General features: G+C 45.7%; 1 protein-coding gene across 3 annotated transcripts; it reads left to right on the top strand.

Annotated features, from left to right (window-relative positions):
- The first annotated feature begins 18,590 nt into the window (after positions 1 to 18,590).
- SYVN1 (synoviolin 1) lies at positions 18,591 to 106,342 on the top strand. 3 transcript variants are annotated; one of them, XM_073554506.1, is made up of 16 exons: positions 18,591 to 18,782; positions 25,107 to 25,262; positions 25,797 to 25,889; positions 49,550 to 49,702; positions 58,347 to 58,395; positions 64,265 to 64,368; positions 85,855 to 85,981; positions 86,173 to 86,272; positions 90,704 to 90,769; positions 93,351 to 93,467; positions 94,303 to 94,475; positions 94,555 to 94,686; positions 101,302 to 101,424; positions 101,521 to 101,707; positions 105,728 to 105,855; positions 105,940 to 106,342. In XM_073554506.1, the coding sequence occupies exons 1-16, from the start codon at positions 18,606 to 18,608 to the stop codon at positions 106,071 to 106,073; spliced, it is 2,019 nt and encodes a 672-aa protein (XP_073410607.1). In that variant the 5' UTR covers positions 18,591 to 18,605; the 3' UTR covers positions 106,074 to 106,342. The 3 variants fall into 3 exon arrangements, with proteins under 3 accessions (XP_073410607.1, XP_073410608.1, XP_073410609.1); XM_073554508.1 differs by lacking the exon at positions 18,591 to 18,782 and adding an exon at positions 19,012 to 19,154; XM_073554507.1 differs by lacking the exon at positions 94,555 to 94,686.
- The last annotated feature ends 28,253 nt before the right edge of the window (positions 106,343 to 134,595 follow it).

Below are 134,595 nucleotides of genomic sequence, written 5' to 3'. Positions count from 1 at the left end.
ACTGTTTTTTTTTTTTTTTTTGCTTCTTCTTAATGCTAATTTTCAGCTGCTTTTTCCATTACCAGCAAAGCCTATGAGATTTCAGAAGTCTCATGCACACACATCGGTTTTTTTGCGCGATCAGGATTTTGTGCTGCTTTTTTTGGACAAGGAGCACGTCACTTCTTTGGGTAAGTTCACACCGGGCGTTTTGCTGCTTTTTTTTTTTTTCTGCAGCAAAACCTGATTTCTTGGCAGGAAAGAAGCTGCGGCAAAAACGCAGGTTTAGGTGCGTCTTCGGTGCGGTTTTGATGCTTTTTTTTTTTGTTTCTTTGTCCGTGCTAATGTCCATGACTCTTCTGCAAAAAAAAACGCTGCAAATAATGACACCTGCGGTTTTTGGTGCGTTTTTTCCAACACCCATTGAAGCCAACGGGTGAAAAAAGTTGCAAAAACACTGAAAGGGGTGACATGCCCCACGTCCAAAAAACGCAGCAAAGCACAAAAAACCAATGTGTGTGCATTAGATTTCTGAAACCTCATAGGCTTTTTTTTTTTTTTTGGGGGGGGGAGTTTTTAGGCTCAAAATCCTGCATTAACAACTAAAACTTTGGGAATTTCAATTTCTCTTGCGGTTACGCTGGATTTTATGTGCAGATGTTTCCCCTAGACCGGCATTAGATGCGTAAAATCCACAGGTACAAAATGCACGCGTGTTTCTGAAAACACACCAAAAAAAATCCATGTAATGTGCAAACGTTTGTATCAGAGTTTCGTCAAAGCGAAATACTCGGAAGTATCAAAAACCAAGCAGCTTTATTTAAAACATGCCATAAGAACAAAAGACAAAGAGCACAGCGTCAAAAACCTATGTAAAATTAAAAAAAAAAACCCACGATGATAAAAGCAAAAGTGAGACTACGTTCCCACGATGAGTTTGTAGTGATTTTTTTTTTTAATGTTAAGCATTTATGAAAAAAAGTGCAAGTAACCTATTTTAATTAATGGTTGCAGAAAATTTGCAACATCGAAGAGGTACCAAAAACTTATGGTGGGAAGGAAGAGCAACCTAATTTATCTGATTGGTGCAGAAAATCTGCAATGCTAAGGCTGTGTGCCCACGTTGCGTTTGTTAAGCGTTTCCGCAGCACTTTTAGACGCGCGTTTCTGCTGCGGAAACGCTTAGAAAAAAAAAGCATCTAATGTAATATAATGGAAAACGCACATGTTGTGCTAATGGTGCGTTTTTTCCGCTGCGGAAACGCTAAGCAGAATAAAACGCAGCATGTTCATTAATTTTGTGGAAATGCACACGTTTCTGCATACATTCAATTGCATAGGAAAACGCATGTGAAAAAGCGTCAAACGCTTACAAAAGCGCTTCATAAAACGCATGCATTTTCCCGGGAAGAGGGTGTACGTTTCCGCTCAGGAATATTCTGCATCAAAAACGCTACGTGGGCACATAGCCTATAAGCTCCCTATATGTGCACATGAAGTCTATCGCACGCTGCCATAACTGTCTGGTTTTGCAAGAAGAACATGATTCAGCCAGAAACTTCTGAAGCCTGAAGAGGTTAAAAAAAAATGGAACATACGCACAAGTCATTTTGAAATCCCTGTGCCTGGGTTCATTCTTTTTATTTAAGCGCTTTTTCAGGCAGGTTTCAGAGATCACCAGCTGGAAGAACACGTAGTGTGAACACTCCCTTCAGGTATGTGCGCTCAATGGCCTTTAGGGTGTGTGCACACTCTGCGGAATTTTCTGCGCGGATTTGTCAAAAACCGCAGGTTTTTATCTGCAGTTTTTCTGCGGATTAGCCTGCGGTTTGACACCTGCCATGGAGCAGGTGCCAAACCGCAGCAAATCCGCACCGTGGTACTGTACACTGCTGCAGAAACTGCTGCGGATCCGCAAGACCAAAACCGCTGCAGATCCGCAGCAGAATCCGCAACGTGGTACTGTACACTGCTGCAGAAACTGCTGCGAATCCGCAAGACCAAAACCGCTGCAGATCCGCAGCAGAATCCGCAACATGGTACTGTACACTGCAGCAGAAACTGCTGCGGATCCGCAAGACCAAAACCGCTGCAGATCCGCAGCAGAATCTGCAACGTGGTACTGTACACTGCTGCAGAAACTGCTGCGGATCCGCAAGACCAAAACCGCTGCAGATCCGCAGCAGAATCCGCAACGTGGTACTGTACACTGCTGCAGAAACTGCTGCGAATCCGCAAGACCAAAACCGCTGCAGATCCGCAGCAGAATCCGCAACATGGTACTGTACACTGCAGCAGAAACTGCTGCGGATCCGCAAGACCAAAACCGCTGCAGATCCGCAGCAGAATCTGCAACGTGGTACTGTACACTGCTGCAGAAACTGCTGCGGATCCGCAAGACCAAAACCGCTGCAGATCCGCAGCAGAATCCGCAACGTGGTACTGTACACTGCTGCAGAAACTGCTGCGGATCCGCAAGACCAAAACCGCTGCAGATCCGCAGCAGAATCCGCAACGTGTGCGCACACCCTAAAGGCTCATTCACACGTCAGTATTTTGCATCAGTGTTTGTATGTCAAAGCCAGGAATGGAACTTACCGAGAAAAAAATATAATTGAAAGACTGATGTCTTGTTCTTTGTTTTGGAGACATTCCTGGTTTTGGCATACAAATACTGATGAAATACTGATCAAAAATACTGAGGCCTAAGGCTGGAGTCACACACAACGATTAAAAAAACGGTCCCATTTTAACGGTCCGAAATCGCACAAAGGTATCTTAACCAGTGATGTGTTTTTGATGCGATTTATCTTCACTGATGCAATTTTAATCGCATGTAAGGATCCTTTTGACATCCTTCTGGCGAGATTTTCTCGCAGGAACGCAAAATGGACATATAATGGAGCCCAATGACAGGTTTCCCCACACAAACTAATCTATATATATATATTTTATACATGTTATAGAGACCCATTTATATATATATATATTTCTAGTTCATACATTTCTTAATTGCAGAATAGCCGCTGACACATTAGCCGGCTTTTGTATAACATTCTCCTGCCCGACATGAAATGACACATGGTTTACATATAGTTAACCATTTCATGTTTTTTATTTTATGTCTCTCACTATTAATTATATGAGGGCTTGTGGGTTAAATTTTGGGTTTGTAGGGGTTCATTTAAGGGGTTAATTCGTTGTATTAAATTGCGGAGACTCCCGCTGACGTCACTGAGGCTGCAGGGAGTCCCCTTAATTTAATACAACGAATTAACCCCTTAACCCCTTACCTACAATTGACGTAATATTCCGTCCATGTGACCATGGACCTAATTACCATGGACGGAATATTACGTCACCGCGATCAGCGGCGCCCACGTGGTGAGCGCCGCTGATCGCGGGCGAGTGTCAGCTAATTATCATAGCTGACACCCGGCACGTTAACCCCTTGCACACCGCGATCAAACACGATCGCGGTGTACCGGGGATTAAATGGAAGCATCGGCAGGGAGGGGGCTCCCTCCGTGCTTCCCTGAGCCCCCCACGGCAGCGCAATGTGCAGCGCTGCTGCGGGGGGCTCCTTTTCTGCAGGTCCCCGGATCCAATATGGCGACGGGGGCCTGCAGGAAGCTGGCTTCCTCAGTGCCTGCAAAGCGCAGGCATGAGGAAGCCTGTGCAGTGCCCGTGACAGATCGCTGATCTGTGATGTGACAGATCAGCGATCTGTCACAGGACAGTTATGTCCCCCCTGGGACTATGTAATAAAGTAAAAAAAAAAAAAAAAAGTGTAAAAATAATTTAAAAAAAAAATCGCTAAATAAATTAAAAAAAAAAAAAAAATTCCCCAATAAATTCATTTTTTGGAAATAAAAAACAAAACAAAAGTACACATATTTGGTATCGCCGCGTCTGTAACGACCCGCCCTATAAAACTGTCCCAATAGTTAACCCCTTAAAAAATAAAAAACAAAGCAAAAAATAATGATTTATTATCATACCGCCGAACAAAAAGTGCAATAACGCGCGATCAAAAAGACGCATATAAATATCCATGGTACCGCTGAAAACGTCATCTTGTCCCGCAAAAAACGAGCCGCCATACAGCATCATCAGCGAAAAAATAAAAAAGTTATAGCTCGCAGAATAAAGCGATGCAAAAATAATTATTTTTTATATAAAATTGTTTTCATTGCATAAAAGCGCCAAAACATAAAAAAAGACCTAAATGAGGTATCGCTGTAACCGTACTGACCCGAAGAATAAAACCGCCTTATAAATTTTACCGCACCCGGAACGGCGTAAACGCACCACCCAAAAGAAATTCATGAAACGCTGGTTTTTGTAAATTCTGCGTCCCAAAAAACAAAATAAAAAGCGATCAAAAATGTCACATGCCCGAACATGATACCAATAAAAGTGTCAACTCGTCCCACAAAAAATAAGACCTCACATGACTCGGTGGGTCAAAATATGGAAAAATTATAGCTCTCAATATGTGGTGATGCAAAAACTATTTTTACAATAAAAAGCGTCTTTTAGCGTGTGACAGCTGCCAAACATAAAAACCACCATAAATAGTAAATCAAACCCCTGTTATCACCCCCTTAGTTAGGGAAAAATAATAAAATTAAAAAAATGCATTTATTTCCATTTTCCCGTTAGGGCTAGGGTTAGGGTTAGAATTGGGGGTTTCCACTATTTGCGTACATCAGGTGCTCTCCAAGCGCAACATGGCGTCAATTCCATCTCAATTCCAGCCAATTCTGCGTTGAAAAAGTCAAATGGTGCTCCTTCCCTTCCAAGCTCTGCCATGCACCCAAACAGTGTTTTACCCCCTCATATGGGGTATCAGCCTACTCAGGACAATTTGCAAAACAACTTTTGGGGTCCTATTTCTCCTGTTGCCCTTAGGAAAATAAAAATTTGGGGGCAAAAATATCATTTTTGTGGAAAAAAATTTTTTTATTTTCACGCCTGGGCGTTATAAACTTCTGTGAAGCACTTGGGGGTTCAAAGTTCTCACCACACATCTAGATAAGTTCCTTGGGGGGTCTAGTTTCCAAAATGGTGTCATTTGTGGGGGGTTTCCACTGTTTTGGTACATCAGGGGCTTTCCAAACGCGACATGGTGTCCGATCTCAATTCCAGCCAAAAAAGTCAAATGGCGCTGCTTCCCTTCCGAGCTCTGCCATGTGCCCAAATAGTCATTTACACCCACATGTGGGGTATCAGCGTACTCAGGACAAATTGCACAATAACTTTTAGGGTCCTGTTACCCTTGGGAAAATAAAAATTGGGGGTGAAAAGATCATTTTGTGGAAAAAATATGATTTTTTTAATTGTACCGCTGTACATTATAAACTTCTGTGAAGCCCTTGTGGGTTCAAAGTTCTCACCACATATCTAGATAAGTTCCTTGGGGGGTCTAGTTTCCAAAATGGGGTCACTTATGGGGGGTTTCCACTGTTTAGGTACATCAGGGGCTCTCCAAACGTGACATGGCGTCCGATCAGAATTCCAGCCAATTTTGCATTGAAAAAGTCAAACGGCGCTCCTTCCCTTCTGAGCTCTGCCATGCGCCGAAACAGTGGTTCCCCCCCACATATCAGGTATCAGCGTGCTCAGGACAAATTGCACAATAATTTTTGCAGTCCAATTTCTCCTGTTACACTTGGTAAAATAAAAAAAATTGAACCTGAAGTAATTTCTTTTGTGAAAAAAAGTTAAATGTTAATTTTTTTTAAATATTCAAAAAATTCCTGTGAAGCACCTGAAGGGTTAATAAACTCCTTGAATGTGGTTTTAAGCACCTTAAGGGGTGCAGTTTTTAGAATAGTGTCACTTTGGGGTATTTTCTATCATATAGACCCCTCAAAGTGGCTTCAAATGTGATGTGGTCCGTAAAAATAAAATGGTGTTGCAAAAATGAGAGATCGCTGGTCAACTTTTAACCCTTATATCTTACTAACAAATAAAAATTTTGGTTCCAAAATTGTGCTGATGTAAAGTAAACATGTGGCAAATGTTACTTATTAACTTTTTTGTGTGCCGTATCTCTGTGATTTAAGGGCATAAAAATTCAAAGTTGGAAAATTGCGGAATTTTCAAAATTTTCGCCAAATTTCCATTTTTCTCACAAATAAACGCAAGTTATATGAATGAAATTTTACCACTAACATGAAGTACAATATGTCACGAGAAAACAATGTCAGAATCACCGGGATCCATGGAAGCGTTTCAGAGTTATTACCTCATAAAGGGACAGTGGTCAGAATTGTAAAAATTGGCCCGGGAGTTAACGTGCAAACCACCCTTGGTAGTGAAGGGGTTAAATTAACCCCTACAACTCAAATTTAACCCACAAGCCCTCATATAATTAATAGTGAGAGACATAAAATAAAAAACATGAAATGAAATGGTTAACTATATGTAAACCATGTGTCATTTCATGTCGGGCAGGAGAATGTTATACAAAAGCCGGCTAATGTGTCAGCGGCTATTCTGCAATTAAGAAATGTATGAACTAGAAATATATATATAAATGTGTCTCTATGACATGTATAAAATATATATATATGTATTTAATGTGTCTAGATCTATTAATTCGTTGCTTTATTTAACTGGACACTGTGATTTTACTGTCTTTAGGAAAAAAAATTGCCGGCTTTTGGTGCGATTTTTATCGTAACTCACACATCTAGTCCGTTTTTACTCCCATTTTTTCTCGCCCCCATAGACATGCATTGTCGAATCCTATCCGAAAATCGGTGACAATCACAGCATGCTGCGATTGTCTCGGTCAGAGGATCGGATGCGATAAAAAAATCGCATGATGGGAGCTGCCCCATAGAATAACATGGTTTCGAATGCAATGCGATTTTTTATCGCATTGCATTTGTCTGTTTTATTCGCCAGTGTGACCCCGGCCTAAAAGTCAGATTCCGCCTGGAAACCACCTGAGAAAGCGCCAAGTAAAATAAACCTAATACATAACAGCACAAAACATTGCTGTGCAGGTTCTGGCCTTTGTTTCTTTTAACTGCTTCAGGATTTGGAAATGGTGATGCAGTTAAAGGGAACCTGGCTTCTGTTTTGGCCGCTATATGCAGGGCCGTTAGGGGCAGGCAGACCAGGCAGCTGCCTAGGGCCCCCGCTCCTCCAGGGGCCCCCAGCCAGCAGCACATCACCCGCCTGCCCCCAGCGCCGACTCCCGCCGCCGCCGCATTGAAGGAGGTAGTGATGAAGGAGAGAGCATCAGCTGACTCTCCCTCTCCCATCATTCCCGCTCTGCCTCTGACACAGCGGGGGCGCGATGACATCATCGCGCTCTCACTGGGTGCCAGACAGAGCAGGAGGAGACAGGAGCATCCAGCAGCGCGGGCACAAGGAGAAGGTGAGCAGTGTTTTTTTCTTTTTTTTAAAATCTGTGAGTACTGGAATGTAGGGCCACTTGGGGGGACTATATACCATGCTCGGTTGTATCATACCATTATACATTATACCATTATACAGCCCACCATGGTATACAGCCTGTATACTATGGTGGGCTGTATTATACCATGGTGGGCTATATACCATGCTGTGCTGTATACCATGGTGGGCTGATCTGTATACCATGTGGTGCTGGCGTATATACCATGTGGTGCTGGGCTATATACCATGCGGCTGAGTTATATACCATGGGGGGTACATTTTACATTATATTCTATAGGGGGAGGCTGTTATATAATATGGGGGGCTACTTTATACTCTATGGGGAGGTGGGCTGTATTATATTCTATGGGGGGCTGTATTATATTATATTTGATGGGGGCTGCATTATAGTATATGAGGAGGGCTCCATTGTTTTCTATGGAGGGGCTACATTATACTATATAAGGGGCTGCATTATAGCCTATGAGGGGGTTGCCATATATTCTATGGAGGGGCTGCATTATACTATATGGGGGGTGGGGCTGCATTATATTATATGGGGGGGTTACATTATATTCTGTGGAGTGGCTGCATTATACTCTGGGGTAGCTGCATTATTCTCTATGGGGTGGCTGCATTATACTATAAGAAGGCGGCTGCATTATATTCTATGGGGTTTACATTATATTGTATGGCGGGGCTGCATTATACCCTATGGGGTGGCTGCATTATACTGTATCAAGGACTATGGGGAATACATTATATGAAGAACTATGGGGTGCATTATGCTATGGGAAGTGAATTGTACTACATGTGTGACTATGGCGGTGCATTATACTATATGGAGAACTATGTGGAGTGTATTATACTATATGGAGGACTGAGCAGTGTATTTTAATATATGGAGGGCTATGAGGAGTGTATTATACTATATGGAGAACTATGTGGAGTGTATTATACTATATGGAGGACTGAGCAGTGTATTTTAATATATGGAGGGCTATGAGGAGTGTATTATACTATATGGAGGACTATGGGGCAGATTATATTATATGGAGGACTATGGGGTGTAAACTGTAGATGTGCTGCTGATAACATGATACTGTATGGTGATCCGTTAGGGTGTGTGCACACGTTGCGGATTAGTCTGCAGAGAATCCATATCTCTTGGCAGAAACCGCAGGGTAAAACACATGCATTTTTCCTGCGGATTCCTAGCATGTGTACAGCGGATTTGATGCAGGTTCTAGTGCGGTTTGGCAGTGCGGATGAGAGAAGTAAAAGAGAGAGAAAGCTACTGACCAAAAATTGGGATCACCACAATAAGTAACTAAATATACAAATTTTATTAAGTGTCAATCAGACCAAGAACACAGTTTAAAAACATTAAAAAGTCACTTAATGACAATGAACCCTTTGGGGTTAATGATATAACCTTAGAAGACTCCCCTGTCACCTTAGTAGAGTATTAATATAAACTAACAACCGGTCCAGGTATTAAATAACGGAACCAGGTTATATCAAAAATGTCATGTACACATACAGATATTAGAGAGCCCCAATTGGAGCACTGTGAGACCAGAAATTGTTAAGCTGCTATATACTAAGGAGAGTGCACAGATGATCAAGTCTACCCTGTAAATCAGGGAAGGATACAGACTGACAGCTGGTCCATGTATTACAAAACCATATTATATCAGAGATGTCACATACATGTTACAGAGAGCCTCAATTGGAGCACTATAGGACCAGAGATCATTGAACTGCTGTATGCTAAGAAAATGCACCAAATATCAAACCTGCCCCATAGATCAGGGAAAGACATAATGTGGAGGTAAAAAAAAAGTGTATATAGACGGTATATCTGAGCCCTGAAAGTATTAGCTCAGAACCACGTGCCCAAAACCGCAAGGTAGCTTCGTCAGGGGCTGGAATAAAGGTCTGAGAGACGTGAATTAAATATTATCTAATTTACAAAATACGAAACAGCTGCAATAGATACATGCATAGTCGCGTGTAGAGAGGCAGGGCCTGGTCATCAATCGCAGCCTAGGAACACACATACACGTCACTTCCACCGGAAGAAGGTCATGGAAGCAATCATGGCCAATGTAAATTAATGCGCATGCGCTAGAAAGGCGCAGTTGTATGTGCCCATTTATAGACTGAGGGGAAGAAGGTCATTTCACTCATTCAGCTGGCAGTAATGCTGTACTATTGCGCATGCGACAACACATAACATGTTTCTCCTGCTGTTTATAACAATACAAAGTTATTGCACATGCATCTGTACATAAAGATGTTAAATATTGTTAGATTGTTGCGCACATATCCACATACAGGTATAATGGAAATAAAGTCAATTCTCCAATTTTAGAATTGATGGTACTGCACTATTTGCATATATGTTCATATATATGAACATTTAAACCTACAAGTCACTTCCACCGGAAGAAGGTCATGGAAGCGATCATGGCCAGTATAGATAAATGCGCATGCGCTAAGAAGACACGGTTGTATATGCCCATTTGCAGACTGAGGGGAAGAAGGTCATTTCACCCGTTCAACTGGCAATGGTGCTGCAGTATTGCGCATGCGACAACACATAACATATTTCTCCTGCTGTTTATAGCAATATAAAATTATTGCACAAACATCCACACAAAAAGATGTTAAATAATGTTAGATTATTGCACACATATCCACGTACAGGTATAATGGAAATAAAGTCGATTCTCCTATTTTAAAAATAATAGTGCTACACTCTTTGCACATATGTTCATATCTATGAGCATTTGAAAACTGTCATATATACAGAAGTATTCTGTCAGTAGGTATACATCTCGCCATAAAGGGACATCATCCCATGACTGGTCAAAAGTGCGGAGGCCAATATTTGTAGCTTGGGAAGGGGGTAAGACCCATGGCCCCTTCCCAGGCTATGAATATCAGCCTGCAGCTGTCTGCATAGCCTTTACTGGCTTTTAAAATAGGGGGACCCCCAAAAAAATGACGTGGGGTCCCCCTATATTTTATAGCCAGGAAGTGGCCATGGAAATTGGGCCCCCCCCCATTGGCTATAAATGCCAGCCCGCAGCCACCCCAGAAATGGCGCATCTCTAAGGTGCACCAATTCTGGCACTTAGCCCCTCTCTTCCCACTCCCGTGTAGCGGTGGGATATTGGGTAATATAAGGGGTTAATGTCACCTTGCTATTGGAAGGTGATATTAAGCCCAATTAATAATGGAGAGACGTCAATAAGACACCGATCCATTATTAATCTTTTGAAAGGGTTAATAAAACACACATAAGAATAAAGTCTTTTAATGAAATAAAACACAACACGGTTTTCATATTTTTATTGTACGCTCAGATCCAAGCGACGCCCTCGTCTCCTAGAAAAAATGAAAAATAATAAACCAACCATATACTCCCTGTCCGTCGCAGTCCAATTAATAACGAGGGTCCCACGACGAACACCCCTATAGACCAGTGACATCAGGTGATGTCACTGCTCTATGGGGCCTCCCAGTGATGAACTGACAGGAGACAATGCCTCCTGCAGTCCATCACTGAGGTTATCTGAGTTTAGAGTCTCACTTTACAGCACTGCTGCGTGAGGGCTAGGGTTACGGGACCTCTTTCCCAGCAGAAGGACACACAGCGGAGGATTACCCCCTCCTGTCATATCAGTTCTGGAACCCCTGGATAGCGGTTCTGTATGTTATATGTTGTATGTTCTGGATGTTATATGTTGTATGTTTTTTTTTTTTACATTCAACACATTAGCCGGAAGATAGGACTACTACTGTCCCATCATTGGCTAATGTGTCACTTACTGACAGGGTATCAGGCATCGTCCGATGGGACTTGTAGTCCCATCGGACGATGCCTGCATACACACACATACTACATACATACATACATTGCTACAGACCCCCCACAGCCCGATGAGCCACGCACAGACCCCCCACAGCCCTGTAACCCCCCGCACAGGCCCCTCTAGACCCCCTGACGACCTGATGACCCCCGCACACACATACACGCCCAGTCACCGCCCACACTCATACACGCACACATTCACCACCCACACTCCGCCCCCACTCTCCCCCCCCCCCCTCCCGATCTGCAGCATTTTCATCCGGAGCAAAGCCGCAGATCTTTTTGAGACCTGCGGTTTTCCTGCGGATCAATGCAAGTCAATGGGTGCAGAAACGCTGCAGATCCGCACAAAGAATTGACATGCTGCAGAAACGAACCCGCAGCTAATCCGCGTGGATTTTTCCGCAGCATGTGAACAGCAGTTTTTGATTTCCATTGCCTAACATTGTACTGTACATGACTTGCGGATCTGCAGCGGACCCACAGTGGCAAGTACGCTGCGGATCCGCGGGAGAATCCGCACTGTGTGAACGTGGCCTTATATAGCCTTCCCATTCATTTCTACTGTAAGCAAAAATAGCTGAAAACCGGGAATATAATATAATAGATCAGATATAAGAGCAGCAAGTCATTTTTACATAGAAATGAATGTGCTCATTATATTGAGTATTAGTTTTTATTTTTGTTATTTTTTTGCTGTGTTTTCATCTTAAAAATGGATGAAAAGGACACAGGAACACATCCTAAAATTCTTAAAAAATGGTTTAGTGAGCACTCTAGAAATGAAAAATGCCTCCAAAAGAGAAGCCGTTTTGCTTGAAAAATACTTTTTTTTTTTTTTTTTTTTTTTTTTTTTTTAAGTGCAGATCCTTTTCAAAATCGTCCTCTATAAGGGCATGTGCCCCTGGAGCTTTTTCAGGTGTATTCCACCTGAAAAAGTGCTTTTAAGAATGCAAAAAAGAATTAACATAGGTATGTACAACAATGTATATAAGATTTGCAGTGCATTTGCTCCATTTTTCTCAGCTTTTTTCAAAGACTCTAATAACTGATACATAAAAGATGAATTTAAAAAAAAAAAAACCCTAAATCAAAAACCCTGCAAAAGATATCCAAGAAGACTTTTATAGGCCGGGGTCACACTTGTGAGTGTGATGTGAGAAACTCGCGCAAGTCTCCTGCATCGATACCCAGCACTGCCGCCGGCACTCGGGACCGGAGTGTGCGGCTGCATGTATTTCTATGCCGCCCCACACTCCGGTCTTGAGTGCCGGTGGCAGTGCCGGGTATCAATGTGGGAGACTTGCGTGAGTTTCTCACATCACACTCACAAGTGTGATCCCGGGCTATAAAGAAGCTTCAGGAAAGACTACCAGTGGTATTTTCTGAACGTCTTTTCATGGAGAAAAAAAAGTGTATGTCCATTCATCGGAGTGGATCCTGATGGAATCTGACCAATCACTGTCAAGAGAAGACAGTGCAATAAAAAAAAAACTTCAGAAATAAAAAAAACTTTTCTAAGTAGCTTCAGGAAGCAAAAAAAATACCTACAGGATCTTCCCAAGAAATAAATAATTGAAACACAATGGAGTTTTCACTGCTGTTGGCACGGAGTCATTTCTGCATTTGCAGGGTTGTGCATCGGGGATTGTGCACATAGCAGGGAAAACCCACGTCCCTGCCGCCATTACTGGACCATTAATCTTGGCATGGCTGCGCTCCAGGGTAAAGAGATATTGTGGCGGGTATAAATATACGCGCATCAGAGGGGTGCTGACACGGAGCATGCAAAGAGTCGGCACCATGCAGAATTTGAGGAATTTATATAGGACGAACCCCACATCTATTTGACATGGAGCACAAATCATATCAGGACCTTTTATAGCACAGTCAGACGGCTGCATACATCGGGCCGCGATGGACTGGCCGGCGGCTACACTGTGCTTGTAATGTAGAAGGCAGCGCGGGTGAGCTGCGTCCAAAACACTGCTATTTCGGATCGCCAACACGCACCCCAATAGGTGCAGAAACTCTGCAACATCAAAAACTCACCAGAAGCTCATTGTTGGTATGTAGCCTAAACCGGAAGCCCTCATCTAATATAGCCTCCACCAAACTATAAACCGATACAGCCCAGACCTCCTACACAAAAGACACACTGACCCATAGCACCCCCATAATAAAGATCCCAAACTCTCATTATCTGTAGTGGGCAGTTGTTTGAGGGGTTGTCCGGTCTTAAGCTACAAGTCTGCAGTCATTCTATCTGACTGCAGACTTGTGAATCCTCACGTCGTTCAATGTTATGATTCTTCGATGTTGGCGGCGGTCATATGACTGCAAGTATGTGATATGACTACTCCTGGGTACATTCTGACTAGATGGTCGCAGCCTCGCTGAATGCAAGTGTATTGAGGGAGGCCGACATAATGTCTAGTAGGAATGTGGCCGGAAGTAGACTTGTAGCATAAGACCAGAAAACCCCTTTAAAATGTGTGTATGTGTGGGGAGGGTTGGTTTGGGGTCTTCATTAAAATGTTCTGCATAAATTGGTTATTTGGGAAGTGAAGAGTTTTTCAAAATGTTGAAAATAGCTTTATAAAAGTAATGTTCAACTTTCTGATCTTCCTCTCCTGTTCCAATGCTTCCCACTGCTCTTACTCCTTGGCCATGCCCAGGGTATGCAAATTTGCATAAAGAACTGTCATAGAGAAAAACTTTAATCCAGAAGACCTATCCGGAGAAGGGGATTTCACTCCCACATTGAACATATGAAATTAATTATAGCTCGAGAAGAGAGAAACTAATTATAACTGGGGAAGTAAGAGAGAGTGGACACACCAACCCCAATTGAAGTATGGACCTCCTGCAGTGGCCAGGTAACTGCAACGGGATATCTACTCTAGAGCTATGCGCTAAAGCGGGGATTGGTTTATTCAGAGTTGGAAAAGTACCAGGCTTCCTCTGTTCAAAGGATTTTTCTGAGATGTTTTTCAGCCCATGGTGTTATGAATAGGTCACCGAGGAGGATGGCAGGAATAGGCTAGGCCACCAGGAAACCAGAAAGGTTGGTAAGTCAGCGGATTGCAGACCCCTAATCGTAACAACACAACTAGCATTAGCCGTGGGATGTGCCTATGATGCCCTAGACGCCTTGGTACAGCTGGAGAGTTAACTAAGCCTAAAGCAAGAAAGGTGAAATCTAAACTGCCCCGGAGTAGAGTCCCAAAATAATAGATAGCCCCCAAACATATATTGTCGGTGAGACAAGCTGAGGCACAAACACAGGCAGAAAATAGACTGAGTAAATGATGGGGCCCAAACTGTCTAGATAGAATAGAACAGGAAAGACACTGTCTGCAATCACGCAAAAACCCTAAAAAATCTAACACGTCTGATGTACAAAAAACACTGAGATCTCACAACCTCTCCCCCACTATATCAGTATTCTGGTGTGAACTGGAAGCACAGCAAAAGAGACTAATATAACAGGGGACTGAACAAACTGACACAAGCTGTAACATATGGAACGGGGTCCAGCACTGCCCCAGCAGGGAGCACGCTGAACCCTCACAGCAAAGCAGAAAGCAAAAAAGGAAAAAACAAATCAGATGCAAAAGATTAGCAAATTAACAACTTAACTGGAAAATGCAGGATCATGCAGGAGACAGCAATCCTCAAAATGCACAGGAAGAAACCAAGTCACCAGCAGCAACTGAGGGAAGCTTGTTCACTTATATCCTCCCAGTCAGTAACCCCTGACTTCCAATCATCGTCTTCAGCTGGCAAACTTCTATCAGCCCGACCAGCCCCACTACCTGCAGTAACCAACAGAGGGAGCCCCGACTCAGAAGTCAGATCAAGAGAGTTCACAACACCGTGGTCAGTGATGAATATTGGGGTTGACGTTGATTAGATTTTTATGGGAGATAAATTTCCGATGTTGCAACAAAGAGACAAATATAACACATTCACTGACATCACCATAAGCACGGCAGAAACCCTCCAGCTTATAATTGTCCGATGGATGGTGCTATCCATGCCGTTTCATCTCTACAGACTGCTAAAATCGGGATAAGAAACATGATGACAATATCTACGGACTGAGCACTTCAGGGGTAAAGATATCCTGAAAGTTGGGGATCTCCGAAAATTCTAACAGACCCATCACATCCCACAACCAGCCCCCATATGAGCTCACCAAGGGGAGGTATTGATCTAATAAAAATGAGAGTTTGTGTCTCTATATTTGTCATTCTGGAACACATAGTTCGCTGTGAAAATGTTAGAATGTTCTATTTTATCAGTTGGCGTGCTTCCCTCCATAAAGATAAAAGCTATTCCTACAACCTCAGGTTTCGTAATTATGCTTTGTTATTCCTGTATATTTTATGTAATTGTATATACCGTATTGTTTTGTTCCTATTTTCTATCATCTTTTTATATTTTTTTATAAACACTGCCTATCTTTCTGGATTAAATATCTACAGTACTATTGAATAGCGGTGTTCCTCTTGCTCTGTAAACCGCACCGCTGAAGCCACATTCAACTGTTTAACTACTTATATACTGCTGTCAAACTCTGACAGTGACATTCAAAGTGAATCTGTCACTGGGTCAAAAGTGGCTAGTTTTAGTACTCATTTTATTTCTGCTCCTTCCCGGAGTATTCAGGTTTTTGTTTTTTTTAAAATCCACCACGCGACTCTAGAGATATGGGTACTGAGTGCTAATTTCGATTGTCTATACAAGGGGGCGTGGCTCATAAGATCCTCGGGGGCGTCTTTAGGCTGCTTTGCATAATCAGCCTGAGAAGCACGCCTAGTTGGTAAAGATCATAAAAATCAGCACCAAATAAAAAAAGCCTGTACCTCTGGAACTGTATGATAGATTGCAGAAAAACTGAATACTCGTGGGAGCAGCAGGGATAAAATATGATAGAAAAGTCATTTTTGACCTGGCGACAGGCTCTCTGTAAGGGCAGAGGCAGACTGCCGTATTTCTTGTGCGGGAATCGCAGCAAAAACGCAACGTGGGAACCAGGCCCGGATTAGTAATATAACCAACCGGGCATTTTCCCGCTGGGCCGCTGTCATGTGGGCCGAGGGCGGCAGCGCCCGATCATCTTGCCGCTTGCCAGCTGATGCGGCCACTGGCCTGGCTGTTGCTCCTGCCTCCGGCCCTCTGCGGGCACGGCGGTTATAGCTTCCAACCCTCCCGCACTGCAGGGAGATAAGCCGCCACGCTCCCCATCCTCGCCGTAGCATGAGACCTCCCCCCCCGCAGCCACTCACAGCGTCGCTTGCCTGCTCTCTTCTCTGTTCACAGGACCTGTGTTGAGGTCACAGGAGGGGAGGAGTTAGGGGTCACATGATCAGGCACCTTTGTCCAGACCCCTGATCATGTGACCCCCTTACTCCGCCCCTCTTGTGACCTCATCACAGGTCCTGTGCGCACAGCCCTGCCTCTTGGTGTCTGCAAGACTCTGCTGTGCTGTTGTCATGGTGCTGGATGAGGTAAGTATGTGTGGGGTCAGGAGGGGTTTACAGGGTAGATGTAGCAGAGCTGTGTGTATGAGGTGTACGGAGCGGAGCCGTGTGTGTATGAGGTGTACGGAGCGGAGCCGTGTGTGTGCAAGGTGTGCGGAGAGGAGCCGCGAGTGTACGAGGTGTACGGAGAGGAGCCGCGTGTGTACAAGGTGTACGGAACAGAGCCGCGTGTACGGAGAGGAGCCGCGCGTGTGCGAGGTGTACGGAGAGGAGCCGCACGTGTACGAGGTGTACGGAGCAGAGCCGCGTGTGTACGAGGTGTACGGAGCGGAGCCGTGTGTGTATGGGGTATACGGAGCGGAGCCGTGTGTGTATGGAGTGCAGCCATATGTGTACGGGATATACGGAGCGGAGCCAAGTGTGTACGAAGCATACAAAGCGGGCTTTTCCCACTGACACAGGAGTACATGGCGGAGCCCCGAGGAGCATTTTAAAACACACACATGACGTTCCACCGGAAGTGACGTGCTGGAAGCTGACCGGAAATGAGATAATTTCATGAGGAGATTGTGACGGAACCAGAAATGCTTCAGATCCATCACCGTGTCCTCCTCCGACAGCGCAGACAGCAGGATCGCCTTGGAATCGGGGATGTCGGCCATGTGAGCGGATCATGGTATGTCCTGCACCGGGAGGCTCAGGTGGGCACTACAATGGGAGCCGGGCTGCTATAGTATCTTTATAGAATCTTTCTTTATTTCTTTCTCTCTTTTTCTTTCTTTCTCATTCTCTGTTCTGTCTTTCCCTCATTTTCTTTCTTTCTCTAATCTTTCTTTTTTCTTTCTCTCTCTCTGTTCTTTCTTTCCCCTCTTTCTTTTTCTTTCCTCTTTCTTTCTCTCTGCTCTTTTTCTCTTCTTTACTACTTTCTTTTTCTCTCTGTTCTTTCTCTGTCTCTCTCTGTTCTTTCTTTGTCCTCTTTCTTTCTCTCTCTGTCCTTTCTTTCTCTCTCTTTTTTCTCTCTCTCTCTGTTTTCTCTCTTCCTTAGTGCCAGCCACTGTGCCCTCAGTACCAGTCAGTGTGATCAGCTGTGCTATATGGGTGCGATTAGGCGTGGACATGGGTGTGACTAGTTGCGAAATGGGCGTGGCCTAAAATTTGCAGCGGTGCGCTGCGCGCGCCGCAGTCTTTGTCCCTCTTTCCCTTCTTCAAGAGTTGGGAGGTATGATAGGGGCGGCTGTGACCAGGGGGTCTGGTTGCCCAATAGAGAGCAGTTCTGCCAGGAATTCTGTAATCATGCATACAAAAGGGGACAGAATTTGGGAGGAGTACTGTACCTAAAAGCAATAAATAGGACTGAGCTGAAATACTGGGCACAGCTGTGACTACATGTTATATAGTCGTGTTAATCTCCTCTCACTTCTTGTAACCTACAAGTGTACAAAGATATTATATAGTCACCATGTGACTAGTGGGCCTGTGTAACTCCAAGCGCCAGGGCTGAATTTTAGTCCCAGTCCGGCCCTGGTGTGAACCTATCGCTTCCCGAAAACTGTCGGCCCCCATTGAACAGCAAGTTACCCCTATAACCCTTTAAAGTATTAAAATATCTCCTTTTGTTTTCTAAAATGACACCATTAACTGGTAGAGAAGCCCGAAACTGATAATGGAGTGAACTTTGCACATCCCCATAATCATGTACACCACACACAGCAGCGTCTACTCTACAAATTATCCGCCTAGCAACCAGGGAAAACCCGCCTTCATCTATTGGACCGCGTCAGCCGCTGCAGCCTTTATCTTTTTTCCTATTGGCTCACTTATTATCATGCTAACCAATCATGTGCAGCCACGGGTCTACAGTCTCAGGAAAGCTGTCAGGAGCACAGAAAAGACCCGACAACAGTGTTTTTCTAGACTTCAATGGAAATGATGGCAAATCCACAATTTACAGCCTAAACCTATTACAGACTGAGCATAGGTTCCGAACCCAGCAGCGGAAATCCCCAATGTTCCAGGTAAAAAAAAAACAACAACCCTATACACAAGCGTTTAGTTGGTACGCTCCTTTTAAGTAATGCACGGGATGGACGATACCATTGCAGACATAGGGGTTAATTTACTTACCTTTAGACAGCGAGCCAGACTTAAAAATACGTCTGTTTTATATATTTTTTTGATAAATATTAACTTTGTATAATATTTAGACCCACTACTATATAATGCGAGTGAATGTCAGCAGAATCGGTTTTTATGACCACCCCCTTACTTTCAGTTCAGATGGATGATTCCAAGCGGAAGTGAGGTGTCTTGACTTGAGCGCTTCCTGTTTTGGGGTGTTAGTGACAGCAACAGCTGGGAAGAGTTCAGATCATCTGTCACTGGCTGGGGTAATGCTTCTTGTCTGGTCTGTGATTAGTGTGGGCACATAAAGGCTACAGGGGGGCTTGGGAGCGCACTTTACTGCACTGCTGTGCTGCACAGGAGATGGGCATGGCAGGGACATGGTGTAGTCTTTGCTGCCTATTCACACCAGATGTTTCTCTTCAGATTTTAGTAGCGTTTCTATGGCCAGAACAGACGTGAGATCTGCAGGGAAATATCTGATGACTATGGGCATAATGTCAGCAGGGATGTTTGGGCAGTGGCGGATTCCGTCTCCTTGGCATAATGATCATAGAGATCCCTGTGCGAGATCTGTTAGTAACCTGCGTTCTTATGTGTGCACACGTACAGCCGCCAGAATCCATAATACTGGAGGAATAATGCAGATTTTTGGTGACGTTGATCCATTTTTGGGACTTTGCAGCAGATTACTAAAAAGCCTGTGCCCTTAGACTGCAGCAAAGTACAAATTAGGAGATCTCCTAATATCTGTGCCCCAGCTGATAGTTACGCCGGTCTGGGGCACTGCACTAATGTGCGCCATGCTGCAGGCGTAAGAAAAACCACACAGATGTGCTGCATGGAGGCTACGTAGACAGGTCCACACTGGTTGGCTCAATAACCAATATATCGATCCCTGGGCAAAATGCTTTTACTCATCAGTGATTATTTTTGCACGCTGAGCCTTGTGTGCTGTTGTTTTCGTTAGAATCCAGATGTGATGATTAGTAATTAAGTGTTTGCACCTTTGCTGAATTGATCACACTGGCAGACACCGAAATAAAGAGGCCTCTGTGCTTGTACAGTATATGGGCCAATGGCGCATCATAATCAGGGCTGTGGAGTCGGTGTCATGGAAATTGAGGAGTCGGAGGTTTGGCTTACCGACTTCACAGCCCTGCTCATAATACACAATTCCACCTGCTCTGGAGGTGGTAGTGGCCCCCTTACCTCTGGGGCCCCTGTGGCTTGCACCAAAGATATATCTGACCCTGCGTGTTCAGTTCGATTTAATTTTGTGAATCGTATCAGATTTTGTGACTGTTGCAATTTTTTTCTGTCAATGTTTTAGGATTCTTATGATGAAACCTCCTATTAAGTAGAAGATTTTACTCTTAGGGTGTGTGCACACGCTGCAAATTCTGCAGCGGATTTGGCCGCTGCGGTGTACAGCAGCATTCTAACCTATGGCAAAAAAAAATCGCTTTGCAGACGCTGCAGAATTTTCCGCTCGGATTTGCTGCGGTTTCAAAAACGCAGAAAGAACTGACATGTTGATTCTTTCTTCGGATTCCGCTGCGGTTTGCCATCTCCTCCATTGTGGAGATGAAAAACCGCAGGGCAAAGCCACAGGCTAATTCGCAGGTAATACCGCAGGTCTTTTGACCTGCAGATTTACCTGCGGATTTTACAAAATCCGCAGAGCATTCCGCAGCGTGTGCACATACCCTTACTGTACACAGCGTTGGATGATCTTGCCTGCCAATATATTGAGAATCCCCCCCCCCCCATTATTTCATCATCCCTGTGCACTTTGCTTGGTTTAGAACTAACATTGCGTTTCCCTCCCTTTTTTTTTTTTTTTTTTTTTTTGCATTACATGATGGTCGCATTTGCTAAGATTAGTCGGGCAGATGCTAATTACAGGAAATCAAGTAAGATGCGGTAAGCCGGGGAGGCATCCTGTTATCAGATGTGTCCTGCAGGTGCATGGAAGTCATGCACTAGTAATGTCGCGGCTCACTGCCTTCATGACTCTCACATGGTGACCTGCTGCCTCTATACCCTGTTGTGATGATGTTGGGGTGTACTGTCACAGTAGAATTACTTCACATGGTATTTTAATGCCGACTATTGTGTATAATGTGAAAGCCCCAAAACCTGTATACTTTGTACAGTCAGCTCATAGATTTTAGTAGGCGCCATGTAATGCATTGATTATCCTGTGGGTGCGCTGCAGGGAAATTGAGCTCTTGCTACCAGTTCTGGAGGTCCCATCAGTGGGATACCCAGTGATCAGCCCTCTCCTAACCAATAGGGCTTGCTTTTAGTGCACTACGCATTTAGGCTAAGTGCACACGCTGCGGATTGCTCTGCGGTTTTCCCCTGCGGTTTATCACCTCTACAATGGAGGAGATGGTAAACCGCAGCAGAATCCACAGAAAAGAAGTGACATGTCATTTCTTCCTGCGGATTCAAAACCGCAGCTTTCCCACAGTTAAAAATCCGCAGCATGTGCACAGCAGATTGTAATTCACATACATTTACATGCTACTGTACACTGTCTGCAGGACTGCTGCGTGTGCACATAGCCTTAGTTTGCAACCTCATGTTCTAAATGGTACAGATGGTCTGTATGCGGCCAAAGGATGTATGGGTGTAATCATGTTGCTGGCACGTGCAGTTTAAGAACTCGTGCCTATAGAGAACCTGTGACCAGTTTTTGCTCTTTTTTTTCCTGGTGCTCCCCTGAATTTTTTTGTTTAAAAATCTGGCATACTGGAGGTGTGCACTTCTTCTTTATTTACCGTAGTTAAAGTTAGATCCAGCTCACCTTAGGAGACATCTCGGAAGTGTTCAAGGCCCGGAAACGCCGTGTCAAGGCATGGAACAACCATAGAATGAAGATGGCAGAGGACAAAAGCTGCTATACTGCTAGACGAAATGCGATGTCAATGCGTTTCGGGTGACAGCCACCCTTGGTCATGATTTTGTCCAGCTGTATTGCTGATTTTGTCTTCTGCCATGCACTTTGTGTGAATAAAAGCCTATCCACTGTTCGTTGAGTTGGATCATCTTCCTTTTTATGTAGTACTAATTTTTATGGTCTTTACAAAAGGTTGTTACTCACAGCAGAGCAGCCTAAAGACACGCCCCTGAGGATCCTGTGAACTACTTTAATAAAGATCAAAAAATATTAGCTCTAAATAATAAGGTCCATATTTTTAGAATGGTATTGTGGATTGTAAAAAAAAAAAAAAATGGGGAGCAGCAGAAATAAAATAAGAGCAAAAACTTGACATTTTTGCGCAGGTGACTGGTCCTTTTAAAGGGATTCTATAAAATGTTGTAATCACTGAGGCCATAGAAGGAAGCTGTTTAAGAGTTGTTAGACCTCTTCACATGGCACAAGCACTCAAGAGATCTATATTTTACATCTTTTATACAGTATATCACAAAAGTGAGTACACCCCTTACATTTTTGTAAATATTTTATCTTTTCATGGGACAGCACTAGATATGAAACTTTGATATGTAAAGTAGTCAGTGTACCACTTGTATAGCAGTGTAAATATGGTGAGTACACCCCTAAATGAAAATGGCCAAATTGTGCCCAATTAGCCATTTTCCCTCCCTTGTGTCACAAGGCCTCATGTATGAATGGGGAGCAGATGTGGTAAACTTGGTGCTATCGCTTTCACACTCTCTCATACTGGTCAGTGGAAGGTCAACATGGCTCCTTATGGCAAAGAACTCTGAGGATTTGGAAAAAAGAATTGCTGCTCTACATAAAGATGGCCGAGGCTATAAGAAGATCGCCAGCACCCTTACACTGAGCTGCAGCACGGTGGCCAAGACCATACAGCGGTGTAACAAGACAGGATCCACTCAGAACTGGCATCACCATGGTCGACCAACCACAGAAGTTGAGCGCACGCGCTCAGCTTCATAGCCAGAGGTTGTCTTTTCAAAATAGATGTAAGATTGTTTCAGGGGTGGGAGGTCCGCCTGTTGATGCTCAGACCATACGCCAAACACTGCATCAAATCGGTCTGCATGACTTTCATCTGAGAAGGAAGCTTCTTCTAAAGATGATGCACAAAAAAGTCTGCAAACAGTTTGCTGAAGACAAGCAGACGAAGGACATGGATTACTGGAACCATGTCCTGTGCTCTGATCAGACCAAGATAAAGTTATAGGGTTCAGATGGTGTCAAGCGTGTGTGGCGGCAACAAAGTGAGGAGTACACAGACAAGTGTGTATTGCCTACAGTTAGACATCATGGTGGGAGTGTCATGGTTTGGGGCTGCCAGATGTGGAGAGCTACAGTTCATTGAGGGAACTGTGAATCGTGACATACTGAAGTAGAACATGATCCCCCTTTATCTTCGGAAACTGGACCACAGGGCAGTATTCCAACATACCCCAAACGTACCTCCAAGATGACCACTGCCTTGTAAAGGTGCTGGACTGGCCAAGCATGTCTGCAGACCTAAGCCCTATTAAGTATCTGTGGGGCATCCTCAAACAGAAGGTGGAGGAATGCATGTTGATGTCATCATGGAGGAGTTGCCAAGGATTCCAGGGTCCACCTATGAAGCTCTAGTGACCTCCATGCTCAAGAGAGTTAAGGCAGTACTTGAAAATAATGTTGGCCACACAAAATATCCATACTTTGGGAACAATTTGGCCATTTTCGCTTAGGATGTACTCCCTTTTGTTGCCAGTGCTCTAGACATTATTGGCTGTGAGTTATTTAGAGTGCACCAAGTTTACACTTGTACAAGCTGCACACTGACTACTTTACATTGTATCAAAGTGTCAGATCTTCAGTGATGTCCCATGAAAAGATAAAATATCTACAAAAATGTGAAGGGTGTACTCACTTTTGATATACTGTATATGTGTACACAGATACTCTCATCCAGCTGTACAATTTTCTGCCATATCTGCCTATACGTCTGCTCCAAGATGCAGTAAGGCACCTCTTGGAGTCGGCATTAAAGCGAATCTGTCACCTATTTTTTGGTATATAAGATGCGGCCACCGCTATCGGACTTATCTACAGCATTACAGAATGCTGTAGATAAGCCCCCGATGTAACTTGAAAGAGAAGAAAAACTAGTTAGATTATGCTCACCCAGGTCATGAGGGTGTCGCGGTTCGGTGCTTCTCATCTTGTAGCAATGACGTCCTCTTCTTTGCTTCCTGTCGCGGCGCAGGCGCACTGCAGAGTACTGCAAGTGCACAGGCGCCGGAAGAGGTCTGACGCCTGAACACTGCAGTACTCTGCTCTGCCCTCAACAGGCTAGAGCAGTGCGCCTGCGCCGGAGCCGCAACGGGAAGCAAAGAAGAGGACATCATCGCTAGAAGATGGGAGGTGCCGGACCGCGACACCCTCCAGACCGGACCCGGACCGCCCCTGGTCAGTATAATCTAACTTGTTTTTCTTCTCTTTCAGGCTACATCGGGGGCTTATCTCCAGCATTACAGAATGCTGTAGATAAGCCCCTGATGGCAGTGGCAGCAGCTTATATACCAAAAAATAAGTGACAGATTCCCTTTAAATAGACACATATTGCTGGAAATTACATCCGACAAAGTGATTCTGTTTGCATCATTACAGTCAATGGCCCCATCAGTGTGTACACCTATATCCAATTTTTCCAGAGCTTCAGATGTAAGCCCCAATGGATTCACTAACATGATGGTAAAACACAATGTGAACATGGCCTTGGGGACCAGCTGTCTGTACCTGATGTTTGACGGTCCTCCCCATCTTTTTCACATTGGTGATGGCATATTCTGTCATGTACTGAAGATCTTGTATGTTATGGTTCGGTATCTTTGTAAAGAAGTGTTGAAGGTAATTGGACTTGTCTTGGATATTTATTTGTTACCAACCCTCCCCTGTCATCACTGCAAAGAAGTAGAATCTGGACTGGCTCCTGATTGTACGACTGTCCCACCAAATTTATAAGACCTTACAAAAACGACCTGGGTGAATGATTTTTAAGATTTTAGCTGTTGAATGTTATAGAATGTGTGATGGCTGACTATAAGTTGCAGAATTTCAGCTGCTGCCATTTTCGGAGTTCCCCTTGTAAAATTACCTCTATAAATGTATCAGTCAACATGCAGCTTCTGGTTTGTTTGGCTTTAGGGTAAGCCTTGTAGAACCTCCTCTGATGTTTTGCTAAGTACATAAAGCATTAAATTTGTCTTTTTTTGCACAGGGTCCTGCCCCTCCCTTGACCGCCAAGATGAGGACAGCCATGATGACAGGTGCCAGCTTGGCTCTTACGGCTGCGGTGGTGGCTCACGCTTATTACCTCAAGCACCAATTCTATCCAACAGTTGTGTATTTGACCAAGTCAAGTCCCAGTATGGCTGTGAGTAACTGCTCTGGAATACACACAAAGTAAAGATTTCATATTTCTATGTGCATCGCTTGAACTCTTGAATTGTATCACGCAGCCATGTTTCCGAATGCGGACCACGATGCACAAACTGGCCACAACCTTGGAGGTTGCTGATTTCTGGTCAGGAGACCTGTGGCCAGTCCATACATCATAATCCATATTTAGGAGATGGCCAGGGACCATACAGCTTGGGTGACTAGTTCAAGAGGCTGGTCGCTGGTGGCTTGTCCCCTGCCCCACTCCACATGAGCGACAGATCTCCATACGTGTGTGTATATTGAGAAACCTGACAGCCTAGGTGATCGGGACAGGGAGAGGCCACCAGGGACCGGCCTCGGAATAGTCATCCAAGCTCCCATGCAGCATCCATAGATGTTGTCCTCCAACCTCACTAGACCCATGGATGGTACATCTGTGTGGATGCCCTGCTTCCATGTTAGTGCACATCTGTATGAATGAAATGTATTGTTTTCATAGCTAGTTTCTTTTTCACTGTTCCCTTAGGTGCTCTATATACAAGCGTTTGTCCTGGTCTTCCTCCTAGGCAAGTTTATGGGCAAAGTGTTTTTTGGTCAGCTGCGAGCAGCTGAGATGGAGGTAAGTTTTGTAGCGGGGATTATGGGATTTGTGAGCTCGGCATTAGGCTGGGTTTAACAAGCTTACATTCCAGATATTGTGAATATTCATCTTCTGATCCATTGATTGCTGTTTTTTATATGGGATGGAAACCATCCCTACATAATATGCGTTGCTGATTACAACTCATTGGAGGCTCATTCATTGCATCGGTGAGGTCAGAAAAATCCAGAGTCCTTTATATGGCGTCACTGTGGTTAGATGCAGGTTGGGTTGGGTAATCTGATCAAACACCACTCGATGGCTGGTTTCTCACTTAATCTTTCAAAGTGAAGTCCAGCAATTCCTTTATATCTTCAGTCCATTCCTCCATTAATGAAATATCAGAGATTGAATTGATATTAAAATGACACTGAAGGACTAAGGTAGATCTGACTCCTCCGTCACTCCAGCTCTATTCCCTGCCCAGTGCCGCCCCTCCTGCTTGACTGACAGGTTTTTGTTTTTGGTTTTTTTTTCCCCAAGAAATCACACAGGGCAGGTAATAGAGCTGGAGTGACAGAGGCTTCAGATCTACCATGGCTCTTCAACCTCATTTGTATATCAATTCAATTGCTGTTTTCTCAGTAAAGGAGGAATGGACTGGTCATGTAAAGGTATTGCCAAACATGTCTTTGAAAGGGCTACATGCACATATAAGTAACTTTGGGGGTGAAATCCTGCTGACAAAGTCCTTACTAACCCCTTTCTGACCTTGGACGCAGTCGTACATCCAAGGTCAGATCCCCACCCCAAACGCTGATAGCGGCATTTAACAAGCGCTTCCGGCCGCCGGGCCGGAAATACACCCATTGCTGACCCCCGTCACGTGATCGGGGTCAGCGATGCGTTGGCATAACAACCAGGGCTCTCCTGGAGACCTCTATGGTTGTTGATGCCGGATTGCTATGAGCGCCACCCGATGCTGTAATTCTGCTACATATAGGCGATCTGATCATCGCCTCTATGTAGCAGATCTAGTTGTGGCAGCTTCTAGCCTCCCATAGAGACTATTGAAGCATGCCAAAATAAAAAAAAAAAAAAAAATTTTTATAAATATGAAAAAAAAAATATAAAAGTTTAAATCTCCCCCCTTTTGCCCTATTCAAAATAAAACTATTAAAAAAAACAACACACATACACATATTGGGTATCGCTGCGTTCAGATCTATCAATAAAAAAAAAAAGGATTAAACCGATCACTAAATGGCGTAGTGGGGAAAAGATCAAAACGCCAGAATTACTTTTTTTTGTTTTTCCAGGACGTCCCCCTGACAACACCATGGAGGACGTCCTCCTCCTCCTCCTTGCAGGGACAGGAAAAGCACACGAGAGGTTAAAAGGCTCCGTCCCACCCCATTTCCCTCAGTGTTTTTCCTGTCTCTGCATGGAGGAACACGCGAGAGGAAGCGCTGCAGTGCTTACCAGAGGGCCCAGGGGCATCGTGCGGCCAGTCCAATCATTCCCCCTGTCAAGACGCCCAGGGCCAAAACTCTCCGGTGGGGAGTCCCTCTGCCCCAAAGGCCAGGAGCAGAACGACGCTCCTGGAGGGAGCTTCTCCTCCCGGTGGGAGGCTCTCGGCTCCAACAGTGGCCGCCATGGTGGCGAAGGCTGGTCCCCCGCAGGCAGCTGGCCGAGCGGGCGCCGGCATCAGGAAGCGGCCGGAGCGATTCCCGGCCTATCGCGGGAGAATTGCGCGTCACTTCCGGTGACGTCACAGGCCGGGATTGAATCTCGGCGCGCGCTCCAGGAGCCCAGCGTCTCTCTGGAAGCGTGGACAACAGGAGGAATGGATACCGAACTGGCGAACGGAGGGGTAAGTGCGCCTGGCGCAGGTCACCCTCCCCATCCTCCGCAGCCCAGGACAAGGGACCTAACTACCCTAGCCTTTAATCATAGGATAAGGGAACCCCATCAGCCCCCCCAACAGTGGCTAAAGACCCGGTCAAGGCCGCATCTAAGTCAGTCAGATGCCCAATATGCAGGGTAAAGCTGCCACACGTATACCAAAACCCTCTGTGGACCCTGCATGTCAAGGGTGATAAGAGATGAGCAGCCGTCCCTCCTATCCAAGATGAGATCTTTGATACGGGAGGATGAGGGGTCAGACTTCCGAGACTCGGATCCAGAGGAGGAAGGAGAGATCCCGGCGGACAGGCAGGATCAAGGCAGGAAATACCTGTTTAGATTAGAGGACACGGACGAGTTGGTCCAGGCGGTGAGGACCACCATGCAGATTGAGGAAGTTCCTAAGCCGCAATCTAGACAGGAACTGATGTTTGGAGGACTCGTGTCTCGAACGCAGACAGTGTTCCCTGTAAGTGAACACATCAAGACAATGGTCCTCGAGGAGTGGAAGGAGGCGGAACACCGACTTGTACTACCCCGTGACTTTAAAAGTCGACTGCCTTTCGATCCCAAGGAAACACGATCATGGGAGGAAGTTCCGAAGATCGACGTTCCTGTAGCCAGGGTTACCAAGAAGACCGTCTTCCTGTTCGAGGACTCATCAAGTCTCTGGGACCCGATGGACAGAAAGGCGGACGTTCTATTAAAAAGAACATGGGAGATTTTGGCGGCCCTCATCGGGGCTAACATAGCAGCCACCTCGGTGGCCAGGTCTATATTTTTGTGGTTGGGGCAGTTGGAGGAACACCTTACCAACAAGACACCTAGGTCCGAGATCCTAGCTTCCCTTTCCCTCATGAAGTCGGCCACGGCATTCCTATCAGATACGTTGGCCGAATCCGTAAGATTTGCAGCCAGAAACAGCTCCCTTTCTAATGCGGCCCGAAGAGCAGTCTGGCTTAAATCTTGGTCAGGAGATAATGCTTCTAAAGTAAAGCTCTGCTTCATTCCCTTCTCGGGCCTAAGGGTATTCGGACCAGCCCTGGATAATATCTTAGAGCTAGTGTCCGACAAAAATAAAGGTTTCCCAGAAGAGAAACCTAAGCGACCCCAGCCCTTTCGGAGAGGCCCCTTCTATAGGACACAGACCGACTCCAGAACCCAAGTCAGGTCAAATAGAGGCTCATGTGAAAGCCCCCACGGCCAGGGTGGGAGAAGCAAAGGCTCCCTGTTTGCGTCAACCTCCAGGTCTAGGTGGCAATGACGCAGGCCAGGAATCTCCAGGTGGGCATATTATGGACAACCTCTCCATACGTGGTACTCGCCACAGATGCCAGTACGTGGGGATGGGGAGCCCACGTAAAAGGGAAGATCTTCCAGGAGCAGTGTCATTCCTGAAGCACCAAGGAGGCCCCAGGCACCCACCGCTCCAGGCTCTAGCAGGGAGAATATTCTCCTGGGCAGAAAGAATAGACCTCTCAGTAACAGCAGTCCACCTAGAGGGTTCCCAAAATGTGGTAGCGGACTACCTAAGCAGACAACAGGTCTACCTGACAGAATGGGAACTGAACAAGGAGATTTTTATTCAACTGTGTCAGCGTTGGGGGACCCCCAGTATAGACCTGTTCACAAATCGAAGAAACGCAAAGGTCTCCAGATTTTATTCCCTGAACCCGGCAGACCAACCGGAGGGTGTAGATGCTCTGAGCCAGGCCTGGGAAGAACCCCTCTCTTACGCGTTCCCTCCACTAGCGCTCATACCGGCGGTACTAAGGAAGATCCGTGAGGACCGCGCAAAGGTGATAATGGTGGTTCCATACTGGGCAAAGAGAAGCTGGTTTCCCCTACTAGGAGCTATGGCAGTGGAAAGCAAAGTCGAACTTCCTCTGAAGAAAGATGTCATCCACCAGGGCCCGATCCGCCACCCGAATCCAGCAAGGCTTCACCTCTCAGCTTGGATCCTGAATGGAACATCCTGAAGGCAAAAGATTTGTCAGGTCATGGCTACCCAACAGGCCAGGAGGAAACCGATTACGTCCGCAATATACTGGAAGATTTGGAAGAGATTCTGTCTGGGCGGTGGCAGGTCCGACCTCGTGGATAGTACCCCTGACCTACCTAGTATCTTAAACTTCCTACAGTCAGGGTTTAATAAAGGTTTTAGGCCCAGCACTTTAAAAGTCCAGATTTCGGCCTTAAGCGCCAACTTCGATTACCCATTAGCTTCTCATCCCTGGGTAATAAGATTCATAAAGGCCACACAGCGTCTTCGCCCCACGATTAGACAGCTCACCCCGCCTTGGGACCTTGGTTTGGTGCTTGGGTTCCTATGTAGGGATCCCTACGTCCCCAATGAAGAGATGACTATCTCAACTCTCACTCGCAGAACGGCCTTCCTTGTAGCCATTACCACGGCCAAGTGAATAGGGGAAATCCAGGCTTTGTCCACCAGAGACCCGTATCTCCAGATTAGAGAAGATCGTATAATCTTGAGATTAGACCCCGGATTCGTTCCAAAGGTAGCCTCTTGCCAAAATATAAGCCAAGAGATAGTGTTACCATCCTTCTGTGACAATGCCCGTAATGAGAAGGAACAGCGTCTTCATTCACTGGACGTGAGACGCGCGGTTATAGACTATTTAGAGGCCACCAACAGTTGGTGTATTGACCCAAATCTATTTGTCCTTTTTGGGGGTAAAAATAGGGGGAAGAAAGCCCCTAAAGCAACCATCGCCAGATGGATTACTTCAGTAATCGCAGACGCCTACCAGGCCGAAGGCGCGAACCTGCCAGATAGGTTAAAGGCCCACTCTACAAGGGCAGTATCGGCCTCATGGGCCGAACGGGCGGGCGCCTCAGTTGACCAGATTTGTAGAGCAGCAACCTGGGCCAGACTTAATACATTCTGCAAGCACTACAAGCTTGAGGTGCTAGCTAGTCAGCAGACCGCATTTGGGAGAAAGGTTCTCCAGGCGGTAATCCCACCCTAGGGAGGTGCTTTGGTACTCTCCATGGTGCTGTCAGGGGGACGTCCTGGAAAATAGTTATTAGACCTACTGGTAATGATGTTTCCAGGAGTCCATCCTGACAGCACGGGTAGTTCCCTCCCTGTTATGTTACAATCATATTACATAATATATCATTAAAATTTTGCGTGCATTATCCACGCTGTGGTACTTGTTAAATCATTGAGGGAAATGGGGTGGGATGGAGCCTTTTAACCTCTCGTGTGCTTTTCCTGTCCATGCAAGGAGGAGGAGCACGTCCTCCATGGTGCTGTCAGGATGAACTCCTGGAAACCTCATTACCGGTAGGTCTAATACCTATTTTATTTTTTTTTTTTTGTCGCCGCGACATTGCATTAAAATGCAATAACTGGCGATAAAAAGAACGTATCTGCACATAAATGGTATCCTTAAAAACATCAGCTTGGTGCAAAAAAAAATAAGCCCTCGCCCAACCCCAGATCATGAAGAATGGAGGCGCTATGGGTATTGGAAAATGGCACAATTATTTATTTTTTTTGTAGCAAACCTTGAAATTTTTTTTTCAACAGTTAGATAAAAGAGAACCTAGACATGTTTGGTGTCTATGAACTCGTAATGACCTGGAGAATCATAATAGCAGGTCAGTTTTAGCATTTAGTGAGCCTAGCAAAAAAGACAAACAAAAAACGAGAGAGATTGCACTTTTTTTTGCAAATTTCACCGCACTTGGAATTTTTTTCCCCGTTTTTGAGTACACGACATGGTAAAACCAATGGTGTCGTTCAAAAGTACAACTCGTGTTATATGCTCAGCATAAGGACACTAAGTCCAAGCATAAACTATTCTTTACTCGCCAGTCGTATTTTGAGCTGAGAAACCAGGCAAGCAAACTCTTAGCCTATTTGGTGCGCCAACATAGCACCTCAAATACAATATTACAGATTCGTAAGCCGGATGATTCATTGGTATCTTCAACCGAAGAAATACTTGGCTGTTTTTATGATTATTACAGGTCATTATATGAATCTAAAAGTGACTGTGACAGCTTGGGGTGTTTAGACTATCTGTCAGATGTGACATTCCCTACATTAGACCCTGAACAACGGACCCTTATGGACGCTGAATTTACTGCAGAGGAGATAGAAAATGCCATAACAGACATGGCCTCCGGGAAGGCCCCAGGGCCGGATGGATTCCCTATTGATTTGTACAGTAAATATAGGGATATATTAACGCCACTTTTGGTTAAAGTATTTCGGGGAATATGGGAGGGGGAATCTGTGCCTGAATCCTTTTACGAAGCTAATATCATAGTGCTTAAGAAGGAGGGGAAGGACCGAATGTGGATCCTACCGACCTATCTCGTTGGTAAATGTGGACTATAAAATTTTTACTAAGATTCTAGCCACCAGACTGAATTCGATTATATTGAGCTTTATACATTCTGATCAAACAGGTTTTATGCCTGGTAAGAGCACTTCCATTAACATCAGAAGGATCCGGTCAATAGCCCAATATAGCTCTCTAATGCCAGACAACAAGTGGGCACTGGCATCGCTAGATGCTGCCAAAGCTTTTGACTCTTGAGTGGCCTTTCCTCTCTGCGTGCTTCCAAAGATATGGCTTTGGGGATAAATTTATAAAATGGATCAAAATACTATATATAAAGCCTGTATTATAGTGAACAACTCCGTGATGAAGCAGCGACTCAAGGAGAAGTCATTATTATGGGGGACTTCAACTACCCTGAAATACATTGGGGAACCGAAACCTGCAGTTCCAGCAAAGGTAATAGGTTTTTGACTACTATGAGAGACCATTACCTTTCACAACTGGTTCAGGACCCAACAAGAGGGGGGGCACTGCTAGACCTAATATTATCCAACAGGCCAGACCGCATATCAAATGTAAGGGTTGGGGGTCACTTGGGTAATAGTGATCACAAATTAATAAGTTTTCATGTATCCTTTAATAAGATGTGTAGTAGAGGGGTTACAAGGACACTAAACTTCAGGAAGGCAAATTTCCAACGGATGAGAGATGATCTTGGTGCAATTAACTGGGACGATATCCTGATACATAAAAATACACAAAGAAAATGGGAGACGTTTATTAGCATCCTGAATAGGACCTGTGCACAATATATACCGTATGGGAATAAACATGCTAGAAATAGGAGGAAACCACTATGGCTAAATGGAGCTGTAAGGGGCGCAATAAGAGATAAAAATAAAGCATTTAGAGAATTAAAGCAAGTAGGTAGTGATGAGGCATTAAATAAATACAGAAGATTAAATAAATTCTGTAAAAAGCAAATCAAGACAGCAAAGATTGAGACAGAGAGACTCATTGCCAGAGAAAGTAAAAATAATCCCAAAATATTCTTTAACTACATAAATAGTAAGAAGCTAAAAAATGATAGTGTTGGTCCCCTTAAAAATAGTCTGGGTGAAATGGTGGATGAGGAAAAAGCCAATATGCTAAATGACTTTTTTTCCAACAGTATTTACACAAGAAAATCCCATGATGGATAACATGATCAGGGATAAAAATTCTCCATTAAATGTCACCTGCTTAACCCAGCAGGAAGTACGGCGGCGTCTACAAATCACTAAAATTGACAAATCCCCGGGCCCGGATGGGATACACCGCCGAGTACTGCAGGAATTAAGCACAGTCATTGATAGACCACTATTTTTAATCTTTAAAGATTCCATAATAACAGGGTCTGTGCCACAGGACTGGCGTATAGCAAATGTGGTGCCAATATTCAAAAAGGGGACAAAAACTGAACTTGGAAATTATAGGCCTGTAAGTTTAACCTCAACTGTGGGTAAAATCCTGGAGGGTTTTCTAAGAGATACTATACTGGAGTATCTGGAGAAGAATAACCTTATGACCCAATATCAACCTGGGTTTACAAGAGACCGTTCCTGTCAGACTAATCTGATAAGCTTTTATGAAGAGGTAAGTTCCGGACTGGACCAAGGGAATCCAGTGGACGTGGTGTACATGGACTTTTCAAAAGCTTTTGATACGGTGCCACACAAAAGGTTGATACATAAAATGAGAACAATGGGGATAGGGGAAAATATGTGTAGGTGGGTTAAGAGCTGGCTCAGGGATAGGAAACAAAGGGTGGTTATTAATGGAGCACACTCGGACTGGGTCACGGTTAGCAGTGGGGTACCACAGGGGTCAGTTTTGGGCCCGCTTCTTTTTAACATATTTATTAATGACCTTGTAGGGGGCATAGAGAGTAGAATTTCAATATTTGCAGATGACACTAAACTCTGCAGGGTAATTAATACAGAGGAGGACAATTTTATATTACAGGAGGATTTATGTAAACTAGAAGCTTGGGCTGATAAATGGCAAATGAGCTTTAATGGGGATAAATGTAAGGTCATGCACTTGGGTAGAACGAACAAGTTGTATAATTATGTGCTTAATTGTAAAACACTGGGCAAAACAGTCACTGAAAAAGACCTGGGTGTATGGGTGGACGACAAACTCACATTTAGTGGCCAGAGTCAAGCAGCTGCTGCAAAGGCAAATAAAATAATGGGATGCATTAAAAGAGGCATAGGTGCTCATGAGGAGAACATAATTTTACCTCTATATAAGTCACTAGTGCGACCACACTTAGAATACTGTGTACAGTTCTGGTCTCCGGTGTATAAGAAAGACATAGCTGAACTGGAGCGGGTGCAGAGAAGAGCGACCAAGGTTATTAGGGAACTAGGGGGTCTGCAATACCAAGACAGGTTATTACACTTGGGGTTATTTAGTTTGGAGAATCGAAGGCTTAGGGGTGATCTTATTACAATGTATAAATATATGTGGGGACAATACAAAGACCTTTCTAATGATCTTTTTACTCTTAGACCTGTGACGGGGACAAGGGGGCATCCTCTACGTCTGGAGGAAAGAAGGTTTAAGCATACTCACAGACGCGGATTCTTTACTGTAAGAGCAGTGAGACTATGGAACTCTCTGCCATATGATGTTGTATTGAGTGATTCACTACTAAAATTTAAGAAGGGACTGGATGCCTTTCTTGAAAAGTATAATATTACAGGGTATATACACTAGTCTCCTTAATATTGCGTTGATCCAGGGAGCTAGTCTGATTGCCGTATGTGGAGTCGGGAAGGAATTTTTTTCCCCAATGTGAAGCTTACTGTTGCCACATGGGTTTTTTTGCCTTCCTCTGGATCAACATGTTAGGGCAAGTTAGGATAGGATATGGGTTGAACTAGATGGACTTAAAGTCTCCCTTCAACCTTAATTACTATGTTACTATGTGTCTTGAGTCTTTTCCATTGCATAGGGGGACTCGTCAAGGTTCCCCCCTCTCCCCGGCCCTATTTGCTCTTGCTATTGAGGCATTGGCAATACGTATTAGATCTTCCCCTGGTATTAAAGGTATAAATATAGCGGGTCAGGTAGACACCATTGGTCTATATGCTGACGATATGGTGATATTCATGGATGAAGCGGAGGAGACTCTACCACAAGTAATTGCCATTATAGATAGATTCAGTAAATACTCAGATCTATATATAAATTGGGAGACGTCCGCTCTGCTACCCCTTTCTCATGCCCCAATGCCCCAGCTAGAAGCTCTCTCCTCGCTGCCTATTGTATCTAGTTTTAAATATTTGTATGTATGTGTGTGAATATATATATATATATATATATATATTGTTGTGAGTCAAAATAGTACACTTGACTCACAACTCAATATTCACCCTTTGCTGGAACTAGTTAAAATGAAATTCACAACATTGAGCAAACTCCCGCTGTCTGTGGCCGGACGTATAAACCTAGTTAAAATGATATTACTCCCAAAAGCTTATCTTCTCCCTTCAGCATAGTGCTGTTATAGTACCCAAGTCCTTTGTAAATCTCAATTCCCAGATCATATCTTTCATCTGGGGGAAAACTAGGCCCAAACTTAAATTGACCACCCTGCAAAGACCAAAAAAGGGAGGTGGGGTGGCGTTACCAGATTTTTTCTTAAACTATTTGGCTGGGCAAGCTAAAGCTTTAAATACATGGATGCCGGGTAGTTGCCTCTCCAATTCGGAAAGCCACCTATTCCATACAGCGCGAACTGCCTGCCCACTGGGTTTCCTTGTGTTAGAGAGGACTAATGTCCCTCGTCTACTACCCTTGCTCTGACTGGCGCGATTAGTATGGAGACAAATTAAGAAAGCGATTGGGTTTAAAGATTTTATAGCTGAAATACCCCTGTGGAATAATGACTATTTCCCAGAACTACTGAACCACCCATCCACTGTTTTTTGGATGCAACATAATGTCACCTCGATGGGAGACTTATATGACCAGGGGACCTTGGTGTCTTTTGAGCAATTACAGGTTGCACATGATATTCCGAGATCCCAGTTTTTCCGTTATTTACTTCAATCACATATGAGATGTAGGGGTGTGGACCGTACTATTTCGTCTCTGCCTCTGATAGGAATCCTTAATTCGCAGGGTCCCCAGGGTCTCCTCTCCTCTTTATACACGTACATGCTGTCGGTGGGAACGGAATCTGCTATAAGCTCTATTAAAAGGAAATGGGACAGACTCATCCCTGATGCTCAGGGAGAGGAGTGGGAAGAGATCCTGGAATCTCCGATCGGAGTATCACCATCTATTAATAATAGAATGATACAGCTGTATATAATTAATCAATCATACTTAACTCCGACACGACTTTTCAGGATGGGTCGAATTCAATCGTCAGAATGTCTGCGATGTCATTCACCAGATGCGGATTTTGTTCATATGATCTGGCAATGTCCTATTATTTTACATTACTGGAAAGAGGTGACCTTGCTTTTGTCATACTTGATGTGGGCCCCAGTTAATAATAATAATAATAATAATAATAATCTTTATATAGCGCCAACATATTCCGCAGCGCTTTACAGTTTAACAGTTTCAAAACACAAGTCATAAGTAACAACGCTAACAATACAATAATTAAAGCAAAATAAGACGAAATAAGACGACCCTGCTCGTGAGAGCTTACATGTGAGGGAGATACAGAGTACAGGTGTGTATTTACAATGGTGTATTTACAATGAAGGTCCAGCCATCTTGCGGGAGTGAAGGATGGATGGAGATAGTGAATGGGCTGCACACTTACACAGAGAATGACTTTGATTAGTGAATGTGATAGGCCGCTCTGAACAGGTGTGTTTTGAGGGAGCGCCTAAAACTATGCAAATTGTGGATAGTCCTGATTTCTTGGGGTAGAGCATTCCAGAGGATAGGAGCAGCACGGGAGAAGTCTTGGAGTCGGGAGTGGGAGGTACGGATTAGTGCAGAGGTTAGTCGAAAGTCGTTTGCAGAGCGCAGCGATCGGCTAGGCCGATAGACAGAAATGAGAGAAGAGATGTAAGGGGGTGCCGCACTGTGGAGAGCTTTGTGGGTGAGAACAAGTACTTTGAATTGGATCCTATAATGAATGGGCAGCCAATGTAAGGACTGGCGAAGAGCGGACGCGTCCGAGTACCGATTACCCAGATGGACGATCCTGGCCGCCGCATTAAGTATGGACTGGAGAGGGGATAGTCGAGTGACGGGGAGGCCAATTAATAGAGCGTTGCAGTAATCCAGGCGAGAGTGGATCAATGCAACAGTGAGGGTTTTTGTTGTTTCCATAGTGAGAAAAGGGCGGATTCTAGAGATGTTCTTTAGGTGTAGGCGGCAAGAGCGGGCAAGGGATTGTATATGGGATGTGAAGGAGAGATTGGTGTCAAACATAACACCCAGACAGCGCACCTGCTGCCGGGGTGTTATTGTGGTACCACCCACGGAGAGGGAAATGTCAGATTTAGGGAGGTTAGTAGACGGCGGGAGCAGAAGTAGTTCAGTTTTGGAGAGGTTGAGTTTCAGATAGAGAGCGGACATAATATTGGAGACTGCGGACAGACAGTCACTGGCGTTCTGTAGTACAGCGGGGGTAAGGTCGGGGGAAGACGTGTATAGTTGTGTGTCATCAGCATAAAGATGGTACTGAAAGCCAAATCTGCTGATGGTCTGTCCAATTGGGGCCGTGTAGAGAGAGAAAAGAAGGGGGCCAAGGACTGAGCCCTGAGGTACCCCGACAGGAAGAGGAGATGACGTGGAGCCAGAGAACAAAACACTGAAGGAGCGGTCAGAGAGATAGGAAGAGAACCAGGAGAGTGCAGTGTACTTAATGCCTAGTGACTGGAGCCTAGAGAGTAGGAGATGGTGGTCAACAGTATCGAAAGCTGCAGATAGGTCAAGAAGAATGAGCAGAGAGTGGTCACCGTTACGTTTTGCTGTCAGAAGGTCATTGGTCACTTTGATGAGTGCAGTTTCAGTCGAATGCTAGGGGGCGGAAGCCGGACTGTGAAGGGTCTAGAAGGGAGTGAATGGAGAGGTAACGGGTAAGGCGGGAGTAAACTAGGCGTTCCAATAGTTTAGAGATGAAGGGGAGATTGGAGACTGGTCTGTAGTTGTTTGTGAAGGATGGGTTGAGAGCAGGTTTCTTTAGTAATGGAGTAACGTTGGCGTGTTTGAAGGAGGATGGGAAAATGCCCGAGGAGAGGGAGAGATTAAAGATTGTAGTTAGGTGGGTTGTGACGACTGGAGAGAGAGACTGGAGGAGATGTGAGGGAATGGGGTCGGTAGTGCATGTAGTCGGACGAGAGGAGTCTGGAGACTTCTTCTTCTGTGATGGGATCAAATGTGGAGAGTGAGCCAGGGGAGATGTAGGAAGGGATGGGAGTCACAGCACTTGGTGGTTGGGAGCAGATTTCTTGACGGATATTATCTATTTTTTCTGTAAAGTGGGAGGCCAGGTCATCGGCACAAATGTCTGTGATAGGGGCTTGTGCTTTTGGCCTGAGGAGGGAGTGAAAAGTGTCAAAAAGTTTCTTGGGGTTGTTGGCTAGTGAGGAGATCAGGGTGGTGAAGTAGGTCTGTTTGGCAAGGTGAAGGGCAGTGTTATAGGTTCTTAACATAAATTTGAAGTGGATGAAGTCTTCTGGTGTGCGGGTTTTTCTCCATAGGCGTTCAGCACTCCTGGAGCATCGCTGGAGAAGTTGAGTTTGCGATGTGAGCCAGGGCTGTTTTACTCTGTGTTTGGAGGTTCTGACGGTGAGGGGAGCTACTTGGTCAAGTGTGCTTCTAAGAGTGTCATTGTAGTGATGAACAGCCAGATTAGGACAGGAAAGAGAGGAGATTGGGGACAGAGATGAGTGTAGGGAATCTGAAAGTGTCTGAGGGTTAATAGCTTGTAGATTTCTGACTGTGTGGTAGGTAGGAATGAGCTGGGGTGGGCGAGGATTTGTGAGCGTGAAGGAGAGAATGTTGTGGTCAGAGAGTGGAAGCGGTGAGTTGTTTAGGTGGGAGATTGAACAGAGCCGGCAGAAGACCAGATCAAGGGTGTTACCGTCCTTATGTGTCTCAGAGGTTGAAAGCTGTGAGAGGCCTAGAGAGGTGGTTAGTGATAGAAGCTGGGATGCAGATGTGGAAGCAGGGCTGTTAATGGGGATGTTGAAGTCTCCCAGGATGAGGGTTGGTAGTTCTGAGGACATGAAGTGTGGCAGCCAGGCTGAAAAGTGGTCAAGGAAGTGGGTGGGTGAGCCTGGGGGCCGGTATATGACCGCTACCCTGAGGGAGAGGGGACGGAAGAGCCTGATGGTGTGGACCTCAAAAGAAGGGAATAAGAGTGATGGGACTGGGGGGATGACCTGGAAAGTGCATTGTGGGGACAGGAGTATGCCAACTCCACCACCAGGTCTGTTTGTGTACCACTGGTCTGCTTGTTTGGGGTATGGGATGAGGAGAATTGGGGTCATTATGACGGGATTTTTCTGCATGAAAAACTATTTATGGCACGGAAGGTGTTGGCACTACGGTGGATGGTGGGTTCATGTCCCTCCCTTAGAATGTGGATTGACCTGGTGAACTCGATTGTTCCATACGAACGTACGCTTTATCAAAATAGGGGATGCCTGGGCAAGTTTGAGAAGATCTGGGAGAGGTGGAATTCCTCTCACCTTACTTTGCAAAATTGAGACATCATATGTGAGATAACATGATATAAGATACTAGGCTGCGCAGTAGTAGGCACCAGTTGATGTAGTTTAGGAATGTTCTTTATTATCTGAAAGAATAATATGATAACAGCTGGTGAAAGTCAACTGATATACATACTTCACAATGTGTAACCGGTTGGCTGTTTCCTGTATACTTGAAAGGCTAATGTTCTTTATTATCTGCATGAACAATATGATACAATATGATAAAAACCTGTGAAAGTCAACTGTATAACCGGCTGTTTTCTGTATATTTGTAAGGGCTATGCGTGTATTTTATCATAAGCCAATATGTATGTTATTCTCCTTTACTCTGTCGCCTAATTGGGGGACACAGAACCTTGGGTGTTATGCTGCTGTCCACTAGGAGGCGACACTATGCATAATCTGAAAAAGATTAACTTTGGCTACTCCTCTGCAGTATACACACCTGGACGGCGTCAGCCTTCTCCAGTTTTTGCTTAGTGTCGCAAGGAGGCACACCTTTTTTCTTCCGTTTTTTTTCCTTTTTTTTCACGGAAATACAGATGAAGAAAAGTGGGTCTCCAGCGAGACTCCCGGCATGGCTCCCTCCTCGGTCCCCTATTAGGGGTACCCGGTTGAGGTCGAGGTGGTTTTTCCCCATGTCGCTCCCTCCCCAGTCCCTCGGGTCCTGGTTCGAGGTCGAGACCCCCCTCCTTCCCCAACCCCTCTAAGGGGTCTGGGTTGAGGTTGAGGCGAGGATGAAGACCCCCTGACGGTGACAGACGCACCCTCCCTAATCCCCCGCAGGGGGTATTAGGTTGAGACGCCTCAGGTAGGGTCGGAGATCAGGCAGCATTCCGCAGCTTCCAGGGACCCCAGGCCGGCTGAGGGATCCTGTTGGGGCCGGGGGAGGGTGCGGACTGGATGGCACAGCAGAGACAGGGTTTTTCTGCGTCCCTGTCTCTGCAACAGCAGCGGCTCCATAGCGCTTCAGGGGCACCCCATACAAAAACCGCTGCCCCTGCTACCCCCACCGCTATCCAGTCGACCATTCTGGGGGGGGTCTGGTACAAATCCGCCCCCCCCCCCCCCCCGGACTACCGCACCGCTCTGGAGCCCTCCTGGGCATCAGGCTTCTAATTTAGGCCGCGGCTTCGGCCTAGCTGAAGCCGCCGCCTTTTCCCCGCCCCCCGGCCCGCCCCCCGGATGACCAAAATGACACGCTGGAGTGTCATAGAAGGGGCGGATTGAGGCAGAAAGGGCGCGTTTTTACACAGCCAAGCGAAACCCAAGGGAGGAAAACCTCAGAGCTTCACTTCATCATGACTCGAGACCTCCGGAAGACACCCCACCAGTAGGCGGCCGACTTTTACTCTTTCAGCAAGTCTGGCTGCCTATTACAGAAGACAGGTGGGTCAGGGAAATAGTGTCTTCCGGATACAAGATAGAGTTCACTTCCGTTCCACCGAACTGGTTCTTCCTTTCTGTTCCTCCAACACCACCAGAAAAGGCTCGCGGTTTCCTCTCTCCTTCAATCAGGAGTTGTGGTGCCGGTTCCCGCGAACGAGAGATTCCGAGGATTCTACTCAAATTTGTTCGCAGTCCCCAAGAAAGGAGGCGGCGTCCGACCCATACTGGACCTAAAACAGCTCAACAATTACGTACGGGTCTGTCATTTCCGCATGGAGTCCCTCCGGTCCATCATTGCATCCATGGAGCAGGGAGAATACCTCGCCTCCATAGACATACAGGATGCGTATCTCCACATACCAATTGCTCCCGCCCACCAAAGGTTTCTCAGGTTCGCGGTCAACCAAAACCACTACCAGTTTGTCGCCCTTCCGTTCGGACTCGCCACGGCTCCAAGAACGTTCACCAAAGTCATGGCGGCCACCATGGACGTCCTGCACTCAAGAGGCATCCTAGTCGTCCCGTACCTGGACGACCTCCTCGTCAAGTCTCCCACTTTCAAAGACTGCGAGGTCAGTGTCTCAATCACTTTAGACACTCTGAGTCGCCTGGGATGGCTAGTCAACCTACAGAAATCGTCGACCATCCCAACTCGGACTCTAACATTCCTGGGAATGGTATTCGACACCGCCAGGGGCCTGGTGCTCCTTCCCAAGGACAAGACATTGGCCACCCGTCTGGGAGTTCGCACACTCCTTCGCTGTCCTCCTCGATCTCTCCGGTTTGCCATGAGAGTCCTCGGCCGGATGGCAGCAGCAATAGAGGCAGTGCCATTTGCCCAGTTTCATCTCAGGGTCCTTCAACTAGCCATACTCAGATCTTGGGACAGGAACCCCTTCTCCCTCGACAGGGAGTTCAGGTTGACGTCATCAACCAGGAGGTCCCTGCATTGGTGGCTCAAACCAACCTCGCTTACACGAGGGAAGCCATTCCTCTCAGGACAATGGAAGATCCTGACTACCGATGCAAGCCTGACAGGCTGGGGGGGCGGTGCACCTACATCACAGGGCACAGGGCAAGTGGTCACCGAGGGAAGTGACATTGCCCATCAATGTTCTGGAAATCAGGGCCATTCTCTTGGCACTGAGAGCCTTTCATCACTTGCTTGCAGCCTCGCACATACGGATACAGTCGGACAATGCCACGGCTGTGGCATACGTGAACCACCAAGGCGGGACCCGCAGCGCCCAGGCGATGAGAGAAGTGGCTCATATCTTCCGCTGGGCGGAAGACACAAGGTCGGTACTTTCTGCGGTACACATTCCAGGTGTAGAAAACTGGGAAGCCGACTTCCTCAGCAGGCAAGGAATGGACTCGGGGGAGTGGTCTCTCCATCCCGAGATTTTTTACCAGATCTGTCAACGCTGGGGAACCCCGGATGTGGACCTAATGGCATCCCATCTCAATACCAAGGTTCCCAATTTCATGGCCAGGACACACGACCCGCGGTCGCTCGGAGCGGATGCCCTGGTCCAGGACTGGTCCCAGTTCCGACTCCTGTACATTTTTCCACCCCTCCCCCTAATCGCCAGGGTCGTGAGGAAGATCAAGCAAGAGGGAGTTCCGACCATCCTCATCGCGCCAGACTGGCCCAGACGTACTTGGTACGCCGACATCGTCCAACTTACGGCAGACGCCCCCTGGCGTCTACCCGACCGCCACGACCTTCTGTCTCAAGGTCCGTTCTTCCACCAGAATTCAGAGGCTCTCAATTTGACGGCATGGCCCTTGAAACCTGGATTCTAACCCAGGCAGGTTTTTCACCGGCAGTCATTACAACTATGATCAGGGCAAGGAAGCCTGCCTCCGCCAAGCTCTATTATCGTACCTGGAGAGCTTTCTTTTCTTGGTGCGAATCTCATGGACAAGTCCCACTCCCTTATTCCCTCCCGAAGGTACTAGGTTTTCTTCAATCGGGCCTAGATGCCAAGCTATCCTTAAGTTCGCTTAAGAGTCAGGTGTCGGCGCTTTCAGTCCTTTTTCAAAAGCGCATTGCTATTAAACCGCAAGTAAGGACTTTCATCCAGGGAGTTTCCCGATTGGTTCCTCCCTACAAACGTCCGCTGGATACGTGGGACCTCAATCTGGTCCTGACAGCATTGCAAGCTCCACCCTTCGAACCTCTTAGAGGAGTTCCACTCTCCATTCTGTCTCAGAAAGTGGTTTTTCTAGTGGCGATCACCTCGTTACGCAGAGTGTCGGAATTGTCAGCACTTTCCTGCAGACGGCCTTTCCTAGCCTTTCACCAGGACAAGGTGGTTCTCCGCACGGTACCATCCTTCCTTCCGAAGGTTGTGTCCAACTTTCACCTTAATGAAGAAATTTCACTGCCTTCCCTTTGCCCGGTTCCGGTTCATAGAGTGGAGAAGGCTCTGCATACGCTTGACCTCGTCAGAGCATTGCGAATTTACGTGTCCAGGACTGCACCTTTCCGGAAATCTGATTCCCTCTTCATTCTTCCGGAAGGTAGTCGCAAGGGGTTGCCGGCTTCCAAGGCTACCCTTGCCAGGTGGATCAGGTCCACCATACATGAGGCCTACCGACTTAACAGTTCCCCTCTTCCGGCCGATATCACGGCACACTCTACACGGGCAGTAGGGGCCTCCTGGGCCATTCGGCATCAGGCTTCGGCACAACAAGTGTGCAAGGCGGCCACTTGGACTAGCCTACACATGTTTACGAAACACTACAGTGTTCATACCCAGTCCTCAGCGGATGCGAGCCTGGGTAGACTGGTTCTGCAGGCGGCAGTACCCCAAGTCTAGGGGACTGTCAGCACAATATTCGTCCACTGCTTCCCACCCAGGGACTGCTTTGGGACGTCCCAAGGTTCTGTGTCCCCCAATTAGGCGACAGAGTAAAGGAGATTTTTGTGTACTCACCGTAAAATCTCTTTCTCTTAGCCTTTAATTGGGGGACACAGCTCCCACCCTGTTGCCCTTACGGGCCGTTGTTTCCTGTTGAGTTCTCATATTGTTCTTTGAGCTCGTACATAGTAGCCTTCTTACAGGCATGGTTATGTTATTTGGTTACGTTCCTCCTTATGCTTTGGCACAAAACTGGAGAAGGGTGACGCCGTCCAGGGGTGTATACTGCAGAGGAGGAGCCAAAGTTAATCTTTTTCAGATTATGCGTAGTGTCGCCTCCTAGTGGACAGCAGCATAACACCCAAGGTTCTGTGTCCCCCAATTAAAGGCTAAGAGAGAGAGATTTTACGGTGAGTACACAAAAATCTCCTTTTTGTTCAATAAACAAATTAAAAAAAAAAAAAAAAAAGTACAACTCGTACCGCAAAAAATAAGCCCTCACATGGCCATGTTAACTGAAAAATAAAAAAAAATTATGGCTCTGGGAAGAAGGGGAGCAAAAAAACGAAAATGCAAAACTGAAAAAAGCTCCGGTCATTAAGGGGTTAAGATTGAATGTTTCATGCAGTCATCTTTGTAAGAGTGCAGTCAGACGACTCTAGAAATCAGACCACAGTGCACGGACTGGCCGTCAGCTCCCCCGACCCGAGCATGACCACTTCATAGAAATATATGAATTTTTTTTTTTTTGGGTGTCTATGTAGTGGAAACCCCCCTTTCTCCAGTTACACCCATTTTCTTTAACCCCTTTCTGCCATTAGACGTACAATCCCATTCATGTGCCCTGGTACTTAATTCCCCAGGACGGCATAGTACGTCTAATGCGATCAGCGGCGCCCACGTGGTGAGCGCCGCTGATCGCGGCCGGGTGTCAGCTGATTATCACAGCTGACACCCGGCACAATGTGTCAGGGGCGGTCACGGACCCCCCCCCCCCCCCCCCCGACACGTTAACCCCTTGTACACCGCGATCAAACACGATCGCGGTGTACCGGGGTTAAAGGGAAGCATCGGCAGGGAGGGCGCTCCCTCCGTGCTTCCCTGAGCCCCCCACGGCAGCGCAATGTGCAGCGCTGCTGTGGGGGTCTCCTTCCCTACAGGCCCCCGGATTCAAGATGGCGACGGGGGCCTTCGGGGACCTGTAGGGAGCTGACTTCCTCACTGCCTGCAAAGCGCAGGCATGAGGAAGTCTGCAGAACTGCCTGTGACAGATTGCTGATCTGTCACAGTGATCTGTGATGTGACAGATCAGCGATCTGTCACAGGACAGTGATGTCCCACCTGGGACTATGTAATAAAGTATATATATATAAAAAAAAAAAAAAAAAAAAAAAAAAGTAAATAATTTTTAAAAAAATCGCTAAATAAATTGGTAAAAAAAAAAATATTCCCCAATAAATTCATTTTTTGAAAATAAAAAAAACAAAACAGTAAAAGTACACATATTTGGTATCGCCGCGTCCGTAGTGAACCCCTTAAAAAATAAAAATAAAAAACGAAGCAAAAAATAATAATTTATTATCATACTACCGAACAAAAAGTGCAATAACGCGCGATCAAAAAGACGCATATAAATATCCATGGCACCACTGAAAACGTCATCTTGTCCCGCAAAAAATAAGCTGCCATACAGCATCATCCGCAAAAAAATAAAAAAGTTATAGCTCGCAGAATAAAGCGATGCAAAAATAATTATTTTTTATATAAAATTGTTTTCATTGCAAAAAACCGACAAAACATAAAAAAACTACATAAATGAGGTATCGCTGTAACCGTACTGACCCGAAGAATAAAACCGCTTTATCAATTTTACTGCACGCGGAACAGAGTAAATACACCCCCCCCCCCCCCCCCAAAAGAAATTCATGAAACGCTGGTTTTTGTTCATTCTGCGTCCCAAAAATCGGAATATAAAGCGATCAAAAAATGTCACGTGCCCGAAAATGGTACCAATAAAAACGTCAACTCGTCCCGCAAAGAATAAGACCTCACATGACTCGGTGTGTCAAAATACGGAAAACTTACAGCTCTCAATATGTGGTGATGCAAAAACTATTTTTACAATAAAAAGCGTCTTTTAGCGTGCGACAGCCGCCAAACATAAAAACCGCCATAAATAGTAAATCAAACCGCCCGTTATCACCCCCTTAGTTAGGGAAAAATAATAAAATTAAAAAAAAGTGTTTATTTCCATTTTCCCATTAGGGTTAGGGCTGAGATTAGGGTTAGGGGTGTGTTGGGGTTAGGGTTGGAGTTAGAATTGGGGGTTTCCACTGTTTGGGCACATCAGGTGCTCTCCAAATGCAACATGGCGTCTGATCTCAATTCCAGCCAATTCTGCGTTGAAAAAGTCAAATAGTGCTCCTTCCCTTCCAAGCTCTGCCATGCGCCCAAACAGTGTTTTACCCCCACATATAGGGTATCAGCCTACTCAGGAAAAATTGCAAAACAACTTTTGGGGTCCAATTTCTCCTGTTACCCTTAGGAAAATAAAAAATTGGGGGCAAAAATATCATTTTTGTGGAAAAAAATGATTTTTTTATTTTCACGCCCAGGCGTTATAAACTTCTGTGACGCACTGGGGGGTTCAAAGTGCGCACCACACATCTAGATAAGTTCCGTGGGGGGTCTAGTTTCCAAAATGGGGTCACTTGTGGGGAGTTTCAATAGTTTAGGTACATCAGGGGCTCTCCAAACGCACATGACACCCGCAGACCATTCCATCAAAGTCTGCATTCCAAAACGTCACTACTTCCCTTCCGAGCCCCGACGTGTGCCCATACAGTAGTTTTCTCCCACATATGAGGTATCAGCGTACTCAGGACAAATTGGACAACAACTTTTGGGTCCAATTTCTCCTGTTACCCTTGGGAAAATAAAAAAAATGGTGACTAAAAGATGATGTTTGTTGAAAAAATACGATCTTTTTATTTTCACGCCCGGTCGTTATAAACTTCTGTGAAGCACTGGAGGGGTCAAAGTGCTCACCACACATCTAGATAAGTTCCTTGGGGGGTCTAGTTTCCAAAATGGTGTCATTTGTGGGGGGTTTCTACTGTTTTGGTACATCAGGGGCTTTCCAAACGTGACATGGTGTCCGATCTCAATTCCAGCCAAAAACGTCAAATGGCGCTGCCCCCTTCCGAGTTCTGCCATGCGCCCAAATAGTCATTTACACCCACATATGGGGTATCAGCGTACTCAGGACAAATTGCACAATAACTTTTAGGGACCTGTTACCCTTGGAAAAATAAAAATTGGGGGTGAAAAAAAGATCATTTTTGTGGAAAAAATATGATTTTTTTAATTGTACCGCTGTACGTTATAAACTTCTGTGAAGCCCTTGTGGGTTCAAAGTTCTCACCACATATCTAGATAAGTTCCTTGGGGGATCTAGTTTCCAAAATGGGGTCACTTGGGGGGGTTTCCACTGTTTAGGTACATCAGGGGCTCTCCAAACGCGACATGGCGTCCGATCTGAATTCCAGCCAATTTTGCATTGAAAAAGTCAAGTGGCGCTCCTTCCCTGCTGAGGTCTGCCATGCGCCGAAACAGTGGTTCCCCCCACATATCAGGTATCAGCGTACTCAGGACAAATTGCACAATAACTTTTGCAGTCCAATTTCTCCTGTTACCCTTGGTCAATTAAAAAAAAATTGAACCTGAAGTATATTTTTAGTGAAAAAAAGTTAAATGTTCATTTTTTTTTTTTTTTAAATGTTAAAAAATTCCTGTGACGCATCTAAAGGGTTAATAAACTTCTTGAATGTGGTTTTGAGCACCTTAAGGGGTGCAGTTTTTAGAATGGTGTCACTTTTGGGTATTTTCTATCATATAGACCCCTCAAAGTGGCTTCAAATGTGATGTGGTCCTATAAATAAAATGGTGTTGCAAAAATGAGAAATCGCTGGTCAACTTTTAACCCTTATAACTTCCTAACAAAAAAAAATTTTGGTTTCAAAATTGTGCTGATGTAAAGTAAACATGTGGGAAATGTTACTTATCAAGTTTTTTGTGTGCCATATCTCTGTGATTTAAGGGCATAAAAATTCAAAGTTGGAAAATTGCGAAATTTTCAAAATTTTCGCCAAATTTCCGTTTTTTTCACAAATAAACGCAAGTTATTTGAATGAAATTTTACCACTAACATGAAGTACAATATGACACGAGAAAACAATGTCAGAGTCACCGGGATCCATGGAAGCGTTCCAGAGTTATTACCTCATAAAGGGACAGTGGTCAGAATTGTAAAAATTGGCCTGGTCATGAACGTGCAAACCACCCTTGGGGCTTAAGGGGTTAAATGTTTATATGGATCTAAGACAAAATATGGAGGTTAAAAAAAACTATTTGGAAAATAATCTGATGCTGTCCTCTTCTCTTTCATATGCCGCCGTCTTTTTGCTTCTTTACCACGTGTCATGGAATAAAGTCAGTGGGGACGAGAAGGGAGCGGGGCTGCAGGATTAGGCCTGTTTCACACTTCCGTTTTTTGTCGTCAGTCAAAATCCGCCAATTTTAGAAAAACCGGATCCGCCAAAAAAGGGGCGGATCAGTTTTTTTTTCCCCCATAGACTTACATTAGTGGCGGATCTTGACTGACAGTCGTCCGTCACACCTGTTTTTTTGACGGATCCGCCAAGATTTTTAGCGTCTCCCGGGCGGATGAGAAGTTTTTTTTTTTTCCTGGACGATCCACTATTTGTAAGTGCGCATGCCCACGGCAAGCATTTTAACCATGAAATGCCATTCCGGGAGCGGCGAAAAATCTGTCTTTCTGTCTCGCTCTCTCTTTAGACAGCAGAGGATATGTTTTCAATATGTAGCCATGGAGATGCATGGGGTCCTGTATAGGGAGCTGTGGATACAAAATTGTAAATGTATAATGTTTTTTTCTTTTTTTGTTATTGTGGCGTTGGATCATAGAACAATGGTTGTGAAAGGTGAACATGGGATTGGAATTGCAGTGGTTGTATTATGTTGTTTAGATGATACCTGAGGCCACTTAAATTCTGAATTATTACTGTTTTTCAGTGCTCTTGATTGTAGTGATGCGTGAACGTGCTTTGAAACTGTTTTATGAGCATACTCGGGTGCTAACAGAGTGTTTTTGCATGCTCAAAAAAGATGTTCGAGTCCCCGCAGCTGCACGTCAACACATGCAGGGATTGCCTAACAGCCACGAGACATGCAGTCGCAGAGACTTGAACATATTTTTCGAGCATGCAGAAGACTCTCGGTTACCACCCGAGCATGCTCAGATAACACCTTATCCCGGCACGTTCGCTCATCATTATTTGTTACCCAAACATCTGTTTTCCATTGCTGGGATGTTCCAGCTTCAGGACCATTATTAATGCATCCAGATCCACCATTGCTTGCTACCCATACTGATTCCTGTCTTCTCCTGCCCGCAGCACCTCCTGGAGCGCTCCTGGTACGCCGTCACCGAAACGTGTCTGGCTTTCACGGTGTTCAGGGATGACTTCAGCCCGCGATTTGTGGCCCTCTTCACCCTTCTGCTGTTTCTGAAATGTTTCCACTGGTTGGCGGAGGATCGTGTGGATTTTGTAAGAGGCATATTGTGTACTTATATAACTTTGTAGTGAAGTAAGGTAAAGTCGGAGTCGCTCATCATTCTGATGTACAGTGAGGAGGTCTCCAATCATCTAACCATTAGGACTCGTTCAGTATTTGGTCAGTTTTTTACATCATTATTTATAAGCCAAAACTAGGAGAGGAACAATCGGAGGAAAAGTGTAATAGAGACACAACACCACTCCTTTATTGTTCATCCATTTTTGGTTGTTTTTTGGCTTACAAATGTTGTACGTGTGAACGTGGCCTTAAAGGGGTATCTAGCGCGTTTAAAAGAAACGACTGCAGCAGTCATAGGGATAAAAGACGAAAAGGCAATATGCTCACCCCGGGAATCCGTTCTCTGCTCAAGGGCTGGACGCGATTATATCCCACCTAATGGTCTCGGTTGCTGCAGCGCTCAGATGACTGGTAAATGTGGCATCGTCGCTACTGTACTTGTGAAGTGTCGGCACTGGATTAGGAAGCAGATTCCTTGGAGTATGTCTCTTATCCTCATGGCTTGCTGCTGTCAGTTTTTTTTTGTTTTGTTTTGTTTTGTTTTTTTATTTTCCGCTTCCTCTTTTTAGAAAAACTTTCTCTTCACTTTTAAATGGAATTTGACAACATGTTTTTATCATGTAATCTGAGAGCATCATGATATAGGGGCAGAGGCCCTGATTTCAGCAATGGGTCACTTACTAGGTTGTTTTGAGCAGTTTCAATAAAATCACTGTTTTAATATCAGTAGACGATCACTGCAGGACTAGGTTTCTCGTGCCTCCTGGTCCAACCACAACTCCATCACTGATGAGCAGCTTTCTCTCACAATACAATGTACACAGGAAGCTGTTAATCAGTAGTGTGGACAGGGTTATACACAGCTCAGCATTCTGAGCTCTGCAGCAGAGAAAACTGTAATTTCTCGCTTCATTGGGGGACACAGGAAACCATGGGTGTATGCTGCTGCCACTAGGAGGTTGACACTATGCAAAAAAAGGGTTCGCTCCTCCCCAGCAGTATATACCCACCTACTGGCAGAAAGCTTTTCAGTTTTAGCTTGGTGTCAGTAGGAGGTGGACACGGGCTAATCTCAGCCCCAGATCTACCTTTTAGGTTTTGTTGCTTTTTATTAATCTCTCTTTTTCAGATTTAGCTTGTGTTTGTGGGCGACGGAGTGTAACAGCTCACTCCTCTCTCCCCCTAGAGACCGAGGCACAGTGTGGGAATACATCACTACTGTACCTTCTCGTGTCTATCAGGCAGGACCCCATGCCTCCTAACACTACAAGAGTGTTTGGGGCATCCGCGTGGAGGATGATGCGGACTGGTTCTTGCCACTACACCCTAGCCTGCTCGCCCTCCAGAGCCAGACGTGCAGGGTAGGAAGACAGTATCAGTACCTTACAACCGGCCGACATACTTCCCCGGGACCAGGTACCCTCCAACCGCCCGTCCCTCCGGGACGTCTGATAGTCGACCTTCTTCATTATCGTGCTGCGAAGATGGATTCCAGAGCCTTCAGGACAATGCTCCCCTTTTTTCCCTCAATGCCGACTCCTCAGCGCCATATTTTGTTTCCACTGAGTGTCATGAGCAGACATCCACCTGCTCTACCGCAGTGTTTGGGCCAGACGCTCCTTGTAGATGCTCTGCATAGATGTTTCAATTTCATTCCTTCCAGGAGAGCTCCCACCTCCCCCTCCCCATCGTCCAGTGCTTGTGACTCAGCAGCTTAAAGCACCTTGGTCTCTAATGTTATATTAAAAAAAAAAAAAATAATAATTATGACTCCAGGACACACTTTTATTTAGACACATATTGGGAAGTATAAGCCACTTTATAGAGAATCCATTTTATTAAATATTACTTAATATTAAGTCATTGACAGAGATGCAAAATGATAGCTGACCAGCTGCTGGTAGCTATCATTTTGCATTTTGTATCTCTGTCAATGATTTTTAATATTGAGTAATATTTAATAAAATGGATTTTCTATAAAGTGGCTTATACTTCCAAATTTTTGTAGGTGTTAATAGGAAGTGCTTATGATTAGGCCTTTTTCATGGTATTTAGACATAGTTGCCCTTTGTCTATGTATGCAATATCTCATAGTCCTTCCCAATGTAGCTCCTGCAGAGTCTCTAAACTGTGTTGCAAATTATTATGCAAAAAGAGTTTAGGAGTGATAAGGTTAGAATTTTTTTGTTTGTCATTTAAGCTCATTGATGGTGATGTGTGTCAGGGCTCTTTATATCACTGAAAGCAATTGCAGACACCTGTGTAAATTAGTTTGGCAGGTGTGTCCAAATAAAGGCAAGACTACTTAAGAAGGCTGTTCCACATTATTAAGCAGCCTACATTTTTTGCCAAAATGGGAAAGAAAAGATGTGTCGGCTGCTGAGAAGCAACAAATTGTGGAGTATTTAGGTCAAGGCATGACTACAATCAACATTGCCAAGACACTTCATCGTGATCATCGCACAATCAAGAAGTATGTAGCTGATTCCCAGCACACACGTGTGCGTGCTGATAAGGAAGAATTGAGGACTCTTTCCAGCAGGCAATTGCGTCAGGTTAAAAGAGCAGCTGCAAAAATGCCTTGTCATAGCAGCAGACAAGTTTTTGAAGCTGCTGGTGCCTCCAACGTCCCCCGAACAACAAGATGCAGGGTCCTTCAGAGGTTTGCAGCTGTGCGTAAGCCATCCTGTCGACCACCTCTATCCACTGCACACAAGCAGAAACGGCTCCAGTGGCCAAACGATACATGAAGACTGACTTCCAAACTGTTTTGTTCACCGATGAGTGCCGTGCAACGCTCGATGGTCCAGATGGATGGAGTGGAGGATGGCTGGTTGATGGACACCCCATGAAAACACTGCTAAGGTGCCAACAAGGAGGAGGTGGAATAATGTTTTGGGCTGGAATCATGGGGAGAGAGATTGTCGGCCCCTTTAGGATCCCTGAAGGGGTAAAGATGAACTCCATAATCTATGTGGAGTTTCTAAAACAGCACTTCCTGCCATGGTTCAAGAGGGAGAACCGTGCTTTCCGCAGCAAGATCATTTTCATGCATGATAATGCACCGTCTCATGCTGCAAATAACACATCTGCATCTCTGGTTGCTATGGGCATAAGAGAGGACAAACTTATGGTGTGGCCACCATCTTCCCCTGACTTCAACCCCATTGAGATCCTCTGGAGCATCATCAAAAGGAGTGTCTATGATGGCGGGAGGCAGCTCACATCTAAGCAACAGCTCTGGGAGGGTATTCTGTCCACATGCAAAACAACTGAAGCACAAACCATCCAAAAACTGACAAATTCAATGGACGAGAGAGTTCAGAAGCTTCTTTCGAACAAGGGGTCCTATGTGCAAATGTAACATCACCTAGAATAAAGTTTTGACTTGAAAACTGTTTGATTTCATTTTGTAATAAGCTGATAATGCTTATAATTTCACAACTGACCATTTTTTTGTTCAAAATAAAAATAAAAAGGTTGAAAACTCTGCTGTGCATAATAATTTGGAACATGCATTCTGAGTGTTTCTTATTTTTAAAAATATACTGTTTTCATAGGCAGTTTGTTCAAAAACATTGCAATTATACTAGAATATTAGATGACTGGAAAATAACAATGACTGCAATTCATATAGGTAATTTAGAGAAAATAGGAGGAAATATTTTTTGCTTAATAATTTGTAACACAGTGTACACTTCTTCCTCCAGTGGTACCCTTTTTTATTCTCTGGTTCGGTTAGGTATCCAGACCTCAACTGCAGCAATGTAGTGTTTTTTTTTGTTTTTTGTTTTTTTTCCCCCCCCCCCCCCCTATGCCTACCAGCTTTTCTATCCATGGGGAATTAGACTTTAGGTGCTATGGGAATAACAGCACTAGTGTTTGGTCCCCTACCCAATGAGTCTGATGTACCTTCTACTACATACCTCATGGTCGATCACAGCTGCAGTCCACATTTTCTGACCACTATCTAGTGTATCAGAGATGCACCATTTACCACGTACCTCCTGGTCGATTGCAGCAGCGGTACTAGAGTTCTGTCCACCATTCGGTGAGTCAGATACACCATCTACTACGTACCTAATAGTCGAATGCAGTAGTGGTCCATCTCTCATGCCCACTATCCAGAGAGTCAGATGTACCATTTACCACACACCATCTGGTGACTCCGATGCACCACCTGTCACGTTCCTCATGGTCATTTGCAGTGGTGGTCCACGTTTCCTGCACGCTATCCCGTAACTCGGATACACCATGTGCCACATGTCTGATCGCAGCAGCAAATGTAAGTGCTCTCTACTCTATCCAGTAAGTCAGTCACACCATCTGTCGTGTACCATATGATTGCTTGCCGTAGTGGTCCAAATGCTCTGCCCGCTATCCAGCGAGTCCGACTCCGTATCTACCACGTAACCCAACCTTCATTACGGTTATGACCCAGGGGCTTTTTTTCTCCATCCTGTGAATATGATTTGCCAAGAATTATTCAACAGGTCAGGATCTCCATCGACGGTTAACCACATCGCTGTCCGCAAGGCAGTTTAGCTGCACTGCTCACTAGCCAGTAATTAGACCCAACATGACTAATGGTAGTGCTCTGTCCACTATTCAGTGAGTCAGGTCCTACTTTTACAATGATCCTTATGGCTGTTCATTGTGCAGCCCAAGGGGTCTAGCGAGATGTCAGTTCTTTGTCTGTTTCCATACTTACTACTTTCTTGCAGAGATTGGATAGCACTTTGTCCATATCAAGCTGCAGCCAAAAGCACGAGAGCCTCTTCAGCCTTGGATCCGATGTCCGAACATCACGTAAACGAGTCTTATCCGGCAAAGATTGTATCCTTTCTCAGTATTGAGTTATCTTGTGCTTTTTTTTTTTTTCCTCTCGGTGATTAAATTACAATTCTCGGGGCCAGCGCTGTCTCACCCGGACAGCCCATTCCAACTTGTGGAGTCCCCTGGCTATGTCTGACCCTGTGAGTCACAGGGTCGGCACTTGTGCCCAACTGGTCACGTCAGTGACTCTGTCTCCGCCCTTTGTTTCCGGTGCCAGGCATTCGCTGGAGCTCCTCCTTCGAATAGTAAGATCTCGCTGATTATACTGCCTTTTTTGGAATTTTCTTACATCAAGGTAAGCGCTTACACATGTAAGGATTCTTTCCCACTTCCTTATCAAGATGGTTTGAGTTGATCAAGAGCTACCAAGATACCTCAAGTTATCAGTACTAATTTCCTTAAACTGGACCAGTCGTCCTCAAAGCGATTTAGAGTCCACATCAGCATCGTCCTTTTTCGCCATTCACATGTTTTTTTTCCAGCTCTCTGCTCCACACTGTTCCTTGGCACCTGGATTCTGAGTTCAGACCTTGCCGCGGACTCCTCTCCAAGGAGTTTGAAGCTATTTTCTCATGATTGCACTCTGGTCCCCTCTCTCATCTTGGCTGGGTTATCAACATCCCAAAATAGTCTCTGGTCCCGGTACCACATATTGATTTTTCTGGGAATGCTGTTTGAAACAGCACATACAAAGAGGTTTTTTTCTACCCAAGGAAAAACCCTTGATCCTATCATGTGGGACTCTCTCTGTCAGAGGCACTTTTGCGCGTTCGCTCCACTTCTGCATGAGCGTTCTAGGTAGGATGGTTGCGTCAATGGAAGAAGTTCCATTTGCCTACTTTCATATGCATCCTTTTCAATTTTCTTTTTCTGCCATCAAGATGGGACTGGTCGATTCACTCTCTGTATCGACTAATCATGCCCCTCTCTGAATAAATAAGTCTCTAGACTGGTGGACTTAATCTCCTCTAGTCAATTGCGATTGATCTTTCCCACAACATTTAGGACGATGGCTACTACAGAAGCCAGTCCTCTCAATCGGGGAGTAGATTTTCAGAACGTAACAGTCCAGGACCGATGGACCACCTAGGAATCGTCTCTTCCCATCAACATTCTGGATTTTGGGTCCCTCCCACTTGCTCTACTTTTCTTGCAAGAGCTATTCTCTACCATTAGTTTTGGGTCCAAACTGACAATGCCACAGCGGTGATAGAGATGAACCTTCAAGGAAGATCCCCAAGTCAAGCATTCTTGTCAAAAGTGCCGCGGATTCGGTTATGATCTTGGCACTGAATATCCCAAGAGGGGAGATATGGGCCTCCAATTTTCTCAACCGAGAGGGTCCCGCCACCGGCGAGTAGTCCCTGTACCATTCAGTCTCCCATGACATGTGGCTCCTTTGCGACTTTCCTGACATTAACCTGATCGAGTCCAGTCTGTCACAAAATTCTTCATGTGATCTCCAGAACACACATCACGCTAGCAATCAGCACTGACGCTTTGGTAATTCCTTGGTCTCAGCCCCCCCGTACCTGTTACCTCTGTTAACACTGATCTCTAGGGTGGTCCAGAGGATCAAGACTGAGGGAGTGTCCATCATTCTTATCACCCCAGAAGACTTGGGTATGCAAAAGTAATCAACTTCCTCATGGGCACTCCGTAGAAACTCCAGGATCTTCTCTCGCAGGGTTCTCTATTCCACCAAAATTCTCCATCATTCTATTTAACAGCATGACTAAGACCATGTTTCTGAAATTAGCCGATTTCTCCAATCAGGTTATCCAGACCATGTTCAGAACTATGAAGCCTTCCTTTTCTCGCATTTCCAATCATTTGTGGAAAATCTTTCCGCTGGTACGTGTAACTAATCAGACCTCCCAAAGGGTCATTCATCTGTTTTCATTTTGTCCTTCTTACATTTGGGTCGGAGATCTGGGCTCTCCTTCAGTTTTCTCAAGAGACAGGTGTTTACGCTTTCCATCCCTTTTCAAAAGATTATAACGTCTCGTCTGCAGATCAAGACCTTTCCCCCTACCGGCCTCCGGTAACACCTTGGGATCTCAATTTAGTACCAGTGTTCTTCAAGAATCAACATTCAAATCTCTGAGACACCTTTCACTCGTTTCCTTCCTGGTCGCCATTTCTTCTATCAGATGAGTTTCCGATCTCTTGTCGTTCCTCCTTATCTAGGGTGTCACCAGGGCAAAGGTAGTGTTACATCTGATACCATCCTTTCTCCCTAAGGTGTTTTTTCTTACTTCTCCCCAATGAGGATACTGTTTTTTTTGTTTTTTTTTTTAATTCCTTTTGTCCTTTTTGTTCTCTTTTTTTCATTAAGAATGGTCTCTAAACAAACTGGACCTGGTACAGTTCTCTGTAGCTACCTTCCCAGGACAGCACCAATCAGATGTGCAGATTAATTCTTCTTAATCTCAGAATGTACTCGTAAAGGTCTTGGCTGTTTCCAAGTCTATCGAGGCCTGCTGGGTTAGCTGTGCTATTCTGAAACCTACCGAATAATGGACAGAATTCATCCATGTAAGGTCATTGCGCACTCCTCTTGCTCAGTTCGAGACCTCCTGTCACCCACCGCCAGGCGTTGGTCTCCTAGATTTGTTAGACTGCTACATGGTCTTCCTGTTATACCTTTGCCAAGTCCTACAAGGTTCACATGTAGGTTTAGTCATATGTGAATCTCTGTAGAATGGTCCTGCAAGCAGCAGTGACTCAAGCTCTGATTTGACGCTACCACCTTTACCCACCTTTGGGACTGCTCTTGGATGTCCCATGGTTTCCGGTGTCCCCCAATGAAGCGATAGAGAAATGAAGATTTTGGGTACTCACCGTAAAATCTTTCTCGAAGCCTTCATTGGGGGACACAGCACCCGCCCTTATTTATTGTTCGTTGTGGTTATGTTATGATAGTTGTACATCTGTTTCTTCTCCTACTTCTTTCTCACTGATGAGCTTCCTGCCAGCTAGGCGCTAACTCTTTTGGCGTAGTGTCAACCTCCTAGTGGCAGCAGCATACACCCGCGGTTTCCTGTGTCCCCCAATGAAGGCTCCGAGAAAGATTTTAGGGTAGGTACCCAAAATCTTCAATTTATCCCAACTGATGCACCCAGTAAACTAAAGGATACATTGCTGGAATCAGGGTCTCTGCCCCTACATTGTGCTGCTGTCAGATTACATGGCAAAAACCTGCTGCCAGATTCCCTTAAAATGAGATATCTAACTATTGTATATGCTTGATCTTATGTACCAAAATGATTTGTTCAATGTAATGCCCATACGTTATTCCCGTATTGGCAAGTTATCATCACTCCGTTCCAATATGACATTTCAGAGCCCTATTCTTGTGATTATTGGGGGTCCTAACAGTATTCCCAATCCTATGGGTAGGTTATAATTTGATAGATGTTATTTCAGCAGACAGTCTAATATCCAGGGGTCTTGCCAGACGTGGGCTATTAAGAGTTGTCTCTCTAAGCTGAAAAACCTGTAAACATGTTCTGTGGCCACCATTGCTCTTCTGTTGTGGCCGGTGGCTGCCTCGTTAGACCATTCATGTAACTCATTAAGCCTTGTAGCGGCATCCCCTTTATTCGGATGTCCACATGGGTCGGCTATGCAGTTCATTCTCCAGGAAGAAAATCTAATTATTGTGGGTGAATTTTTGTAAATGTCATTGCTGCGGATAAAACCTGCTGCATAATCTGACCTGATGCACAAAAATAACTTTGAGATGTAGTAGAAATTATATTCTTTGTTTCCATGCAGATGGAGCGCAGCCCAAACATTTCCTGGTTATTCCATTTCCGGATTCTCGGTAAGCGCCACATCACCTAATGTAGATTTCAATATGTTACTAGAGGGTTCGTCTCATCTCCTGTCCGCTCTGGTCTGTATAGCAAATGCATTTCCTCATAAAATATCATCCTGGAGCATTTCTTCGTATTACTCTGTGGTGTATGGTTCCTCTGTTATTCCTCCTGGGAATGTTACTGATCTCCTTGCACGGCCGGACACTGTCCCTACAATCTGACGCCGTTCACTCCATCCTGACAACTCTCAGACTGTAGAAATACATTTTGTTTTTATTTTTACTTCATGAAAGTTAGAACTGTAGAGCAAAATGGATGACAAATGGCAGAAAAACTTTTTTTTTTTTTTTTTTTTTTTTTTTCCTTTTTCTTCTAAATACAGGTGTAACAATGGAAATGGGAGTAGGAATGTGGCCCTAGTCTGGAAATTAAGACATGGCTGTTTTGACCTTAAAAGGGTATTCCCATTCGTAAGACTATATCCCAATATGTAGTAGGTGTAATAATATTAGCAAATGCCTTCAATTGTAAATGTAGTATAGTTCTTCTGATTAGCTATGTCGCTAACCCCATGTGCAGGGCACTGCAGTAGCTTAACCCCTTTCCTACATTGGGAGTAATAGTACGCCGATGTCGGACTCCCTCCCTTTGATGTTGGCTCCGGCAGTGAGCCCACATCTTTCCCAGCACGTCAGCTATTTTGAACAGCTGACATGTGCCCAGAACAGCCGCGGGTGGAATAGCAATCCACCTGCGGCTATTAACCCGTTAAATGCCTCTGTCAAACTCTGACAGCGGCAATTTAACATGCGCTTCCGGCAATCGCACCTGGAAATACAGCCAACAGTGACCCCCCCCCCCTCCCCGTTACGGTTGGCATGACAACCAGAGTTCTCCTGCAGACCTCTATGCACGCCCGGTGGTCGGCGCTCATAAGTGAGTAATTCTGCTACATGTTGGCGATCTGATCATCTCCTGTATGTAGCAGAGCCGATCGGGTTATGGCAGCTTCTGCTGAGACTATTGAAGCATGTCAAAAGTAAAAAAAAAAAAAAAAAAAAGTGTTTAAAAATATAAAAAAAAAGTTCAAATCACCCCCCCACCCTTTTGCCCCATTCAAAATAATACAATAAAAGAAAATCACACATATTTGGTATTACTGCGTTCAGAATCGCCCGATCTATCAATAAAAAAAAGATTAACCCAATCGTTAAACGGCGTTGCGAGGAAAAAGTAAAAAGCCAGAATTACGTTTTTTTTTGGTCGCCATGACATTACATTAAAATGCAATAACGGGCAATCAAAAGATCTTATCTGCACCAAAATGGTATCATTAAAAACATCAGCTCAGTGTGAAAAAATTAAGCCCTCACCCAACCCAAGATGACAAAAAATGGAGACTCTATGGGTATCGGAAAATGGCGCAATTTTTAAAAAAGAACCTAAACATGTTTGGTATCTATGAATTCGTAATGACCTGGAGAATCATAATGGCAGGTCAGTTTTATTGTTTAGTAAACATGGTGTAAAAAAAAAAAACGTTGTGGAATTGCACTTTTTTTGCAATTTCACCGCACTTTGAATTTGTTTCCCATTTTCCAGTACACAATATGTTAAAACCAATGGTATCACTCAAAAGTAAAACTCGTCCTGCAAAAAACAAGCCCTCACATGGCCATATTGACAGACAAATTAAAAAAGTTATGGCTGTGGGAAGAAGTGGAGCAAAAAAACGAAAATACCTCCGGTCATGAAGGGGTTAAATGGTTAAATATCCATGGTTATGACCACTAACGATTAGCTAACTGTCACTGTGAGTGGTAATAACCATGGATGCCTACGTTATTGCAATCCCTGCACATGGAGTAAGTGACATGGCAAATCAGAAGAACAATACTACACTTCTAATTGGAGGCATTTGTTTATATTATTATTATTACACCTCCTACATTTTGGGAAAGAATTTTTGAGATAGAAACTCCTTTTTAAACAAACCTGCTATGAGATTAGGAAAAAAAAGGACTGAAGTCAGCTCACCACTGTGTAGACTCCTCGTTAGACAGCTGGCACTCAGCACGGTTCCATTGAAGCAAACCTATGTAACAACAGGAGGGAAGAATCCAGCGAGAAAATAGCAGTCTAAAAAATAACTTTTAATCAATTATTTAAAAACATGGACGGCACAAAGTTGTCAGGCAAAAAAACACATTGTTGTCAGATCAACGCGTTTCGACTTTGCAGTCTTCGTGAAGATCCTATGCTATGAGATTAAAGCTGTGTGATCCCTGTGATCCCTGGGCAACATGTATCAGTCACTGGCCACGGCACATACTTTGAAAAGCTGGCCGGGGGACTTGCGTCTGACTAGTCAAAGACCGGTCCCTAGCGTCGTCTTCACGCCCTTTTAGAATGGTAGGTCTTTCCATATGTGTATGTCATAGGTAGTGGGGTGGGAGAATGCGCCGGTCTTGGACTAGTCACCCGCGACCCATAGTCCCTGGTCGGCTTGTTAAAGTTTCTCTGAAATGTTGCAGTGTATCCATCCAATAACGGAATGTCTGATTTATGCTGCCCATGTAAAGCCTTGCCCACCCTCAACTGCATCCAACACATATCAGAGAGTGTTTTACTTACTCTTCTTTTCCGTTAGTCTCCACCTCGAAGGACTCAAATCCACTGTTTTAATCCATTTCCATGTGAACTCTAGTTGATCTCCATCGCCAATTTGGAACTATCTGTCACCCAATTTCTGGGACGTCTTCCCTCCAACAGTTAAACGTCCTCTAGAGGTGGCGATTGTTCCTCCAATATTGCTTTGTAGAAAGAAGATGCGGCTTTACAAAGTTGTCCGTCTCCAGCCATGTTCTATATTGGCTGGGTCTTTTCCAAATTGTTTCTAGTGAGGCACAATCTGAGTGGGCAGGACTGGGTCAGGCTAAATTTCTGTTTTTATTAAGTTTAAAAATTTTAGGCTATGTGCACAAGTTGCGGATTTTGATGAGTTTCCGCAGCATTTTTAGACTCGCGGAATTGTATCAAATCCGCAGTATAGTGCACAACCAATGATAGTCAATGGGAAATTCAGAATTGGTGTGCACATGCTGCTGAAAAATACGCGTGAGTTTGCAGCGTTTTATTTTCCGCAGCATGTCAATTCTTTTTGCGGCTCTGCAGCGTTTCTGCACTCATTGACTTCCATTGAGTCAGTCAAATCCGCAGCAAAACCGCAGGTATAAAAGGATCTGCTGATGTGCATGCGAAAAAACGCTGCAGAAAGGCAGGAGGAGTGTGTGTGGGTGGAGACTGTGCACGGTGAATATGTGCAGGGCAGTCTGCGGGTGTCTGTGTGTGCGTGGCTGTGTGTGTCTGTGTGTTTGTTTGTGCGGGTCTGTATGTAGGCAGGCATCGTCCGATGGGACTACTAGTCCCATCCGGCTATGTCTGCTACAGTGACAGCATTAGCTGATGATGGGACAGTAGTAGTCTCATCATCCAGCTACTGTGTTCAATATTAAAAAACAAAAAAACACAGACATACAGTACACATACTCGCCATACAGCTAATCCCCGACGCCCTTTATCGCCTGCAAAAAATAAAATAAACCAGCAATATACTCCCTGTTCCGATGTAATCCATTTAATAACGATTGTCCCATGACTGTCTCCCATGTAGAGCTGTCACACCGGGAGATATGACTGCTCTCAGGGGCTCCTCCGGTGTACAGTGACAGGAGGTGATCCTCCGCACTGTATGCCGCCGCCAGAAGTGAGGTCACCTGAGTTCATGCTGTCACTGGCAACGCTGTGTGGGAAAATTCTCACGCAGCAGTGCCGTAAAGGGAGAGCATGAACTCCAGTGAACCCTCAGTGATAACACTGCAGGACCCATTATCTCCTGTCAGTGTGTCACTGGAAGCCCTGTAGAGCTGTCACATCTCCTGATGTGACAGTTCTACATGGGAGATCGTCGTGGGACACTCGCTATTACATGGAAGGAAGAGAGGCTAAGTGCCGGAATTTGCGCATCTTAGAGATGTGCCATTTCTGGGGCAGCTGCGGGCTGGTGTTTGTGGCCTGCGGGGGGCCAATATCCATGGCCCCTTTCTAAACTATGAATATCAGCCTGCAGCTGTCTGCATAGCCTTTTCTGGTTATTAATTATAGGGGGACCCCACGTCGTTTTTTTGTGGGGTTCCCCTATTTTAATAGCCAGTAAAGGCTAAATATACAGCTGCGGGCTGATATTCATAGCCTGGGAAGATACATGGGTGTTACCCGCTTCCCAGGCTATAAATATTGGCCCCCAGTCGCTGGCTTTCCCTCTGTGGACTGGAAAATTGCACGGGAGACCACTTTTTTTTTTTTTTTTTTTTTTTTAATTAAACATATTGCGTTTAAGGCTGGGGTCACACTTGCGAGAAACACGGCCAAGTCTCGCACCTCAGCACCTGGCACTATAGCTAGCTATATAAACAGATTAATAGAATAGATCTATAAATAGATATATCTATTTATACATCTATCTATAGATATATACGGTAAATATCCACTTATTTGTTGTGTGTGCATGGTATGTGATATTATGGTCTTCAATGGAGTATGTAAAAGAAGAGGATGGACAATGAAATTACATCACAATCCTTTTTTTTTTTTTTTTTTTTTTTTTTTTTTTGTTACCTAATATATCTTTATTTAGGTAACAAAAAATGTATACAAATCTGCATGGAAAAAACGCATCAAAAACGGCTGGATTTTTACCTGCGTTTTCTGCCAAGCAAGGAGGAATCCGTGCAGAAAATTCCACCGGCAAATCTGCAATGTGTGCACTTACCCTTAAAGGTTTTTTTTTTGGTAAAGTTGTGTAAGGGTCCCGTTACACGCTTCAATGTCCCAGCGATCCCACCAAAAATCTGACGTGGATGGGATTGCTGGGACATAGCTGATCGCTGGTGAGCTGTCACATAGACAGACCCACCAGCGATCAGGACCAGCCGTGTGGCTCTTAGTTACCCGCTGTTTACCCTAGATACCAGCGTGCAACTAAGAACCGTGCAGCTCTTAGTTACCCGCTGTTTACCCTGGATACCAGCTCCCAGCGTCGCTGATCGTTGGTCTCTCGCTGTCACAGGCAGTGATGTGTGCTGCTTAGCGGGAGACCAACGACAGAATTATGGCCCAGAGCATTAAGCAACGATTAACGATGAACCATCTGATCGTTGCTACGTGTCACACGCAACGATGCTGTTTCGACATCGCTGCAATGTCACCAAACTGGTGACGTTGCAACGATATCGTTCACAATATCGTCGTGTGTAACGGGGCCCTACGATATTGAATACTCATCTGAGGCCAAAACCTGGAAGTCGGGGATATGAAACTGCTTGAGATTAGGATTTCTCCATAGGGCCAATGTAGGGAGACCTCACTCTTCACATTTTGACATAGGAGAGTGGTTGTGGCCAATTGTCCATTTATTCCTATATTTTCATGAGGAGTAACAGAGGAACGGCAGCACTCAAGATCTAAGAAAGGATTCTCTATGGGGAAAGTAATCGCTTCCTAAACCATGTATGAGAGATTGTCTTCATGCAGTAAGTCTTCCCTGTAGATATTTCTGTGCCTCTTTCTTGCGTTCTTTGCATGGCTGAGTGCTTGTTCTCCTGATGTGTGACCTGCCAGATGGCTGTGCAGTACCACTTCCTCTACAGTTTGCATACAGCTGCCTTCACGATGACTGTTTTCTCTCTCCGTCCCAGAGTCGTGCTCATTACATGGATGTTACATCACACATCTGACATTGCATGCTTTGCAGTCTGATTTCCTCCTTCTAGTTCTCCGAAATTAATGTTTCCCACATGTGTGATTTCCTCCTAGCACTGATGCTCCTACTCGGGGTGCTCGATGTTCTCTTTGTATCTCATGCTTATCACAGTTTGGTCTCCAGAGGAGCCTCGGTGCAGCTGGTATTTGGATTTGAGGTTAGTGCCAACCTCTGTAGTTAGTTACACCCATGTAACACTTTCGGATGGAGACATCTTTTATCTGGCGTATACCATATCACAATGAATCTGAATAGTCCCCCTGTGGGACCCCCGCATGATCACAAGAACTGCTGGTGCTTTATCAGTGTTCTGATCTTGGAGGTCTTGGAATGGTAAGTGCTGACAATATAAAAAAAGGAAAACTTTGCCGAGTGCCTCTGCTGTTGTAGGTGACATGAGCCACTGAGGTCGGTGACTGGCTGCAGCGGTGATGTGAGCTGTGACTGGCTGCAGCGGTGATGTGAGCTGTCAACGTGACGTCACCTCTGCGGATAAAACACAAAGACCAGAGCAGTGGTGGGATGTTATGGCTGGAGAAGGGGAGGATAAATGTCGTCCCTTTTTTATTTCACATTACTATAATCACTTGGAGCCCACTTTTCTAAAAGTAGGGAAACCCTTTTTTATTTTTTTTCCTATTCAGACCTAAAGTAAAATAAGGAATGTTAGGCTAGTTTCACACTAGCGTTTTTGAGCGCAGCGACGGCCTGCGCACGGCCGCCGCTAAGCCCCGCCCCCTGCCGCCCCTCCCCCGGTAGCTCCGCCTACCGGCGCATGACGCTGCATGCGTCCTGCGTCCCCTATCTTTATCATTGGGGGTGCAGGCCGTGCGCAGTATGCGTTTGGCGGCGCATGCGTCCTTTTGACGGTGCGCCGACCTGCGCAAAACGCAACCTGCTGCAGTTTGGTTGCGCCGGCGCACTGTCAAAAAGGCGCATGCGCCGCCAAACGCATACTGCGCACGGCCTGCGCCCCCAGTGATAAAGATAGGGGGCGCATGCAGCGTCATGCGTCGGTAGGCGGAGCTACCGGCGGAGGCGCGGCAGGGGGTGGGGCTTAGCGGCGGCCGTGCGCAGGCCGTCGCTGCGCTCAAAAACGCTAGTGTGAAACTAGCCTTACTGATTTTTGTTAGCACTTTCTAGATGTTCTTCTGCTGTTCCCGCTTTTCCAATTTGACTCTTAATTAAACAGATATTAAAATTCAGTCTGGAGCCAAGTGTTTGCGAGGATCTATTACTTTCTATGTAGAATAAGTTTTTTTTCCTTTTTATACCGCTTCTCTTGTATCATAAAACGCCTGCGACCAATAAGTCAAGATTGTCACATTGTGACCCAGCGAAGGTTCAGTTTTGCAAACTGTAATTCTTCCACAAGTCTCCAAATATTAAAGTGGTTTTTATCAGGTCTGACTACTTTTCAGATTAAAGGGGAGCTAATCCTGGAAAATAAATGTTCAAAGTAAACATAATGAAACCGTGCACGCATTGTTTGACAGTCTGCATGGAGCTCGGGCGCTAATTTCCTCTTGAGCTGTGGCATTTTCGTCTGGGAGGAAGAAGTGCATATGTCTTGTACACAAAGAAAGCAGAGCAGAGGACTGATCTTGCAACCAGTTGTCCTAATCTTGCCGTAAACTAATTTATTTATTTTTTTTTTTATACTGTATAACGGCTGTTATTTATTCCAGACCCCATACACAAGCATGTTCAGTTCTGCTAAGTATGCAAGTGTTCGTAATAGGGAGACTGGAATATGCCTCCAGGGGTAACTTGGCAGCAGTTATTTATTTCCTTTTGAGAGCAAAATTGTCACATACCCGCATCTCAGCACGTGACTTGGGGTTGCGCCTGCAAGGGTTAATCTATCTCCTCTCACTCAGGCCAGCATTCAACCTCTGTTCTACCCTGCAGTTGGAGTATAAATCGCACCCCGACACAGGCCACACACCCCGCTCTCACAATGCTGCCACCACTCACCGAATACACGGGCGATGAGTTCTGGAAGTACTACTACTACTATGTGCCAGTCACCATGAGCACACACTCTAAGGCTATGGATTCTTTAGAGCAACAAGCTTCATACTTATTAAAGTTTTAAGCTTTAATATAAAAGGTACAGTGCTTACAATAAAAGGATATAAAAATGGGAATAAAAAGTGACATACAAATATGCAAAAACAGTGATAAAATAAAAGTAAGAAAACTTACAGAAATATCGAACTATGCATCCTGATACTCTGTCCCCGAGGGAGAGGGAAATATGAAATGGAGCACATCAGCCTAGCTGCCCCTCACTGTGAACAGGTTTCTATGTGTACAGGCCTAATTTATAGACTAACTTGGAGATCGGATTTCCAGATCAGCCTCTCATGTTAATATACTAATCCTGGGTTTGTGACTGGACCATGGTTATTTTAACAATGAATACATTATTTTCTTTGACCACTATTTGTGTGACCTTTCTCATAGATAGATGGTGTCAGGCTGCAATTGGTGTCTCCATCAAAGACACTAAGAGGTGTGAAATGTTACCACTGTGTGGTTCTCAGTAAAGTCCCCTGGTGAGACTGGAGACAGGAGACTGCCTTCTCAGGATAAAATGATGTCATGACCTGTATGGAGTGCTGCAGGCTATGACAGATGTTAATTTACTGCTGTACTCCACAAGGGATGATTGGTGGCTTCCCTTGGACAACGTATCACAACAAGATCTCCAATCCTCTAGTGGCAAATCAAATCCCATCTCCTCCCATTGTATCATAAATTTCATTTTTTTTTCTCATCGTGAGGTGGGTTAACAATTGAGTATATTAAAGATATAGTTCCTTTTCCCATTGGATCACTAATGCATTTTTGCTCAAAACTAGACACACGTAGGCGGTTTTTGTTTGGGAGAAGACTATTGGCAAACTGGAGGACCTGGCTTATGCGCGTTATCTCTCTAACTGGGGGTTCATATTTTCGAATAAATTCTGGTCTCTCTAGTAAAATATTAAATGGATAGCACAAATGTTTTAATGTAGTGATCCCCTGTAAGATCCACCATGCAAACATGTTTGGGTTGAGGCCCGATAAAATCGGGTTGCACACGGAGGTCAAAGGGGAAGGTTTAGATTGTAGCTTATATTTAAATCTAGCTTTCCTCCAAAGAATAAGAGAATGGACTGTAAAGGGAGCCGTTAAAACATACCTTTTGGAATTTTCTCTGTGGACCACATCAGGCCAGGTAATGAGAATGGTTTAATGAGATGTGACTCTAAGTGGACCCATCTTGGTTTATTGTTTTGGGAACAGACATTTGTCAATTGTGCTATTTGGGTGGATTTAAAATAAAGAGCAAAATTTGGAATTGATATATCCCCTAGTCTTCTATGGAAAAACATTACTTTTTGTGAAATTCTAGTTTTCTTTCCTTGCCACATAAATCTAGTAATAGCGGAGTGTAATTTGGAAAATGTCCTGACCAGTATTGCTATTGGTAAGGATCAAAAAAGGTATAAAAATCGAGGTAAAGATACCGTTTTTATAGTGTGTAGTCTACCCAGCCTGGATAAATTCAATGAGGACCATCTAGTCAGATAATTTTGGATGCTCTGAATAAGTGGTGCATATTTCCACTTAGAGGGTCACCCTATTTGTTGTTAAATTAACTCAAATAATTTAAGTAATGTTCTTTTTTCGTAAATTTGAATTGGGAGATGATCTTGTCTTGTATGTCTTTTGCGGTGTTCAGAAGAAGAGCTTCAGATTTTTTAATATTGATTTTAACTCCCGAAATGTCTTCAAATTCATGGAGCAATGAGAATAAATTAGGGGGAGTAGTGTGGGGGTTGGTAATAGTCAGAAGGAGTTCATCTGCAAAGAGACTCTTTGCATTGATCGCCCAAATTTGCCAGTCCTGTTATGTGCGGATTTGTCCTAATGGCCTTAGCCAAGGGTTCCATAGCTAATGCAAAAAGGGTCGGGGAGAGCGGGCAGCCCTGCCTAGTGCTACGTTGAATAATTATAGGTGTGTGGCATGTTGTTGAGAGTTTTAAATATGCTGTGGGACGATCATATAATACACTCCCTGACAGAAGTTATGTCGCTTATCCATGTTATGTAAATAAAAGCTTATAACTTGACGTTAAATTCATCCATCGGTTGTATAAATTCTTTTGAAAGCTGAAACCCTCCGAAATGTGGTTTAGGTTAAGAAAATAAATTTGTATCAGTGCAGAAATATTGATCATTTAATGGACACAGAATGGTCAGATTTTGGCAAGATAAAAGTTTTGTCGCCTGGTCATATAATGCATCCAATCCTAGTTTACATCCTCACCTGTGCTCAGTAAATGATCGGTTAATTAGTGGGTGTGTATAAAAAGAAACCCAGCACCCCAGATCTTCACTTGAGCTGCAACTTGAGCTCTGACAACATGCCAAAAATTCACCCAGCGATCAAAGCCTGGATTATCAAGAGGCTGAAGGCCAGATCCATTGCAGAGGTGGATGGCACCTTTAATGTCTCTCAGCGTCAAGTACAAAGAATTAAAAAAAAGATTTGAAGAGACTGGAGATGTGTTTGACAAGCCCAGGTCCGGCAGACCCCGCAATACAACTGCTCAGGAGGAACGTTTGTTGGTTAGAAAATCCAACGAAAGTCCCACAGCCTGCTAAACAGATGGACGCTGGAAAAGTGGCAGAAGGTGGATTTCTCTGATGAATCTTCAGTAGAATTACCCCACAGCTGCCGCAAATACTGCAGGAGACCTACTGGAGCCCATATGGATCCAAAATACACCCAGAAAACAGTTAAATTTGGTGGTGGAAAGATCATGGGGGTGTGCAAAACATTTGCAAGGTGGAAGGCAATATCAATAGCCTAAAATATCAAGAAGTATTAGCTACATCTTATATTCCAAATCATAAAAGGGGTCAAATTCTGCAGCACGATTGTGCTCCATCTCATACATCCATCTCTACAACAATGTTCCTCCAGGCAAAAAAAAGATCAAGGTGCTCAAGGACAGGCCAGCCCAGTCACCAGACATGAACATCATTGAGCATGTTTGGGGTAGGATGAAAGAGGAAGCTTGGAAGACAAAACCAAAGAATCTAGATGAACTCTGGGAGGCATGTAAGGCTGCATTCTTTTCTATTCCTGATGACTTCATTAATAAATTGTGTGAATCATTGTTGAACAGCATGGATGCAGTCCTTCAAGCTCATGGAAGTCACACAAAATATTAAATATGACTCTAATAGCACCACAACCTCATTCACCAATGTTATGCGACATATATTTGCATTTTAAATTAATTATGTGTTTGAATATCGCATTACTTTCTGTGGCCGACACAACTTTTGTCTTGCCAAAATCTGACCATTCTGTGTCCATTAAATGATCAATATTTCTGCACTGATGGCAATTTATTTTCTTAACCTAAACCACATTTCAGAGGGTTTCAGCTTTCAATAGAATAATTTATACAACCAATGGATGAATTTAACGTCAGGTTATAAGCTTTTATTTACATAACATGGATAAGCGACATAACTTCTGTCAGGGAGTGTAGTTTAAGGCATGAAATGAGTTCGGGGGTAAAACCAAATTTAGAGAGGACCGTAAATAAATATGTCCATGAAAGCAAGTCAAAGGCCTTTTCAATGTCTAAGGCTAGGAGTAATAGCTGCTCCTTTCGTAAGTTTGCCGTGTGAATGACATTGAGGTTACGTTGGATGTTATCCGGGGCCTGTCTCGTTGATACAAAATACAGTATAAACATTAAGTTTCATAAACCTGCAGTAAGGAAAAATGACCTGCAGGTGGCACAACAGTACCCCAAAGCACACTACCAACACATTTGTAAACATGCACTGCTTTTTCGCTGATTACTTTGCCACACACACACACACGATACACCATTTGGAAGGTAAACTTGCTCCCTTCAGCAAGAAAACAGCTAAACAAACCACATATTCACGATTTTATCACTAAATACACTTTTGTTTTTTTTAATTCGTTTATTAAACTTCAAAACAAGAAAAGAATGTAATGTACAACATATTTGCTTGTGAACATTGTACAGAGCATACACACTACCATCTTTTTGTGAAATCCTAAACAAAAATTAAACACTCTTATTAATATACAAGTAATCTATTCATAATCCCACAAGCATATACAGGGAACAATAGGCTATACATTATAAGCATGTACATCAATCATATCTCACAGGCCTTTATTATATCGCACAGATAATGTAGATTGATTAATTATAAGTTCCTAAACTAATCTACAACTACGTCAACTGTCTACTAATTCGCAGCCTACTGCCTTGCACTATATTGTCTCACATGCAATGTCTCCATTCTACAAAGTGAGATGAGAAGAATTCCACTTCTCCCAGATTTTTTCAAATTTACCCAGGCATCCACTGTTCTGATATAATGTGCGCTCCTATGGGACAATCGTGTTTACTAAGTCAATCCAAGTTCTAAGAGAAGGACATGAATTACCCATCCACCGTAACGCCAATACTTACAGTGCCATAAACAGTGTCTCGCATAGAAAGATCCCAACATGGTGACCCCAAATCTCCTCCTCCCATACCCCAAACAAGCAGACCAGTGGTTCAAGAGGGACAGAAGCTTGCACCAATGATGACAAGAATAGCGTCACCTCTTTCCAGGAATGTAGGGTAGTGGGACACTGCCATATCATGTGAATAAAGTCTGCATCTGGTGAGTGACATCGCAAGCATTCTTATGATTGGAATCGACCCATCCTAAAAAGTTGGCGTTAAATATGATTGGTTTATTATATACAACTGTATCATTCTATTATTAATAGATAGTGAGACTCTAATCGGAGATTCCAGGATCTCTTCCCACTCCTCTCCCTGCGTATTAGGGATGAGCCTTTCCCACTTCCCTTTAACAGAACTTATGGCAGATTCTGCTCCCACCGACAGCATGTACGTATATAAAGAGGAGATGAGGCCCTGGGGACCCTGTGAGTTAAGGATTCCTATCAGATGTAGAGACGAAATGGCACGGCCCACACCTATACTCCTTATGTGCGACTGAAGAGCAGATCTTAGTTGTAAATGGCGGAAAAATTGAGATCTCGGGACATCATGTTTAGCCTGTATCTGCTCAAAAGACATTAAGGTCCCATGATCATACAAGTCTCCTATCAAGGAGACATTATGTTGAGTCCAAAAATCAGTGGACAGGTGACTTAGTAATACTGAAAAATAGGCATTTTTCCATAGGGGCATTTCAGCTATAATGTCCCAATATCCAATCACGTTCTTAATTTGCCTCCATACTGATCGTGCCATAAATATCACCATATCATCTGCGTATAAACCTATGGTATCTACCCGACCCGCTATATCTATACCTCTAATGCCAGGGGAAGACCTTATGCGTATTGCCAGTGCCTCAATCGCAAGGGCGAAGAGGGCCGGGGAAAGGGGGCACCCCTGACGGGTCCCCCTATGTAATGAAAAGGACTCAGATATGGAATTATTCACAATAGTACGGGCTTTAGGTTTCATATACAGTAGTTTAACCCATTTTATAAACTTATCACCAAAGCCATACCTCTGTAGGCATGCGGAGAGAAAAGGCCACTCGAGAGTCAAAAGCCTTGGCGGCATCCAACGACGCCAATGCCCTTTTGTTGTCTGGCATTAGAGAACTATATTGGACTATTGACTGGACTCGTCTGATATTAATTGAAGGACTCTTACCAGGCATAAAGCCTGTCTGGTCAGGATGTATAAGGTTCAGTATAATCGAATTTAATCTGGTGGCGAGAATTTTAGTAAAGATTTTATAGTCCACATTTACTAACGATATGGGACGATAGGATCCACATTCCAAAGGGTCCTTCCCCTCCTTCCTAAGCACTATGATATTAGCCTCGTAAAAGGATTCAGGCACAGATTCCCCCTCCCATATTCCCCGAAACACCTTTATCAGAAGTGGCGTTAATATATCTCGGTATTTCCTATACAATTCAATAGGGAATCCGTCCGGCCCATGGGCCTTCCCAGAGGCCATGTCCGCTATAGCATTCTCTATCTCCTCTACAGTGAATTCAGCGTCCATAAAGGCTCGCTGATCAGAATCTAAGACAGGGAATTTTACATCCGACAAGTAATGCAAACACTCCAAATTATCAGAGCCACTTTTAGATTCATATAATGACATAATAATCATAGAAGCAGCCAAGAATCTCCTCAGTTGAAGACACCAACGAATCATCCGACTTAGGGATCTGTAATATTGTATTAGAAGTATTATGTTGGCGCACCAGATAGGCCAAAAGCTTGCTCGCTTGGTTTCTCAGTTCAAAATAAGACTGGCGAGCAAAGAATAATTTGTGCTTCTACTTGGTGTCTATGTGCTGGGTGTATAATTGTTGGGCAGCCACCAACTCAATCCTGTTGCCATTGGTTGGGTTAGATATGTATGCAGCCTCCGAATCCTTTAATTACCGTTCCATCACATCATCTTCCCTTGAGGTTACCCGCTTATTAAAAGAAATTGTGGAGGACAAGCAGCCCCTCAGATATGCCTTAAGGGCATCCCAAAATATATTAATATCCTGAGGTTCCTGATGGGACAAAATGAAATAATGCAATTGATCGATTGTTCTATCGGGGGTTACTATCAGTTTCAGCCAGAAAGGGTTCAACTTCCAAACCATCCTATTATTTAATTGCCCGTACTTAAGTTTGAGGATGACCGGGCTATGGTCTGAGATACCTCTATTGCCATGTTCCACACTATCCACCCACATTGCCAGACCACTGGTTCCGAATATGTAATCTATGCGCGATAGGGAGCGCCTAGTGGATGAGTGGCAGGTATACTCTCTCAACTCAGGGTGCCGCACTCTCCACAAATCTAGCCACCCACTACCCCCCATAAATAGCGATAGTTGGGTTGCTGTCGACAAAGGAACCCCCCCAGCTACTCCATCATCCAGTCTCAATTTATCAAGATGATTATTCATAACCATATTGAAGTCCCCCATACAGATAACATCCGCATACGGATAATTTAGGGCGAAACTCAACGCCTTCTGGAGAATGGACATATTAGCCAGAGGCGGATTATACACACATAAAATCACATATTTCCTGGTATTTATTGATGCATAGACGAAGACAAAACGACCCTCAGGATCCCTCTGGGTATCCCTGGCTTCCCATCTAACATGTCTATGCAACAACAGTGAGACCCCCTTGAGTAACTAGTATGGAATGTGTGAACAGACCATTGTACCCAAGGCTTCTGCACGCACCGAGCTGTATCCCTGGTCAGGTGCGTCTCCACCAAAGCCAGAATGTGAGGGCGGTAATGTCTAATCTGCGAGAAGACTTTGATATTTTTCCGGGGGGTTTTTTATACCTCTCACATTCCATGTCATACATATCTCAGACCCCATATTTACTCTGCTGGATATTGCCTACATCAGTACCCGTGGAAAATTTAGAGACGCCACACATAAGCTGAAACTGCTGCTGGCTGCGAATTATACCTAAAAAAACAAAACCAAAACCACTATAAAAAAACATCAAAGTGGAGAAACAAACAATACGGGAGCAAAATCCTGCTTTCCCATCACGAAATAGACACGGGGATACCATCACTGAGCTCAGTGTCCGGTATTGTTGGTAATCCGGGCGTCCGTGGAAAAGGCTCCAATCAAACCATCAATGGAAAGAATTCTGATTAACAGTAGAAACACTGATTCCTTCGCAGCAGACCCTTTGCGGGACCGCAGCCACTCAGCCGCCTCCGCCGGATCCGTAAAAAAATAGAGAAGACCATGGACCACCGGGAGCCTGGCCGGATAGATCATTGAGTACACAATATTCCTCTCCCGGAGCCGCTTCTTGACTTCCATGAATTGTGCTCGTTGTTTCTGAAGTTCTATGGAAAAGTCTGGAAAAATTGACATTGTGGCATCGTTGAACTTAATGGGACTCTTTTGTCGAGCTAGACGTAGAATCGCATCCCTGTCCCTGCAATTGAGGAGACAAACACCAAAAAAGGTCTAGGTGGGGCTCCAGGAGGAAGCGGTCTTGTAGGGACCCTATGGGCCCTTTCCACAGCAAATGTTGGGGAGAATTCGTCTCCCAGAGAGGTTTTGAGCCAATCTTCTAGAAACTGTTCCGGATGTTGACCTTCGGAGCGTTCCGGCAGACCAATAACTCGGACGTTATTCTGGCGCATTCTATTCTCCAGGTCATCTGCTTTTTGCCTCCAAGCATTTACCGAGCCCGCCGCTTTCGTAAGCTTGGCTTCCATGGGTGCGATGGTGTCCTCTACCTTGGACACCCTTGTCTCCACCTCCGTAATGCGCCCTCTCATGGCCTGCATATCTTCTCGAAGACGCCCCACCTCAGTATACACATCCTCTATTACTCTGTCGCCTAATTGGGGGACACAGAACCTTGGTGTTATGCTGCTGTCCACTAGGAGGCGACACTATGCATAATCTGAAAAAGATTAACTTTGGCTCCTCCTCTGCAGTATACACCCCTGGACGGCGTCAGCCTTCTCCAGTTTTTGCTTAGTGTCGCAAGGAGGCACACCTTTTTTCTTCCGTTTTTTTTTTCCTTTTTTTCACCCGGACGGTGACAGACGCACCCTCCCTAATCCCCCGCAGGGGGTATTAGGTTGAGACGCCTCAGGTAGGGTCGGAGATCAGGCAGCATTTCGCAGCTTCCAGGGACCCTAGGCTGGCTGAGGGATCCTGTTGGGGCCGGGGGAGGGTGCGGACTGGATGGCCAGCAGAGACAGGGCTTTTCTGCGTCCCTGTCTCTGCAACATCAGCGGCTCCATAGCGCTTCAGGGGCCCCCCATACAAAAACCGCTACCCCTGCTACCCCCACCGCTATCCAGTCGACCATTCTGGGGGGTCTGGTACAAATCCGCCCCCCCCCCCCGGACTACCGCGCCGCTCTGGAGCCCTCCTGGGCATCAGGCTTCTAATTTAGGCCGCGGCTTCGGCCTAGCTGAAGCCGCCGCCTTTTCCCCGCCCCCCGCCCCGCCCCCCGGATGACCAAAATGACACGCTGGAGTGTCATAGAAGGGGCGGATTGAGGCAGAAAGGGCGCGTTTTTTACACAGCCCAGCGCGCCCTTTTCAGCTCTCCGCCCCCTCCTCCCTCTCCTCAGAGCCCCAGTGGCCATTTTTTCTGGATGAGATCCAGGAGAGGAGCATCACAGCGGTCTCCGGGGGGCACAGAACTGGGATCTGTCGGCGCTGGACCTAGGGGCACACCGGTGGGGTAAGCTCACAGCTGGGTTCTCATTACTCAGCTGTGAATCTATACTTCCTATAAGGCTTTCTGTGGGTTCCCTCTGCGTAGCCACCCCTGTACGATCCCTTATAGCCAGCCTCTGTGCACTATGCCGGGCTCAAGGAAGAGAACCAGGCAGGAATGTTTCTATGCATTCTGTACAGCCTGCAAAGCCACGCTCCCTAGTGGCAGCACGTATCCGCACTGCCGGGACTGCATCCAGAACTCTGGGTCAGAACCCCAGGGAGTCCCTACTGACGCTTCAGTGTCACAGGCCACGCTGGAATGGGCAACTCAGATGTCTCAGTCTATGTCACAGTCCATAGACAACCTAACTGCTACATTACTGCAAGCTCTGCAGAGTCGGGCCCCGGCTATGGACGGTACACAGCAAACGGACAGCTTGTCTCAGGAACATGCTGCTTCCGACTCTCACAGACGTAAGCGGACCCACAGGTCTCGATCACCTGAGTCGCACTATAGCACAAGGTCGTCCCCCTCTAGGGAGAGACAGCGTCATTCCAGGTCTCCTGGGCAGTCCCCTGCCACAGACAGACAGTGCAATTTACCACAGGGATCCCCCACCACAGAAGACCCCCGCCCCAGGTCGCCCTCCAGGGATCACCTTAGCGAGGCACAGGATTCGGAGGGCATCTGTGACTCCGACTCAGATAATGAAACGGTCAGGTCCGTGGTACCTTCTCCCCCAGCAATACAGCGCTAGTTGAGGACATAATTTCTGCCATTCATCGGGTGCTAAAAATTCCAAGTCGCCCCCGGAAGTCCCAGAACATAGGATTTGCTTCGAAAGTGTTCAAAAACCACCTAAGGTCTTCCCTAATCACGATGAGTTTGAGAAAATACTTACCAAACAGTTTGCGCAGCCTGACAAAAAATTCGCTAATCGCAAATATTTGGAAGCGAAGTACCCCTTCCCACAGAAAGACACCAAACAATGGACAGATCCACCTGAAGTGGACCCTCCGGTTTCTAGGCTAGCAGCGCAGACTTTACTCTCTCTGCCGGATAGCTCAACCCTCAGGGACGCAGCAGACCGGCAAGTAGAACGCATGGCTCGTTCTATTTTCGAAGCGGCAGGCGCCTCTCTGGGCCCTGCGTTTGCTTCAGTTTGGGCAGCCAAGGCCATCCTGGCTTCGGCCAAAAAACTACAGGAGGGTCTTCAGGCTTCAAATCCTGAACTCTCGGACCAAGCGGTCCAGATGGCAGTGGTAGCAGACTACATGATTCATGCAGCCCTGGATTCCGCCAGAGGTGTAGCGGGAATAGCATCAAACGCCATCACGATCCGACGCATCCTCTGGCTGCGAGAATGGAAAGCGGATGCAGCCTCAAAGAAGTACCTCACGCGACTTCCGTATTTTACTGGAAGACTTTTCGGCGAAAAGTTGGACACCATGATAGCCAATGCCACTGGGGGTAAGAGTACCTCTCTCCCTCAACTAAAACCGAAACGCACGTTTAAACGAAGAAACCAGACGCGATTCCGATCCTTTCGGAATTCCTCGGGCTGGTCCGTTTCGCGCCCAGTGCAAAACCGCAACCGTTCTCCACGCAGAGACAACCCACAGACGCAGCAGCGACCGGACAGGGCTTGGCAGTCGAAAGCAGGCCAAGCGAAACCCAAGGGAGGAAAACCTCAGAACTTCACTTCATCATGACTCGAGACCTCCGGAAGACACCCCACCAGTAGGCGGCCGACTTTTACTCTTTCAGCAAGTCTGGCTGCCTATTACAGAAGACAGGTGGGTCAGGGAAATAGTGTCTTCCGGATACAAGATAGAGTTCACTTCCGTTCCACCGAACCGGTTCTTCCTTTCTGTTCCTCCAACACCACCAGAAAAGGCTCGTGTTTTCCACCAAGCGGTTTCCTCTCTCCTTCAATCAGGAGTTGTGGTGCCGGTTCCCACGAACGAGAGATTCCGAGGATTCTACTCAAATTTGTTCGTAGTCCCCAAGAAAGGAGGCGGCGTCCGACCCATACTGGACCTAAAACAGCTCAACAATTACGTACGGGTCCGTCATTTCCGCATGGAGTCCCTCCGGTCCATCATTGCATCCATGGAGCAGGGAGAATACCTCGCCTCCATAGACATACAGGATGCGTATCTCCACATACCAATTGCTCCCGCCCACCAAAGGTTTCTCAGGTTCGCGGTCAACCAAAACCACTACCAGTTTGTCGCCCTTCCGTTCGGACTCGCCACGGCTCCTAGAACGTTCACCAAAGTCATGGCGGCCACCATGGACGTCCTGCACTCAAGAGGCATCCTAGTCGTCCCGTACCTGGACGACCTCCTCGTCAAGTCTCCCACTTTCAAAGACTGCGAGGTCAGTGTCTCAATCACTCCAGACACTCTGAGTCGCCTGGGATGGCTAGTCAACCTACAGAAATCGTCGACCATCCCATCTCGGACTCTAACATTCCTGGGAATGGTATTTGACACCGCCAGGGGCCTGGTGCTCCTTCCCAAGGACAAGACACTGGCCATCCGTCTGGGAGTTCGCACACTCCTTCGCAGTCCTCCTCGATCTCCGGTTTGCCATGAGAATCCTCGGCAGGATGGCAGCAGCAATAGAGGCAGTGCCATTTGCCCAGTTTCACCTCAGGGTCCTTCAACTAGCCATACTCAGATCTTGGGACAGGAACCCTCTCTCCATCGACAGGGAGTTCAGGTTGACGTCATCAACCAGGAGGTCCCTGCATTGGTGGCTCAAACCAAACTCGCTTACACGAGGGAAGCCTGACAGGCTCTCAGGACAATGGAAGATCCTGACTACCGATGCAAGCCTGACAGGCTGGGGGGCGGTGCACCTACATCACAGGGCAAGTGGTCACCGAGGGAAGTGACATTGCCTATCAATGTTCTGGAAATCAGGGCCATTCTCTTGGCACTGAGAGCATTTCATCACTTGCTTGCAGCCTCGCACATACGGATACAGTCGGACAATGCCACGGCTGTGGCATACGTGAACCACCAAGGCGGGACCCGCAGCGCCCAGGCGATGAGAGAAGTGGCTCATATCCTCCACTGGGCGGAAGACACAAGGTCGGTACTTTCTGCGGTACACATTCCGGGTGTAGAAAACTGGGAAGCCGACTTCCTCAGCAGGCAAGGAATGGACTCGGGGGAGTGGTCTCTCCATCCCGAGATTTTTTACCAGATCTGTCAACGCTGGGGAACCCCGGATGTGGACCTAATGGCATCCCATCTCAATACCAAGGTTCCCAATTTCATGGCCAGGACACACGACCCGCGGTCGCTCGGAGCGGATGCCCTGATCCAGGACTGGTCCCAGTTCCGACTCCTGTACATTTTTCCACCCCTCCCCCTAATCGCCAGGGTCGTGAGGAAGATGAAGCAAGAGGGAGTTCCGACCATCCTCATCGCGCCAGACTGGCCCAGACGTACTTGGTACGCCGACATCGTCCAACTTACGGCAGACGCCCCCTGGCGTCTACCCGACCGTCACGACCTTCTGTCTCAAGGTCCGTTCTTCCACCAGAATTCAGGGGCTCTCAATTTGACGGCATGGCCCTTGAAACCTGGATTCTAACCCAGGCAGGTTTTTCACCGGCAGTCATTGCAACTATGATCAGGGCAAGGAAGCCTGCCTCCGCCAAGCTCTATTATCGTACCTGGAGAGCTTTCTTTTCTTGGTGCGAATCTCATGGACAAGTCCCACTCCCTTATTCCCTCCCGAAGGTACTAGGTTTTCTTCAATCGGGCCTAGATGCCAAGCTATCCTTAAGTTCGCTTAAGAGTCAGGTGTCCGCGCTTTCAGTCCTTTTTCAAAAGCGCATTGCTATTAAACCGCAAGTAAGGACTTTCATCCAGGGAGATTCCCGATTGGTTCCTCCCTACAAACGTCCGCTGGATACGTGGGACCTCAATCTGGTCCTGACAGCATTGCAAGCTCCACCCTTCGAACCTCTTAGAGGAGTTTCACTCTCCATTCTGTCTCAGAAAGTGGTTTTTCTAGTGGCGATCACCTCGTTACGCAGAGTGTCGGAATTGTCAGCACTTTCGTGCAGACGGCCTTTCCTAGCCTTTCACCAGGACAAGGTGGTTCTCCGCACGGTACCATCCTTCCTTCCGAAGGTTGTGTCCAACTTTCACCTTAATGAAGAGATTTCACTGCCTTCCCTTTGCCCGGTTCCGGTTCATAGAGTGGAGAAGGCTCTGCATACGCTTGACCTCGTCAGAGCATTGCGGATTTACGTGTCCAGGACTGCACCTTTCCGGAAATCTGATTCCCTCTTCATTCTTCCGGAAGGTAGTCGCAAGGGGTTGCCGGCTTCCAAGGCTACCCTTGCCAGGTGGATCAAGTCCACCATACATGAGGCCTACCGACTTAACAATTCCCCTCTTCCGGCCGGTATCACGGCACACTCTACTCGGGCAGTAGGGGCCTCCTGGGCCATTCGGCATCAGGCTTCGGCACAACAAGTGTGCAAGGCGGCCACTTGGAATAGCCTACACATGTTTACGAAACACTACAGTGTTCATACCCAGTCCTCAGCGGATGCGAGCCTGGGTAGACTGGTTCTGCAGGCGGCAGTACCCCAAGTCTAGGGGACTGTCAGCACAATATTCGTCCACTGCTTCCCACCCAGGGACTGCTTTGGGACGTCCCAAGGTTCTGTGTCCCCCAATTAGGCGACAGAGTAAAGGAGATTTTTGTGTACTCACCGTAAAATCTCTTTCTCTTAGCCTTTAATTGGGGGACACAGCTCCCACCCTGTTGCCCTTACGGGCCGTTGTTTCCTGTTGAGTTCTCATATTGTTCTTTGAGCTCGTACATAGTAGCCTTCTTACAGGCATGGTTATGTTATTTGGTTTCGTTCCTCCTTATGCTTTGGCACAAAACTGGAGAAGGCTGACGCCGTCCAGGGGTGTATACTGCAGAGGAGGAGCCAAAGTTAATCTTTTTCAGATTATGCATAGTGTCGCCTCCTAGTGGACAGCAGCATAACACCAAGGTTCTGTGTCCCCCAATTAAAGGCTAAGAGAAAGAGATTTTACGGTGAGTACACAAAAATCTCCTTTTTCCCCGTCAGCGATGTTCTGGTTAAAGAGACGGCCTGCATCAGTTGTTCAGATGCTTGCTTGAGGGTTAAATCCTCCTGCTCACTCTCCTCTCCACCCTCAGAGGGGCGGTTTTTACGCTGAACCTGTGAAGGGTTATTTCTGAGGGACCATGCAGTGTCGGAATTGTCAGGTCTAGCAAACTTTCAATTTTTTGGCTGCTCCTGCCCACTTGGAGCAGTTTATTTTTAATAGCAATATGACACAGCCGGGCGCAACTGAAATGGTATGTCCAGGAGATTCCCTGGTCCAAATTATAAGCACAGCAGCGCAATAATATGATAATGACGAGTGTCCCAGGGGCAGCACAGAGCAGAAGGGTCACCTGGGAGGATAAGATTCGGCTCTGAGTAGTAAGAGATGCCTTATAGTTGGGGAGGGACCGCAGTGCCCACAGAGACAGCAGCCAGGGATGAGTCCAGAGGACCCTAAAGTAATAGCACTGACCAGCTGGGTGACTTAACAGAGGGGAGTGCGGGGCCCAATCTTCGAGAGCACTCACCGCTTCTCCCTGTCAGATCCACAGAATAGGTGTCAGCGCTGTGAGGAGGGGGCCAGCGCCGCGTCTCCCACAGCCAGAGCACGCGCTTCTGAAGATGGCCGCCCCAGCCTTTACCGCCGTCTGCACATCGAGATTCGGCCTCCCACAGGGTTCCAGAGGTGCTCCACGGCCCAGGGGGTCCAGTACCGGCAGGTATGCCGCAGCACCACGGGTCCGCTGACAGGATTTATGTCAGGATGCGAGGAGCTCTCCCTGAACGCGTCCTCTCACCGCCGCTACATAGCCACGCCCCCACTAAATACAGTTTAAACATTCATTTTCATAAACCTGCAGAAAGACACAATGACCTACAGGTGGCACCTCAACCGGAAAACATTTTTTGGTCTCTGCTTATCAAACCAATTTATTGCATTACCAATCTACATATATAAATACCTGTCTGTGTTCATCAGCTCATGAAATACATTTACATTTGACCAGCTTGCTTTTTCTGAAATTGGTCGTCGGGGGCGCAGGCAATGTGCGAAAATTTCACATGGGCCAAGCTCGTTGTTGTTATTATTAATTTATTATTTTCATTAGATTATTTTATTATCGGATGTCGTGTAGCTTTTAGAGATTAAATATTTGCAATTGGTTTTTATTAAAATTTTTGCCTCCTAGAGCTTGCATGTGATTCAGAAAAATGCAGGCTGCATGAAGCTGTTAAGAGCACACCCCATCAAGTTTCTCTCTTCTTAAGATAAATCTGAAATGTGTTTTTCTTTATAAAAGAAAGGTTTAAAGGTGTGTAAAGTTTTTAGGACTATCACAACTGTTATTTAAGCAGCAATAGTCTCCTACTAATATATTGTTACTGTTAGAATCAGTGCTGATATCCTCCATAATAAACTTTTGGATATATTGCCACTTTACAATCCTCCAGTTTTAGCAACTTTTCCTCAGTATCAATTTTTTTTTTTAAATTAAGACTTTATTCGCTTTTGCTATGAAAATTATTTCCTGCTGTTACAACTTTATATATACAGTACACACCAAAAGCTTGGACACACCTCATTCAAAGCGTTTTCTTTATTTTCATGACTATGAAAATTGTAGATTCACTCTGAAGGCATCAAAACTATGAATTAACACATGTGGAATTATATAATTAACAAAAAAGTGTGAAACAACTGAAAATCTGTCTTATATTCTAGGTTCTTCAAAGTAGCCACCTTTTGCTTTGATTACTGCTTTGCACACTCTTGGCATTCTCTTGATGAGCTTCAAGAGGTAGTCACCGGAAATGGTTTTCACGTCACAGGTGTGCCCTGTCAGGTTTAATAAGTGGGATTTTTTTACCTTATAAATGGGGTTGGGACCATCAGTTGTGTTGTACAGAAGTCTGGTGGATACACAGGTGATAGTCCTACTGAATAGGCTGTTAGAATTTGTATTATGGCAAGAAAAAAGCAGCTAAGTAAAGAAAAACGAGTGGCCTTCATTACTTTAAGAAATGAAGGTCAGTCCGAAAAACTGGGAAAACTTTGAAAGTGTCCCCAAGTGGAGTGGCAAAAACCATCAAGCACTACAAAGAAACTGGCTCACATGAGGACCGCCCCAGGAAAGGAAGACAAAGAGTCACCTCTGCTGCGGAGGATAAGTTCATCCGAGTCACCAGCCTCAGAAATCGCAGGTTAACAGCAGCTTAGATTAGAGACCAGGTCAATGCCACACAGAGTTCTAGCAGCAGACACATCTCTACAACAACTGTTAAGAGCAGATGTTCTGCAGCAGGCCTTCATGGTAAAATAGCTGCTAGGAAACCACTACCAAGGACAGGCAACAAGCAGAAGAGACTTGTTTGGGCTAAAGAACACAAGGAATGGACATTAGCCCAGTGGAAATCTGTGCTTTGGTCTGATGAGTCCAAATTTGAGATCTTTGGTTCCAACGACCGTGTCTTTCTGCGACGTAGAAAAGGTGAACGGATGGACTCTACATGCCTGGTTCCCACCGTGAAGCATGGAGGAGGAGGTGTGATGGTGCTTTGCTGGTGACACTGTTGGGGGTTTATTCAAAATTGAAGGCATACTCAACCAGCATGGCTACCACAGCGTCTTGCAGCGGCATGCTATTCCATCCGGTTTGCGTTTACTTGGACCATTTATTTTTCAACAGGACAATGACCCCAAACACACCTCCAGGCTGTGTAAGGGCTATTTGACCAAGAAGGAGAGTGATTGGGTGCTGCGCCAGATGACCTGGCCTCCAGTCACCAGACCTGAACCCAATCGAGATGGTTTGGGGTGAGCTGGACCGCAGAGTGAAGGCAAAAGGGCCAACAAGTGCTAAGCATCTCTGGGAACTCCTTCAAGACTGTTGGAAGACCATTTCCGGTGACTACCTCTTGAAGCTCATCAAGAGAATGCCAAGAGTGTGCAAAGCAGTAATCAAGGCAAAAGGTGGCGACTTTGAAGAACCTAGAATATAAGACATATTTTCAGTTGTTTCACACTTTTTTGTTAATTATATAATTCCACATGTGTTAATTCATAGTTTTGATGCCTTCAGAGTGAATCTACAGTTTTCATAGTCATGAAAATAAAGAAAACTCTTTGAATTAGAAGGTATCCAAACTTTTGGTCTGTACTGTGTGTGTGTGTGTGTGTGTGTGTGTGTGTGTGTGTGTGTATATATATATATATATATAATATATAGTCTAGTCGATGGGAGATATGTGTCTCAGAGATGGCTTGTCTCCGTAATGTAAGGCATAATGGATATTACTATATCTCTATTGTACTGCAAGGACCTGTGGTGAGGTCACAGTCACATTACTAGTCAACTGCTGGGTTCGTGGGTGTGGCTATACCCTTATAACGTAGAATGCTCCTGAAACAGAGCTGTAGGTGAGGAGGGACAAGCCTGTGTGTGCTAAGGCTCCAGGTCTGAGCCTGAAGTAACGGACATTTGTGTTCTCTTTTGCCTAAGCTAAAGGCTATTCCTCTTGGGACGTGCTGCTTTGTGGGTTTATGATGCAAATAAACTGCATGAACTTTAAAAGAACCTGCCTCATGATTGTCTCCCGCTGCACCTGAGCAAGTAGAATCCCTAAAATATATATATTCATTCCATCTATCTAGATCAGTGGTCCCCAACCTTTTTTGCACCGGGGACCGGTTTCAAGCAAGACCATTCTTCCATGGCCCGGCAGGGCGGGGATGGAGGTGTGGCAGGGGCGGGGCTTTGGTCATAAGGGGGCGGGGCTATGGACACGGTTGTAGTGTAGCAGTGCATACTTATAATTAAATAACATTTATAATGTGACTCAACTCACCATAGGTTTTGAATAAGTGCTCCATCACCCCCTTCTCCCCATCATTGCCTTCACCCCATCACTCCCTTCTCCCCATCATTGCCTTCTCCCCATCACTGCTGTCTCCCCATCATTGCCTTCACCCCATCATTCCCCTCTCCCCATCATTGCCTTCACCCCATCACTGCCATCTCTCCATCATTGCCTTCACCCCATCACTGCCATCTCTCCATCATTGCCTTCACCCCATCACTGCTGTCTCCCCATCATTGCCTTCACCCCATCACTGCTGTCTCTCCATCATTGCCTTCACCCCATCACTGCCATCTCCCCATCATTGCATTCACCCCATCACTGCCGTCTCCCCATCATTGCCTTCACCCCATCACTGCCGTCTCTCCATCATTGCCTTCACCCCATCACTCCCTTCTCCCCATCATTGCTTTCACCCCATCACTCCCTTCTCCCCATCATTGCCTTCACCCCATCACTGCCGTCTCTCCATCATTGCCTTCACCCCATCATTGCTTTCACCCCATCACTCCCTTCTCCCCATCATTGCCTTCACCCCATCACTGCCGTCTCTCCATCATTGCCTTCACCCCATCACTCCCCTCTCCCCATCATTGCCTTCACCCCATCACTCCCTTCACCCCATCATTCCCTTCTCCCCATCACTGCCTTCACCCCATCACTCCCCTCTCCCCATCATTGCCTTCACCCCATCACTCCCTTCTCCCCATCATTGCCTTCACCCCATCACTCCCTTCTCCCCATCATTGCCTTCACCCCATCACTCCCTTCTCCCCATCACTGCCTTCACCCCATCACTCCCCTCTCCCCATCATTGCCTTCACCCCATCACTCCCCTCATGGCCTTCTCCTCATGTCCCCATCTCCTCCAGGGCCAGGCTACACAAACACAGACCAACACACACACAGACATACATGTACACACATTATACACACACACACAGACAGACATACACATACACACAGACACCACCTCTCTCCTCTCACCTGCCCGCCGCCCGCGCTTCCTCGCACTGACACAGCAGCGGCCGCGCTCCTCTCTGTGTCAGTCAGAGACAGGAAGCGCGGGCGGCGGGCAGGAAGCTGGACGGGTCCTTGCAGCTCCGCTCCTGCTATTCCCTCTTGCAGGCAGCGGAGCTGCTTGATCGCTCCCTGCCCGCCGCTAAGAGCTGCTGCGCGCCGCCCCAGCCCCCGCTATGCCACTGACCGCCTCTGGCTCACCTTGTGTCCGCGGACCGGCAAGGGCACTGCAGCGGCCCGGTGCTGGGCCGCGGACCGGCGGTTGGGGACCCCTGATCTAGATAGATATTATTATTATTATTATTATTATTATTATTATTATTTCTGGTTTGGTTACTGACTGCATTTTGTTTTTCTCTTTTATTTGCCAGTATGCCATACTGATGACGATGATCCTCACAGTCTTCATAAAGTATGTCCTGCACTCTGTGGACCTTCAGAGTGAGAATCCCTGGGACAATAAAGCAGTGTACATGTTATACACCGAACTCCTGACTGGTAAGCAAGCTCCACTTTTTTGCTAACAATTCTGTTTCGAGCTTAATATAATTTGAGCCTGGTGACCTAAATTAAATCCAGTAATTAAAAATCTTGTAAATTTATATTTTGCCCATACACTGTCTGTCCTTTGTCACTGTGATGGAATTTGTAGGAGAATCTGTTGTTATTTCCATCCTCCTTTCTTGCAGGCTTTATAAAGGTTTTGCTCTATATGGCTTTCATGACCATCATGGTTAAAGTCCACACGTTTCCACTTTTTGCAATTCGACCAATGTATTTGGCAATGAGGTAAGAAAACTGAAGTGAACATCTGCAAAATGTAAGTCCTAGGACTTCCACTTTTCGAACGCCATACTTCTAGTAGTGCGCTCTTCTTACTGCCTGAACCAAAAAGAAACCACTCGAAGGTAATCCAGAGATTCTGTTGTATAAAGGGGAACATTTTTTCCAGCTAAAACATTTACTTCATAAGGAAACAATAAAAGTACAATGAGTTCACCCTTTAACACATAAAGCCAAACTTTTGGGCCTTGTAGAGACTGGTGGGGTTCGCATTATCCTCACCATCTTCTAAACCAAACTGGTATACTCATTATGGTCTGTAAAGTAGATTCCCGAAAGATCTGTCTGGTGGGACCCTGGGTGGTCCAGAGGACTAAGTTGACTCCTATTATAAGGATGTGAAATTCGATCAAATTTTAAAACCTTATTATTTTTTTCATTTTTGTGTGTTTCGGCAGTCAAATACTCTCACGAGCACTGCCGCTCAATCTTTAATTAGTGTAAGAATGATATTCCAGGGATATTGTGTTTGAATAGCTCTTACTTAGATAGTCCATACATCCTTAAAGCGGTTGTCCACTACTAGAACAACCCATTTTCATTCCCCATGTTTTGGCCCCATTAAAATAAAAATGCCTATACTCTTCTTTGGCACTGTCAGCACACTCATTGGATTAGATTGTAGTAACCAGGGCTGTGGAGTCTGAGTCGGAGTTAGTTTTGGTTGGAGTCGGTAGAAATGTACCGACTCCAGCTTTAAAAAAAAAATGTATTAATATTTCCTAATTGAACTTTCATATGAATTTTATAAATGTTACTCAAATATATATGTTCTATCAAACTATGAACAACAGTGATAAGCAGTTCTGCTGGAGATAGAGACATTTCTTACTTCTTGTGTGTCACTGTTCTCCACTGCCCTTATCTAATCTTATACTTGGTTAACCTCATGCTGCCCCAACCCCCCTACTTACAATGTATGAAACTGAAAGTGAAAATGTGTTGCAAATTCTTAGTAGTAAAGCTCCTCCTCTAGACTAGATCATACTAGGTGTGCGTCTTCCAAGCATCTCACAGCTGCCTGCTACTCAGAAGAGGAAGACTGTAAGAAGTATTATCCTTTCAACAAACTTTGCATCAGTTAACTGTGAGTACACGAGGAATAATAACAGTATTACTGACCACTATATCAGTTGTACGACCTGGCAATAATTTTGTACAATTGTTTTTAGGAAAAACAATTGTCATTTGGATTGTGAATGCAGTATTAAAAACCTGAGAATGTCAAAGAAGCATCACATTAAATCAGCTGTATTTGATCATTTCACCATCACTCAAGATAGAAAACATTATGTCTGTCAGTGTATGACAAATGATCCAGACGAAAACAAATGCTGTGAAGCCAAGATGAGTGCATATTCAGGCAAAGATAAAAATGCTCCTACCAGAGCTTCTAATCTAAAGAGACATTTACAGCGCTTTCATACAGAAGTACTGAAAGCAGTGGATGAGAAAGACTGCATCCAAACCAATGAACCAGTGCCCAGCTCTTCCAGCCAAACAAAGGAGCAGAGAACTTTGCAGCCATCAGTTGCAAGATATTTTGTCAGTGACAAAGTTACTGTGACAATGACAGTAGATACATTTAAAAAACAGATCATAGAGCTTGTTGTAAAGGATAGTGTGCCTATTTCATTATTTTCACGACCAGCTTTTATGTGTCTGAATGGGGAAATGGCCCGCAAGCTTGGTGTTTCTCTGGAGAGAGAGAGTATTAGAAAATTAGTAATCGAAGAAGCTTTTAAACAAAAGGAAGAACTTAAAAAACCTCTCAAGGGACGCTTTCTGTTTCTTAAAATGGATGCCTGCACACGTCACAGAGTGAACTATTTTGCCATCAATGTCCGATTTGTTTGTGACAAAAATGAAATAGTTACCAAGACATTGGCAGTAAAAGACACCAAAGCTCATCACACCAGTGAGTTTCTCCAGGTCTTGGTGGAAAAGGTTCTGCAAGACTATGAACTTAAAAAAGAGCAAGTTCTTTCTGTCGTAACTGACAATGCTTCAAATATGATAAGTACTATTAAGCTAATGAATGAGAGTAATAATGGTGACCAGCAGCTAGAAGAACATTCTGGGTCCACAGACACAGAAATGTTTGAAATAGAGGAACACAGTATTGTAACTGAGGAGCAAACTGAAGTTGCTTCAGATGAACAGCAACATGATAGTTTAGATGATCTTGTTGAAACTGTGTCAATATGTTCTTTCATTCATCACATGCGCTGTGTTGTGCATACGCTACCAGCTGGCTATAAGAGACAGTCTGCAAGAAGGACATGCTGCTGCACTGATTGGCAAGGTGAGAAAATTGGCTACTGTTGCCAGAACCCCTAAAGTTGACTCAATTTTGAAGAGACGTGCTGGAAAAGGGGCAATTATTGATCAAGCCACACGATGGGGCAGTACTTACTTAATGATTCAGCGCTTGGTTGAACTGAAAACCTTTCTTGTAGACATGGCTAACCCTCAACTGACGCTAAATGAAAGTCAGTGGAATCAGGTGACTGAGCTGGAAAAATTGCTAGAGCACCCATTTACAGTGACTAAAAAATTACAAGCAGAGGACTTAACTCCAGGTATTTTCTTAAAGGAGTGGAAGAACCTGATGTTTCGCCTGTCCCAAAGAGGAGGGTTAATTGCAAGTGGCATTGCTACATCAATGAAACGGAGAGAGGAGCTACTATTACAAAATAACATTCTTTTGGCAGCTGTTTATGTAGACCCAATGCATCGGATTCTTCTAGATGATCAACAGCTAAGTAAAGGAAAAGAAGCTCTGTTTGAAATAGCAGTAAGGATGAAAGGGTTGCAGAACAGTCAGGAGGAACAAGAAGAATTTGGTCGTCCTGCCACATCTTCACCCTCATCATCAACTGATGAAGAATTTAATTTCGAAAAATATTTGGATCACAAGGACCGTGCAAAGCGTTCCCGCATAGAAGAAGAGTCATCCCCATCAAGGAACCCAGCCAGTACATTTCAGCAGAATTTTTCATGTGCACTAAAAGAAATTGAGAAATTTGACCGTTCATCAAAAATAACAGTGCAACAAGCGATTCCTCTGTATCCTGACATTGTCAGAGATGTTGCCCGAGTGGTTACTGCTTTGCCACCAACACAAATTAGTGTAGAGACTCTGCTCTCAAAATAATTAGATCAGATTTGAGGGCATCCATGAAGGAGGATCTGACAGAGGCAATACTTTTTCTGAGGACAAATTTATAGATTTCTTATTAACTGCATAAAAGTGTTTATTGCATATTTACTTACAGTTTAGAAAAGTTTATAAAAGTTATTTGCTATATTCTAATTGTATTCTAATAAATGTAGTTTTTGCTCTAAGTGGTCTGATTACTTATATGATGGTGAGAAACTGAATAAGCACGAAGTTTAATATTTTACAACAGTAAACTTGTTGTTATGAATTGGCCATTTATGAAGGAGTCGGAGCCGGAGCCTGATAAAATCCAGGAGTCGGAGTCGCAACTGTGGCTTACCGACTCCACAGCCCTGGTAGTAACGTAAGTCGTTGACTTTGTAAAGCCGGCCACACACTTTGGAAGGCCGACTACTGAATGACCGTGCAGTCAGCTTCCATCTCAGACTCCTCTCCCGTGTACAGAAGCAATCTTTCGACTGAGTACTCCTGTACAACAAGGGAGAACAATGTGAATGGCAGTCAAAATTCAGACATCTCTCCCGACCATCATTTGGCCGGCGCCCTCATACACATTACATGGCTGTTGGCTGAATGATCGTGTAGCCCACAGCCAACTCGGCTGATTATCCCATGTACATGAACACTTGTTCAGCCAGTTGCTCCTGTGCTTAGAGAGAGCCGCCAACAGACACGTTGATCAGTGGCTTATCTGAGGGTGAACAATGATTGATCACGCATGTCCGATTTCTGACTGCCAACGTCTCTCTCAGCCATCACTTGTTCGGAGCCCCCATACACATTCAACCAAACCCGTCGATATCAGTGGGTTTTGCTGACACAAGTCTTTGTATTGCCAGCTTAAGGCTCTGCTCAGTTTAGAATCGATAATCGGAACCGATAAATGGAATCCGCATTCTCTACAATCCTGTTCTAATCAGAAGGGCCCCGTTGATGGATATTGCTTTCAGTTTTACAGTGGAGTCTTGTATGCAGACAATATGAATCAATGGGTCCATTTGGAAGAAGATTCTAATTCCGTTTGCTTACAGGTCTGTTTAGATTAGAACTGACAGAGTGTAGAAGTAATGTGATTTTCCTCAAAGAATGGCACCCTATGTTCACCTTGTTTCTGTATCTTTTATCACACAGCATGAATTTGATTCCAAGGTGAAGAGACAATTCCCCAATATCTCCTTCTTGTTTCCGTACAGGCAGTTTAAGAAGGCAGTCACTGACGCCATCATGTCAAGGAGAGCGATCCGCAACATGAACACCTTGTGAGTAAATGGGTTATGACTGTAACCAAAGTAGACTCCACCGCTGAGCATTTCCAGCTCATCTGGCTTGATAGTTTATGTCGATTTATATAATAGATATTTCGATTTTGTGGCTAATTTTTATGATGGAAGCCTAAGTTTCCTGCTCCCTATCAGCCATATGAAAGTGATGGCTGCATGTTTCCCCCACTACCTTGGAGATGAATGTATACAGCCCCCATTAAACTCTACAATATATCCTTCTTCTGCACATTCTCTTTAGTGGTGGCTGCAGCCAACATGATCGGATCTGCCATTATCTTCCTTGTGCAGATTATTAACAATATCTGACATTTACACTCTATTGTGAGGGCAATTACTTTCTATTAGAGTTGAGCAAATTTGTTCAGATTTGGCGCCGAGTTTCAATTTGCCATATTCGTTCCCTCTTCATGCCAAATGTATGTTTGGTTCGGAACATATTTGGTAATGATGTTCGGCTGTATTCGACGAATATTGCAAAAAACAATATTCGCCGCCTATCATATTCTGAACCGAATCCGAACAAATTCGCTCAACTCTACTTACAATGTGTCACTTCCTGATGTTAATAGTGGGTGGTAAAGGTCTCGTCAACCTAATTAGCAGATTGCTGGAGTTAAGGCATCCTCGACCTTCCTTGTCACAACCCGTTTTATTGATTTTTTTCCTGTTCAGTGCAGTCGATAGAGATTGCTGTTTAGAAACGCTGTAGTAGTATGGTTGAGAATAAGTATTTGGAGATCTTTTCCTTTTCAGCTGCCAGAGGGTGAAGGAGGCTAATTCTGTCCAAACAGAGCCCACGCCAGTAGCGCAGATTAAAGCCTTTTAGGATTTTTGGTTTGAAAGTGTTTTATGGCATGACCCCTTTTTAAAGAGATTCCGCCAGCAGTTTTGGCTTGGCAAAATGCTGATCGTACTGTTTAAGTATACTTGAAGGGGTATCCCAGACTTTTTTGACGGATGGGTCATCAATATCTGATTGGTGGAGGTTTGACACCTGATTCCAGTGCCGACGCTGGCGTAGGTGAACATAACTGGAACAGCATGGCACAGTTCGTGGTGTAGTGGCTGTTGAGAACTGCAGTTTGGCTACTATTCATTTGAGCTGCAGTTCTTGGCAGCAGCCACTACAGTATATCATTCTGGCCGTGTTCACTGTGTACATCCAGCCAGTCCCGGAGCTGGAATCAGCTGATTGGTGGGGGGGTGATGACTCTTGGACCGCCTCAATCCAATAAGGATGCCCTATTCTAAAGAAGTCATCAATGTCATAAGGCTAAAATAACCCCTTTAAGATAATTTTGATAAAGGGAGGGTGGGGCAAACATCCCAGATCCTGGCCAGTCAGCACATTGAAAGGTGAAGTCCTCTTCATTGTCTACGAAGGATTTGTGGCTTGTCCTTTTCACTCCATTAGGACAAGCTGCAGTACCTCACACAACCTTTTGTGGAAAGCGTCATGTCCTCTTCCTAATTATCTGTATATTTAATCTCCTAATCTAATATCTTTTCTAATATACTGTAATTAAAAAGTCCCTATCTTTCCCTCTATATTCAACTGCTTGATTTATTTTTTAAAAACATTTTTTTACTACCTCTTGTGTAAAGACTGGGGGTTCTCAAACAAGAGTTGTCATAAAGGGTAGAGGCTGCAGCCGTTGCCTCCTCTCTGAAACGAAGTGTCATCAGGGAGTTCAGTTTCAGGGTCTAGGCTAGTCCCTACTCTACTGAGCATGCATTGGTTGTCAATTCAAATGTATGCTCAGTAGGATCTTTTCAGTGTGCAACATGCACAGCGACCGTGTGCACGCTCCCTGGCTCTGATCAGAAGTGATGAGCCAACAAGAGAGCACACTGTGGGTGTGCATTTTAGGAAGAATACCCGACGTGTAGGAAATGCGGAGACCAGCACCGCCCCTCACAAATAACATCTCACGAGGGGGCTGCTCTGGCCTCTCCTCTTCCTACACACCAGGTATTCGTAATGCAATACACACTGACTGTGTGCTATTGCCGGCTCCTTCTGATCAGAGGAGGTGAACAAGCGCACTGTCAGTGTGCATATTAAAGATCCTACTGAGCATACGTTGGACTTGACAACCAGCGCATGCTCAGTACAGTAGGGACTAGCCCAACCACTGAAACAGGCCTCCCTGATGACACTTTGTTTCAGGGACTTCGTTTGACTATCCCAGCATGCATTGGCATTTTCAAATGAGTCATCAAAGAGGAGGTAGTAAAAATTAAACCAGTTGCGTAGACTAGTGAGGAATCAGTAGGGAGTTTTTAAATAAAGTATATTAGAAATGAGATTTGATTATGACATTAAATGGGGCATTTAAGATTAAAAATAAATTTGTTCTGAACCACCCCTTTTAAATACTTTGAAACTCGTTTGCATTTGTTGTTTTTGTGTTTTGTTTGTTTTTTATAGAAATTCAGCAATCAGAAATGAAGGTGTTTCTGATAATATAACAATAGGAAATCAATGTTTAATGAATTTGATTGTTGCCACAAATCAACTGATGATGTACAAGTATAATATACATGGTATCTACAGGTATCCAGATGCCACACCAGAGGAGCTGCAGGCCATGGACAATGTGTGCATCATCTGCAGAGAGGAGATGGTGACTGGAGCCAAGAGACTTCCCTGCAACCACATCTTCCACACCAGGTTCGCTCAATCGCAATGTAGAGTCATGAATAATTATAATAATAATCTTGGTATTTTTATATAGCGCTAACATATTCCGCGGCGCTTTACAGTTTGCACACATTATCATCACTGTCCCCGATGGGGCTCACAATCTAAATTCCCTATCAGTATGTCTTTTGAATGTGGGAGGAAACCGGAGAACCTAGAGGAAACCCACGCAAACACGGGGAGAACATACAAACTCCTTGCAGATTGTTGTCCTTGGTGGGATTTGAACCCAGGACCCCAGCGCTGCAAGGCTGCAGTGCTATCCACTATATCAGACATATTGTGGTATAGTAAAGAGGAGCATGACTGTTTTTTTACTCCTATCCTGAAAATATATTCACTATCCAGACTAGATTTCATGCCTATATTGCTTATATGCAACATTCAGATACAGAATGGTTTCTTTAATTGGGTTGGCTCATCAGACAAAACCCTATACAGTATGCAGCCGCCATGGCTATCAGCCGCTACCTTCCATGGGATCCACTGAAAACAGCCGATATTCCTTGGGAAGCTCTGTCCCACCAGGTATTTCACTTTCAGCGGCCAGTTGATGTCACTATAATGCAAGAACAGCCTGAGTCCGCCTGGACAGGAGCCAGAAGATGGTATAGATGCCTGTATGAAGTCCACATGACTGAGTAGGGCATGTGGACTTGGTGTGTTGCCTATAATCTGGCATTGAATATTGCCAAAGAAGTTCTTGTAGCTCTGAGAATAAGATCTGGAATCTCTCATAAGACATTCTAAGTAAACAACAAACTAATGAACCTCCTATCTAATGCACCTTTCCTTACCATTCCAGTTGCCTGCGTTCTTGGTTCCAAAGGCAGCAGACTTGTCCCACATGTCGAATGGATGTTCTCAGAGCTTCCCTGCCCACGCAAGCTCAAGCACCTGCAGACCAGCCGGACCCTGCCCAGCAGCCGCACGCAGCTCCTGCACAACAGACTCCCGTTATCCCTCCTCCACCCAACTGTGAGTCACGCCATTGGTTTTGTTTAGAAATTCTTGATGTCAGTTTACTTATTTACTTCTTGATTTCCATTCCATTTAGTCCCTCCAGGGATGATTCCACCTTTTCCTCCTGGAATGTTTCCACTCTGGCCCCCAATGGGTCCTTTTCCGCCAGTCCCTGGCTTACCTGGATCCAATGCCGCGGAAGAAGCCAATGCTGGAACTTCCAGTGGTAAAACCTTTTTTTTTTTTTTTTTTTTTTTTTTTCTCCCCTCATGCTCCATTCTCAGTACCTTCACATTGTTCCAAAGTACTCTCTCAATATAGAAATAAGAGGCAAAATTTCAAAGGAAGGTCCACATACTGAATAGTGTGAGCAAGGTTTTGTGGAGCCCCAAACCCAGGAAATTTCCCAATACAATTTAGGCAAAATGATGTGAGACTGGGAGACTTTTTTTTTTTCTTTCAAGGATGATTTAGTGTTGTAGAGAAAGGATCAAGGTTGTCATCTGAAGATTATTATTATTATTATTATTATTATTATTATTATTATTATTATTATTATTTTTTTTTTTTTTTCGGCAGTAGTGTCGATCTCCATATCGGCCATTCCTTCCAACAAATCAGGCAATTTCTTTCTAGAAAAAATTGACATTACTCTGTCGCCTTATTGGGGGACACAGAACCGTGGGTGTTATGCTGCTGTCCACTAGGAGGCGACACTATGCATAATCTGAAAAAGATTAACTTTGGCTCCTCCTCTGCAGTATACACCCCTGGACGGCGTCAGCCTTCTCCAGTTTTTGCTTAGTGTCGCAAGGAGGCACACCTTTTTTTCTTTTTTTCCTTTCGTCGGAACAGATGAAGAAAAGTGGGTCTCCAGCGAGACTCCCGGCATGGCTCCTTCCTTGGCCCCCTTTTTAGGGGTGCCCAGTTGAAGTAGAGATGGCGGTCCCCCATGTCGCTCCTTCCCCAGTCCCTCGGGTACTGGTCCGAAGTTGAGACCCCCCCCCTCCTTCCCCAACCCCCTTCAGGGTCTGGGTTGAGGTTGAGGCAAGGATGAAGACCCCCTGACGGTGACAGACGCACCCTCCCTAATCCCCCGCAGGGGGCATTAGGTTGAGACGCTGCAGGTAGGGTCGGAGTACAGACAGCATTCTGCACCAGGGACCCCAGCCCAGCTGTGGGATCCTGCTGGGGCGGGGGAGGGTGCAGGCAGACGTGGCACAGCAGAGACAGGGCTTTCTGCGCCCCTGCCTCTGCAGCAGCAGTGGCTCCATGGCGCTCCAGGGACCCCCCACACAGGAACCGCTAGCACTGCTGCCCCCACCGCTAGCCAGTCGCCCATTCTGGGGGGGTCCGGTGCAAATCCGACCCCCTCCCGGACTACCGCGCCGCTCTGGAGCCCTCCTGGGCATCAGGCCTCTAATTTAGACCGCGGCTTCGGCCTAGCCGAAGCCACCGCCTTTTCCCCGCCCCCCGGCCCGCCCCTGGCACGCCCCCCCGGATGACGAAAATGACACTGCAGTGTCATAGAAGGGGCGGATCGAGGCAGGAAGGGCGCGCTTTTACATGGCCCAGCGCGCCCTTTTCCAGCTCTCCGCCCCCTTCCCTCTCCACCTCAGAATCCGGTGGCCATCTTGCTGCACCTGGAGGAAGGCAGCACAGAGTCTCCGGGGGGCACAGGACATGGGGCTTATCAGCGCTGGACCTAAGGGGAGCACCGGTGGGGTAAGATCACAGCTGGGTCCTTGGTACTCAGCTGTGAATTCCTATAACCTATAGCGCTCTCCTACTCCTTTTTCCTCTGCGTAGATACCCCTGTAGGGTCTCTATTAATCAGCCTAGGTACTATGTCGGGCTCAAAGAAAAGAACCAGGCAAGACTGCTTTTATGCAGTCTGCACTCTCCCCAGCGGCAGCACGTATCCGCACTGCCGGGACTGTACCCAAAAAAAAAAAAAACGGCGCAGAACCCCAAGAAGTCCCTACCAACGCTTCTGCGACCGCTACTGCGCTGGAATGGGCAACTCAGATGTCGCAGTCTATGACACAGTCTATAGATAACCTGACCTCCACATTACTGCAGGGTCATGTCTCGGCTATGAACGTTACCCAGCAAAGGGACGTCCGGTCTCATGATCAGGGCGCTTCCGACAGTTCGAGGCGTAAGCGGACCCACAGGTCGCGTTCAGCTGTGTCCTCACATAGCAATAGGTCTTCCCCCTCCAGGGAAAGACACAGTGGCCTCAGGTCACCGAGGCCGTCCCCTGATGCGGATCTCCACAATGATCCCAGACTACGGGAAACCTCCGCTCTAGTTCGCCCGCTAGGGAGCTCCTTAGCGATGCGCAGGACTCAGAGGGCATATGTGACTCCAATTCAGATAACGAAACAGAGAACGCTTTGCTCCCTAGTCCCCCTAGCAATACTGCGATAGTTGAGGATATCGTCTCTTCCATCCTTCGGGTGCTGGACATTTCAGATCCAACCCCGGAAGCACCAGAACACAACATTTCCTTTGAAAGTGTTCAGAAACCATCGAAGGTCTTCCCTAATCACCCGGAATTCCAAAAAATTTGCCAATCGCAAGTATTTGGAAGCAAAATACCCCTTTCCACAGAAAGACACCAAGGATTGGACAGATCCACCTGAAGTGGACCCTCCAGTCTCTGGGCTGGCAGCACAAACGCTTCTCTCGCTGCCGGACAGATCAACCCTCAAGGACACAGCAGACAGACAAGTCGAACGCATGGCTCGTTCAATCTTTGAAGCGGCAGGTGCCTCTTTGGCTCCCGCATTTGCTTTAGTCTGGGCAGCCAAGGCCATTATGGCTTGGGCTGCTCTATTGCAAAAGGGCCTTCAAGCTTCAAATCCTCAGATGGCGGACCAGGCGGTGCAAATTGCAGTGGTGGCAGATTACATGGTCCTTGCAGCGTTGGACTCTGCAAGAGGAATAGCGGGAATAGCATCAAACGCCATTACAATCCGGCGTATTCTCTGGCTAAGAGAATGGAAAGCGGATGCGGCCTCAAAAAAGTCCCTAACAAATCTCCCGTACTTCAGTGGCCGTCTTTTCGGTGAAAAGCTGGATACAATGATATCCAATGCTACCGGGGGCAAAAGTACTTCCCTCCCTCAACTAAGACCAAAACGCACGTTTAAAAGGCGTAATCAATCTCGTTTCCGATCCTTTCGGAATTCTTCGGGCTGGTCCGTCTCACGCCCAGCACAAAACCGTAATCGTTCCCCCCGCAGGGACAACACACGGCGGCACAGAGGCCGGACAGGAACTGGCAATCAAAGGCAAGCCAGGCAAAACCTAAAGGAGGAAAACCTCAGATTTTTCCCTCGTCCTGACTCATGCCCTCTCGAAGACACCCCACTTGTTGGCGGACGACTGCTACTCTTTCAGCAGGTCTGGCTGCCTATTACAGAAGACAAGTGGGTCAAGGAAATAGTGTCTTCAGGATACAAAATCGAGTTTACTACCAGCCCACCGCACAGGTTTTTTTCCATCTGTCCCTCCAAAATCCCCGCTCAAAGCTCAGGCCTTCCGTCAAGCGGTTTCTTCCCTCCTGCGAGCAGGAGTCATAGTGCCAGTCCCAGCAGAAGAGCGCTTCCGAGGGTTCTACTCCAACCTGTTCGTGGTGCCCAAAAAGGGAGGCAGCGTCCGACCCATACTAGACCTCAAGCAACTCAACAAGTACGTTCGAGTTCGTCACTTCCGCATGGAATCCCTCCGGTCAATCGTTGCGTCTATGGAAAAAGGAGAATATCTTGCCTCCATAGACATACAGGACGCATACCTGCATATACCAATTGCTCCCTCCCATCAGAGGTTTCTCAGATTCGCAATCAACCAAGACCATTATCAGTTTGTGGCCCTCCCGTTCGGTCTGGCCACGGCCCCCAGAACATTTACAAAGGTCATGGCAGCTACCATGGATGTTCTGCACTCCAGAGGCATAGTAGTCGTTCCATACCTGGACGACCTTCTCATCAAGGCCTCCACCCTCAAGGACGGCGAGGTCAACGTCTCGATCACGATCGACACTCTGACGCGCCTGGGATGGTTAGTCAATTTACAGAAGTCCTCGACTACCCAGAGTCAGTCTCTGACCTTCCTGGGGATGCTATTCGACACCTCCAAGGGTCTGGTGATCCTCCCCAGGGACAAGGCACTGGCTCTCCGTCTGGGAGTTCACACACTCCTCCGCAAGTCCCCCAGATCTCTCCGGTATACCATGAGAGTACTTGGCAGGATGGCAGCAGCAATGGAGGCGGTACCATTTGCCCAGTTTCACCTCAGACCCCTTCAACTGGCCATCCTCAAGTCCTGGGACAGGAATCCGTTCTCCCTCGACAGGGAGTTCCGGTTATCAGCAAACACCAGGAGGTCCCTGCACGGGTGGCTCAAGCCAACCTCGCTTGCAAGGGGAAAATCCTTTCCGGTCAATGGAAGGTTTTGACCACCGACGCAAGCCTTATGGGTTGGGGCACGGTGCACCTACATCACAGAGCGCAAGGCAGGTGGTCACCAAGGGAATCGACCATGCCCATCAACATCCTGGAAATTCGGGCCATCTTCCTGGCGTTGCAAGCCTTCCATCACTTGCTGGCAGACTTTCATATCAGAGTACAGTCGGACAATGCCACGGCAGTGGCATACGTGAACCATCAAGGCGGCACCCGCAGCATCCAGGCGATGACCGAAGTAAAGCGTATCCTACAGTGGGCGGAGGATGCAAGGTCGGTACTCTCCGCGGTCCACATTCCGGGCGTGGACAACTGGGAAGCCGACTATCTCAGCCGACAAGGAATGGACTCGGGGGAATGGTCTCTCCATCCCGAAGTCTTCGGTCAGATCTGTCATCGTTGGGGGACCCCGGACGTGGATCTGATGGCATCCCATCTCAATGCCAAGGTTCCCAATTTCATGGCCAGGACGCGCGATTCGCGATCGCTCGGAGCAGATGCCCTGGTTCAGGACTGGACCCAGTTCCAGCTTCTGTACATTTTTCCACCCCTCCCCCTGATCTCCAGAGTCCTGAGGAAGATCAAACAAGAGGGTGTTCCCACCATTCTGATCGCTCCAGACTGGCCCAGGCGTACATGGTACGCCGACGTCGTGCAACTCACAGCAGACGCTCCCTGGCGTCTCCCCACACGTCCCGACCTCCTGTCACAAGGCCTGTTCTTCCACCAGAACTCAGGGGCTCTCAATTTGACGGAGTGGCCATTGAGACCTGGGTTTTGACCCAAGCAGGTTTTTCACCGGACGTTGTTAAAACCATGATCAGGGCTCGAAAGCCAACTTCAGCCAGGATTTACTATCGTACCTGGAAGGTTTTTCTTCACATGGTGCGACTCTCGTGGGCAGATTCCACTTCCCTATTCTCTTCCAAAGGCCCTCGGGTTCCTTCAGTCAGGCCTGGACGCCGGGCTATCCCTGGGCTCGCTGAAGAGCCAGGTCTCAGCGCTTTCAGTGCTCTTTCAGAGGCGTATTGCTAACAAGCCGCAAGTGTAGACTTTTCTCCAAGGGGTTTCCCGATTGGTTCCCCCCTACAAACGTCCGTTGGAGACGTGGGACCTCAACCTGGTCTTGACAGCACTACAGTCACCTCCTTTTGAACCCCTTAGGGTGGTCTCACTCCGCTTTCTATCGCAGAAAGTGGTTTTCCTGGTGGCAATCACCTCGCTACGCAGGGTGTCTGAACTTTCAGCTCTTTCCTGCAGACAACCCTTCCTGGTTTTTCATCAGGACAAGGTGGTTCTCCGTACAGTACCATCCTTCCTTCCGAAGGTCGGGTCCAGCTTCCACCTCAATGAGGAAATATCACTACCGTCTCTTTGCCCGGCTCCCGTTCATAGGGTAGAGAAGGCTCTGCATACGCTTGACCTTGTCAGGGCATTGCGTGTTTACGTGTCTAGGACTGCTCCTTTCCGGAAGTCTGATTCACTTTTCCTTCTTCCAGAAGGCGTTCGCAAGGGCCTACCGGCTTCCAAAGCCACCCTTGCTAGGTGGATCAAGTCCACCATTCAAGAGGCTTACCGCCTCAACAATTCTCCTCTTCCGGCCGGTATCACGGCACACTCTACGCGGGCGGTAGGGGCCTCTTGGGCCATTCGGCATCAATCCTCAGCACATCAAGTGTGTAAGGCAGCCACTTGGACTAACCTGCACACATTTACAAAACACTACAGAGTGCATACCCAGTCCTCAGCGGATGCGAGCCTGGGTAGACGGGTCCTGCAGGCGGCAGTACTCCAAGTCTAGGGGACTGTCGGCACAATATTCGTCCACTGCTTCCCACCCAGGGACTGCTTTAGGACGTCCCACGGTTCTGTGTCCCCCAATAAGGCGACAGAGTAAAGGAGATTTTTGTGTACTCACCGTAAAATCTCTTTCTCTTAGCCTTTAATTGGGGGACACAGCTCCCACCCTGTAGCCCTTGCGGGCCGATGTTACGGTTGGGTTCTCATATTGTTGTTTGAGCCTGTTTATAGTAGCCTTTTTTTTTACAGGCATGGTTATGTTTCTGGTATATTCCTCCTAATGCTTTTACACAAAACTGGAGAAGGCTGACGCCGTCCAGGGGTGTATACTGCAGAGGAGGAGCCAAAGTTAATCTTTTTCAGATTATGCATAGTGTCGCCTCCTAGTGGACAGCAGCATAACACCCACGGTTCTGTGTCCCCCAACTAAAGGCTAAGAGAAAGAGATTTTACGGTGAGTACACAAAAATCTCCTTTTTTCTATATTTGTGATTGACTTATTTTGTTTTCTCAGTTTTCTTCTAGAATATATTTACCTCCATTGGTTATTTTCTGTTTGTGCTTTGCAGCATCCGCTCCTAGGCCTGGAGATACATTGAACACTGCTGGCGCTGATTCATCAGCTGGGACATCTCTGCCAGGCTTTCCTTTCCCACCTCCATTTTTAGGAATGCCAATGTTTCCTCCATTTGGTAAGGGAAGATTTCCGTGTTCCAGTCTTCATGACTTTTTGTGACACGCATCTACAATCCTTAGTTTAATGTTATTATTTTTTTCTTCTTCCTTAGGTTTGCCCCCCATGCCAATGCCTCCTGCCGGCTTTGCTGGTATGACAGACGAGGAGTTGAGGGCAATGGAAGGTCACGAGAGGCAGAATCTAGAAGCCAGGCTTCAGTGTCTTCAAAATATCCATACTCTTCTAGATGCTGCCATGTTACAGATAAACCAATATCTTACAGTATTGGCAACTATCGGGTAATACCTCTTAACTCCTTCCCGACCTTTGACGCCACATAGGCGTCATGAAAAGCTGTGCCAATACGACCCGTGACGCCTATGTGGCATCATGAATTGATTGCCCCCCTGCGGGTCGGGTGACTGGGGTCACTGAAAGGTCACCCGACCCGCAGATACAGGGGGCTTTGTACTTCACCACGGGGGGGGTGGCTTAGCCCCCACGTGGCTACGATTGCTCTGATTGGCTGTTTCACTTTCAGCAGCCAATCAGTGTGATTGTAATATTTCACCAATGAAATTTGGTGAAATATTACAATCCAGCCATGGCCGATGCTGCAATAGCATCGGCCATGGCTGGAGACACCCATCAGACAACCCCCCCCCCCCAATCGGCCGCCGCTGTCATGATCTGCTCCCCCACTTTCCGATCACCCACCCTCACCCTGTACGGTGCCTCCGAAGTCCCTCTGGCCGTCCCGGTGTCCGGCCATCCCGGATCATGGGCGCTGCCATCTTGGAAAATGGCAGGCGCATGCGCAGTGCACCCGCCGGAATCTGCAAAGCTGCAGATTCATTTATTCATTGTGATCACTGTGATAAACTCGCATAAAAAAGTAAATCACCGCCCCTTTATCTCCCCCATAGGTAGGGACAAATAATAAAATAAAGAAAATATTTTTATTTTTCCATTAGGGTTAGAAGTAGGGTTTGGTTGGAATTAGGGTTAGGGTTGGGATTAGGGTTTGGGTTTGAATTAGGGTTGGGATTAGGGTTAGGGTTGAAATTAGGGTTAGAATTAGGGTTAAGATTAGGGTTAGGGGTGGGTTGGGATTAGGGTTAGGCTTGTGGTTAGGGTTAGAGTTAGGGTTAGGGGTGTGTTATGGTTAGGATTGGGATTAGGGTTAGGGGTGTGTTGGGGTTAGGGTTGGAGATAGAATTGAGGGGTTTCCACTGTTTATGCACATCACGGGGTCCAAACGTGACATGGCGCCACCATTTATTCCAGTCAATTTTACATTCAAAAAGTCAAACAGTGCTCCCTCCATTCCGAACCCTGATGTGTGCCCAAACAGTGGTTTACCTCCACATATTGGGTATTAGCGTACTCAGGAAAAATTGCACAACAACTTTGGGGGTCAAATTTCTCCTGTTACCCTTGGGAAAATAAAAAATTGGGGGCTAAAAAAATTATTGTTTTGGAAAAAAAATGATTTTTTATTTTCACGGCTCTGTGTTTTATAAACTTCTGTGAAGCACTTGGGGGTTCAAAGTGCTCACCACACATCTAGATTAGTTCATTGGGTGGTCTAGTTTCCAAAATGGGGTCACTTGTGGGGAGTTTCTACTGTTTAGGCACATCAGGGGTTCTGCAAACGTAACATGACGCCTCAGGCCATTCCATCAAGTCGGCATTTCAAAACGTCACCACTTCCCTTCCGAGCCCCGACGTGTGCCCAGACAGTGGTTCCCCTCCACATATGGGGCACCATCGTACTCAGGACAAACTGGACAACAACTTTTGGGGTCCAATTTCTCCTGTTACCATTGTGAAAATAAAAAATAGCAGGCTAAAAAAAATCATTTTTGAGGAAAAAAAAATATTTTTATTTTCACGGCTCTGCGTTATAAACTTCTGTGAAGCATCTGGGGGTTCAAAGTGCTCACCATGCATCTAGATAAGTTCCTTAGGGGGTCTAGTTTCCAAAATGGGGTCATTTGTGTGGGAGCTCCAAAGTTTAGGCACACAGGGGCTCTCCAAACACGACATGGTGGCCGCTAACGATTGGAGCTAATTTTCCATTCAAAAAGTCAAATGACTCTCCTTCCCTTCTGAGCTCTGCCGTGCGCCCAAACAATGGTCCCCCCCCCACATATGGGGTACCAGCGTACTCAGGACAAACTGGAGAACAACTGTTGGGGTCCAATTTATCCTGTTAGCCTTGGGAAAATAAATAATAGTGAGCTAAAAAATCATTTTTGAAGAAACAAAATGATTTTTTATTTTCATGGCTCTGCATTTATAAACTTTTGTGAAGTACCTGGGGGTTCATAGTGCTCACTACACATCTAGATAAGCTCCTTGGGGGGGTCGAGTTTCCAAAATGGGGTCACTTTTATGGGGGGTTTCTATTGTTTAGGCACATCAGGGGCTCTGCAAACGCAACATGATGCCCGCAGAACATTCCATCAAAGTCTGCATTCCAAAATTGCGCTCCTTCCCTTCTGAGCTATCCCATGCTCCCAAACAGTGGTTTCCCCCCCCCCCCCCCCCCCCACATATGGGGTATCGGTGTACTTAGGACAAATTGCACAACAACTTTTGTGGTCCAATTTCTCCTGTTAGCCTTGTGAAAATAAAAAATAGAGGGCTAAAAAAATCGTTTTTGAGGAAAGAAAAAAGATTTTTTAATTTCACTGCTCTGCGTTATAAACGTCTGTGAAGCACTTGGGGGTTCAAAGTGCTCACCACACATCTAGATAAGTTCCTTCGGGGGTCTAGTTTCCAAAATGAGGTCACTTGTGGGGGAGCTCCAATGTTTAGGCAAACAGGGGCTCTCCAAATGCGACATGGTGTCCACTAACGATTGGAGTTAATTTTCCAAACAAAAAGTCAAATGGCGCTCCTTCCCTTTTGGGCCCTGTCGTGCTCAGGAGAAATTGCCCTACAAATTTTAGGATCCATTTTATCCGGTTACCCATGTGAAAATGAAAAAATTGATGCTAAAAGAATTTTTGTTGGAAAAATTAAAATGTCCATTTTTTCCTTCCACGTTGCGTTCTTTCCAGTGAAGCACCTGAAGGGTTAAAAATCTTATTGAATGTAGTTTTGAGTAGCTTGAGGGGTGCAGTTTTTAGCATGGTGTCACTTTTGGGTATTTTCTGCCATATAGACCCCTCAAAGTGACTTCAAATGTCAGGTGGTCCCTAAAAAAAATGGTTTTGTAAATTTTGTTGTAAAAATGAGAAATCGCTGGTCAACTTTTAACCCTTATAGCTTCCTATAAAAAAAAAAGTTTCCAAAATTGTGCTGATGTAAAGTAGACATGTGGGAAATGTTGTTTTTTAACTATTTTTTGTCACATAACGTTTTAACAGAATAAAAATTCAAAATTTGAAAATTGCGAAATTTTCACCAAATTTCCGTTTTTTTCACAAACGCTAAAATTATCGACCTAAATTTACCACTAACATGAAGCCAAATATGTTACATGTCCAATGTAATTAGCATTTTCCTTTATTAAAGGGTCAGGCAATAGATTTTGTTTTGGTTGATACTAGTTCTGCACAGGTACGCTGAAGACCAAAAAGTGAATACAGTACAGATAAACCCTGTGACTTCCAGATTATGCCTTATCAGATTGGAATTGTTCATCTTCCCTTTTCTTTGCCTTGTCAGACCGCCAGGAAGACTTCTTTGAGCTTCCCACTGCTTTCTTACCGCTACACAGTCCCTTTACTCCACACAATAATTGTATTTTCTTTTTTTTATGCACCTCCCATTTACAAGTAACACAAAAAACCTCAAAACTCACCAAACCTCCCTTCCATGATGAACAGCGGAGTCCCTTCCTGCTGTGTAGTGCCGATGGCACGATGACTTCCACAACATCTCGTAGGTCACAGACCAAAATGGATAAGACCAACTAAAGTCTTAACACCTATGTAAGCTTGGTGAAACGCACGTCGGGGCGCTAGGCTACACACTGACAGGGCATCAAACTGACAATATGTAAGTTTTTTAGAAATTTCATTTTTTTATGGTCTTGAATGCAACCCACTGTGAAAGAGGCAGATGATTGGTAGAATGGCTTTCCTTCTGTATATTTGTAGGTTGTTTTAATCAGTCTGGACTGCTTTTGTGATCCATTACGGGAAAGAAAACTGAGGCTGATGTGTTTTTCTACTGAAATTATCTACACTTGCGTCCCATAAAAAGTGTTGTGCCTAAACTGAGTTTTTATGATTCATACCACCATCCGGTGGTAAGTCAATGACTGAAGTTTATATTTTTTCTATTTTTTTTTCATCAATCACTAGGCCTCCTCGTCCTCCCATGCCCTCTCCACAGTCTCCAGTAGTCTCCTCAGATATAGTTTCATCCAGTCAGTCGGAAGAAACCCCCACTTCTGAAGCCCCCTCAGATGTCCCCGAAGCCTCGCAATCAGGTACTCTTCCAGCCTTCTCATAACCAGCCTGCTCTCTTGCTGTTGCTTACAAATAAAAATGAGATAATAATTTTTCTCTGACAGTTCAAGTGGAATCCACCAGTGAAGAGATTACCAACGATTCTGAAGCTGGCACATCAACAGAAGAACCAGATACTGCAGAGTTACGGAGACGTCGACTTCAGAAGCTGGAAACGGGCACCTCTGAATCTCACTGAGGCTGACCTTCTCGGCACAAATAAACTGTGTGTATGAATCAGAAGACGAGCTTCTTTTGGACTTTGAATGAATGCTGGACAAGACTTAAGCTGGACTTCTATAAATATATATTTTTTAAGGACACAGTCCTGGCATTTTCATGGAAATGCTCTTTAGATGAGGAAACGTGTGACCTCATTAAATGTGTTGGACTTATTTCAGTAAAATGAAAATTTGGACTGGTCTATTTCACTTTATGAACGGAGTCTAATAAATCATTTTCAGTGGAGGGGCTATCTTACACCATTATTGGCATAGTTTGGGCACCTTGGGTTGTCTGTTATAGTAATAGCTACATATATGGCCGAGAGGATTTCCAATATTATTTTTTTTATCAGGAGTAACATTAAAATCAAGCCTTTTTTTTTTTTTTTTTTTTTTTTTTTTTTAGCTTTACCCGTCAATGTTTGACTGTTTTCATCATCACTAAGGGGATGATGAAAACAGCATCTGTTGATGAATTTGCTAATCCGGATAGTCAACGTATTTTCCTAGTAGGCCTAGCAGTTGGTAGTTTTCTCTGGCCACCAGAGACCTTCCTAAGGTCTCCTAGTCAATGATGGACTTTGTGGCCCATTTTTGATTGGGTTTTTCCCAGGTCTATCCCTCTGCAACCCCCTCACAGGTCAGAACCCATAAGAGCGTTAGATCTGCTCGTCACCCTTCTCCCCTTGTTTGTTCATTTCTTCCCTACCTAGAAATGTTGGGTCGAAGAGGAAGATTTATAAGTGTTTACAATGGTATGCTTGGATATTATGTATGTTTTTGTTTTTGTTTTTTTTTCCCTGAAGAAGTCACTTTAATGTCTCAAATCTACAGCTGTGAATTGTTAAGGCTCTTGCCTGCCAAGAAAACCACCATTCCACTACCTGACTTCACTATCAAAAGGCCTTGTTTGTTCGGTAATGATATTATTTCTTGCGTTTTGGCCAGTTACAGAGAAGAGTTTAGGCTATGTGCACACGTTGAGGATTTAGATGCGTTTCCGCAGCGTTTTTGGACACACGGAAATGCATCAAATCCGCTGTGCAAACCAAAAGGGACGGAGTACAGAAACACCACCAGAATAAGAATACTAATAGATTTTATTAAATATTAACACACATAAAAGAATTCATGTCTCAATAAATATACCATACACAACAGGCACAGAGACGAAGAGAAGTGAGGACACTAACTGGTGCAGCAGGGAGAGAGCGGACCTCTAAATATCCCAGGGTGAGTGGGAACCCATGATAAGATAATTCTACTAAATAGTAGTGAAATATCAACAATATGAAAACCTGTGTGTGATTAATGCTGGTTTTACACTTGCCGTGTTTTTTCAGGGGGATTTTGCGGGCCCCAATAGATTTCTATGGGGCCGCAAAAGCGGCCCGCAAAAATTCAATGGTGTGCCGTACGGCCGTGATAAAAGATCTAGCTTGCTCAATCTTTTATACGGCATACGGACACTGCCCCCATTGTAAATCAATGGGGCCACAAAAACAAACGGAAAAAAAAATACGTTTTTGCGGTCCGTTATTGCGGCAGACCACAAAAAATGCGGCTAAACGGGACGCAGTAACGAACCGCAAAAATTGCGGTAAGTGTAAAACCAGCCTTATGAACATATAATAAAAATAACACCAGACACATCAATAATAGAAGGGTTAACCCAGCTTACCCATAGATGATGGCAGAGTCCGCACATCTTCCAACTTGGGCAGTTGGGAGATGTGCGGACTCTGCCATCATCTATGGGTAAGCTGGGTTAACCCTTCTATTATTGATGTGTCTGGTGTTATTTTTATTATATGTTCATTAATCACACATCGGCTTTCATATTGTTGATATTTCACTACTATTTAGTAGAATTATCTTATGGGTTCCCACTCACCCTGGGATATTTAGAGGTCCGCCCTCTCCCTGCTGCACCAGTTTAGTGTCCTCACTTCTCTTCCTCTCTGTGCCTATTGTGTATGGTATATTTATTGAGACATGAATTCTTTTATGCGTGTTAATATTTAATAAAATCTATTGGTATTCTTATTCTGGTGGTGTTTCTGTACTCCGTCCTTTTGGTTTGCATGTTTTTGGGAGTATTCTACAATTCTTGCTGATTATATATAGGGAGCTAGGTATTTTCGCTGCTTGGCCTATTTGATGGGATGAGAATGCTTATTTGACTTCTGTTTGAATCAAATCCGCAGTGTAGTGCACAGCCAATGTTAGTCAATGTGAAGTTAAGAATTGTGCACATGCTGCGGAAAAATCAGCGCAGATTTGCAGCGTTTTTTTTTCCTGCATCATGTCAATTCTTTTTGCGGATCTGCAGCGTTTCTGCACCCACTAACTTCCATGGAGTCAGGCACATCCACAGCAAAACCACAGATGTAAAAAAGCTCTGCGGATTTGCTGCGGATGTGGGTGCGAGAAACGCAGCAGATCGGGAGGAGCGGAAGTGTGTGGGCGGAGACTGTGTGCGTGGAGAATTTGTGGGGGTCTGCAGAGCTGTGTATGTGTATGGATGATGTCTGCCGACACAGACCCAATGGGACAACTAGTCCCATCCGGCTATGTCTGCTACAATGACAACATTAGCTGATGATGGAACAGTAGTAGTCCCATCATCCGGCTAATGTAATGTGTTGAATAGTGAAAAAAAAAAAATAAACACAGACACAAAGTACACATACTCACCATATACAAGCTAGTCCTCGATCACCTGAAAAAAATAATAAACAAACAATATACTCCTTGTTCCGAGGTAATCCATTTAATAACGATTGTCCCATGACGAGCTCCCGTGTAGAGCTGTCACATCAGCAGATGCGACCGCTCTCCTGGGGCTCCCGTTGTACAGTAACTGAGATAATCCTCCTCACTGTATCAGTCCGCCTCTGACAGGTCACCGGCACCACTGCGTGAGAAAATTCTCACAGCAGTGGTGCCGTAAAGTGAGAGCCTGAACTCCGATGACACACTGTGGGAGGGTTATCTCTGGTCAGTGGGTCATCGGAGGCCCTGTAGAGCGGTCACATCTGCTGATGTGACTATCCTATAGGGGAGATCATCGTGGGACACTCGTTATTAAAAGGATTACGTCGGACCAGGGAGTATATTGTTAGGTTTTTTGTTTTTTTTTACAGGATATGGATTGCTTTGGGGAAGACTTACTCCTTTGCCACATTGGGGGACACAGGACTGTGGGTGTATGCTGCTGCCACTGGGAGGCTGACACTAAGTGAATACAAAAAGGGTTAGCTCCACCTCTGCAGTATACACCACCCACTGGCTCCGGATCGAACCAGTTCAGGCTTAGTGTCTGTAGGAGGCACACAGGGTCTGCTGTTCAGATCATACTTTATTTTCATTTTTTATTTTTCAAATTTTTACCTTTTTATTCTTTTAACCCCTTTTTTTCATGAGGTTGATTGGGGCGACGGACTCTTTCGAGGGGTCGATCTCCCACAACCAACATGCGAGCACGGGGAGTGTAGCCTCCCCGTATCCTCTCCTGCGACGTGGGATGCCAAGTCTGAGCTATACTAGGGGTGAATGTTTCCTTCAGGGCACTGATCTCCCCACACCAGCAACAGAAAGGAACATGGAATGTCACCTCCCTGTATCCCCTTCTGAGCCAGGCTACAGCCGGACATATCCCTGGGTGAGAGAAACCTTTGGATACAGAGGCCCCCATGGCGTCCGTGCTGCTCCCACTGCACCACCACTGATGGAACAGCGGTGCTGCAAGGAGCTGGACGGTCCCTCTCCACCTCCCACTCAAAGGGGATGGTGGATTGAGTGTTCCTGCACCGTCCCTGTCGCAGCCCTGACCTGCATGCAGAGTGGCAGCTCTTCTTTTCACTCCCTTCAGGCTTCCGGCAGTGAGTTTTTGATCGGGGGAGCGAGCCTGAGCGCGTCATGGGCCCGGTCGGTTTTTCCTGCCGGGCACCGCTAATTTAATCCCCGGCTTCAGCCACAAGTCGGTAACCCCGCCCACAACCACGTGTCACGCCGGCTGTACCGATCACCTGCCTGGCGCTTCTCGCACACTGCAAGAAACGCCTTCCTGATCTCGGTGGCCATATTCAGAAGGAGACAGGCACACAGGGACCCCGTGTACACATTTAGGACCATCGCTGCACTGCTGGGGACAAGGTTTCTTAGGGGCACAGGACCTGGGTAAGTGCTCTACTACACTGCCCTCAGGCACTATCCCTTTTCCACTCCAAGTGCTCTGCTGATCTACAGCTGCACACACATAGCCTTCCCTGCAGTATATTGGGAGATAACTGATACAGCATGTCATCAAGAAAGAGAAAGCTACTGACCAAAAAATGGGATCACCACTATAAATGACAACATGTACTATTTTTATTAAGTGTCAGTCAAACCAAAAACACATTAAAAACATTAAAAGGTCACAAAATGACACATTAAACCCTTATGGGTTAGTAATATAACCCTGACAGGTTCCCCAATCATCCAAGGTATGGATGATAAGCTTACTACTGGTCCAGAATTTAAGCAACACAGCCATGTAATATCGAGCATACTTATTGTGCATGCTGTTAATGAAAAGCCTCAGTTGACACATTATAAGCTGTTAGACTGTTAAACATAAGAAGTGCAATGTTTATATCAAAGATATCACAATATGATACAGCACAATAATAGCACAATAGAACCAGAGTACGTGTAAATGCAGCATGCTGAACCATGCACCAGCAATTCAACCTACCCCCTAAATCAGGGAAAAAGAATATCCTATGGGGGTAAATAAAGTATACCTGCGCCCTGAAATTGTGGGTTCAGAACTAGGTAGACAACCTCCAAGAAGTGCATGAAATGTGCACTGGGTGCCGTGGCAGCGTACTATACCCAAGATGGGGGGAGCCTGTGGACGTGCCCGACGCGTGTCGCTACCGCAAGGTAGCTTCGTCAGGGGCTGAGGATTAAGTCTGAAAGACGTCATATATATATACATAATAAAGAGCACAATGAGCGGCAGCTGCGGTTAATACCAGTGCGGTCACATATGCAAAGAGGTGGGACTGAATACTCCATCCAAGCCTGAGGGACGTTCTCAGACTTCACTTCCAGCGGAAGAAGGTCATACCGAGGGCAGTGGCCATAATCGACCAGTGCGCCTGTGCAGATACACACAGAAAGGGGCGGGAGCAAATCGCTCCATCCAAGCCCTGAATATGCTCACAGTCATCGCTTCCTGCAGAAGAAGGACCTTTCAGAACCAGTGACCAAAATCGACCAATGCGCCTGCGCAGACAAGGTTCACATACTGAATGGTGATAGTGCACTGTTGCGCATGTGTCCTAACATGGACTACGGACTAGGGTTAACCAAGCGGCGCATAGAATGACAATACAGTGCATATCTCATCATCACATACCATATTTGAGTTAGGTAGTGGTATCAATAAACAGAATCACGGTCCCATAAAGAATAGGCACATCTGATTTAATCAACTAGCCGCTAGAAATTACAAACGGCCCATGCAGCGTCCGTGCAAAAATTGTAAAGCAGTCATATAGATATATAAACTCCAATCATAGAAGGCTGCCCTTCACACCAGTATGAGATGTGAAACATTACATAGATATAATCCCTATTAATTATAACATACAACTGCGGCCTGTATAAATACTAAAAAATGGCATTGACGATGCATAACCAATAAGGGGTAGATATAATGCCCATAATAGTGACATGTAACGCAGGCATGTTAAGTGCAGAAAAGGACAATCATGTCCTAACCGCGCATCAAGGAATATCCATTCAATGTAACCCATGCTCTCCATTGGATAACCAAAAAATGGTATGCTAGATGAAAAAAGTCCTAAAATGCATACCTCCACAAGAGCATATCAACTTTATTGGACTCAGAGAAGTACAGTCGGAACATCATGATTTTCTTGCTCAGGCACAAGATCTGACAGATCGTTTTAGAAATAGGGGTTATCCCCAGAAAGTTATTTCTAGAGCTTTTCAGACAACGAAGAGTAGTAATCGGAGACAATTACTACAACCGAGAATAAGGAATACCACGAAACCCATAGGATTAATTACCACTTATAATAATCCGTGGCATAATATACGTGGTATCCTATCTAAATACTGGGATATGTTGACTAATGACCCCAAATTGGCGCCCCATATTGATTCTACGCCCACAATGATAGCAAGGAGGGCACAATCCCTTAAAGATTCTCTCTGTCATAGCCATTTTAAGAGACCCATACAAAAGTTGAATAGGGGTATACGGTTGGTTGGCACCTTTGCCTGTGGTGGATGCAATATTTGTCATCTTACGGTGGGCAGGGAGGGTGTTGTTATTCCTACTTTGAAAACACCCATCGTTTCTAAATCCTACTTTAATTGCAGATCCAAGAATCTAGTGTGTGCCTTGATTTGTGGCTGTCCTAAGATTTATATTGGCCAGGCTATGCAAGAACTTCGTAAAAGAATACAGCAACACCTATCTAATATTAATACGGCAAGGGCTGACAAGGAGAAAGGTAAATCCTTGAGTTCGGTTGCTCTGCATTTCTTGCGTGACCATAACAGCTCTTGCACTGGCATACGGGTTATGGGCCTCGAATCTGTACCATCTGATATTCGTGGAGGGAATATTTCATTAGAACTTCTGAAGCGAGAGTCCAAGTGGATCTATAATCTTAGGAGCCGGACACCACTGGGATTGAATGAACATCTCCTTTTTACCGGTTTTTACAAACAGGTGTAAAGAAAAGTTTTGACTCGTATCTGTGTGTTCTTTTTGCCGAACCCCCAATCTTTAATCAGTTTGGTTTGACAACGATGTTCCAAGATTATCCTCCCTCCCTGGACCCTTCAACTCATTTTTGGGTGCCCTATTCCATTGGACAGGAGTATACTGGATTATTCTTTGATCTTTCTTGGATCTGGCTGGATTCCTTCCCTTATTATCTCTTCCTTCAATATGTGTCATGGATGGATTATGCTGGACTTTTGACATCTGATGACTGTTGCACTGTATTTTTTTTTTACCCTGTATTTGTAGTGTCTCTTCAATTATTCGGTTCATTCTCACATGTTTTTGGGAGCTATTTCTTATTTCCACCTCATTTAGTTCTGGGTGGAGCCTGTGGACTAGCATTGCCATTCATAGCCTGAGTGGGATATGTGTGGACTTTTTGCCCTCCATTCCTATTTCTAGGCTTAGGCTTAGCTATCATAACTTATTATTCACAATTGTCAATGCTCTGGTGCTTATATGACATATTTGTGGTTTGGCTACAAAAAAATTCTTTTGGGGTTGGAACCACGAGGTGGTAGCAGCAGCATTTTGAGACACATTTTTATATATGTTGAGATACTGTCTGCTCCCACGTGTGTTGGTACAGGCTGATTTTATTTTTAGGAGTACAGTACCTCCCTGCCTGTATCTTTCCCATTTGTCAGCTTGGTCAGAACATTTGGTAGCAGCAGTATGTAGGGATTTTCATATTCGATATTTTTATCGATGCTGCTATTTTTGGGTAGCATGGTCAAGTTTTGATAATAATGTTTTCCATGTATCATGTTGGATGATTATTTGACTTTTTGTCCATATCATCTTTATGTGACATTTAAGTTGGAGCCTGCGGACATTGTTCTCATGTCTGTTACATCATGAATATCACTGACTATACTATTTCTTACATACTTTTTAGAGTGTGACTTAGTATGTTAATAATGACTGTACTTCTCTGAGTCCAATAAAGTTGATATGCTCTTGTGGAGGTATGCATTTTAGGACTTTTTTCATCTAGCATACCATTTTTTGGTTATCCAATGGAGAGTATGGGTTACATTGAATGGATATTCCTTGATGCGCGGTTAGGACATGATTGTCCTTTTCTGCACTTAACATGCCTGCGTTACATGTCACTATTATGGGCATTATATCTACCCCTTATTGGTTATGCATCGTCAATGCCATTTTTTAGTATTTATACAGGCCGCAGTTGTATGTTATAATTAATAGGGATTATATCTATGTAATGTTTCACATCTCATACTGGTGTGAAGGGCAGCCTTCTATGATTGGAGTTTATATATCTATATGACTGCTTTACAATTTTTGCACGGACGCTGCATGGGCCGTTTGTAATTGCTAGCGGCTAGTTGATTAAATCAGATGTGCCTATTCTTTATGGGACCGTGATTCTGTTTATTGATACCACTACCTAACTCAAATATGGTATGTGATGATGAGATATGCACTGTATTTCCATTCTATGCGCCGCTTGGTTAACCCTTGTCCGTAGTCCATGTTAGGACACATGTGCAACAGTGCACTATCACCATTCAGTATGTGAACCTTGTCTGCGCAGGCGCATTGGTCGATTTTGGTCACTGGTTCTGAAAGGACCTTCTTCTGCAGGAAGCGATGACTGTGAGCATATTCAGGGCTTGGATGGAGCAATTTGCTCCCGCCCCTTTCTGTGTGTATCTGCACAGGCGCACTGGCCGATTATGGCCACTGCCCTCGGTATGACCTTCTTCCACTGGAAGTGACGTCTGAGAACGTCCCTCAGGCTTGGATGGAGTATTCAGTCCCGCCTCTTTGCATATGTGACCGCACAGGTATTAACCGCAGCTGCCGCTCATTGTGCTCTTTATTATGTATATATATATGACGTCTTTCAGACCTAATCCTTAGCCCGTGACGAAGCTACCTTGCGGTAGGGACACGCGTCGGGCACGTCCACAGGCTCCCCCCATCTTGGGTATAGTACGCTGCCACGGCACCCAGTGCACATTTCATGCACTTCTTGGAGGTTGTCTACCTAGTTCTGAACCCACAATTTCAGGGCGCAGGTATACTTTATTTACCCCCATAGGATATTCTTTTTCCCTGATTTAGGGGGTAGGTTGAATTGCTGGTGCATGGTTCAGCATGCTGCATTTACACGTACTCTGGTTCTATTGTGCTATTATTGTGCTGTATCATATTGTGATATCTTTGATATAAACATTGCACTTCTTATGTTTAACAGTCTAACAGCTTATAATGTGTCAACTGAGGCTTTTCATTAACAGCATGCACAATAAGTATGCTCGATATTACATGGCTGTGTTGCTTAAATTCTGGACCAGTAGTAAGCTTATCATCCATACCTTGGATGATTGGGGAACCTGTCAGGTTTATATTACTAACCCATAAGGGTTTAATGTGTCATTTTGTGACCTTTTAATGTTTTTAATGTGTTCTTGGTTTGACTGACACTTAATAAAAATAGTACATGTTGTCATTTATAGTGGTGATCCCATTTTTTGGTCAGTAGCTTTCTCTTTCTTGATGCATCACTCCTTTATACTGACCATTGGTGTATCCCTATTTTACATTATTGGTGGTGCCCTCCTCACTTCTTGCCATTTGATACAGCATGTCCCTACCTCAATCCTCCAAAAAGTCCAGCAAAACAGTGTTTTTTGCTTCAGCACTTCCTGTCAGGCTGTGTTACCAAGGGGACATAATACACCGCTCTGTGATGCTTGCAACCCTAAATGCGCTCAGGAGCCACCCACTGTGACTAGTCCACCAGAGTGGGTTTGGTCATTATCGCAATCTATGGCTTACCTAACCAAGGAGATTGAGTCCCTTCAGGATCACTCCAGGAGTAGGACCATAATCCACCTGTCTCAGAGAATTCCCCTACATCAGGGGAACCATCGGCCTGCAGGGGCCGTTCTCGATTTAAAACACAGACCGGCGTCTAGGAAATGGGTTCAGAGCTCGACCCCCGAGCCCGCTGGTGCCTCGGCGTCAGTTCCGTTTCTCGCTCTCCCTCTTCAGGGACTAATAGCAAACACAACTCCAATCCTGAGTCTGATGGGCCCCTTGACCTGGAGTCGCCAAGTCATCCAGCTACAGTGGATAGCCTCATTGAGGCCATCAGTCGTTGCAGGTTGACGAAGAGCTTAGTTCCCATGCGGAAAACACAGTTTCTTCCAAAAGGACCAAACGTCCTCATAGGGTGTTTACCAATCACTCTTGAGATCCAGAACATATTTCGGCGACATACGGAGCGGCCAGACAAACGTTTTGCAGGTCAGAGATCTCTTGAGATCAGATATCCCTTCTCATCTGACCTCCGCAAACAATGGACAAAATCCCCTCTAGTGGATCCTCCGGTATCTTGTTTAACCTCCAAGACTCTTCTGTCTTTGCCTGACGGATCCTCCATTAAGGATCCCACAGATCACCTGATTGAGAGCCTCGCCCGTTCGTTTTTCAAGTCATCAGACTCTGCACTCTTCCCTCTTTTGCAGCGACCTGGGTAGCCAAGGCCGTGGCTTCATGAGCAGATTCCCTGCATAAGGCCATACAGCAGAGTTATCTTCCCCCGGAGGTATCGGAGCTGGCCAATTAAATTTCCTTGGCCGGCGACTATTTGGTTAACGCCTCCCTAGTCGTGGCTAATTGCTCTCTGCAGCCTGTAAAGTAGTAGCTATTAGAAGGGTGCTATGGCTCAGGGACTGGTGAGCGGACTCTGCATCCAAAAAATCTTTAACCTCATTCTCTTACTACAGCGGCTGCTTATTCGGAGAAAAGCTGGACCAGCTTATTTCGGATACTACAGGCAGGACCAGTAAGTCCCTTCCCCAGCAGACAGGCGCCCTATCCGTCGACAGCTGCAGACGCGATTCCGAGCCTTTTGCAGCAATTACGGGGGGTCCTCTACGGCTAGCTCCCCCGGTTCGGGGCGCCCACTCAGGGATAGGAGTCCACAGGCCACGTACAAACCCAACCAGCCATGGAAGTGTCACCCCAAACAGGCCAGATCTAGGGAATCCAGACTCCAAAGACCTTCGGCTAAATGACTTGCAACCCTGTCCTGTCGATACCAGCAGAGTAGGCGGCCACCTACTCCTGTTTCCCTATGCCTGGCTCGTCGTCATTCACGATGAGTGGGTCAGGGATCTGGTGTCCTCCAGATACAAAATAGAATATTATTTCCCCCTCTCCAACCCGGTTTTTTGCCTCCCGTCCCCCCAAAGCAGGAACAAGGGCACGATCCTTTTACCAAGCCATTGAGTCACTCCGCCAAGACGGAGTCATTATCCCGGTACCGAAAAACGAAAGGTTCGAGGGCTTCTATTCAAATCTCTATGTGGTCCCAAAGAAGGATGGTATAGTCAGACCCATCCTGGACCTAATGCTCTAAACACATTTCTCAGTCTGGCATTTCAGGATGGAGTCTCTCCGTTCCGTCATCTCAATAGCAGGGGTAGTTCCTAGCTACCATCGACATTCAGGATGAGTATCTTCATGCGTATCTTCATATCCCAATTTTCCCCCCTCACCAAAAGTTCCTTCGCTTCGCCGTTCGTGGAGAAAATTTTCAGTTCACGGCCATGCCATTTGGCCTCGCCACTGCCCCCAGGGTGTTCACGCAAGTCATGGCGGCCGTCATGTCCATTCTACACTCTCGGGGCTTAGTCGTCTTCATTTACCTAGACGACCTACTGATCAAAGGGCCGTCTTTCCAAGCCTGTGTGGAGTGCGTCCACATTTCATTGGATACCCTTTCTCGGCTAGGCTGGTTGATCCACCTGAACAAATCTCCCATTCCAGCTCAGCAGATTTCCTTCCTGGGCATGATTCTGGACACTTCCCGAGGGTTGGTAATTCTCCTGCGGGACAAGGTCTTAGCCCCCTGATTACTCTGTCAACCATCTCCTCGTTCCAGCCGTTTTGGTATGACGATCCTTAGGAAGATGGTAGCAGCAATGGAAGCAATTCCACTTGCGCAGCTGCATCTTCATCCTCTTCAACATGCACTTTTGGATGCATGGGACAAAAGCCCCCTTTTCCCTCGATCGTTAGTGTCTTCCGGCCCCCCCCGGGGTCAAGCAGGCACTCCAGTGGTGGACGCTCCGGTCCTCCCTCCTCCAAGAGAAGTCCTTTCTCCCTGTTCATTGGCTGGTGGTCACTACCAATGCCAGTCTCCTCGTATGGGGAGCTGTTTTTGGGAGTCGCATCTTCCCATCAATGTCCTGAAAGTCCGAGCGATTCGGCTGTCCCTGCAGTGGTTCCATCGTCTCCTAGCAGGCCGTCCCATCCGTATCCAGTCGGATAATGCCACGGCTGTGGCTTATATCAATCATCAAGGGGGCACTTGCAGCAAAGCTGCGATGCATGAGGTGGAACACATCCTTTGCTGGGCCGAACAGAACCACTTGGTTATCTCGGCCGTTCACATTCCAGGAGTAGAAAACTGGGCCGCAGATTTCCTCAGCCGTCAAGGCCTAGCCTCGGGAGAGTGGTCTCTCCATCCGGAGATTTTCCAGCAGATCTGTCTTCGTTGGAGAACTCTAGATGTGGACCTGATGGCATCCTGGTTCAATACCAAGGAGTTTGTGGCCTGGTCCCAGGGTGGACCCCCTGGTACTTCCATGGAGTCGCTTCAGTCTTCCCTACCTGTTCCCACCGTTGCCCTTGATTCATCAGGAAGATCAAGGCGGAGGGAGTTCTGGTGATCCTAGTTGCTCTGGACTGGCCATACCGAGCGTGGTACGCAGAACTGGTCCAACTGGTCGCAGACGTCCCTTGGCGACTACCAGAGCGACCAGACCTGCTTTCTCAGGGTCCGATTTACGACCAGAACTCCGAGGCCCTGTGTTTGATAGCTTGGCCGTTGAATCCTGGGTTCTGATCCAAGCGGGTTTTTCCCATGAGGTAGCTTCCACCATGATCAATGCTCGAAAGCAGGTGTCGGTGCGCATCTATCATCAGACCTGGAAAATCTTTTTTGAATGGTGCAGAAACAGGTCGGCCTTCGCTGGTTTTCAACATTCCCACCATTTTGGAATTCCTTCAGTCAGGTCTGGTCTCTGGCCTAGCGCTGATCTCCCTCAAAGGGCAGAGCTCAGCCTTGTTCGTCCTGTTCCAGTGTAAGATCGCTTCCAAACCACAGGTGAGAATGTTTTATCAGGGAGTCTATGTGGTGCCTCCCTATAGAGCGCACTTAGATGCCTGGGACCTTACGTTTGAACTGTTGCAGGACATCTCTCTCTCCCACCTCTCATGGAAGGTCGCCTTCCTAGTCGCGATTACTTTGATCAGAAGGGTCTCGGAGTAAGCTGATCTTTCCTGCCGAGCTTTTCAGATTTTTCACCGAGACAAGGTGGTCCTCAGGCAGTCCCTGCCCTTTCTTCCAAAAGTGGTGTGTTCATTCTACCTTAACGAGGATATTGTTCTACCCTTGTTTTGTCCAGCGCCGGTGCACCGTGTGGAGAAAGATCTTCACTCTTTGGATCTTGTGAGGGCTCTCAGAAGGTACGAGTCAAATACAGTGTCTTTTCGTCAGACGGATGTGCTGTTCGTGCTCCCGGAGGGTCACCGGAAGGGAATGGCTGCTTCTAAGTCGCCAATAGCCTGATGGATTCGGTCGGCTATTCAAGAAGCTTACCGCATCAGGGGCAAGCCTAGTCCAGCGGGGATCAAGACACACTCCACTCAGTAGGTGCTCCGTGGGCCATTTGGCATCAAGTGTCTGCAGAGCAGGTTTGCAAAGCGGTGACCTGGTCTAGCCTGCACACTTTCTCAAAGCATTATAATGTCCATACTCGGGCATCAGCAGATGCCGGCCTAGGTAGACGAATTTTGCAGGCAGTGGTAGCTCACCTTTAGACTGCGGGTGCCGGGAGCTTACGCTGTTTTATTTCCCACCCAGGGACTGCTTTGAGATGTCCCACGGTCCTGTGTCCCCCAATGTGGCGAAGGAGAAATGGGGATTTTTATGTACTCACAGTAAAATCCTTTTCTCCAAGCCACTCTTTGGGGGACACAGTACCCACTCTTTTTGGCCTGTTGACCATGTTGGTTTCTTGTTGACATGTTGTACCTACTATTAATGTTGTTAATCTCCTACTGCTTGGTCACTGAACTGGTTCGATCCAGAGCCAGTAGGTGGTGTATACTGCAGAGGAGGAGCTAACCCTTTTTGTATTCACGTAGTGTCAGCCTTCTAGTGGCAGCAGCATACACCCACGGTAATGTGTCCCCCAATGAGTGGCTCAGAGAAAAAGATTTTACAGTGAGTACACAAAAATCCCTATTTTCTGGCTGTTTTTTTTAACCCATTAATAACTATAGGATTAGTAATGGATAGGCATCTTAGTGACGCCTCTCCATTACTAAACGGGCTTGATGTCACCTTACAATACAAAGGTGACATTAACCCCTTAATACCCCATATGCCACCGCTACACGGCAGAGGCTAAGTGCCAGAATTGGAGGATCTTAGAGATGCGCCATTTCTGGGGCGGATGACAGCCGATGTTTGTAGCCGGGGGGGGGGGGGCAATATCCATGGCCTCTTCCTAGGCTATGATTATCAGCCTGCAGCTGTCTGCATAACCTTTCTGGCTAATAATTATAGGGGGACCCCATGTGTGTGTTTTTTTTTTTCTTGGTAGGGTCCCCATAGTTTAATAGCCAGTAAAGGCTAAATATACAGCTGCGGGCTGATATTCATAGCCTGGGAAGATCCATGGGTATTAACCCCTTCCCAGGCTATAAACATCGGCCCGCAGTCGCTGGCTTTCCCTCTCTGGGCAGAAAATTGCGCGGGAGCCCACAACATTTTTTTCCTTCGTTTTTTTTTTTGTTTTTTTTAAAAATTAAACAGATATTGCATTAGGCTGGGGTCACACTTGGCGAGAAACTCAAACGAGTTTCGCACCTCAATTACCCGGCACTGCCGCTGGCACTCGGGACCGGAGTGTGCGGCTCCATGTATTTCTATGCAGTTGAACGCTCTGGTCCGAGTGCTGGCGGCAGTGCCAAGTATTGAGGTGCGAGACTTGCAGGGTCGGACTGTGGTGCTTAGGGCCCACCAGGGGAATTGACTCTAGGGGCTCACCCTATGACTACCATAAATGGTTTTATTACGTGTTCATTTTTTGGCCACTCCCACTAAAATGTGTGCCTTTTTATTATTATCTATCTCTATCTATTTTCTATCTATCTATTATACTGTGTATCTATTATCTATCTATCCATCTATCTATCTATCCTTCTATCATCTATCTATTATCTATCTATTGTCATCTATTATCTATATTATCTATTATCTATTCTATCTATGTATTATCTATCTATTATCTATTTATCTATTATCTATCTATTATCTATATTATCTACTAGCTGAAGAGCCCGGGGCTGCCTGGGCATAGTAACTAACTGTGGATAGTTATAACAAATTATATTTATCCTCCATACCATAGTCCCGTGCCCATATACCCATCATACATATCCACGATCCCATATTCCCGTGCCCATATACCCAACATACCTATCCTCCATCCCATAGTCGAGTGCCCATATACCCATCACACATCCTCCATCCCATAGTCCCATGCCCATATACCCATCATACATATCCTCCATCCCATAGTCCCGTGCCCATATACCCATCATACATATTCTCCGTCCCATGCCCATATACCCATCATACATATTCGCCATCCCATAGTCGAGTGCCCATATACCCATCACACATCCTTCATTTCATAGTCCCATGCCTATATACCCATCATACATATCCTCTATCCCATAGTCCCGTGCCCATATACCCATCATACATATCCTCCATCCCATAGGCCCGTGCCCATATACCCATCATACATATCAACCATCCCATAGTCCCATGCCCATATACCCATCATACATATCCTCCATCCCATTGTCCCATGCCCATATACCCATCACACATCCTCCACCCCATAGTCCCATGCCCATATACCCATCATACATATCCTCCATCCCATAGTCCAGTGCCCATATACCCATCACACATCCTCCATCCCATAGTCAACCATTATGACGTCATAATGAGCGGCGGGGCTTGCACCCTATGATGACATCAGCGCCACCATGGCAACTATTATGACATCATGATGAGGGGTGGGGCTTGATACACACACTTTTTCCCCATTATGTAGATAGGGGCAAAATTGTTTGGTGAATTGGAACGCGCGGGGTTAAAATTTCGCCTCACAACATAGCCTAGGACACTCTCGGGGTCCAGACGTGTGACTGTGCCAAATTTTGTGGCTGTAGCTGCGACGGTGCGGATGCCAATCCCGGACATACACACATACATACAGTTGTGGCCAAAAGTATTAACACCCCTGCAATTCTGTCAGATAATACTCAGTTTCTTCCTGTAAATGATTGCAAACACAAATTCTTTGGTATTATTATCTTCATTTCATTTGTCTTAAATGAAAAAAACACAAAAAGAATTGTCTTAAAGCCAAATTGGATATAATTCCACACCTAACATAAAAGAGAGGGTGGACAAAGGTATTGGCACTGTTCGAAAAATCATGTGATGCTTCTCTAATTTGTGTAATTAACAGCACCTGTAACTTACCTGTGGCACCTAACAGGTGTTGGCAATAACTAAATCACACTTGCAGCCAGTTGACATGGATTAAAGTTGACTCAACCTCTGTCCTGTGTCCTTGTGTGTACCACATTGAGCATGGAGAAAAGAAAGAAGACCAAAGAACTGTCTGAGGACTTGAGAAACCAAATTGTGAGGAAGCATGAGCAATCTCAAGGCTACAAGTCCATCTCCAAAGACCTGAATGCTCCTGTGTCTACCGTGCGCAGTGTCATCAAGAAGTTTAAAGCCCATGGCACTGTGGCTAACCCCCCTAGATGTGGACGGAAAAGAAAAATTGATAAGAGATTTCAACGCAAGATTGTGCGGATGTTGGATAAAGAACCTCGACTAACATCCAAACAAGTTCAAGCTGCCCTGCAGTCCGAGGGTACAACAGTGTCAACCCGTACTATCCGTCGGCGTCTGAATGAAAAGGGACTGTATGGTAGGAGACCCAGGAAGACCCCACTTCTTACCCTGAGACATAAAAAAGCCAGGCTGGAGTTTGCCAAAACTTACCTGAAAAAGCCTAAAACGTTTTGGAAGAATGTTCTCTGGTCAGATGAGACAAAAGTAGAGCTTTTTAGGCAAAGGCATCAACATAGAGTTTTCAGGAGAAAAAAAGAGGCATTCAAAGAAAAAAACACGGTCCCTACAGTCAAACATGGCGGAGGTGCCCTGATGTTTTCGGGTTGCTTTGCTGCCTCTGGCACTGGACTGCTTGACCGTGTGCATGGCATTATGAAGTCAGAAGACTACCAACAAATTTTGCAGCATAATGTAGGGCCCAGTGTGAGAAAGCTGGGTCTCCCTCAGAGGTCATGGGTCTTCCAGCAGGATAATGACCCAAAACGCACTTCAAAAAGCACTAGAAAATAGTTTGAGAGAAAGCACTGGCGACTTCTAAGGTGGCCAGCAATGAGTCCAGACCTGAATCCCATAGAACACCTGTGGAGAGATCTAAAACTGGCAGTTTGGAGAAGGCACCCTTCTAATATCAGGGACCTGGAGCAGTTTGCCAAAGAAGAATGGTCTAAAATTCCAGCAGAGCATTGTAAGAAACTCATTGATGGTTACCGGAAGCGGCTGGTTGCAGTTATTTTGGCTAAAGGTTGTGCAACCAAGTATTAGGCTGAGGGTGCCAATACTTTTTTCTGGCCCATTTTTGGAGGTTTGTGTGAAATGATCAATGTTTTGCTTTTTGCTTCATTCTCTTTTGTGTTTTTTCATTTAAGACAAATTAAATGAAGATAATAATACCAAAGAATTTGTGTTTGCAATCATTTTCAGGAAGAAACTGAGTATTATCTGACAGAATTGCAGGGGTGTCAATACTTTTGGCCACAACTGTACATACACACTTGAGCTTTATATATTAGATTATTTATCTCTCTCTCTCTGTACACATTATTCTTCAATGGAGTATGTAAAATAAGAGGTTGGACAAAGAAATGACATTACAATTCTTCTTTTTTTGTAAAATAACATATCTTTATTTAAGCTTTCAAATCCGCGCAGATCTTTACCTGCGTTGTCTTGCAAGACATGCAGATTCTGTGCAGAAAATTCTGCAGGCAAATCCACAACATGTGCACACAGCCTTAGGGGTGGAATCGTTACACTGTGGAGAATGAATGGAGCCGCAGTGCCAGATGACTGACCGTACTCCATTCATTCCCTATTGGGCTCCAGCAGTTGGTCGGCACCCAGTAATTAGACCTATGTATAGGGGATAATATTTCCCTCTTTAGACAGGTGCAAACAGTTTTTACAAGTTACTGGGCCCAAATGAAACCTCTTCAGTAGAACTTTCACTGTTATTTCTAGAACTTGGTTTATTCAGTGTTGCAGAAAATCTGTTTGGCTCCTCAGTCTTTCCATATACATACAAGATTTATCTGCAGATCACTGGCAGATCTAGCTCACTTTAGTAAAATCTGCTGTCTATGGGGTTGTCCTTAGAGAGGAGCGAGTTTCTCAGAACTAGTTTTGGGAAAATTGACTTAAAACGTCCAAGAAAATTTAATTTACCCAACCTGACCAATGAGAGCAACATGGGGTTTCATACTGGTCGGAAGACTGAAGTCCAATCCAAAAGTAGTGGAGGACAGGGCACCGGTGGACCTAGATGGTTAGGTTCTTAAAGAATTCAACAAAAAGGTGTCTGGTTGGAAAATCCAAACTTTTGAGGGAAAATTTGTAATGAATTCTTTAGTTGCCCATTACTTTCATACACATGTTTTTTTTGGGGGGAAAAGAAAGCGTGATGAATGCAGTGAAAAACGCTGCAGAACATCAGAGATGGAGTTTTTCACTCTCGAATTCTAAACACAAGGGTTTCATTTGCTGACAACCAGCGCAGATCTCAAACGTGGCGATGAATTGTCAGAGGCTTACAGTCCGGAACGGAATGTGGAACGTCCCATTGTTCTTTGTGATGTCATCGTCGGGAGAATCATGAGCTCACTGTGACAATAAATTCTAGGAAGATACGAAGTGATCAGAGGTGGAAATATCTTCTGGAAGAAAAGGAAAAGCAAAAAAAAGATCCCAGCTGGTGACCCAAGAGTCAACGAGGGAAGCAAAGTGCTTCTGACAGTTGTCATGGACATGAAGATCCTGCTGCTCCTCATCTTCATTTTTGCTTTGACTACCAAACTGTCCCATCCAGCAAGAAAGCAAAAGCGGCAGGAGGTGGTAATCACCGAGAAGGAAGGTAATCAGTCTGTGCGTGAAGATATCCCACCGTTAGATGTCAGAGAGGTGCCCCCTGGTGGAAGGGTCAGGTACAACCCTTCTTTTAGAAGCTACTGATTGAAAAGATGATGCTAAATAAGGGTCCGGCTTAAGAAAAGCAAAACATTGGTGCTGATCTCCTTATAACGGCATATTAGAAAGTAACCATTGTGAAAAAGATCTTAAAGTGAACAACCCCTTAAAGTACTAACTGATTCCATATACAATGTACTTTAGGACAGGGGTCCCCAACCGCCGGTCCGTGGCCCAGCACCGGGCCGCTGCAGTGCCCTTGCCGGTCCGCGGACACAAGGGGAGCCAGGGGCGGTCAGTGGCGTAGCGGGGGGCTGGGGCGGTGCGCAGCAGTTCTTAGCGGCGGCCAGGGAGCGATCCAAGCAGCTCCGCTGCCTGCAAGAGGGAATAGCAGGAGCGGAGCTGCAAGGACCCGTCCAGCTTCCTGCCCGCCGCCCGCGCTTCCTGTCTGACTGACACAGAGAGGAGAGCGCGGCCGCTGCTGTGTCAGAGCGAGGAAGCGCGCGCGATGCTGCGACAGGTGAGAGGAGAGAGGTGGTGTGTGTGTGTGTATGTATAGTGTGTGTGTGTGTGTGTGTGTTTGTGTAGCCTGGCCCTGGAGGAGATGGGGACATGAGGAGAAGGCCATGAGGGGAGTGATGGAGAGACGGCAGTGATGGGGTGAAGGCAATGATGGAGAGATGGCAGTGATGGGGTGAAGGCAATGATGGAGAGACGGCAGTGATGGGGAGAGGGGAGTGATGGGGAGAAGGGAGTGATGGGGTGAAGGCAATGATGGGGAGACAGCAGTGATGGGGAGAGGGGAGTGATGGGGTGAAGGCAATGATGGGGAGAAGGGAGTGATGGGGTGAAGGCAATGATGGGGAGACAGCAGTGATGGGGAGAGGGGAGTGATGGGGTGAAGGCAATGATGGGGAGAAGGGAGTGATGGGGTGAAGGCAATGATGGGGAGACAGCAGTGATGGGGTGAAGGCAGTGATGGAGAGAAGGCAGTGATGGGTGAAGGCAATGATGGAGAGATGGCAGTGATGGGGTGAAGGCAATGATGGGGAGAGGGGAGTGATGGGGTGAAGGCAATGATGGAGAGACGGCAGTGATGGGGTGAAGGCAATGATGGGGAGAAGGGAGTGATGGGGTGAAGGCAATGATGGGGAGAAGGGAGTGATGGGGTGAAGGCGATGATGGAGAGACGGCAGTGATGGGGTGAAGGCAATGATGGGGAGAAGGGAGTGATGGGGTGAAGGCAATGATGGGGAGAGGGGAGTGATGGGGTGAAGGCAATGATGGGGAGAAGGGAGTGATGGGGTGAAGGCAATGATGGGGAGAAGGGGGTGATGGGGTGAAGGCAATGATGGGGAGACAGCAGTGATGGGGTGAAGGCAATGATGGGGAGAAGGGAGTGATGGGGTGAAGGCAATGATGGGGAGACAGCAGTGATGGGGTGAAGGCAATGATGGGGAGAAGGGAGTGATGGGGTGAAGGCAATGATGGGGAGAAGGGGGTGATGGAGCACTTATTCAAAACCTATGGTGAGTTGAGTCACATTATAAATGTTATTTAATTATAAGTACGCACTGCTACACTACAACCGTGTCCATAGCCCCGCCCCCTTATGACCAAAGCCCCGCCCCTGCCACACCTCCATCCCCGCCCTGCCGGGCCATGGAAGAATGGTCTTGCTTGAAACCAGTCCCTGGTGCAAAAAAGGTTGGGGACCACTGCTTTAGGACATAAGAGGAAATGCCTCTAAGTGCTCATACTCATCTGCGAGGAAAAGGATTGAGTGCAATCCAATATCCTGATAAACCGGATTGCACTCTGACCAATGTTAATTTATGAGCGCCTGCTCATCTGCGATTATGTCACTTTTAGGGCTCATATCCGTTAGGCTAAGTTCACACGTAGCGGAACTCTCACGGAAATTACCGCGAGAGTTCCGGAATTCCATTCCGCGGGAAAATCGCATTTTAAATTCCCTTGATTTTCCCACGGAAAAACTAGCATTTTGCAAGCGTAATTAGCTTGCAAAATGCTAGCGTTTTCCAAGCGATCTGTAGCATCGCTTGGAGAACTGATTGACAGGTTGGTCACACTCGTCAAACATAGTGTTTGACAAGTATGACCAACTTTTTACTACTGAGGCTGCCTATGCAGCATCAGTAGTAAAAGATAAAATGTAAAAAAATAATTAAAAAAATTAAAAATGGTGTTATTCTTACCTTCCGACGTCCCGCGCAGCTTTCCCGCCTCTCTCCACGCTCCCGTTCCCAGTAATCCTTTGCGAAAATGCCCGCGATGACGTACGTTCTCGCGGGATCGCGACATCTCGCGGTAATTCGCGATGACGTCGCGCAAATGACCGCGAGAACGGACGTCATCGCGGGCATTTTCGCAAAGGCTTACTGGGAACGGGAGCGTGGAGAGAGGCGGGAAGGCTGCGCGAGACGTCGGAAGGTGAGAATAACAATATTTTTTATTTTAAATTCTATTTTTTACAGGGATATGGTACCCAAAGCCCTGAGGACAGTCTCCTCTCCTCCGGACCGTGGGTACCATCCGCAATTGTTCTGCTTACCTTTTGCATGGTGTGCACAGCCACATGCGGGAAGTAAGCGGAACAATGCAATCCTATGTGTGCGGGATCGCCGCGATTCCGCTAAATTAATGAGCATGCTGCATTTTTTACCGCAAAGCGATTCTGCCGCGGTAAAAACCGCAGCATTAGCACAGCATTGCGGAATCCCATAGGAATGCATGGGATGCTTATTTTTCGCGTTTTCGCGGCAAAATCGCGCCGTTAAAAGAGCCACGGAAACGCAAAAAAAAGCCACGTGTGAACTCAGCCTTACCGTTAAAAAAAATGGTCCGATATCGGGCCAGAAAAGTAGGACTAGTGTCATAGAAGTGTCATGGGATTTTCATGTGAGTGCAATCTGATTTTTAACACCTCACATCCGACTTACATCCGATTTCCATGCGAATGCGATACGATTGCAATGTGATTTTATCAGGAGCTTTTCCATAGAGCAATCCTCTATGTCATTTACAAATAGTTTTCCAAGGAAATATTCTTCAAGATAGATAGATAGATAGATATACACTGCTCAAAAAAGTAAAGGGAACACTTAAACAACACAATGTAACTCCTAGTCAGTGACACTTCTGTGAAATCAACCTGTCCAGTTATGAAGCAACACTGATTGTGAATCCATTTCTCCTGCTGTTGTGCAAATGTAGCAGACAACAGGTAGAAATATTTGTCAATTAGCAAGACAACCCCTATAAAGGAGTGGTTCTGCAGGGGTTGACCACAGACCATTTCTCTGTCCTCATCCATTTTGGCTGTTGTTTTGATCACTTTTGCATTTTGTCATTGCTCTCACCCCTAAAGGTACTGTACGGTAAAATGAGGTGGTGTCAGGTAGTGCAGCTCATCCAGGATGGCACATCAATGCAAACTGTGGCAAGAATAGTACTAGTGTCTGTCAGCACAGTTGCTAGAGCATGGTGGAGCAGATAACAGAAGACAGGCCAATACATCAGGAGACATGGAGGGGGCCGTAAGAGTGCAAAAAACCAAGCAGCAGGATCGCTACCTTCTCCTTTGTGTAAAGAGGAACAGGAGGAGCAGTGCCAGAGCCCTGCAAAATGACCTCCAGCAGGCCACTAACATCCATATGCCTGCTCAAACTGCCAGAAACAGACTCCATGAAGGTGGTATGAGGGCCTGACATCCACAATTGGGTGTTGAGCTTACAGCACAACACCATGCAGGGCGATTGGCATTTGCCTGAAAACTCCAAAATTGGTAGATTCGACATTGGCGCCCTGTTCTCTTCATGGATGAGAGAAGGTTCACACTGAGCACATGTGACAGACATGACAGACTCTGGAGATACTGTGGAGAATGTTCTTCTGCTTTCCATGACCAGTTTGGCAGCAGATCAGTAATGGTGTGGGGAGGCATTTCTTTGTAGGGCCGCACAGCCCTCCATGTGCTAGCCAGAGGTACCCTGTCTGCCATTAGGTACCAGGATGAGCTCCTCAGACCCATTGTGAGAACATATGCTGGTGCACTGGGCCCTGGGTTCCTTCTGAAAGATGACAATAGGCTCAATGTGTCTGAAGTGTGTTCCTGCATGGTGAAGGTATTGATATTATGAACCGGCCTGCCTGTTTCCCAGACCTGAATCCACTCAAGCACATCTGGGACATCAAGTCTCACTCCATTAACGCCACTGTTGTGAGTTCATTTTCCCCTTCATTACTGAGGCCCGAGGAACTCCCTCTTCTGGTAAAAGAAGGTAGTGAGCCTGATTGTCAAACACCTGAGGCTGATGATTGTGACTGGCTGAGTGGAGTTACGGACTGGATATAATGCTGCCGACGCCCTTCTGCCCTGCGGGTGATTTCTCTGTGGGATCCTTGGAGACCAGTCTGAATTCCTGCTCCTCCAAAGCTAAGTTTGCTGCTCGGCCTTTTGCTTTTGTGCTTTGACTTTGTTTTTGCTTTGTTTTTCTGGATTTCTGCCATTCCCTGCTGGGGTGTGCTGAATTCATTTAGCTCTGTCTTCTGAAAATACCTGAGTGCTGATTCAGTTTTTGAAGCCTAGCTGCTTCAGGGCCTTTTTCATATCAGCTGGTTGGCTTATGCCTTTGATAGGGTTTTGGCAGATTGCAGACAGCAGCCTTCCTGTCCCTTTCCTATCTAGGTAGTTTTGGGGCCCCGTCTTTGCTCAGTCTATCTTTCTGTCTGTGTTAGTATTTTCATCTTGCTTCACCGTCATTATATGTTGGGGGCTGCCTATTGCTTTGGGGTCTGCTCTGGGGCAGTTTAGATTTCCCCTTTCTTTCTTTAGGCCTATGTATTTCTCCGGCTGTGATCGAGGGGTCTAGGGCATCGTAGGAACCCCCCACGGCTACTGCTAGTTGTGTTGATAGGTTCAGGGGTCTGCAATCTGATAGTTGCCAACTTCTCTGGTTTTCTGGACTTAGCTTGTATTTCTGCTTTTGCCTCCTACGGTGACTCATTCATAACAGAATCACCCGCCGTACCGCAGATTCTAGGGTACTCAATAGCAGGAAAGAATTGTAAAAAAAAAAAAAAAGGTGTATATTTTTTCCTCTATATCTCTGAGGCCGTAGGGGGAATTTTTTTTTTTTTTTCTCTCAATGGAGATAAAGCAATTGTCTGATCATGTGGAGCAGCTCACTGCGGAAGTGCGGGGAATTTCCGCCTACCTTGCTCATTCACATGCTGCTGAACCAAAGATTCCTACACCTGATGTATTTTTTGGGGATCGGTCTAAATTTTTGAATTTCAAAAATAATTGTAAATTATTTTTTGCCTTGAAGCCTAACTCGTCAGGGAGCTCCGCGCAGCAGGTTAAAATTGTCATCTCTTTGCTGCGTGGCGATCCCCAGGATTGGGCGTTTTCTTTGAAACCAGATGATCCTATTCTGACTAATGTGAACGCATTCTTTCAAGCTTTGGGGTTGTTGTATGACGAACCTAATGCCATTAATCAGGCTGAAAAGACCCTGCTGGCATTGAGCCAGGGTCGTGATTCTGCAGAATTGTACTGTCAAAAATTCCGAAAGTGTGCAGTACTTACTACCTGGAATGATAATGCCTTGGCTGCTCTCTTTCGGAAGGGGTTGTCAGAAGCCGTAAAAGATACTATGGTGGGATTTCCTGTTCCCTCTGGTCTTGACGATTCTATGTCATTAGCCATTCAGGTTGATCGGCGTTTGCGCGAACGCAAAGCTGCACGAGAGGTGTTGCCACCTGTTGAACAAATGTCTGAACCTATGCAATGTGATAGTTTTTTTCAGAGAGCAGCGTCAGGAGTTCAGAAGGCGTAATAAGTTGTGTTTTTTCTGTGGAGATGCCTCGCATATTATTTCTGTCTGTCCCAAACGAGAGAAACGCTTTGCACACACGTTTTCTGTTGGGGGTGTTCAACCTAAGTTTCTTCTGGCTATTACTCTGATCTGCTCCCTGTCCACATTTTCCGCCAAGGCGTTTGTGGATTCGGGAGCAGCCCTAAACCTAATGGACTTGGATTTTGCTAAACGTGGATTTCCGATGACACCTCTGCAGACGCCTATCCCTTTGAGGGGGATTGATGCTACACCTTTGGCTAAAAATAAACCCCAGTTTTGGACCCAGGTGGTAATGCGGGTCGCCCCAGACCATCAAGAAAATTGCAGATTTCTGGTGTTGCATAATCTGCATGATACTGTTGTTCTGGGGTTTCCCTGGTTACAGATTCATAATCCAGTTTTGGATTGGAAATCTGTGTCTGTGGTGAGTTGGGGTTGTCGGTGTGCCTTTAGTGAGGCTCCGGTGTTTTCCACCTCTCCTCAGTCGCATGATGTTCCTGATTATTTGGCGGACTTTTATGATGTATTTAGTCAGAATGAGTCTGCGTCTCTGCCTCCTCATAGGAGTTATGACTGTGCAATTGAACTGAGCCCGGGGTGTAAATTTCCCAAGGGTCGGCTCTTCAATTTATCTGTACCCGAGCACGAGGCTATGCGATCCTATATTAAGGAGGCATTGGAGAAGGGTCATTTTAGACTATCCTCGTCACCCTTGGGTGCCGGTTTTTTTTTTGTAGCCAAAAAGGATGGATCATTAAGACCTTGTATTGATTATCGTGCCCTCAACAAAATTACTGTTAAATATCAGTATCCGTTACCCCTGATTTCTGATCTATTCTCCAGAGTTAAAGGTGCTTGCTGGTTTACCAAGCTTGACCTCAGGGGGGCGTATAATCTTATTCGCATTAAGCATGGGGATGAATGGAAGACGGCGTTTAATACTCCGGAGGGACATTTTGAGTACCTGGTGATGCCTTTTGGGCTCACTAATGCCCCTTCTGTCTTCCAGTGCTTCATGAACGATATTTTCCGAGATTTTGTCAATAAATTTTTGATTATCTATCTGGATGATATTTTGATCTTCTCCAAGGATTGGGATTCTCATGTGGAACATATTCGGACTGTGTTCCGGATCTTGCGGGAGAATTCCCTGTATGTCAAGGGATCTAAATGCCTATTTGGAGTACAGAGGATTTCTTTTTTGGGATTTATTTTGTCCCCGTCAACTATTGAAATGGACCCGGCCAAGGTACAGGCCATTCACGATTGGGTTCAGCCCACTTCTTTGAAGGCCCTCCAGAAGTTTTTGGGTTTTGCTAATTTTTATCTGAAATTTATAGCAAAATTTTCTAGTATTGCCAAGCCATTGACTGATTTGACTAAAAAGGGTGCTGATGTGTTAAATTGGTCTCCGGAGGCTGTTTCTTCCTTTCAGGAGTTGAAGCGAAGATTCACCTCCGCCCCGGTTTTGCGGCAACCTGATGTCTCACTTCCATTCCAGGTAGAGGTGGATGCTTCTGAGATCGGTGCAGGAGCTGTTTTGTCCCAAAAGGATCCTGTAACATCTAAAATGAATCCCTGTGCTTTTTTTTCCCGAAAGTTCTCTCCATCTGAACGTAACTATGATGTGGGGAATAGGGAACTGTTGGCCATGAAATGGGCATTTGAGGAGTGGAGACATTGGTTGGAGGGAGCTAAGCATCAAGTCGTGGTCCTCACTGACCACAAGAATTTGATTTACCTAGAGTCGGCTAAGCGCTTGAACCCTAGATAGGCTAGGTGGGCCTTGTTTTTTACACGTTTTGATTTTGTGGTTTCTTTTCTTCCTGGAACAAAGAATGTCAAGGCAGATGCCCTCTCTAGGAGCTTCCTTGCTGATTCTCCTGTGGTGACCAAGCCTGCTACCATCTTAGGCGAAGGGGTAGTTCTTTCTGCCATCTCGCCCGATTTGAGACGTGCTCTGGAAGAGTTCCAGGAGGACAAACCTGAGCGTTGTCCCAGTGGAAAGTTGTATGTTCCTGACCAGTGGAAGAAGAGAGTGATGTCTGAAGTTCATTGCTCTGCTTTGGCTGGTCATCCAGGTATTTTTGGTACTAGAGATCTGGTGAGTCAGTTTTTTTGGTGGCCCTCCTTGTCTCGTGATGTCAGGAATTTTGTGCAGTCCTGTGGGACGTGCTCCCGGTCTAAATCGTGTTCTCGCTCTAGTGGGTTGTTGATGCCTTTGCCTGTCCCCAAGAGGCCATGCACCCATATTTCAATGGATTTCATCTCTGATATGCCTGTCTCTCAGAGGATGACTGTTATTTGAGTGATTTGTGATTGGTTCTCTAAGATGGTTCATCTTGTACCACTCCCTAAGTTGCCGTCTTCCTCTGAGTTGGTGCCCCTGTTTTTACAACAGGTGGTTCGTTTGCACGGGATTCCTGAGAACATTGTATCTGACAGAGGAGTGCAGTTTGTGTCTAGATTTTGGAGAACTTTCTGATCCAGGCTGGGAATTCAGTTGTCCTTCTCCTCTGCTTTTCACCCTCAGACCAATGGGCAGACAGAGAGAACAAACCAGACCTTGGAGTCATATTTGACATGTTTTATTTCTGCTGATCAGGATGATTGGGTTTCATTTTTGCCCTTGGCCGAATTTGCTTTAAATAATAGAGCTAGTTCTGCCACTTTGATGTCACCTTTTTTTTGTAACTTTGGGTTTCATCCTCGATTTTCTTCAGGGCAGGTGGAGCCCTCTGCCTGCCCAGGTGTTGACACTGTGGTGGAGAGAATGCACCAGATCTGGGACCAAGTGGTGGATAAGTTATCTCTCTCTCAGGAGAAGGCCCAGCGGTTTTCCAACCGACATAGGACCATTGGTCCCCAGTTTAAGGTTGGTGATATGGTGTGGTTATCATCAAAAAATATTGCTATGAAGGTGGCTTCTCCTAAGTTTAAGCCTAGATTTATTGGACCTTACAAGATTGTGGAGATTATTAGTCCGGTCTCTTTTCGTTTGGCTCTTCCTGTCACATTTAAAATCCATAATGTGTTCCATAAATCTTTGTTGAAGAGGTTTGTTGAACCTGTTGTTCCGGGGGTGGCACCTCCAGACCCTGTATTGGTTGAAGGTAACATGGAGTATGAGGTAGAAAAAGTACTGGATTCCCGTCTGGCTAGACGGAGACTCCAGTATTTGGTTAAGTGGAAGGGTTATGGTCAGGAGGATAATTCCTGGGTCTCCGCCTCTGATATTCATGCCAAACGATTGGTGCGTGCCTTTCATCGGGCTCACCCTGGTGGCATAGTTGAGGGTTCGGTGACCCCTCCTCAAGGGGGAGGTACTGTTGTGAGTTCATTTTCCCCTTCATTACTGAGGCCCGAGGAACTCCCTCTTCTGGTAAAAGAAGGTAGTG

The sequence above is a fragment of the Dendrobates tinctorius genome, unplaced genomic scaffold (genome assembly GCF_039654945.1).
Source record: "Dendrobates tinctorius isolate UK_male_01 unplaced genomic scaffold, ASM3965494v1 ptg000211l, whole genome shotgun sequence".
Classification (NCBI taxonomy): domain Eukaryota; kingdom Metazoa; phylum Chordata; class Amphibia; order Anura; family Dendrobatidae; genus Dendrobates; species Dendrobates tinctorius.
This window is presented reverse-complemented; position numbering and strand designations above follow the sequence as displayed.

Excerpts from the sequence above, each read along its gene's own strand:
- SYVN1 (XM_073554506.1), top strand. The coding sequence starts at position 18,606 with ATGTGCAGCCACGGGTCTACAGTCTCAGGAAAGCTGTCAGGAGCACAG. Across the intron at positions 18,783-25,106 it reads GGAAATCCCCAATGTTCCAG|GGTCCTGCCCCTCCCTTGAC; the intron begins GTAAAAAAAAAA and ends TTTTTTGCACAG. Across the intron at positions 101,425-101,520 it reads GCCAATGTTTCCTCCATTTG|GTTTGCCCCCCATGCCAATG; the intron begins GTAAGGGAAGAT and ends CTTCTTCCTTAG.